A 140,775-nucleotide genomic window follows, 5' to 3' on the forward strand; every position below is an offset into this window, starting at 1 on the left:
TGTCCCCTGCAGCATGGCTGGACAGAGGATGGTTCGATGGACAGAGGATGAGTCGATGGACAGAGGATGAGTCGCTGTACCCACCTCTGCAGTCCCCCCACGCTCGGACTGCTCTCACCTCCATCCTACAGAGACCCCACAGAGAGGAGAGGGGCTGGGGGGACCAACCCCCCAGGACACCTTTACCCCAGGCACAGGCGCACAGAACGGGCTCCCTTGAGGGAACAGATGAGGATACCCCAGCAGGAGTGATTTCTGTGAGTGTGCCTGTGTGCTTGTCTGACTCTGCCTCTCCACCTGCCCATTCTTGCCTGCTTCCTTCTGTATTTCTGCTTCTCCTTGCCTGTGCATCTGCATGCGCGTCTGTGTGTGTCTGTCTGCACGTCTGCTTGTCTCTCTGTCCGTCTGGCTCTGGGCATGTCTATGTATGTGTTTCACTGTGAATGTGTGTGTCCCTTCCCGCGTGCCTGCGCGTCCGTCTGTGCCTTTGTGTGTGTGTGACCTTGTCCATCTTGCCGTGCCTGTTTGTGTGCTCTTTATGTGTCCGTCTGTCCGTCCATCCCCACACACGCATCTCCATCCGCCCCTCCCTCCGCCACAGCCCTTCAGCACCTCGGAGCACGGACAGCTCCCGCCACCTCCTACCGCGGCGGCCCCGGGGACGCTCCGCGCACCGCACCGCGCACCGCGCATCGCACCGCAGCATCCCCCCACCGGAGCGCCCCGCCCCGCGCCCCTCTCCGCACCGCATCCCGCCCCGCCCCGCCGTACTTAAGCACCGCCGCAGCCGCCGGTCCTGCTCCGCCGCCATGAGCTACAGCGCGGAGCCGGCGGCTCTGGCCGCCTCCTACCGCCACCTCTTCGCTGAGGCCCCGCGGCGGTCCGAGGGAGCTGCGGGCCTGCGGGCGCGCCCGGGCGCTGAGCCGGGGCCGGGCCGGGAGCGCAGCGCTGAGCCGCGTCTGGTGCGGGATAGCGAAAAAGCGCAGCTCCAGGGCCTGAACGAGCGCTTCGCCGGCTACATCGAGCGGGTGCGGGCGCTGGAGGAGCGGAACCGGGCGCTGGCGGCGGAGCTGGCGGCGCTGCGGCAGCGGGCTGCAGAGCCGCGCCGGCTGGGCCAGCTGCTGGGCGGGGAGCTGCGCGCCCTGCGCGCCCGGCTGGAGGAGGCGCACGGTGAGCGGGCGCAGGCGGCGCTGGAGCGGGCGCGCCTGGCCGAGGAGACGCAGCGGCTGCGGGCGCGCTGCGAGGAGGAGGCGCGGGGCCGCGCCGAGGCGGAGCAGGCGCTGCGCTCCCGGCAGCAGGCGGCCGAGGGGGCTACCCGCGCTCGCAACGACCTGGAGCGGCGTGCGGCGGCGCTGCGGGAGGAGCTGGCGGCGCTGCGCAGCTCACACGCCGAGCAGCTGGCGCAGCTGGGGGCCGCGCTCCGCGCCGCCTCGCAACCGGCCCCGGCCCCCGCGGTGCGGCCCGACCTGGCTGCGGCGCTGCGGGAGCTGCGCTCCCAGTACGAGGCGCTGGCTGCCCGCAACCTGCAGGCGGCCGAGGACTGGTACCGCACCCGCTGCGCCCGCCTCCACGAGCGCGCGGCCCGCAGCCAGGAGGCCGTGCGTGCCAGCCGCAGGGAGGCCGGCGAGTGCCGCCGTCAGCTCCAGGCCCGCCTGGCGGAGATGGAGAGCCTGCGCGGGGCCCACCAGTCCCTGGAGAGGCAGCTGCAGGAGCTGGAGGAGCGGCACAGCGCCGAGGCCGCCGGCCTGCAGGTGAGCCTGGCTGCGCCGGGGTCCGACACCCTCCCTTCCCCGCGCAGGGTCCCCGAGCAAGCTCAGCCCCGGTGCTCGGTACTGTGCTGCACTCGGCATCCTCTTCCCCTGCAACCTGCCCCCGCGGTCAGCACCTCCATCCCGGGAAACTCCCCCAGCGCTGTGCAGCACCGAGCACCCAGCGTTCCCCCTAACTCTGGTTCTGTGCAGCGCTGAGCATCTCCATTGCATGCACACTCCTGCAGCGCAGCCCAGTTCTCTGCAGCAGCCCCTCCCGCAGCGCTGGGCACTCCGGCCCGATGCAGTGTCCCCCCGCACCGTGCAGCGACCAGCGCCTCTGTATCCCGTGCTGTGCTGTATGCACGCAACTCCGCTCTCGCCCTCCACACACCAGTGCTGTACAGCTTGCCCCCCACCCTAGCATACGGCCTCTCTGCCCTGAAAGACTAATCCAGCCTCACCAGGGCATTGCCTCCACCCTTTACCCATAGGCAGAACCCCAGAGAGCAGGTTTTGGGGGCATACACAGGGCCAGGACACTCCCTCCACCACCTCCTTCGCACAGGGGACCATCCCTGCGTATGGCAATGCTGTCTGGGGCATCTCCCCATCCCTGCCCTGTCCTTTGAGGGTCAGCTCCAAAATTGCCTGCACATTTCCTGTTGCTGTGAGTAGTTCCTCGACAGTGTCTGCCCAGGCTTGGCCCCTCGCCCTGTGTCTGTCTCTTGGCACCTGTACTGCAGAAACTGAAGCTCTGCAAACGGTCAGGCTGGATTTGCAGCCAGATCCCAGCATCTCTCATGTCTGTCTGCCAGTCACAGGGGGCAGACATGGAGCACTCCACATCCTCTTACTCCATTGCTGCGGTATTACATTTTCTTGGTACAGGGAAATGTTCATGATTTATAATAGAATAAATTACATGGCTATTATTCTGTTACATGGCTATTAAAAGATCTGTGCTTTCTAAATCAAGACATTTCCTTCTAAATACCAAAAAACCCCACCTTACATCATACATGAAAAACATTATATCATACCCAAGTAATGCCTTGTCATTTTCAAGGCCAGATTTTGCTGGGCTCTCTAGAACTCATGACTCGAGCTCCAAGCTGCTTGCAAAAGTGCTGAATAGTTGAGGTCTTCTTCAGCAAATATTGTGAAAATAGGGAATATCTATTTCCTGTCGTGGATGACAGGATTATGCACAGTAATCTTCTTAAATAGTGTAGATGCCATGTGAAGAGGGATTTCAGGAGCAACCTATGAATTGAGAAGGAATAAAAAATGCAGCTGAATCAAACGACATCATAATTGAAATTGCTTTAGTGATAGCATAGCAGTGTTTTCCTACATGACCCTCAGGAGCTGTTTTAAGTGTGGCAATACATAGGAGCCTTTTAAGCAATGTGCATGTCTAGCAGCACATAAAGGCTGCAACCAGTGGAAATGGATGGAACACTCTTAAAAGAGAACATTCCTATTGTTTGAGCTTTTAAAATGTTCTTGTAGACTGCTAAATCAGGGACATGTCTTGATATTTGTAGGGTATCCAGTCAAATCTGAAACAATATATGAGAGTTTTCCATTAGGGGACAGGTTTGCAGTGGTGTGGGGAGGGGGTTATTCTACCAGCTGGTAGAGCTGGGGTGTGGAAGGTAGGTACATGCACGGTACCAAGGATAACCCATTTTTAAAGAGCATTTTGTTCATGCAGACTGCAGCATTGGGAAGGGAGCTGTGGGCACAGAGGGTCAGAGAGCAAGAGTGGGGCTGTCCAATGACAGGGTCACCCCAAGTCCCTCCCTCTTGTCATGGCTGAGTGCAGCCGCAGTCTGGCTGCATTGGAGCAGAGTTTTTAATCTGCACTGCAGCAGCAGCCATGCATGTCCTGGCTGCAGCCATGCATGTCCTTTTCAGGTGATGCCAAGTGGTCTTCTTGAACTGCTCAGTCCTTCCTCAGAGGCACAGCTCCATGCAGCTCCATGGTCAGGCAGCACTGGTCAAGGCAGAGACCCCAAGGATGGCTGGTAAATGTCTGACAGGGCAGGATGTATCAAGCTAACTTGATTGAGGTGCCTCATGCCATATTCAGGATGAGCTGCCACTGCTTCTCTGGGGCCCAGATGAGGCTTGCTGCACCAGGCTCAGCACAGCTCACTGCTCCTTGGGCAGTCTCACTGTCATGGCTGTCTCTGCACTGAGCACAAAGAAGGTTATGCAGGACACAAAGGAAGGGACAGGCTGGGAATGAGGACAGGGACAAGATGGGGATAAGGACAACGACAGGATGGGGACATGGAAAAGATGGGGATGAGGACAGCGACAGTATGGGGATGAGGACAGGGCCAGGATGGATATGATGTGGCAGGACAAAGCTTGTTCACCAGGACAGAGAAGCTGAAAGCTCCAAGGCCTGGCTGTGGGAGGGGGTGTGGGAGAGCAGATGTTGGCAGTGGCCATTGCAGGGCTTTGCAGGCAGAGCTGCAAACTGCTTACTCATTCCTGCTCCAAATCACACTCCTCCAGTGGCACAGTGGGGTGGCTGGCAGTGGGAAACCATCTGATTGAGAAGATCCCCAATAGGAACAGGTTTTGCTGCTTTCAGGCTTCTGCTTAGATACCTGGGGGAGAGAACCAGGTTGCTTGTTTTCTGACCAAAAATAGAACAAAAAGATTAGTCCCCTTTGTTAGCAGATCTGGCTTTGGACTTATGCACATCACAGGTAGAACAGGATGTAGCAGCTATGGCACAGCAAAGCTGATGGAAAGGACACTGGAAGGACATTGTCCAGCTGAGCTCTTGCAGAGCAGGCCTCTGACTCTGGAACCCCCTATATCCCTGCATCCTGAGCCCCCCACCCTGAGGCTCTGAGGCATCTTCCTGGGAAGGTTCCCTCCTGGAACCAGCTCTTCCCTCCTGCCTTGGCAGCACTATCTCTCCTTCCACCACCTGAACACATCCCAGCTTTTCTTAAACACCCCCAAAACAGGGTGCAGCTCTTCTCCAGGCACCCTCTCCACTCATGGGCTGACACAGTGCCGGTGCTCCCATGTGTCCTGCTTTGATGATGCTTAAGTCCAAAACTTCTCATCTCTCCCAGCAGTTTTTCCCTTCCCTCTATAGCAGCCTGCCTTGTCCCCTGCAGGACTGGGAGCTCCACCACCATGTGCTATTTGCTGCCTCTGTCTCAAAGCCCTTGCTGCAGATGGGAAACTACTTAAATCCATCAATGTTTAAAGCCTTCCCTCACAGCACATACTCACAAGCCATGCCCAGTGCGTTGCCTGCTGCTCCATCTCTGTTAGCACGAAATTTCATGGTCTGAAGGTCTTAGTGGGATGTGCCATCATGGACCAACTGCCCATTGCAGCTTCCCTGTCTCTGCAATGAGCAGAGCATAAAACCTGTGGGAGAGGTCCCTGCTCCAAAACACAGCCCTGAATATCTTTGCCTTTGCAGGACACCATTGGGCAGCTGGAGGATGACCTGCGAAACACCAAAAATGAGATGGCTCGGCACTTGAGGGAGTACCAAGACCTGCTTAATGTCAAGATGGCCCTAGATATTGAGATAGCTGCATACAGGTAAGGCTGCTCTGCCCCTGCTCTGCCTGGCGACCTCCCAAGCCCAATCCCCTGACCCCACCAGGCTGGGGTATTTCCAAGGACCCAGTAAAGTACCTGGGAACACACTCAGGAAGATACACCATTGTGTTGCTCATCTTCCCTGCTTGGGGAGTTGCCATGGCTCTATGGCATGCCTCGATCTAGCAGACATGAACCATGTCCCTCAGTCACCCCATAAGCAGCTGCTTTTGATGGGGTTGGAAATTTCTCTCTCTTGCAGAGTCAAAGTAGATGCAAAAGGCAGAGTCGCTCTGGTTTGTGGTTTTATTTTCCCAGCATTTCTGAATGGAGAGGAGGGAACTGGTCTCATGTACCCCATATTGCAGGTGCTCCAAAAACTGTTCACCAAAGCATATTATTTTGAATCAGTTCCATGGCACAGCATGACCCAAGCCAGTGTCCATTGCAGGCTGGTGTGGTGGCCTGCAGTACTTGGACTTGCTCGCAGGTCACAGCATGCCCCAGGCTTTGCACGTTTCATATAAGATATCCTAAGACTAACCTTTTCCCTTATGATGTGCTTGCAGGAAGCTGCTGGAGGGAGAGGAGAATCTCTTCAGCATGGGAAGCGTCGGCCTTTCAGAGCTCAATCCTCTCCCTAATCCCACTTACACCTTCCAGCCAAGAGGCTTTAGCTCCTCTACTCTGTCCTTCATGGAGGACAAGCAAGGAGAGGTTATTAAAGTGACCTCTAAAATATCATCCAGCAGGGCTGAGATGATTGAGGGGACCATAACCTCTGCCAAGAAAAGAGGGAGATTAAACCTGCATGAAGGAATCGTTGCAAATGCAAAGATGTAACTGTAAGGACCCCATCCGTTTTGCATTTGAGGGGGAACAGTCTCCACTTGGCCTTTAAATTGCCTCTCTGGGCACAAAGCTGTGCTGGGCTTGCAGGAAGCCTCCTGGTATTCCCTGGACATTGACCTGGGGCTGGCTTCCTTATGAGTCCTGCTGTGCAGAGGCCGAGCTTGGCACATTGCTCCCTTTCAAACAGGGCGGAGGCATGGGCAGGTAGCTAGATGCATGTTGGTCGTTGTTGTGGTGGCACAGCGGACACGTAGTGGCACAGTGGACTTGTAGCACTCACCATCTCCCCCTCTCTCCCTCCCCCCTCCCATGGCATGTGAGAGGGAGCCAGCTCTCTGGGAAGGGGGAGGCAAGGGAAACAACTCAACATGTTTCCTATAACTAGTTTCAAGGCTACAGCCCTTCATCTACTATCCAAACCCACGTATACCTGAACTCTTCCCCATTCCTCAAGCCACAGCTGTCCACTTTTAATCCCAGAAGCACAGAGATAGCTGTACTGGACTGTAACCACACCAGACACCTGGTCTATGAGCCACTTACATTTTCAACTATAAGGAATGTTAATTTTATTTAATCCTGACGACTCCATCTGGTTTGGGGCAGTGTTAGTCCAGGCAGGCATGTGGAGTTCGCTAGCAGCAGGCACACAGCATGGATGAGATGAAGGTACCATGATGTGTGGAGTGCAGCACCTCATGTGGTGTCGCTGGCTCTGAAATGTCGGGGTCTGCAGAGCCCCTTGTTTGGCTGCACAGTTGGCAGACGAAAACCCTGCACTCCCATGAGCACTGTGCCCCAGCCAGTGCTCGGAAGTGCAGCACTCCTAAGCACCAGCCCACAAAGCATCCTTGTCTCTGCTCTAACTGTTCCAATGTGCCAAATTTGATGTAGGATTTACAACCATAGGTTTCCTTCAATGCCTTAACGTTTGCCAATGATCGCTTTTGCAAGAGCCAGAGACTCTGTGTGTATTGCCTCTCAGTGCCCTGGCAAGGCCATCGTCACGAGATGGTGGTGCCAGAGTTGTTCCTGGAACCAGCAAATCATTTGCTCGCACTCTTTCTTCTGTTGTAAGGCACAAGATAATAATTAAAAAGAAAGAAATAGTTATGTGGATCAAACCGAGCTGTTTTGTCTTCTTTGCTGATGCTTTGCTTCGGGAACATACTTTGGTGTCTGGCCCACAGCTGGTTCCGTCTCCAGCAGCCCCTTTAGGCCCCCACAAAGAGCTGGGTGTTGAGGTGCAGTGGCTAAACTCTACTGCTGGGGCCGCAGGGCAAGGCTGGTCCCACCTATGGCAGTGGGGCCTGTTGCAGTAGCCCTTCATTGTAGACAGTTCATGGCTGGCTGGCTGAGGGAACAAGGTGTCCCATGGCGGTGTCCACACTCACTTCCCCAGAAAATCGACTCTGAGGGTTTCATCTGCATCACCCCCGACAGTTCTGTCCTAAGGTGCCTGCCATTTCTCTGCTGTGCCTGCAGGGGTTAAAAACAGCGCCTTTGCCTTCACAAGTAAAGACAAAGTGATTTACACAACTGCAGATGGAAGTGAGAGTGAGGGTGCACCCACCCCCCCAGTAAACACAGCAGCTAAAGGTGTCCACAGAGCTGGTGTGACCAGTGCTGGCTTGTATTTCGATGATACCCATACTCTGCCTGAGATTTACCTGCAAAGGAGCACACGAAGGGCAATAGAAAAAGCACGGGTGCTGTCCTATTGCCTTCCCATTCCTACCTTGTCACACCATGTCACAGCAATCTGCCTCAGGGTCATGGCCTGATGGCCACTGGTTTCTCCACAACTGCTGCAGGCCAGGAGCCACTTCCCTTGACCCTGCCACACTGATAACCTTGGGGACGATGCCCCAGTGAGGCCACTGACAGCAGGGTGACACAGCCCTGGCGAGGGCAGCCCTGTAAAGCAAGGGGCACCTTCCAGAGGCAGCAAAGGGGGCTCAGGGCATGGCTGGGGCAGCACATTCCACCAGCAGCCTCCAGCAGAACAGCACAGAGCAACACAGAGCACCCAGACAAAGCTTGGAGGGGCAGGACCTGCAGAGTTAAGTCCAGGGCACTAGTACGTAAAGCAAGGACCAACCAACCTCTAAATCTCCTGGCTCAGCTGTGAGGTAGGAAATGCAAACACATAGCATTTCTCTCAGAACACAGGGGAAATAAAAGGCAGATGTGACTGCGCAGCTAATGTAATATATTCTGAACCTCAAATACCCTCCAGTGCTGCTTTGTTTCTGTCCTTTGAGTATAAGCAGCCTGACCTGTCCTTTATACATCCAGCAGACGCCTCTGTAAGTGTTCCTGCTTGCTCAGCTGGCTGGATGCTAGCAATGAAGCTGGGAATTTTACTTTGGTGATACCAGTGTGGAGGGGCTGCAGCCATGGAGGACAGCAAAGGAGCTGCAGGAAGGACAAAGCACTGTTTCGGAGAACAGCTGCTTTGCAAGGGCCAGCTTGAGATTTTCTGTGTTTCTGGAACTCTGCAGCATTTTGGTGCTGTCTCATGGTGCTAAGCTTCAGAGGTGTTAGAGGGGCAGCAGGCAGGGAGAGGATATGGGCATTTAGGACACACCAGAAAGGACCAGGCTGGATTTTGGATTATCTCCTGGCTTTGATAGCCCTCTGCTGAGCTCTGTTCCTGTGAACTTACAGGATCTGAGGTGCCACGATTTAACTAACCTGGCAGCTGCAAGTAACTAACCCACCCCACAACAGGGTGAGCAAGAGCCCTGGCAGGATAGGGACGCAATGCTTTCCTGAAGGACACAGCCCAGTCAGAGATGCGGTACAGCAAGAGAAAAGCTCCCAAGGAGGCAACACTGCCCCCAGCTCCACAGTAGCCTCTCAGCTACCTGTGTCCAGCCTCTGGCTGCAATGCCAGTACTGTGGGAACCCGGCATCCCAGTGCAGATGCAGCCCCTTCTTGAGACAGGCATTTTCTGGGCCTCAGCCCATTTAGGTTGCAGGATGGGAAAAGGGACTGCATAATGCTCACCTGAGGCAGGCTGAGCCCCAGCTGCCCAGTTCCTGTCTTCTGCTGTTGGGTGGGAAGACTGAGCTCCTCATTGGAGACATGGTGATGTGTGGCCCCTTCTTACCCTAAGGGAGGACCATGCCCACACTCTCCTCATCTTTAGAAGAACACTGAATACAGGGGGACAAACCCAGCTCAGTGTGCTGCCAACACTGAGCTTCAGCTATCTTCATGCAGACTTCCTTTTCTATTGCTGTCTTCTCCATGTGACTCCTTTCACCTGCCTGCTTATACACACAAGGCTCCTAAAGTGAAGCACTAAGTGGAAACAGCAATAACCCCTCGTTTGTGGTCTCATTTTTCTTACTGGGTTAAACACCAAGGTTGCCAGGGGAATGCAGTGAGTCAGACTGCAGCTGGTTAAAGATTTATATCTCTGCAGAACCTTGACCTCAGGGATAAAAGGCAACTGTGAACACAGACTACACTATGAGCTCAGGAAGAAGCAGAGAGTGGCACTACAATGGATTGCCAAGGGAAGTTGTGAATGCTCCATCACTGGTGGTGTTCAAGGCCAGATTGGACAGAGCCTTGGGTGATATGGTTTAGTGTGAGGTGTCCCTGCCCATGGCAGGGGGGTTGGAACTGGATGATCTTAAGGTCCTTTCCAACCCTAACTATTCTATGACTCTGATTTCTCCAGGATGTGTTGTCTTCACCTTATGCTAGGGAGGATTCCAGCCTCCACACAGGGTGCAAACTCTCACCACAGGGCTGGCTGCTTGTTTTTTTTCCCTGCATGGAGATGCTGGCCCATGCACATGCTGCTGTGCTGTAGGGCTGCCTGGCTCTCCTTGTTTTGTTGTCACACTGGTGAAGTAGGACAGTCTGTGCAGCCTGGCATGTTTCCTGGGGCAGGCTTATGTCAAGGTCCTGCTGTTCCACTGATGGAAAAGCCTTATTCCCATTATGATCCTGGAGCCAAGGGTCCTTCAGCTCTGCTTGAGGTTCCTGCAACAACTGTGCTGAGATATACAGCTGCTTAAAAAACAGAGAATCGCTGAACACAGAGAAATTTTGCTAATGACCCTTGTCCAGATGTTGGAAGCCATTACAGAGCAAGCCAAAGGTAAAACAGCCAAAGGAAAAAAAAGCCCCAAACATTTTTCCATTGGCAGGAATGCAAGCATTCCCTTTTCCAGACTGAGTAAGAGCCCTGTCATCAGCAAGGAATCAATAGGCAATTCAGAGCAAAGACTCTTCCAGTACCTTTGGCTGGATTCATCTAACTTGCTCCTTGCCAGCTCTTAGCACAGAGACCTCCGCAGGGAGAAGAGCTTCTTCCCCAGTGAATGACCATGCAGAGCCCTTAACACCAGCAGCCAGACAAATACGCCTGAATGAATGTTCACATCAGTGGGGTCTGACACTTTAAAGCAAACTTACTAACATCAAAACAGCATAAGCAATCCCAGCTCATTCATGCAAGTCTTCACAGGCATATGGCAGTCACTTGGCAAATGCTGTGTAACATGCAAAGAGGGCACTGCTTGGTATAGAGTGAGAGAACACTCATCAACCCTGTTCTGCCCCAGCAGATTCCAGCTGAACCAGAAGGGTTGCAGAGCTGGGGTCTGCATTATGGATGGGAAAACAGGAATGCACTCCTAAGGTTTGTGCAGGGGCCTTCACTGAGACCCAGTGAAATCAGAGAGGAACCCACAATTCTGGGACAAACAATTATATCCCTGGTGAAACAGGATGTACTGCAAAGACATTCTGCTGCACAGAACTGACCTCTCTGGTGGTGCTCAAATGTGTCCACTGTAACATGAAGATGGGCAGTGTTCATGCTAAACATGGCCACACCTACTTGGAAGGGAAACATTCAGAAAACTCCAGGCTGCAATTCCAGAGCCACAGGCACACATCCACTTGCTGCTTGAAAATGGGAACAAAGTTCTTGGGGTACTGTGAACATCAGTTCTGAAACAACAGAGGCACCAGAGTCATTTCCCATTGCAGCAAGGCCAGCTCAGCTCCTTTGCCTTTGAATAGAGACAGCTGCTGGTTGACAGCATACCAGATTGTATAGGATACTCAAGCTCCTGGGTCCCTATGCCCAGAGCAGCCTTGCAAATGCTCGAACACACACGTAGTCATTCTTGGAGGTGGTATACATGCACTGACCAAGTGTGGTCTGCAAGAACAAGCTGTTTGGAGATGTCATTTGGAAAAGCTGAGGTCAGACTGAAAAACACAGTTTGCCCTGAGGCTTAGAACATCATTAAGTTAATTTTCAACAGAAATGCAAAAAACCCCTCCAAGCCCTAGACGCAAGGCAGCTCATTAGCAAATTCCTAGTCTAGCAAAGTGACCCAAGAGCTGTACGAGTAAGAATGCCTGGCGATGCTTGAAGCAATCAAAAATGTTTCAGCAAACCAAAATATTCAGGCTAGATTATTAAGGAAGCAAGGATTATAGGATCATACTGTGACTGAATGTCCTCTTCCTAAATCCTTCCCCAGTCATACTCATCAGCTTAACTTCAGCCATATTTGAGGACCTGAAGGTCTCAAAGATACCAGACTTCTCCAAGTTTTGTGGGAGCAGGTGCTTAGGTGAAATACACTCATGGATTGAAAAGCTGACACATTCAGAGGGCAGAGGTTATGAATAGCTCCACATGCAGACAAGCTTCATTGGGAGCTCATTTGCAACCAAAAGACAAAGGTGTAAAAGCAAAAATATCCCAAATGACACCAAACAAACCAAAAGGGCCCCAGGCTAAAATAAGCTTTTATTTATTTATTTATTTAACTGTTCACCAACTATTTGTTTCTTAAAAACAGCTGAATCCTTTCAGTTGAACTTCTCCATAGATAACTAACCCAATCCACTTGCAGATGGAACAACCTGCAACACAACCAAAACTGCCCAGATATCTATCACCTGGCAAAAGTAAAGAAGTCTTCAAAAGAAACACACTTGGTTACTTTGGTAACAAGTACTGGTACCGACCTTGTTGTACCTGAGTTTGCGATGGGGATCTCAGTAGCGGTTTGTTAACTGCCACATGCCCAGCACTAGTGTGTAGTTCACAGACACTGTGCTTGTGTTTGTAAACAGAAATAACACAGAACTTATTGCTAAATGGAAGAATTTGGCTCACAGTCATACAGGAAGCCAAGGACAGAGGGAAATGGAAACAGGAATGCAGGTGCCCCTGTGTTCAGCTTACCTGCTCACAGGGAGGGAGACCACCACCATTCCTGTCCTGTGTGTTGCGGCACACAATCTGCTATTTTTATTGTCACCAGTAGGTGAAATGTTTTCCCATGTCTGTAAGGAAGAAAAAGAAGATTGCAGGTTCTTGTGAAGGGCATTGGGCTTCTCACGATGAGTTCTTACCTTTCAGTCCCAGGTATATGCAAGGACACATTGGTCCACCATTTAACGGTACTGCTTGTCACCACAAGCTACACAAAAGCATGCTGCCAGCAGTGTGTGCTGAGCACACCCTGAGCACAGCCTTAGAAAAACTGGTTGCTTTCCAGCACCACATTAAAAGCAGCTCTCCTAGGAACATGCTATTTTTCTCTGCCTTTGCCAAGTCCTCATCACTCACTTCTCTAATATTAAAATGTCTATTTTTCTTCCAAGGGAAACATTAAGATCTCATTTCCAAATAGACTATTTTACTATTAGAAGATACAAGCTCTCTTTTCCAATTTGGGAAATATTTCTTTTGCAGATCACTGCTGCTTTGACACAAATATATTGTTGTTACACTAAATCAAAACCAAGCGAAGATGGTGATGCAGCTCCAGCAGAATTTTGCAGCTGCAGGGCAGCCAATCAATATTGCATTTCGCCTCAAATGGGATTACCATTCATCTCAAAGAACAATAAAATTTGACCCGTTTATTGATTGAACCTGTATCTATGGCAACTGGCTGAAACCTCAGCAAATGTAAATACCCACCGGCTCATTCAACAAGGGTCTCTTAAAGATGACATGAGTAAAATTCAATTTCTAATTATGTTGCCTCCTCTCTTTATGCTGAACTAGGAAGGGCTACAGAAAAATAAAAAAGTAGAAAAAATACCACAAATAAAAAGCAAAAGTGATGAGAAGGTGCCATTTGCAACATCCCCTGCATCTCTCAGCAAGTATCTGTCACAGCAGAACGAGTATATTTTAAAGTACCTAAACATTCAGGCTGGCACCCTATTGAGCATGCAGTGTATTAGAAGATTCATGTGGACAATTCAACCATCTCCCTTTAAAAGAAAGAGATATAATACATAAAATCTCCTATGTCTCTGTTTCCCTCAACTGCTGGAATAAACACCTCTCCCCCCCATTTGTATGGAGCACAGATTTTGTAATGATGATACTCCACACTGAAGAAAAGTGAACACAGACATGCCAAGGGTGTAATTTTGCTAGGGACTGTTAAAGTGCCTTAACATAAATCATTGCACATAAATGCTGATGATTCCCTGAAAGAAATTCAACACAGACTAGTATAATACCAGCTTGAATGATTTATCAGTAAAACTCATTGGCTGCTTCACATCGTGGAAATAAGCATTAAGGTTTCTCCTGGCTCATATGTGCCACAGTCTGGTGGCAATGTAGATTAAGGCTGGGTGCAGTATTGGTGTTCAGAACATAATTGATAGTTACACACTGACATTGCAGTGCTCATCCATTTAGAGGGCTCAGCTGCACATTTCACTAGCCTCTTGAACCTTATCTTCCTATTACATTAAATCTATATTGGACACAAAGAAAACAGGCAGAACATAACTAACATGACTCCATGTTTGTGACTTGACTGTAGCTTGATTCTGCATTTGTAAGAACTCCTGACACTAGGGCTCACCATCTCCTCTTTCTGGGAATTAGGAGATCTGTAAAGCAATTCAGAATTATGCTGCAGTACAAGTAGTATTTAATTAGGATCTGTGTTAGCCATGAAATTGCTAAGTAAGTAACCAGAAAATAAACCCAGAATTATTTTGTCAAGTGAAAAAACAATAGTGTCTATAAAGTAATGAATGAGTCCAAGCACACCTTCCCTAACTTCCAGAGCATGAAGCTGGCTCATCTCCCATGAGGGCAGAAATACCATCCCATAGACGGCCTGTGGTTACAGAAGCTCTTCTATCATCAGGACCAAAAGTGACTGGAGGAAAGCCAAGGTTAAAAGGAGACCAACAGAAATAAAACAGCAGCAGGAGAGCTGAAAGAAGATTGGCACATTTTAAAGCAGACTGATTATGCAGGAAACCACACAGCCCCCAGATCAGCCTTGGCAATAACTAAAGGTCACCCCCACAGCATGCTGATGTGCCCCAGGGGTACTGCAAGGTTGGAGAGCAGATAAAAGATCAGTGCCTTCAAGATATGTGTGAAGGTGAAAGAAAGCAGGATGTTCAGCCAGGAAGAGTAAGCTAAGAATATGCTTTCTGAAGGCAGGTGAGGAAGAAATAAAGATGGAAGCAGACAAATGGGAAATAAGAGATCACTAAGCATCCAAATTAAAATATCACAGGCAACAGATTTTCAGTCCTCCTCATTAAGCCACTGAAAGAAAGAAGTAGGAAGCTTGGACCTTCTGCGGTTTAGCTGGCATGTCATTTACCCTACAGAAAACCTCTCTTTAAACATATGCAGAAGCCTTTTCTTCCCCTTTTAAACAGAAACTGACATTGACATCAGAGCCAGTGGCTGCACAATCATCTTGAGGCTATGCAAGTCAGCAGTATCCTAGAATGATATTCACCAACTTAACTATCAGATTCTATATAGCTGTTAAGCTTGGCGAATGAGCCCTTATGTAGACATGAAGTTCAAACCTGGATTACAGAAGAGTTTGCAATGAAAAGTGTGGCTATACTGTTAACTTTTTAAGTACAGAGCTATACATAGAAAACAAGCCTATGAGTGACAGTGGAACAGAAAGTGACGATACCAAGCATGTGAATCCAGTGCCTCGCATAAAGTGCAGACCAGTGCAGCAGAGAAAGATGCTGTTCACAGGTGACTCAACAGCAACAGCCATAAACATGAATGAAAATAACCTAGAGGTGGCTCTGACATAAAGATGTATGTATTGATGAAAACAGGGGTCATTTAACTGCACAGGATTATTTCTCCTGTTTCTGTGTTGAAAAATCATCTTGACATCTTTACTGAGTTATTTCTCACTGAAATCCTCATTAAAAGGAAAGTCGCAGAAATTCCATGTTACTTCAGCTGAGGATACCACACAGTTAGCTCCAGTGAAGATTCTGGTATGAAACTACCCTTCACCACTGAACCTCCCAACTTAAATTTATCACTCTATATAACCCCAGAGCACACCCAGCAGTTTCAATATCAACTGCTCCAATTCTAAGCCTGGCATAGGGAGCACGCCATGGAAATACAGGAGCTCAATTTTAAGTTGGCTAAAATAAAGTTTATTTTACTGTTACAATATATAATCTCTTATCAACACAACTCACAAAGTGTTTACAAAATAATCTCATTTTTTGCTGCAATTTTAAACACTACTTTTATACAAACTTCAAAGGTAAAATAGGAATTTGTAGCTACAAATGTTTGTTATTTTAGAAGCATTACAATAATTACTTTAAATAAGACTTTTTTTCTTATGGAGTCACCTTCACAGATGATACAGAACATTTATTGTGAAGACCTGAGGAAGGATTCATGAAAGCTTTCTTTAGACAAAGGATGCCAGTCCTCTTAGGCTGGCAGCAAGCAAGTGCATTTCAGCTAACCTGGGTGCTCCAAAATGCCTTACAAAGGAAATCTCCCCCTCTCCCAAATCCAACTACAGGAAGGCAGCCCGGTGCATAATGGGAGCTTTCATGAATCCCCACACTGATGACCTAGTATGCAGCAAGACTGTTAAGACACAAAACTCTGGTCCTTAATGCTGTGCAAGAAACCATGGAAACAGAAAAAAATATTAATCATTACAGTTGCCACAAAATCTAGTATGTTAAATATGTTAAAATTAAAGTTCCTTAATGTCCTCTGTGACCCTGGCACTAACAAGCTAGCATTATATTACTCAACCCTGGTCTCCACTACAACGCACTAAAACCCATTAAAAAGAGTGTAAAAAACTACCATCTCCATGGCAGCTAGAAAGCTATGTGCTAAAGGATTTATGCTCCTGCTAGTCAAGTCAGCTGACGGATCTTACATGACAGCAGAAGGAGGCTGACAGTGATTATTTTACATACAGCAAGCAGGTAGAAAGAGGTGCTACCTTTTTAATTTTCATGCATAGTTTAACCAGCTCACAGCCGGCTCATCTCCATTAAGACTAGAGATGCATGATCCATCATTTGGTATAAGCCAAACTACCAGCAAATATATTTCCAGTGCAAATGAAATTGTTTTTCTTCAAGAAAAACAATTCAATTTAATGCTACTTCTCAAAACCCACCACTTACAATACATCATTTTCTACCTATTTTGGTCTGCATTTCTGAAGTTCCCTTCCTCTTCCCAAATCGTATCTGAAGACAGATGATCACAGTACACTATTTTTCAGGCAAATGACTGTCTCCTCCCCAAAATAACTTATACTGCCCACTGAGGATCATCCCTGAGAGCACTGTTCTAGCTAGACACTTAGGAAACAAGCAATATCTAATAGTTTAGAGGAAAAAAAGGCTGTTCACCCCATGAGATCTTGTGGTTTTTCGGAAGTAAAAAATGCAGCTACTCTGAGCATTTGAATTCCCTGAGCAGAGTGAAATTTGAAGACAGTAACTTGTAACACAAAGCATAGCAACATCTATAGCTGTACTTACACAAGCTGGTTTTTGACAACGGTAAAATCAGACGTTACATTACGAGCATACAGCAGTTCGTGGTAGTTTCTTGCTTCCTGTCACAGGAAATACGATGGCCTTCTTTGGTGAGAAACAGCAGTGAAGAAGCTTGATGACTTCAGATTTTTTGCCTTCTGATAGTCTACCAATCTTTAAGTTACAGTCATGGGAGATACCACCAGGCCATAGTGCAGAACAAGTAAACCGTCCTAGAGAGAAGAGAAAGAAACTATCATCACATCAATTCACCCTTTTCATGAAGCATTTCTGTCACCGCCTGGTACGACAGTCACTACTGCATGGTAGAACCTCAGCTTCCATCTCCCTCACCATTTTGTACCGTGCTCCTCCATATAGTGAATGAAAGTTTTGAAATATCAAAACAAATAATTATATTTCCCTCTACTCCTTGAGCTGGAGAGTGGTGTCAAAAAAGCAGTAAAATGTGGTACTTTGCTTTTATTTTAAAGTTATATTGAGATTATCTCATCTTCATACAATACGCTTGCATTTACAGCTCCTGTTGCTTTCCAACATGATACTGTGGGGCAGAAAGATGCTGCCAAAAGCTGTACTGGAAGAGCCCAGACTGCTACTACACGTTAAATCATGATGTTTCTCCTCTTTTGAGACTGCTCCACAATAAAAAAAACCTTTCACCTGTGAAACTGGACACTTCCTGACTCATTAGTCTTACTATGTCACTTAATTCCCACACAGCTGGTGAAAAGTCTAGCACTCACAGTCTGCTTCCACCACTTATGCACTGGGAATCTGTCTTGTTTAAATGACCTCTTTATATGGACAGGCTTTAAAAAAAGTTTTCTTTTGAAGAGAGAAATATGTTAATCACAATGTTACAACTTTCTGCCACAGACGTCTTTATAGTATGTAAGATAATGCATGTTCCGGAGAAGTTATACACTTGGGGGGAGCCAGGTGTATACCAGCCCATTAAAAGAAATTAAATCTTAAAAAGTTAATTACAAAAACAATAGTAAGACTCTTACCATTTTACAGGTTCTGTATTATAATACAGTAACAGCAGAAAGTAGCATATTGGTCTAAACACAGTGTTTTGGAAGAATACATATATATTTTTAAACACTAATTTGTTATGAGTGTAAAAATGCTCCTGACTGGATGGTGTGGCCTCAACTACTCATAAAAGAAATATCTCTGAGCCATTTTGCACTGAAGGAAATTTAAGATCAAGAAATTGATCTCAAAAAGAATGCGCTTTCCCATGTCTCCATGACACGCTCTTTTTTCTTCCCTTAGGAATTCTTTTCAGACAGTGCCTATCAACACCTCTAGGTTCTGCCTGGAAAATGACCTTTCCTTCGAAAAACAGCCTTGTTATGCCTCCAGTGCCACAATGTTCTTTCAGCAGAAAACTACCCTAATTGTTATTGTGTATAATTATTTTACTCTCTCTTCTACTCCTAGGTGCTTTAGCTTTGTCTGACAGCTAAATGGTGGAAACACTGGAAAGAAAGCTACTGCTCGGGGGGGGGGGGGTGTGTTTGTGTGGGAAAAAAAGTGCAGTATGTTATTTTCAAGGAAAAAAGAAAGTGGAAGAGCTATTGGAGTTTTCAAATGTGATGGTGAAAGAAAAGAGATTCATAGCAAAGGAGAACAGATCTGCAGCAGCAACGCTTTCATCAATTTAGCCAACATGCTCATTTAGTAAAACCTGAAACTCTGCTTCTGGTTACGGATATTTTCGTTTACTTAAAGAGGAGATTAATATTCTAAGTCAGGAAAAGAGGACACAAAAAAAAAGCCAATTAAAAAACCCCAAAGTTTAAAAATATAAGATCCTAAGAATGGCCGTGTCAGCAAAGACCCAAGGGCTACCCAGCCCATGGTGAATATCTTGATAAAAATACATGAAAAGGGCAAGAATGCTACCTCCCTATAAAATTTTCCATTATCAAAACCCTTTCTCAGGAAGTTCCTGAGCCCTAAGTCAATGTTGCTTTGTATCAAAGTGTCTTCTGATGACTTGATTTCTATGAACTTCGGTCTGCTGCTTTTGAATCTACAAACTCCTGGCACCCAGAGTCAAACCTAAAGGCAATCAAATCCAAATCACTGGACACGGTGATGTCAGTCATAAGATCAAGACTGAAGATCTGGAAAAAGGATTAAAATGGAGGCACTGAGAAAACGGGATCAAAGTACTATTTAAAAAAAACCATTAATACTAACCAGAAGGCTGATGCTGGACAGGGCAGCACACTAGAACACATATCAAAGATATTATAGTCAAGCTATAACAAATATACTCGTTTCCTAACTCTACAACTACAGGTGATAAAAATGGCTTCAGAGCAACAACAAATGTGCTCTGTGAGTCTCATGCAGTTTCACTTTCATTTAAAAGATGCTTACAATGACAAATGAGGACCTAGTGTAGGACGGATGCCAACCAACTTTAAGGTCAATGAACAGGCATCACAAACACCTATTTTATTCCTGTGTTGTTATATTAGTGCCAGCTCACTAACACTCGCATCTTCTTATCCTGTTAATAACCAGAAATCTGTCACTAATTCCTAAACAGATGTAAGAGGAGACAGGAGCTTTAACTCGCTTCATATGTAGCATAAGGTGGGAAGACTGTTGCAACATGAAGAAGTGTTCTCAGTTGTCAGGTAGAATAGGCACTGTGAAGTTACTTATGGGCCTTTTGACACACAGGACACTGTTATACCTTCACAAAGGTATACTTATTCTTTGTGCTTGTGAGCTACTTCAACTGAAAAAATAACACACATTCAAGATTCCTTTTTTGGACAATTGTAGTCAAAACCCAATTTTTCTCTACAGCAGTTTCTTAAAGGAAAAAAAATATTAATACAAGAAAATGCTACAATGTATTCTTTGATGAATGAGGCTTCAAATGTTCTATTTGGCAGCAGGACATTTAGAGAAATTATCTAGCTACGCAGGAAATACCCCTGTTAAATGGTTTAAGACCAAACTGACTGTAATGCCTCTGTACAAACAGAATTTGAGAGTTAAGCCAGTACTGGCACTGCTTACTCTGTAATTATTCACTTTTTTAAGCACTATACGTTTCTATATATGTTCAGCTGCTTTCTCTTGATACTGTTCTTAAAAGGAAATCCAAACAGGGAACTGCTTATTATTATTTCACTGCTTATTACAAATCTCAAATCAGGCCAAATCAGACATCCCTCCTCCTCCCCCAAAAGCAAAACTCTCTAGTGTTTTTTGCCACACATTGTGGACCTGACCTAAGAAAATTGTACTGTTACACACAACCATAAACTTTAGAGTGGAACTGACAGACCAGAACATTACAGCATCTACACCTTCTGATGTTATAAAGCAGTAGCAACCGGAAGTGCCCTGCTTTCCAAATTCAACATCCCCACAGCAAATAGTAAACCACTTCCACAGCAGATGTGTGCTAGAGGGTCACAGTAATTAAGTTAGATCACAGCTCTTACTGCCTAGCTCAGGAAAACAAAAAACTATGGTAGCATTCAGCTATAAAAGGTGAGAACTACAGAGACCATTATAATCTGCAAGACCTCTGTGCCAAGGGCTGAGGACATAAAGGAAGCTACTACTCTTTCTAGCTTTTCCCATGTGTGAACTTACTACATCCACCAGTGACACACTGCTCTGAGAAGGTCAGTTTCAGACAAGTGAAAATAACTAGCAGCTTGGATCACACTGCATTTGTGCAGCAGAGGGGAAGGGTAGAAATGATATTCCCATGTAGTTAACAACACACTTCCTTCCTCAGCTACTTGATCAAACTCTTAATTACAGGCAGATCATAATGTCTGGTTACAAAATTAAGCCCTCTAAAAAATTTCTATCAATGTCTTTCATCTCTTTTTGCAGTAAACTCCAGGAGTTTTACACTGTTTTAAAGATGATATATATAAAAAAGCCACTTTGCTTAAATTCTGTGCAGCAATTTATGTTTTAGCTCCAAACAGAGCTAGAAATCCTACTTTCAGCTAATTAGAAAGACTCAACCTACCACCCAATTTCAGAAGTGTTAAAACACCTTCAGACCTACAGGATTAAACATGATTTATTGATGATTTTTTTTGGCTTATATTTACTTCTTGGAAACTACCATGTTAATTGTTTCCATTCAAGCACTAAAATTTCTTGCCTATTTACTCCAATTAAAACAAGCTGAATAGGTTATGATGGGGCAAATGTCAGGAATATTTATTTTTAACATCAGGTCACACTTGATATTCCCGCACTTGTTGGAAAGGCACACAGTAATTCAGAACAGCTACAATCCTGCTAGCTTGTTCCTACAGAAGACTTACATTTAATTGAGGCTCTAAGGCATCACTACACATTGTTACTCAGTAGGAAGGAAAAAAAACCCAAGCCCACTCAAAATCTTCATAAGACAATCTTGAGCATGTAAGAACCATTCAGGAGGAATAAAAGCCCCTAAAAAAATTACAATAATTACAGTCCTGAAAAAAAAAAATCTCACACCCAATACATTTTGCTGCATTGCATTGGAAGAAACTTATAATGTAAATGCTGCCAAAGAATGCATGTTAAAATTAATGCCTTTGGCAAAGAGAAACTTATCTGCATTTTTTATACCACTTTTCTCAGCAAAATAATAACTGCTGTCATCAATGAACTTGCAAGTAAAAAATGTGACTCAAGAGCAGTTCTAGCAGTGTCTGTACTTATCTAAATAAAACCCCCAGTGTTTACTCCTTTAAATGACTTTGTATTACGTAAGTAGCTACTGAAGCTATTTTCTTAGCATGAAGCATCTACAATGACCCTCAGAAACTGGTAAATGACAATGGCAGTCCTGAAGAGTGTTTCAGTATCCTAGTGAGAGCTGCTAGGGGCAGCCAAGCTCAGCACTGGTTTGGAAAGGCTGGAAGGTTATGATGGCAGAAGATGCCCTTGGAGCTCAATGCAAAATCCATCAAGCGCTCTTCTGTAATTGTAGTTGCACTGGGCAAGGAAAATCATGCCCCCCACTGAATTTCAGGTCTTGGTGAGAAAGAAATAATCCTTATCTTTTTTTTTCTCCTGGATAATTGTCTAAAAACATATTTCCAAGGTTTTTAAATCCTGGAAGTGCATCCTCTTAATTTCTGATAAATGATACAATGTAAGACTATAAACTATGAAACTTTTACAATTATCTCAGTATCAAGAAGCAATTGTACTTTATTTCTAGCATTCCCACTGCAACTATTTGGCATCCTAAGAGGTTCTGTAACAAAAGGAAGAAGAATTAAGGGTGAAACTGATCTTTCAAATGTCCTTGCTAAAGTGACTATGAAAGCACAAGACTCCACATAAATCAAAAATCTTCTCTTTGCCCAGTAGAGCAGGCTTGCAAGAATTCATCACTTGCATACTGATTTTGTAATAATGAGATTTGAAACATCACTAGAGAATGTAGCTCAAGACAACTGTTCTCTTTGTAGAGCTGCTGACTGGTACTTAGCCATTACACATCATTCCAGCAGACCCAATTCTGACAAGAAATGAAAGACACTAAACTTCAACTAGACAGATCATGTCAGAAATCAAACTGATGAAGTTTTCTTTAAAGTGCTTCCCTAAGAGCATTTCTCATACAGGAAAGACTTCTGTGCTAAGATGAAATCTAAAAGCATGTACATTTGACTATAACCCTGGACTGAGAAATGGATCACCCTCTGCTATTTACTGAAGCTTTCAGTAGAGGACACCTTCCATCACTATGTGTTGATTGCTATATTTACTTACTATGAGCTCATTATGCTAGGAGCAAGTTTGTTACCAGTGCTGGCTTCCTCCTGGTTTCTATCCCCTGCTCCCTAAAGTAGGTTAGGTTACACTTTATTTCTGCATGTTATTATATGAACAGCTAAACCACCACGTATGGCATTTATTCCCTTTGACTGCAGAAACAGAGGTACACACAAGCCCCAAAGGTTTTTAACAGGTGCCAGCACTAGCATTAGCCATGCTTGTCCACCCTGACTGAAGGACTCCTTGTTACTCAGATCAGGTACAGGTGAAGCAGTGTCCAAGATACCTCAAAATCAACTTCCCACTTGACCCAGAAATCTTCTTGTGGGTGCTTGAAAGGGCTCAGCAGAAAATTTACATGCAAAAGATTGTGCATATGTGTGCACAAATAAGTCAAGATAACTGAATTAGTTATTTTAGCCCTTTTGCCATCTCCTTAGATTACTTTCCAAATAAAATACCTATCTAAATCCTATTTGTTCCTACTGTATTGGATTAAACAGTAACTTTTCAGATATCCAAGTTTAAATACAGTTTACCATTCCTCACAATTTTACATCAGTGCCTTACTATGAACTGGACAGACCATTTCATTGCTTTTGCTGCACTTCTAAAATAGTATGACCCTTCCTGTTATAAAGATGCTTGAAAAGATTCCTAAGGAAGTAAGAAAATGCTTTCTTATTTTCAGAGTCAGCAGCACTTAAGACAGTAAACTATCAACAAGAAATTGCTGTCTATACACTCAGGTTTGGTATATTTGGTTTGTGTTATTATAAGTAAGTTTATGTCCCTGACCTAATCACAAGGCTGGCCTTATTTCAGATGCTTCAGGTCCTTCCATTTCTTGCAGAGATACAACAGCCAGGGAGGAAAACAAGGAATGTTAATGGAAAGAAAGGCTAGTATGATTTACCACTGGTAACAACCTGTTTCAGAATAGGAAAAAAAAATCACCACAAAGCCCTCATGTCCAGGTCATCATCAAAGCATCAAGAACACTCTTAGCACATGGTGTACTTTCTCAACTCCACTTGCAATATAAAAAACATTTTGTATAAGCTGGAAAAACTTTTCTTAGTGACTTCTTCAGACAAGCTGCTGCTACCTGAGAGCTTAAGGAAGGAAGTATTTTACTTTATAACAGAAAACCTGGAGCAAAGCCCAAGCTGCCACATGTACCTGGACTGCATTCTCTCCTATGGCTTGACGAATTTCCCTCAGAGTCTGGTAGTGTTCTAGGAGGTGATCACCACATATTATGTCCACCTGTGAAAGAACATAAACACCATCAAGTTCAACCTACCTTTGGACACGTGAAATGGGACCTAAGTCCTTTAAAATAGATCACAAGAGTTCAATTCTAGCATGTTAGACAATAAAGCCATCTTCACCTTTGTTGGCCAAATGTATTCAGCACACACAGCGCTGTTGCACTGCCCTAATGTTTCCCACCCCATGCCCCTAACCTGGGGCTCACTTCTGGAACAGTTTTATTGTTTCACTCCCAGTTTTGTGCCTCTGCTGAAAAATGTTCTCTAGTGCTGTGACAAATTTAATGTGAATTTAGAGCATGTATTAAAACAATCCCACAAACATCCAGAGTAATTCATTAGCTGCAAAAGAGGGCAAGTTGTTAGTGCCACTGACATGAGCCATTGCTACCCTCATTCCTACCTTGAGTGAGAAAACACGTGAATAAGACTGCTGAATATGACTGCTTGAAGAAGTGTTTTAATAGAAAAGCTCACTGTATGCCACTATCAGCAACCACATCTCACAGTCCTCTTTCGAAGTGCAATCAATACCTCCGTGATGCAAGTGAAGGACATACTCAGCAATTCTAAATGATGTCTTCTAATGCAGCTAAACTATTGCCACTGAGGTCTGAAATTCCACAGGAGGCACTTTTATTAAGTAACTGACCACAAAACCAGTAAATTTTTCTTTTTGGGGAAAAAAAAATAAATAAAATGAATAAGTGGGTTATTCTGAATTCCTTGCCTTGACTATTAGAAAAAATAAGCCTCTTTATATATTTACTTCGTATAACATAAATCCAGTCTCTAACATTCTAAATTAGAGCAGCCAACACAGCACTGTTTCCCTCTCAACTGCAGCTTGGTTACATTTTGCTTATGAGCAATTTTTAGATACGGAAATGAGAGCTGTCGTCTGTGACTTACAATGACAAAACCTCAAAGTTAAGAGCATTGACAATGAGCTGTCCTGCAGCTTTCTGCAAGGAAAACATCTAAGCTCTGCCACTGCAGCAGTGGGGGAGCATACTGCAATGTCATTATGTATTCTCTTCTACAGACACTTTCACTATAGGATACACTCTGTGCTTAAGCTGTTCAATTCCCCTGGATTTATGCTTTCGCGTGCTGACCCACTCTCTCTCTTTCTCAGTCTTCATGAAAAGATTTGGGAAGATTTATGTCTCATGCTGGCAGACTGCATTGTTCTGGGAATCAAAACACAGGAATTTTACTCCTTGGAGACTCAGAAAGGGCTAATTTACCTCACCATCTGTATAGTATGAGAATGATGTAGGATATTCTGTTCATGTTAGGCTGAATCTTAATGTGCAGAAGATATGAACTGCTCAGCATTACTTCTGATTTTAGCTTCCAGGACAAAACCAAGCAAGTAAAAACTAATCTGGATGTAACATTAAATACTGATTCACTGTTGATACATATATACATACGTGTATACATTTAACAGCAACATTTGATGCATTTAACACAGAAGCTGTAAGAAATGTGTTTCTTTTTGAAAGCTGGCTACAGTAATTTCTGTTGTTTCCCATGTATTCTACCATCTAGTTATTACTGCAGGAAGGACGACATAATCTGCTTTGCTTTTCAATGATATACACATTTAACCACTTCTGCTTTATAGGCATACTTTAATAATTTTTATACCATTAAGGAACTGAAAACTCAATCTTGCTCCCACTGAAGACATGTACATAGATATTTTATATATTCTACAGAAACAGAAAATCTAATCTATTTGCCCAATATAGGATGCCAATGACACAGTGACAACTGCTGACAATGTTTCAAAACAGAATCAGAATGCTTGTTTGAAAATATCCCACTCTGATCCTGCTGCTCCAGTTTCAAATGCTCACCATTAAAGATTCAGTGTCTTCTAATACACTGAGAAGTTTTTCACATTTAATATGTTAGAGTGCTCTGAATACCAAACGTCCAATCAGCTCATTCCAGTACCAAAGCCTGAACTTCTGCCTGCTAATTTGATGCTAGGAGTCATTCTATAAAGACAAGAGAATAGAACATAAAATGAAAAAAAAAAAAACCCAAAACCCAGCTCAGCATGAAAATCAGTTGTGAAACATGTTTTGGAGGAATCTTTGTACCATACATGAATTAATATATTCCACCGCAAAAGAAGCACCAGCAGCTCAAGTACTATGGATTTACTGTAATTTCAAATGACAGGTGAGACTGAAGCCAGCTAGTACTGATAGGCAGTGAGGCAGCAGTAAATATCATTTGACCTTTCACTGCAAGGAAACATGAAGGTGTAGCTGATGTACAGTCAGTCTCTTAACAGGTCTGTTAAAATTCTTATTAAAGCAGCCTTTCTATTATGCCACTTACGTCCTTTAGGTGGCATGTCTGTTATTAGAGCTATTTCTATAAAAGCCATTATAACAGTCAGTTATATATTAATACTAAGTAGGATGGAGATAAAATTGGAAAACATTCATGCAAGGGACATCCCACATAAAATTAATACCAAAGAACAATTTGGCTCAGAAAGCAGTAGACTTCAATCAGTAGTTTCTATGCCAACCCATACTATCTAGGGAAGGATAAGGAAAAAACAAAGTTTTAGAGATTGACATGAGTATTTGGGCTAGTTATACAAAAAGCTGACAAAGCTTTCCATTTCTCTAGCTGCTATTTACTTTTCAAAGGTACCAGATACTTCTATTCCAGTGTCTAAGACAAGCATAAAGAAACTGCACCCACAACTGCACTGTGTGAGCACAGGCTTTCTTCTGGTCTTTCCCCAGGCTGTGGTTTACACACATCTGATTATGGACCATTTCCATTCTATAGGCTACATTAATGAATTCAAACCAGCCAAGCTGTAAGTCTTTCAGCAGTCTTTCACAGAGTGAATGGCAAGAAATACTGCTGCAGGATGACCTCAAAGGAAATAACACTTTGAAGAAAATTTCTTATTTTCTCCCCACTCTTCTGCAGAATGCAAACTATACAGACATGCAGTAGATGCTGATGCCAAGTACCTAAAGGATTCCAAGCAACATAGCCTGTGTTTAACCCTAATTAAATGTTACCTACTTAATTACTAAAAATTCCAGTTGCTAAAAAATATCTTCATGCATCCCCCATCAAATTTCAGCAATAATATTCAAGAGAGACCTTGTCATTAGAAATATAAACACATACAGAAAATTTATGGCCAAAGCACAGAGATCAAAACAAAGCACCAGAAAGAGTAAACTATAGTCTGTCAGCTCAAGCCGTAGATAAAAACAAAGCCTTAACCTTTCAAATAAACTATGAAATTTGAATGCTAATCCATTTGCAAACTCAAATATAGAAGTCTAGAAATAATTTGAGGCCTCAGACTAGGAGAAAACATAGGCAGTGACTTCAACTGCTTTTTAGACTTTTATTTATACTATCACATGAGTCAGATTGCTTATTTCACATTTTCATTAACCTCAAACCAACCCACTTCTGCAGGTTAATGAAAAAATGCAAATATTATCTAATATTCTACACAAATTAAGTCAAAGAGGTCCAAGCACAGTCAGTAGCTCAAACGAATGAGTAACATACTTCCTACCACTTGATTGCTGAATATACTTTAACAGGGAACAAACAAAATGTTCTCAAATAATACTTTCACAGACTGTCAAACTAAGCTGATGCTCAGTAGGAACTGATCCCAGTCACAAAATAACCACACCTAGCCTCCTTACCAGAAGTTTCAACAATGAAGCCAAAAATGCAACTGAAATACTAAGGAGAAAATAGAGGAAAGACTCTGCTCTCCTTATAGTCAAATCTTTTCAAGCATCAGGTAAGGCACAATTAAACACTGCAGCAGGAAGTTTTCTGGAGATCAGTGCAGTGCATTTTAGCACAATAATTCCAGAAACGTGCATTTCTGAAAGAAATTTCCTAGCTTCCCAAGGCAATCTAGTTCTTGGACTCTAGTCCCAAGCTGAGCACACCAAACTCCTAACATTTTATACAAAAATTCATTATTTTAGGTAACAAAGAAGTGGAGACAGATCGAAATCAGAATTCAAGAAGTAATATTAAAAAACAAAAACTTGCTGTGCTTAGTATCTATTTCTTCTTTAACATATTTTGGGGAACCCTACAGGAAACGAACCGCTACAGTCCTCACTCTTCCAAATTTCTAACACCAACCAAGTACCCTTTACATTTATAATTTTTGCACATATGGTTCCCAATCTATTTCCCTAAATTCTCCTGCCTGTGCTAATTTATGTTCAGGTTCTTCCTAGATTTGTTTTACAGTTTCCATTTTATTAGTCATCCAAGGAAGCTGAAGAAAAGCATGTCTCATTAGGCTTATTAAATCTTCAGTGAACATATCTGACATATCTTCCACTTTTTGTATGTTTACTAACATACCAACAACTTCAGTTCTGCATACTACAATGAGTAGGTGACAGCTTAGTACACACACTTCTTTAATCTTAAATCCCTGTATGACAGAGAAATGATCAATCAGGACAAGAAAAATGCTTCCTGCTTTGTTTCCCTAATTCCCTAATCTTTTAAAAATAAGCCTGAATATCTTCAAGAAATCAGTCACCATTTGTGGCATGAAAATCAACTTCAGGTTTCCAGTGACCAAAAAAATACTTGCTGATAAATAATGGGAGCAGATCACTTAAGAGGGGGGGAAAACCAGGACCCAACAAATCTGACTGCAGGAGAAAGAAGATTTAACATTTTCTCCAGACAGGCAGGGCTTGCACAGAAGAGACCAAGAGATTAGAATCAGCCCATGATACTACCAGTGACAAAACTGGGTGAAAGGAAGTCTTGGTATCATCTGCTTTTGAGACACAGTAACATTTACTCACTAGGAGTAGATCACATCCTACTGGTGGCATCCAAGCAGAAAGTAACAAGTGGGGGAAAAACCCCTCAAGCTACCTGTCTTAGATGATCTCAAGATTGCAAAATCTGAAAGAGATCCAACATGGAGGTCTAGCTTAACTTTGAAAGTTTGGGTAACTGCACTTGCTATTACAGATGCTCAGTGTTCCTTAAAACTGAGATTCTGTTGTACTACTAAAGAAAACCCAACCAAAACAATTTCTTCCCCTCACATAAATGACTCAATGCAAGAATTTTTTCTAGCCTCATTTTTACACTATTTTAATTTGTTCACAATATCAAGTTACCACCACCTGAAAGCTATAGAGACTCTCACTGAGAGGAAACCAGCAATTGAAAATACATTACTTCCTCAGAATGATGAATAATTTATATCTAATTTGCTTTGTTGCCACTGAAAAGGTAAGTGGCATGAATAAATCCTCATTACTAGGGCACACAGTCATGCTGCATTGTCTCAGACAGCTACTGCTGTATGAAAACACAGCCTTAATTTTGGCCAGCGCTTAACTTTCACCATTTGCCTATCCACATCACTATCAGCTTGATTTACCAGTAACTGACAGCTTTAAGAATCATCATGGAACTCCTGCATCTGCTCAATTGAATGGTTGCTGAAATACACTGAAGAATTGAAAACTGGTTCTGACACACAATTCCTACCAAAATGGTTGATAAATATGAAGTTAAATTCCTTTATACCATATTCTGTTCCTTTGAATTCTTATTTGAAGGCATGTACCTGCATCTGCATTCATACCTTACATTTACATCCACCTTTCATTGCATCCATCCAGAGCATCATTCTTTCTTAGCCATTGTTTGCTTCTTCAACATGCAGTTAAATTTTACTGTTATTCAGCTCCTACCTGTCTTTGCCCATCATACCCTCCCACGTTCAACACTCTTCTGTCTATACACTCAGTTTTATCTTTGTGAAACAGCAGTATCTTCTGAAATCTTACATGGCCCTTTTGAAACTCTAGGCAAATAATACAATATTATAATGAAAATGTAACCATATTGTGAGTTGAGTTGTTCCTTGGGTATCACAACATTTCAAACATTTCATTTTTTAAATCCTTATTGTACTAAAAGAGCCTAACATTACTTTTTAGACTCTCATGAACAATGGAAATGTTCTGTCTGAATGCAGGCATTTACACTTATCACAATGAACTTGTAAATGCCACTGTAAGTTACATACCTGACAAGTAGGGTCCAGATCCATTTTTCTTCTGAGGAATTTCTCCACATGTCCAATTGTTGCCTCCCCGGAAACACGCACAAACTTCTTTTCCAAAGGCTGCAAAGAATAAATGTAAGATTTTAGGGTAACATACATTTTCAGCCATCACCCCTTGGAAACCCCAAACCCAAGTGAAAGCCCATTAACAGAGGGAGACAGCTTAAATTTTTGGACCTTTCTCTGACCTACTTCCAGATTACCTCATATGGAAAGAACTAGATATGTATTAAGACTTCAGGGTCAAACTTCCTGCTGTTTAAAACAACATTTAAAAATAATCACCTACTGACTTTAGTCCTGCTTCACTATTGAAGTACCAGAGAATGATACTTGCTATTAATTCTGCATAGAAATTAGTATTACACAGCATTTTAAAAATTTCTCCCCCCCCAAGCATTTACTCATCAGAAGCACATGAACTATTTCCTAAAGTTTCCTTATTTTCCCCAAATCAAAAAATTGTGTGCCAAACACAATTCAGATAATTAAACCAAGTTATCTTATAAAGCAAAGAGCTTATGTCATTTAGCATTCTAGAAGTAGCATGGCCTGGGCTGGAATTAACATAATCAATGAAATTCTAGAATCAATTAAAATATACTATTATGCAGAACACATGGGCAAGACTAGTCTGAAATCTCTTTGTATCATTTCTAAATACTTTCACAGCAAGAACTGCACTGACAAGACATTGTTATGCCAGCCTCAAAAATGTTAATGTATCTCTCTTCTATGGATAAAAATTTAAGCACTGGTGACACAGGCAGCTAAGCAAAGAGGCACAGAGGCAGCATATGACTGTATTAGGTGTGATAAATGGATTACTTCTTGTGTCAACCAATTGGATTTTTATGTTGACTTCTGAATAGCTGTGATTTACTATCATGGTTCATCATATTCCTTCAGTTTGAAAGAAGGGTCAGAGGGTCATGGACTACCCTTGAATTCAATCATGAATTTAAATATGTATCTATGATAACTGTGGTTTTGGAACAATAGTTTGATTTATTCATGTACAAGAGCTAGAAATGATTCAGACCTGATCTAGGGAACCAACCTGCTGCAAGCTTGATGATGTTGAATTTATACTTGCTGCATGTATATATCACAGTTTATGGCCACAGACCTCATAATCTGTTTTCTCCTCACCATCCCCACTTAAAAAAACCCAACCAAGCAAAAATATTTGTGCTAATTCTACCATTTATGTATCTCTTAGATTCTATTTTTCTGTGCCTTTCCATCTTTTGAATCCTACAGTTCCAACACAGTAAAAGATTAAATTTAATATATACTGAATAATTTTAAGTTACATCTCCTTCTTGCCCTTGAATAGTCGTTTTCTAAATGTTAAGTCAAAATAGTGGCATGACACACCCTGAGCATCTCTAACTACAGCATATGAAATTGTGAAGGCAGTAAACAATGCATACCGAAACAGCTTAGCAAGAAGAGCTGTATTGGAAGAAGAGCCATATTCTTTAGCAAGGATTAGGAATGCTATTTCTTGTTTAGCAGAACAGCCACTGCTCAGACAACAAATTTTGTTAGTGAAATGATTAAGAATAAATTTTCTGCTGGCTAAGGCAGAGTGCAGTCCAAAATCTGGATATTTTGTGTTATATGCTTAAGTGCATAGCAGTGTATTATATCTCTGGCTATGCTTCCTCTGAATAACCTGTGCAAGCTTTCCACTACAATTAGAGAGTCTTCCTCAGAAACCGGTATTTTAGACAGTGTCCACACCTTTTTTATTCAGGATTCCAATAAAAGCCACAGTAGCATACCTTTTGGAGGGATATGCAATACTAACAAGATAGAATCACCTAGGTGAAATTTCATTGTCAACTTTAATTCTCCCACCAAAACTTCATTATGTAGCCTCAGAAGCATTCTTTTCCTATTCTGTGATGCTATATAATAATATGTTTGAAAGTACACTGTTATCCAAAGTTGATTATTACTATGATGACGAAAGGTCAGGCTGTACTTGGTGTAAAAAACCCCAAACTAAATTAAATACATTCAGGTTATACATATTTTTGAAGAAAATCATATGAGAAAAATTCAAACAGCATCTGTACCTTGAAGTTCCCTGTGCCTCCATTAGCTCTAAAAAAACAAGAGAAGAGTAAACACAGTCAATATTGCAAAGGTCCACAGTTAACACCCTCAAGCTCTTAATTGTAATAGTGACTTACTGATTTAGCAGTCTGGTATATCAATCTTACTTCCTGAACCAGCTTCCTCTCATTAAACTCTAATACATGAAATGATGTTATATGGAATTTATGTATGCATCTTTTTCTTCTACCCTTTATTCAGTAGTCTATCTTTCTTCTGAATTTACCTATTTATGACTTTTAGGTTTGTCTACTGAAAATGGAAAAAACCCCAAACACACAGCCTAAAGACATTTTAAACACAATATAACATGTATTTTCATCTCAGTAGGTTGTAATATTAATGCTGCTTAAACATCCATACTTCATCTCCCTTGATATTTGGAACTTTAAGCGACAGTACCTATGATGTTGCTGCCAGAACATGCCCAACCACTGAAGAAGCTTCCTGGGCCAGCTGCTGGCTTTCTAGACTATTTATATCACAGGATTAACACTAATGCTATCTAGGAACTCAGAAAAACAGGAGCTGTTTCTCTGGAAGGTGAAATACACACAAAGATAGCAAATGATCAAATTCTCGGCTGGCTTTAACAGAGGCTGATTTGCACAGTCTGAGCATGTGATCTACTACTGATCATCTATACTCCACACCTCCCATCTTGTAGTGCAGCATGTACACATCTCCACTAATTAAACCCAATTCATGATACTTCACTATTCTTGGATTGCATTAGCAAGAATATACATATGAGAGAGGAAAAAAAATGCAGGACTTTATTGTGTTGGAAAGGGCAAAAATCAAACATCACTATAAATCTCCCATACGTCTACCAACCATTTGTTATAGCAAACAAATGCATTTGCAATGTTTGTGCAGATCACACACATGGCACTTCAAGTTACTGTTATCAAGTATCTCCCCCTCTGAATATGTATCAGAGTTAAGTAAAACTATCATCAAATTCTGCCACTGAAATGAAAATTAAAATTATTAAGAAACAAACACAAAAAAGCTTTTCCACTATAGCAGTGGAAATTCTTTTGATACAGTTCCACAGCCACAAGTGACAAGATCATATACTCTAATCACCCTATAGTCTCATAATTTTAAAGTAACAATATCTGCTGGCTGACCAAACCCATTCCAAGTTTGCCTTATTTAAAATGCTTTCTTAATGTCTCATCACCAAAATAAACCCTCTGATTTTGACCACTGAAAAGGAGAACATTAACCTTTAAACACATAAAGTATAAAAGATAATAAAAAGTTTTAAAAGTCACTAAAAAAAATGCAAAGTAGATGCTGTTAAAGCACCATCCTTTCGTTTTTTTTTTTTTGGTCAGATACATTCTGTGCTTCCCTCCATCCAAGTAACAAAACCACAGTGAACAGTTAGTATAGATGGTTTTTGCACAATATTACCTGCTTTATTGTCAACACTGGAATATAAGCTTGAAATGAAACTACCAGAAAAACAAATACAAGAATACAGATTCAAAAATCATCTTGTTGATTTGACAGACAGGCAGATACATGTTTACTATTTTTGAGGTCTAAATTGCTTTTGAAAATAAAAAAAAAAACAACAAAACAAATACTTGCTGAGAATCACAGGAGGGGGAAGTAACAAGGAACATTTACAGTTGGAGATCTAAACCGAAGTACTTTCACTACAGTGAGTTTAAACTGTATGTAATCCTGCAGCCAAGACAACCTAAGTGTTCCAGGCTGAAAGGGACAACCCTGAAAGTAATATCTTATTTTCGTTTTTTTAAAGTAATTTTACAGTGACATGATCATTGAGAAATAGTAAGGGCTGCTGGTACAAACCATGCTCTCTCTGCCACCTGCTGGGCCAGCACAGCAGTGGCTGGCACCCACATTGGGTCTCAGCATGAGCATCTCTCAAACTCTATCTAGATGTCAACTCCATGAGATACAGTCACAGCCAAGGCAATAGAATACAGCACGTAAGTTCATAACCCAACATAAATGTAGGGTAGATGGCTTCACTAAGGGGAAGTCCTGCCTGACCAATTTGGTGGCCTTCTATGACGGGGCTACGGAAACGATGGACAGGGGCAGAGCAGCTGATGTCATCTACTTGGACTTGTGCAAAGCGTTCAACACTGTCCCACATGACATCCTTGTCTCTAAATTGGAGAAACACCAATTTAATAGGTGGACCACTCGGTGGATAAAGAACTGGCTGGATGGCCGCGTGCAAAGAGCTGTGGTCAACGGTTCAATGTCCAGCTGGAAACCAGTAACAAGTGGTGTCCCTCAGGGATCGGTGTTGGGACCAGTCTTATTTAACATCCTTGTTGGTGACATGGACAGTGGGATTGAGTGCGCCCTCAGCAAGTTTGCCGATGACATCAAGCTGTGTGGTTCTGTTGATACGCTGGAGGGAAGGAATGCCATTCAGAGGGACCTTGACACACTTGTGAGGTGGGCTGATGCTAACCTCATGAAGTTTAACCATGCCAAGTGCAAGGTCCTACACCTGGGTCAGAGCAATCCCAGGCACAGCTACAGGTTGGGCAAAAAGGATATTCAGAGCAGCCCTGCAGAGAAGGACTTTGGGGTGTTGGTCAATGAGAAAATGAACATGAGCCAGCTTCAGTGTGCGCTCACAACCCAGAAAGCCAACCGTATCCCAAGCTGCATCAAAAGGAGCATGACCAGCAGGTCGAAGGAGGTGATCCTGCCCCTCTACTCTGCTCTCGTGAGACCTCACTTGGAGTATTGTGTGCAGTTCTGGTGTCCTCAACATAAAAAGGACATGGAACTGTTGGAACAAGTCCAGAGGAGGGCCACGAGGATGATCAGGGGACTGGAGCACCTCCCATAAGAAGACAGGCAACTGTTCAGCCTGGAGAAGATGCGTGGAGACCTCATAGCAGCCTTCCAGTATCTCAAGGGGACCTACAGGGATGCTGGGAAGGGATCTTCATTAGGGACTGCAGTGATAAGACAAGGGGTAAGGGGTTGAAACTTAAACAGCAGGGGTTTAGACTGGATATAAGGAAGAAATTCTTTACTGTGAGGGTGGTGAGGTGCTGGAATGGGTTGCCCAGGGAGGTTGTGAATGCTCCATCCCTGGCAGTGCTCAAGACCAGGTTGGATGAAGCCTTGGGTGATATGGTTTAGTGTGAGCTGTCCCTGCCCTTGGCAGGGGAGTTGGAACTAGATGATCTTAAGGTCCTTTCAAACCCTAACTATTCAATGATTCTATGATTTGATTTACTCTTTTCTACTGAGATTTTAGACATAGCATTGTACATTGATTTCATCACATTTTACACAATGGGCAAAATGGCTGAGCCCCAGTTCACTGGGAGCCTGTACTAATTATGTGTTCATTACCACATTCATTAAATGGAAAAAAAGCCTTTATAACTACAATTAAAAGCTACATTTAAGTTCCAAGTGTACAATACACAATGGTCACACACTGAACAGCTTTGTAATGTCTTTCCTCTCCAACAGCTTCTCAACACATGCTTTTGGCTTTACTTATGACAATACCACTCTTAATGCAAAAGCATTAATTTCCTCAGTCTCATTTCTTCAACACATGAATGTATTTCCATACCATCCTACGCAGCAGAATGGCAGTATAATACCTTATTTAAAAGAGGAACCTGAGACAGTGTTGAATGGTAACCAAGAACTGCAATTGCCAAATCTGGGACATCCAAGATTAGATTTGTCTGCAGAACACTTGATACTATGGTTTTAGTCATAACTCCTACTGCTTTCAGCTGTGCTTGTGAGGATTCAGCACTTCTACAACTCAGACATGAAGAAAATGAACACTGAAATTAAGTCAGATACGTGGATTCACAAGGATATTCTGTAGAATAGTCAAGCATTGTTCCCTAGAGGTTAACATCTAAGACCTTCTCTTTTCTTCCTGCAGTCCCACTCCTCATGTATTTAAAGACATAGAGAAGCCGTATGATAGACAACACAAAAATGAACAGAACAAAAAAAACACACACTCCACCTACCAGACCAAAATTTACCACAGAGGAAATTTGTTTTGCACTCTGAATGAGACACATTTTGCACAGGGGAGACACAATATAACATATAAGACTACATAAGGCATGATGTTTACAAAGAATAAGGCTGAATTGAGATGGTATGCTTCACACCTATAATTTAATGATTTCTGAGGGCTTAATTTTACATCCCTTATGAAATAGCTTCCTGTGATCACATACTGCAGTCTCTGAACAGTGCTGACAAAGTCAGGCCAAAAAGTAAGCCTGAATAAAGGGGTAAGAGTTACACAAGAGGTGAGCTACCCCTCCTTGCTATTGAGGTTCCACACTGTGTGATGCTAGTACAGTAGTTACAGCTTTCAATCATTTCTCAATTACCCTCTCTCATGTAACATAACCTCTAAAATATAAATCTGCATATGGACAAAGCAATACAATCTCTCCTTCTTGTATTCCTGACAACAACTCAAGTGTTTGGGCTAAATTTCCCCCTGACATCCTATGGGTAAAGGTGACTCATCATACAAAAGCTTCAAAATTCGTTAACGTCTGTGAAACTATCAGGCAAACTTAACAGTAGATCACATTATTACCCCCACCTATAACATACAGGGGAATGCTACTTTGGCTGCCCAGATTGTAGTTGCAGTGCCAGAGTTTATGAGCAAATCCCAGCATTATCAGCACTAACGGTACTGACCCCTACAGGAATTAAGGCAATAAAGAGTTTCATCAGTTTACTGACTAGTTTAAAATGAAACAAACACGTGTAAATTTTAAAATCACACTTTTTAGGAAACTATATTCATAGGAAGACACATGTTACAAATTTAAGTATGTTCAACATGTAGCTATGCATACTTGGTAGTCACCACAGTTAAGCTAAAAACAGCTTCCCATTGCTACTTGACATAAAAAGAAACACACTATCAGTGAAAACTAAGAGCTAGTTAATGGTCCAACACACACCAGCAGCACTCTCACTTAAGCTGCTTCCTCTTACATTTGCCCACAACTCACCCAATGAACTCCAGCAGTATGGAGATGTCAAGCTCTGGTGGGATCCGGAACATGGAGCCCAGAACTTTTCGAGGTCTTCCTCTGCTCACTGGAACTGGCTGTGGGACAGCTAAAATATTCAAAAAGCCAAAATGCAAACACAGCTTGAAATAAAAGCAGCTTAAGATGCTCACATGCACCAAGCAAAACAGATGAGCTCATAAAGAAAAAGAGACCATGTAATTAATCTTTTTTTTAATTACTAAATCAGCATTTTATACATTTCATGCTGTGTATCTGAACCACCATTTTATTAGCTTTCAGGATGGCACTTTCCCAAAGAGCTGGTTATTTGACAGTAAGGCAAAAAATAATTGGAATAATCCCTCATCTGTCCACAGACTTTGAAGTTTTTATTTTTATTACTTTATAACATCTCTAGTTTATGAAGGGCCATAAAATAAAATTAACACACATTTGATCTGTATTTCCTGGCTATAGGCAAAATGGCTAAAAAATCCCACGATCCAACCACAATCTGGGTTCAAGTACTGCCAATTCCATCTATTTTGTAATCTGAGAACTGTGACTAGGCCATCAGACTATCAAGAATCCCCTATTTCCAATATTACATAACTTTAGTTGTGAGCTAATATTTCAAGGAAAGCCTAAGAATAAATAGCATATTAAATATTTCCTTAACAGTGTCCTCTAAAGTGATTATAGCTCACCTGGTTTGGGCACTTCTAATCCTCTTTCTTTATAGAAGTCATGCATTTGTTTTTTCTCCCCTGAAAAAAAAAATAAACCCAACATAATATAAAACAGATTAAAATGTTATTTCAGACGCTGAGAATATCCAAATAGTTTCCAATGGTCACAGCAGTAAAAACTTTCCAAGTACCTACAGACCTTTATGATCACTAGTATTCCACATGAGGCTGGAACATTTAAAGATACTCAGACTAAGAGTTAGTAAAAACTGGGAAGAAATCAGAGAAACTGGTGATAAATCATGCTGAAATAGCTGCAAAAACTAGTATTCTTCTGGCTGTCATGACTATTTTTATACCATCTTTAGTCCATACATATCCACTAGATGGGTGGACTGAGTGAAATATACACAAGTGGACTGTGCAGATTCATTTGCTCCCAAAGTTCAAAGTAAATGACATGAGACCATAAGCACATCTAACAATCAGAAAAATAATGTGACAGTGAGAAACAAGTAAAAGCATTTGAGGGAATCAGTCTTAGCAACCTTTTTTCAACTGAGCGAAGTGTACTTACTACATGAAATGGTATTTTCTCTACTTACACAAATATATAACACATGACAATTGAATATTATTTGGATGCCACAGATATTCACAGATATTCACAGAAAATATATCACTATCCATAATAGCATGTAGTAACCAGAAAGATGCCAGTTGTCACAGCTAATTGATGAAGATCAATTCAAATCAAATCAATTCAAATCAAGCATTACAAAGCTATTTTGAACAGTCTATAGTAGAAACAGGACTTTGAATTAATCTGTTTTCTGTTCAGTCCTTTAAATCTCTAGATGGTAATAAAAAAAGAAAGGGACTTACTTTCCTCCAAATTGACGACTAATTTATAAACTATGTCCTGCAGTTGCCGGTCCAGCCTATTAAAGAGAAAAAATAAGGAAGAAGCTCTTTACTGTTAGGGTGTTAAGGCACTGCAATGCGTTGCCCAGGGAAGCTGTGAATGCTCCATCACTGGCGGTGTTCAAGGCTGGACAGAGCCTTGGGTGACATGGTTTGGTGTGAGGTGTCCCTGCCCATGGCAGGGGGGTTGGAACTAGATGATCTTAGGGTCCTTTCCAACCCTAACTATTCTGAGATTCCATGAAATCAGTGGGGCAATATAGAAAGGCTTTCACTAAAGGTGTGCCAAACACAGTGTTGAAATGTGGCACCCAAAGAGAAGGGTGACAGAGCAATAACCCCGTATCTGTCTATATTCATGTTCTGACAGCAGAGCTCCAACAGAAGCCACGTAAAGTTAAAAGCATCACCCTTCCAAGAACTCATGTACAGTTTGAGAAACTAAAACCTCTATTTTCAGTTAAGTATACTATGCTAACAAAACTGTTTAAAAGTAAATCAAAGCACATAGTTAAGATCCCATATCACCCGTAACACAGAACAAATGCATAAAAATACCTGGGGAGGGGGAACAAATCTTAAAAAGGGATACAAACTAGATAAAACAAATTGAGCATTTTATCCTCACTGCTGTGATTAAACTTATATAAAGGAAAAACAATCTGTTTCCTATAACTCTTCATTCATTTGAAATAAAAAAGCACTACAAGTCTGTAAAATAGAACATTTAAAAGCAAGCACCCCAACTTGAAAAACACAAAGCAGCCCAAAACTACAAAAATGGCATGAACTTATTACCTGATATTATAAAGGGGTTGTGTCTGATGTACAACAATATTGCATTTTGGACACCTGTTGCTATAGTAGAAGTGTCTCACTATGCAGCTTTTACAAACTGTAAAGAAAAGAAACCCCATAGAAGTTACACATCATTACACAATACAATCTGTTTAAGCAAAAGGAGCAAGTACACCAAGACTTCTCCAAGTCTGTCAGAGACAGAATTAAGCAATTTGTTCAACTCAGGTAAAGAGAAGTTCTCTGCTGTTTTCATTGTACATGTTACTTCAAAAATTTGGAAGGAAAGCTACTAAGTTTAAATACTTAAATAACCCACTATCAGATCAACTCTGTATCAGCCTGAACACATCAGGCCTTTCTGTAACATTTACCAGGAAACTTTTGAGACACCACCAAGTTGCACTTGCAACATTATGCTGTCCTTAATGTCCTTACTGACATTTGTATTTTCCAAAATTACAAACTGTGCTGAATGTTACATTGTATATATCAAACTAGTAAGCAGTGCCCCACAAAAGGGGAGGTCAGGGGTGGGAAGTCAAGTTCTTGCTCTGTTAGTGGCTGGAAGGACTAGGAAGCTGTAATTCTTGGATTCAGGCAGGAACATGGGAATGACTGAAAGTGCCAACTTCACAGAATGCTTTATTAACTATGAGAAACTATGTTGGCAATGGAAAAACCGTTAACATAAGGATTGAGGGAAAAAATGACAAGAGTACTAGAATCTGTTTTTTATTATCCAAATATTTCTACTCATCAGATTATAGACTAACAGCTCCATGGGTGCATATAACCTTCCTGTGTCTGAACTGGTACTTCCATACACCTGCCTACTGAGTTTTGTGAATTTATACACTTGTATCAATAACAGTTTCGGAAACTCTCAGAGCCACTCAACCTTTTCTCAGTTATATACTCAAATTCCTAGAGCCTACTTAAAACCAAATAGTTAAAAAAAATAAAGTAGCTCTATTTTTGTTTTATTTGGGCTTTATCTTTCCCTACATCTTCTTCCGTCTTAACCTGGGAAACTAAACTAACTCCATGATTGACTGATTTCATGATTTTCTCATGCTTACAACATCCACGAATATATTTTCCTTAAGGAACTAAACAAACAACACACATCACTGCAAACAGAGAATTATCTTTGTGAAGCCGAAACATCTCAACAGCTGACTGCTGTCTGACTTTGTAGCTAAACTCTCAGAATGAAAATACTGATACTTACAGGTGTGCAGACATTCTGTAATGGTTGTAGCATCAATAAAGTAACCTTTGCAGATGGAACACAGGATGTAAGGGGTCAACTCTGCGAGGTTTATCATACGCTACAAACAAAGACATTTTGTAACAGTTTCAATACACGTGGCTAAACCATGAAATTTCCACAGCCTTAGATCAGGCAAAAAATCCTGATTTTCCTAAGGCATCAATCAATCCTCATACACAGCCCTTTTCTAAAGACTTTCACCTAGTTTTCTGAACTGACATTTCTGTGAATGGCAATCCCATGGGTTTCATTAATCATACCTAAAAAGCAAATGATAAATTATTCCTTTGGGAAAAGTTATTTTGGATAAATTATTTAACAGAATATCAAATAATCAGCAAGCTTTAAGTGGATACTGGTAGCCCATAATATTATATTTTCATGTTGGGAGTACACTTATTCAAAAAAGAACAGATTTATTCTATGGCAATGATCCGAGATCTGCCTGGAAAAGGTAATGTGTTAGATTTTTATACTGTTTCCTCTAGTCTCAAAGCCAGACTAAAGGGCTTTCTTTCCCTCAATGACACCAGTCACTTTGCCCATATTTTGTTTCATAGAATCATAAACCAACTAGATTGAAAAAGATCTTTAAGATAAGTCCAACTTTTACCCAAGGACTGCCAAGGCCACCACTAAACCATGTTATTAAGAGCCCCATCTACTTTTTCAGAAGTTTTTAAAGTGCTTTTTAACACTTCCAGGGACAGCGATTCCACCACTGCCCTGGGCAGTTTGTTCCAATGCCTGATCACCCTTTTGCTGAAGAAATTTTTCCTAATATCCAACCTAAACCTCCCCCGGCACAGCTTGAGGCCATTATCTCTTGTCCTATCATATGCTTCTTGGGAGACTGACCCCCAGTTCACTATAACCTCCTTTCAGGTAACTGTAGAGCAGTAAGGTCTGCCCTGAGCCTTCTCCAGACTAAACACCCCCAGTTCCTTCAGCCACTCCTCGTAAGACTTGTGCTCAGCCTCGCTGCCCTTCTCTGAACATTCCCTCTACCACCCTGTCAATCTATACCAAGAGTTTGTAAAGGCTTCATTTACATGAGACAGATAAAATTAACTCAGGTATAAAAAACCTATCATCACATGGATTACATTGCCTAGAAAGGGGTCCAGATTCGCACCTACAACTTTCTAAAACATTTGACATCCACTGCTTAGAGGACCTGGTTGGCAACCGCGGGCTGCTGCACACGCGGGGCCTCCCTGAAGACACAGCGCTTCACACCCAGCAGCATTCCCACCGCAGGGAGAGCTGCTCGCCCGACCGCCTCGTGCTCTCCTCACGCTCACACGGCCGCCCTCACCTCAAGGCCGTGACCTGCCCCTCTCTGCTCTGGTAGTAGCGGCCGCTGCCCCCCACAGGCCCCGGCCCCGCCGCTATTGTTGCACATTGTAGCACACGACCCCCCCCTCCCCGAACCGCACGCTCCCACCGGCGGAGGGGGGCGGGGCACACCGGGAGCGGGGCCTGGCGCGCGGTACAGCCGTTGCGCGAGTGGTGGCCGGTGCGTCGCCGCCCTCCCGTCCCGTTTTTTACCTCACGGTCGTCGTCCGAGTCGAGGTCTCTGTCGTCAGTCACGAACCGAGTCCTGTGGTTCCCCTCGAGCTCTTCTTCCTCAATCTCCTCTTCCTCGTCATCTTCGTCGTCGTCCTCATCGCCGCTGGACTCCGAGCGGCTCCGCTCGAACTCGAAGGGGACGGGGCGCGCCCCCGAACAGCTGGGAGCCCCTTCCATCTCCTGATCCTCATCGGCCGGGCCCGCGCCTGCTCCATCCCCGCCCGACAGCCCCGAGACCACGGAACCGACGTCCACCTCCATGTCCACGGCTCGGGGTGGGGGGCGGGGACCGGGGCAGACGCGGGACCGTCTGCTGACTGCCGGCGGGGGACAGCAGAGTGCAGCTCTCTCACCACAGACCCCCTGCGGCGCGTGCGCGGCTGCGGCGCGGGGCACGCTGGGAACTATAGTTGGAGCAGAAACAGAACTCCTCCATTGCGCATGCACCGAGGCTCGTAGCGTTTGTAGGCTGGAGCTTCCCTTTCTGTCTTTTGTTTTTACACTTGACGCTCCTTCGGCTGATAATGAAGCACAGACAGATGCTTAATTTATCACAAAAGTGCGTCAATCGTGAGATACCAGTTCCATTCAAAACGAAGTTTTTATTCTGTAACATCACAAATCTGTATTTACCAAGAAAAGAAGAAGCAATATTAGAAATACCTGGAAAACCAACTGACCCAGCCGTAACTAGTTTAATTCGGAGTAAGTCCAGTAAGGGCACCCAGTCCAGAGGCCATCCTTTGTTCACTCCAAGGAGGGCACAGGCAGTAACTTACTAACGCCAAACCAATCCATTTCTGAATGAGGCTTCCCGCATATGCACGCCACGAGCAGCACTGAGCTTCACGATACACTATCCAAAGGAAAACATAATTTCGCGCTAAAACACCTACAGCGTAACAGCCGCCTCTCAAACTCTACTCCGCATTCGCACCACCTCTGCTGCCCTAAAGCGCTCCTGGCAGGTCGCAAAATGAAGTCGCCAGCGCCTAGGCAGGTAGCGGCAGCAATGCCCATCCTTTGCCCTGACTGTCGCAAAAGCATCCGCGCCTGGCGGTGGCAGCCTGTTGCCGGCGAATGGAGGGCGATGCAAGATGGCGGCACTGCATGAGGAGGCGGCGGAGGTGACGGCGGTAAAGCCGGATTCTGAGGCGGGGACGCCGCCGCAGCCCCCCACTGCTCCTCCAGCTGCCGCCGCCGCCGTTCCCGTCGCTCCCCCGGCCGCGGCGGCGGAAGGAGAGGCTGCGGGGAGCGGTGGGGAGGCGGCGCCCCCGAAGCCCGCGGCACCGGGCCCGACCGCCTCCCCGGCGGCACTGGACCGGCAGACGCTCGTGGCTGTGCTGCAGTTCCTGCGGCGTAGCAACCTCCGCGAGTCCGAGGAGATCCTGCGCCGAGAAGCGCGCCTGCTCGGCGATGACCTCGGTTCCGCAGCCCTCAGCCCCACTGGCGCCGGGCTTCAGGGAGTCCCGGGTGGTGATGCGGATTCCATCGGAGGCGAAGCGTTGCTCAGCCGGGTTAGCGCTGCTGCCGCGATAGGAGGCAATGTCGCCACTGTCGCGTCCTCCAGCCCTGCAGTGGCAGCGGTCGCCGCCGTGCCGCCGGGGAAAGGTGGGGCCCGTGACGGGACTGTAGGGTAGCTGCTCCGAATGGAAGGCCGCCCCCTTTGCCGGGACCTCCGGGGACTCGGGGGCTTTTGTGTCTCTCGCAGCCTTGGAGGCTGTCCATGACGTTGGGGTACGAGGGTCAGTGTCAGCTAGTGCTTCCCTTCGGGTGGCCTTCACTTGGGTGGGAAGCAAGAGCCTGTCCCAGCTTTCTGGGGGGACCCCGGATGCGTCATTTTCCCATACAACTCGGGAAGAGATCAGGCGCTCCTGTGGATGGCCCATTGAAACAAGGGACCAAGGACTGGGTTATCTGTCCTATTTGCAAGGAGCAAAGTGAGAGGTGCTTCTCCTTGTCTTTGTGCCCTGCCTCGAGGGGGGATCCCATCTGCTGCAGGCAGCTGAAGTTTTCCTATGTAGTTAGAGGTGATGTTAGAACATCTTAGAAGATGTGGCTGCAGGGGTGTAAACAGGGACCTGGTGTACAGAATATGATTTGAAGAAAGTGCCATAGCGTACTTGGAGAGGAGGCTTTAGACATTTTTGGGGTCCAGTCGGTGGGTACTTGAGACATCCTTTGGATAATTGGAGTCTTAACTATTTTTAATCAAGGTATGCTGTGTGGCACATTTACAGAATACTATAATGAAATTTCAGAAACTTGATATCAAGTTCCAGTGAATGTATAGTATAAAGTCAGCTTGTTCCTACTATAACGTGATAAGGTTGTTTTTGTGTAGAAGACTGAACAGTGAAAATGTTTAATGACTTCTATGGAGAACAGAGCTCTTGGAGCATTAGCAAGTGATAAAAAGTCACTGTACTGTAATGGTTGTGTACTTGGTGAATTATTCACTCAATTAACTTAATTTACTTGTTTACTGGAAGCAAAATTGTAACAGTGGGTATATCTTACAGCCTTAGAAAGTTCCCACTCATTTGAGATTTTATAGGCTTTTTTTGTGGTGTTAATGGCTTCTGCCTTTACACTTTTGATCTTAACTGAGTAAGATACTATAATACCTTATAGGCAACTGTTGGCAGGGAAAGCATGAAGGCTAAAGGTGCCGGGAGATTTGGCTGCTGGACTGTGCTACCATCCTTTCACTTGTATTGTTTAAACTTAATGCTGAACAAGACTTAGTGTCATGTTTTGCTCTGAGTGCCTCTGCTTACAAGTGGAGTTGTTAGCCACTGTATACGTGCTAGCTCTTTCAGGCTGTTTTACAAGCTCTTGTATATGTTAATGCTTTTGCAGTTGGAGGAAGCGTTGTTGTGGAAGATCAGCCAGATGTGAGTGCAGTATTGTCTGCCTACAATCAACAGGGAGACCCGACTCTGTATGAGGAATACTACAGTGGACTAAAACACTTCATTGAGAGTTCTCTGGACTGTCATCGAGCAGAATTGTCTCAGCTGTTTTATCCTCTCTTTGTGCACATGTACTTGGAACTGGTCTACAATCAACATGAGAGTGAAGCAAAGTCTTTTTTTGAAAGGTAATCTGAAGTAATAGTACCATGAATTATAGTAACTGTTCTTAAATCCTTTTCCAATCGTATATCTCAGAAAGATCATGCTTTTGAACTGTTCATGGGCATACTTTGAACCATCTTTATGGTGAACTCATGAACTCTGTGCTGCAAAAGTATCAGTGAAGAGATACTTCTTTAGGGAAAGAGTGTGGGATCATTTTTTAGCACTGGAAAATTTTACTGAGATGCCAAAGTAATGTACGCTATACGTATTGCTAATGTTGTAACGTGTATTGAAATTCTTCAAGTGAGATTAAAGGAATTGATTTGTGGCCAATCTACAATTTTCTGTGCTTTTACTGTGGTTCGCTTCTTTATCACTTAAGAAGAAAATGAAATTTGTTTTCTGGATTCAGGCCAATTCTGAAATATTTCAATCCAAATTGATAACTTTGTCTCCCTCCAATATGGTCAGCAAAAGTGGTGCTGTAAATAGTTAAAATATTCCTTGCCACAACTATTTTATAATATGGTTTGAGTAAAAATGGAAAACTCTAGACATATGTAAGCTATTAGGTAATACAAGTGGAGAGTGAGAAAAATATACACTGTAAAATGTGCATATTCATATAATGAATCAGATATAAATACATTCAAGTAGTCTTGCGTAATAAAAAATTACCTGTACTTTATGATGCCACAAATGAAGGTTTAATTTCTCTAAATAAATGTGTCAGTGTAACTGTTTACTTCAGGCGAGAACCCTTTGGACATATGAAATTGTGAGGTTCCATTTGTGTGTTTTCTTCATCTTGTTTTTTAACTGTTGAAATGCTCTTACTGTATACAGTAAGTCACTTGTGTATCTTCCCCAGGATGCAATTTATTTTGGTGGAAAATAATCTCTTGTAGTCAGTAGCTTCCAAAAGGTCCTTGCATGCATATTTCATGTTAAAGTAATCTAAGGAAGTGTGCACTTAGAAGATAATGTTTTTGTAATAAATCTTAAATTGTTTCAATAGATTTAATGGGGATCAGGAGTGCTATTACCAGGATGACCTGCGTGTGTTATCCAGTTTAACCAAAAAAGAACATATGAAAGGTAATGAGACCATGTTGGATTTCCGAACAAGCAAGTTTGTGCTGCGCATTTCCCGTGACTCTTACCAACTCTTGAAGAGGCATCTTCAGGAAAAGCAGAACAATCAGATCTGGAACATTGTTCAGGAGCATCTTTACATTGATATCTTTGATGGAATGCCTCGCAGTAAACAACAGATAGATGCTATGGTTGGAAGCTTGGCTGGGGAGGCAAAACGAGAGGCTAATAAATCAAAGGTAGGAGGCAAAGATTGTTACACTTTTATAATTGAACTATTTTTTACCTTAGTATAGACTGATAACTGTCTATGTTAAAATCATGAACTGAAGGACGAGAACTGTACAGATACTTGTTGGCAGTATAAAATGTGTCACCTTAGAAGAAACTGTTAAACCCTTTTGAGAGACAATGTTGTATTCAGCCCACTGAACTAAACTCGAACTAACTGATAAATTACTCTGTGGTTTTAAAATGGATACCTGACTATTTGGCTTCCTCTTGTACAACAGATGTAATTCTTACTGTCGGTTGTTACTACAGGGTACGTTTGTGTAGATCTTGAGAGCATAGTACTACAGTACTATATACATAAATTATGTAAACTGTAGGGATTATGCTGTAAGGAAGTGTGAAGAGATGGTGGGAGAACTTACAGTTGTCCAGATCAGTCGCTGAGTAAAACAACAGAATGTGTACTACATTTGTTATGGACTAACCTGTAATGTATGCAATAATATTAAACATAGCACTTTTAAAGTACTTGGACTATTACACTGAAAACTTTTCCCTAAAAAAAATATTTCTCAGTAAGAAAAGCAATTACTGTTTTGTGTTGTGTGTTTTATTGGCTTCCAGGTTTTCTTTGGCTTATTGAAGGAACCAGAGTTTGATGTGCCTTTGGATGATGAAGATGAAGAAGGAGAAAATGAGGAGGGAAAGCCAAAGAAGAAAAAACCTAAAAAAGACAGTGTAGGGTCAAAAAGTAAAAAACAGGACCCTAATGCTCCTCCCCAAAACAGGTACCAAAGGAATGATGTGTAGAGAAGTCCTGTTAAATCCAGTCATGTCATGCCAAACCTACATCACTGTTCACATGACAGTTTTAGCATTTTGGCCATTTCAGCCCTACACAGCTTTAGCCATAAAACTTCTAAGGGAGGTAATGGAAAACTTAGCATATAACCCTCTGTCTTTACCCTTCAAGGCAATCTGAATTTCCCTTGATAATATTTTACTCTGTTATCCACTTATGTTTTCAGGTCATACTCAATTGTTTATCTCGTTCCACTGTCTCTTTGAAAGTCTTAAAGCTAACAGCTCTTTCTTGATCAGTGAATCTACATGGTCTTTCATTTATTCTAATTCTTGTTTTGTATTTGAATATTGAGGTGTAGGGTTGCATGCAAGGGTGTTGCTTTCTGTGTTTTGATTAATGATATGGAAGGTGCTTTTAGTTTGTAAAAATGTGTGCTTGTAGAATTCCTCTGCCTGAACTGAAAGACTCTGACAAGCTAGATAAAGTCATGAATATGAAGGAAGCTGCACGGCGTGTGCGTCTTGGCCCAGATTGTCTCCCCTCCATCTGTTTCTACACATTCCTTAATGCTTACCAGGTTGGTAAAAGAAGTTTGGGCAACTGGGAAAAGGGAATAAAAATTGTAGATGTCTCTTAACAAAGAAAGAAGACTTGGCATCGTTGGCAAGGGTTGTTGGAGTATTTGGAATAAGTGTTGTAAAGTTGATGTTCCAAAACTTTAACAAGTCTCTTTAGAGACTCCTTCAACTATATAATTTCCGTGTTCTTTGGTTTTGCTCTGATTTTACCTGCTTTTGTTTTTCCTGTGTGCCGTGAGTGTATTCTGCAGCATGCAGAAGATGTTTTGCACCAGAATGCTGGATAATAGCACTGTTTTGTTACTATTAGCTCTGCTTCATTCGTGCAGTTCGTACATGCTTCATTCAGTTCTATTTTTAATGGCAAAAGAATTTACACATGTTTATGTCTGTCCTAAAATAGCCCCCTTTTATTTTTGTAAATAAGTAAAGTTAATTTTCTTACTAGTACTTAGGATTTTGTAATATTTGAAATTAATCATGAAAGATACAAACAATATAAAAGGATATTTTGTGTTTAGGGTCTGACTGCAGTGGATATTACAGATGACTCTAGCATGATTGTAGGAGGTTTTGCTGATTCTACTGTCAGAGTGTGGTCTGTGACTCCAAAAAAGCTACGTAGTGTGAAAACAGCAGCAGGTAAGACAGACCATAACAATGAATATGAGAACACATTACTTGCGACAGCTGTGCTTTGCATGAACAGAGAAAGATATCTGTCAGCAGAGCTGTCTTCAGCAGTTAGATGCTTTGACTTTGAAAAAACTGTATGTGCACAGGTATATTGGATCACATATACTACCATTAGAAACATTTGTAAAGGTATGTGAAGTCTGGTTGTGTACACCTGGTGTGAGGTGGTTGGTGCATACAGTTTGGAACCAGCCATCTTGCTTCTGAACTGGATGATAACTACAGGGTGTAGTAGGGTTTAGGTGAACTAAGGGAAAGACTAGAGGTACTCTGGGGGAAATTATAAGACAACTCTGAGAAGGATGGAGGAGAATGTCCTGTAGCTCAAAACCTACACAGATTCAGGCTGCTTTAATCTGCTGTTTATGTAACAATGTGTTGCGGTTGAAGCTAGATACCACACAGACATTTCTCAACCTTGATGTTTAACTGAGATGTGGTCATGATGTTCAGGAAATAGTAGCCTCACAGACTAAAAGTTATTTTGTGTGTAGTGTGCAGCTGTCAAAACATGTCTGTAAAGAACGCTTGTGGCATATTAACTTCCTGGGAAAAAGCATGAAAAATTGGCATCTCTATAAAGAAGATGTTATTGTGTTTGGAGGCTGAGCAATGTATGTATGAAAAATAACACATCAGGATTAATTTATTTTAGCTCAGTTAAGACTAAAGGAGGAGTGATTATTATGTAGAGTGTTATTTTCACCTTTTACAATGGTAAAAAACATTTCAAATGCCATTGCATGTTTCAAACTCACCAATTCCCATGTACTTTTAGAGAGAATACTATTTGTTTTCTGTTTGTGGTGTTTGTCTTTGAACTTCTGACAGTTACTATGATACATGAACTTTGCTATATTGCAGACCTTAGTCTCATCGACAAAGAATCGGACGATGTCTTGGAGAGGATCATGGATGAGAAAACAGCAAGTGAGTTGAAGATTTTATATGGTCACAGTGGACCTGTCTATGGCACCAGCTTCAGTCCTGATAGGTAAAAGAAGTTTACAAGCTAATTAATTTGCTTATCTTGAGTTTAAATTGTATGGTACTGAATGCAAATATGTTCTTAATATGGCTTTCTCCAGATAGTTAAGGCAATTCTTGTTTGTGCAGCTTATAAGAAACTCTGAGTGTAAGTGCTCATTATGCTCAGGTACTGGGCACTGTCAGCTATTGCTGAAATCAACTGGGGCTGAGGATGCCAACACCTTTTTTGAGGTTTAGGACTTCGATGGCAAAATAGACCCATCTTCTTTGCAAACTGTTTAAGTTGGGCTTTAACTAACTGAATTGTAGAGAAGAACAACTATTGCAGTGATTTCACTTACAGTATTGCAAAACATAAAACCAGTTTGAGCAGCATCATTGCACTTCTTCAAGTTTCTCATTTTCTACTGAGACTTTTCAAAATTTAAAAGAGCAGATTTAAAATCATGATGTCATTATGAATGTCTGGACAGTAGAAAGGAAGTTTTAAATGTCTAAAGTTTTGTTTTTGCATGTGTCTAGTCAGGAAACACCCATCACAGAAACACAGCTGAGAAGTGAACTTTGTGTGGAACATGAATATAGAGTTTGGAATTGGGAATGTGAGCATTATATGAATTTTCTTTCAGGGATTCCTGAAATCTTGTTTGGAGTGACATTAAAAGATTTTAGTTTTTTTTTTTCAGTAGCATAGCATAGCAGTTTGCTAGTTATTTTTTTCATATACTGGCATTCCTGAGTCAAAAACAGCTCTGTGTGTTGGGGTTTTATTCATTTGCTTATTTGTGTGGGTTTTTTTGGTTTGTTTTTTTTTTTTTTCCCACAAGCATTGCTGTGTAATCAAAATTAGTCATCAACATCCAATTGTGTCTCTTTTTTGCATAAGGACCTAGGACAGGATTCTGCTTGAATCAGTTGCTTACCCCATCAAAATGCTGATTTATATGTGACATGCTAAACAGGTGCTGCTCAGGTGACATAGACATCTCACAGTGTTTTTGCAAAGGTTATACAGTCTGTGTGCAAGTCTGATATGTAATATGCTATACTTTCTCCTGTGACAGGAACTATCTCTTGTCCTGTTCTGAGGATGGCACTGTCAGATTGTGGAGTCTCCAAACATTCACATGTTTGGTGGGATATAAAGGACACAACTACCCAGTATGGGATACGCAATTCTCTCCTTATGGTTATTACTTTGTGTCAGGAGGACATGACAGAGTGGCTCGGTAAGAAGCTGGATGGGTTTTTACCTGTCTGGGCTGGTTTGTGGTGGATTAACCGTGAAAATGATTACTTGATAAAATGTAGCCTAACCTAATACTGGAAATACTTTTTTATTTCATGTCAGTTAAAATACTGAACAAATGTTTTAATGTAGGTTGTTTTTTCCACACACATCAGATTATCTGACAACTAAAGAGATGGTGTTTCCTTATGTGACTATCTGATTAGAAGTATTCTCTTATGGTTTGCTTAACAACTTGACAGAATATTCTTTATTTTTCCCTTTGGAAAAGTACACTTTTTCAAAACAGATCATGCTAATTCAATAAACTGAACAGTAAGAAACCTTTTTCTTTTTATTCCTCAGTGGTTTGGGTTGGAAGGGACCTTTAAAGGTCTTTTAGTCCAACCTCCCTGCAATGAGCAGGGCCATCTTGAACTAGACCAGGCTGCTCAGAGCCCTGTCCAACTTGATGTTGAATGTTTTGAGAGACGGTGCATCTACCACTTCTCTGGGCAATCTGTTCCAGTGTTTCACCATTCTCATTGTAAAAATTTCCTCCTTTTATCTAGTCTAAGTCTCTTTTAGTTTAAAACCATTACTTATTTTCTTACTGCAACAGGCCTTGATAAAAATTTGTCCCCATCAGTTTTATAAGCCTCCTTTAAGAACTGCTATGAGGTCTCCCCAGAGCCTTCTCCAGTCTGAACAACCCCAACTCTCTCAGCCTGTCTTCCCAGGAGAGATGTTCCATCCCTCTGATGATTTTTGTGGCTCTCCTCTGGACCTGCTCTAAGAGGTGCAGATACTGAACTTCATCAGGATTCTTACTAATAAAAGCTTTTCTTTTCAGTCTGTGGGCAACAGATCACTACCAGCCTTTACGGATATTTGCTGGTCATCTTGCTGACGTGACGTGTACCCGATTCCATCCAAACTCCAATTATGTTGCCACAGGCTCAGCAGACAGGACTGTACGGCTCTGGGATGTTTTGAATGGGAATTGTGTCAGAATATTCACTGGACATAAGGTAAAGGCGTTATCGCTTGCAGTGTGAAAGTGGTTTTATTCTGTGATGAGGTTCTGAAGAGTAGTGTTCAGAATGCCTATGGCTTGACTGACTGAATGTGAGTAGATTTAATTAGCTTGCTTGTTCCCTCTCAAATGCCTGTTTTAGGGACCGATTCATTCACTGGCCTTTTCTCCTAATGGACGATTCCTGGCTACTGGTGCAACAGATGGAAGAGTTCTGCTGTGGGATATTGGGCACGGCTTGATGGTTGGAGAATTGAAAGGGCACACCGACACTGTCTACGCGCTCAGATTCAGTAGAGATGGAGAGATTTTAGCATCAGGTAAAGTTCACTGGAAACAGTGAAGTTTCTGTGTGTTCCATACATCTGAAGAGGAATGGCTGCTTAAATTGTGAAAGACAAAACAGGATCACTTGCTTAGCAAAACCAGTAACTTAAAGCTGCTGGTACAAGGCAAGTTCTTCACTGCAGTGTGAAATATAGTCCCTGCAAAATTCTGCTGTCTTCCCTATATCGAACTGTTATTATGTGACTTAGAATCAAAGACCTGCTGAAATTGGTATCTAGCACACAGGAGGGTCCTGCTTTTTCAGTGCTAGGTTATCTAATCCAAAACCCAGTGTTTTGAGAAAGTAGTTCTTTGTGCTTTAACCCCAGGACACTCAGGTGAGATTACAGAAAAGCTGAAATCCTGGTAACTTTTATATGTGTATGCAGAACATTAGAGGCTTGTGAAAGTCTGTTTCCTTGCAGGGTGAGGGCATAAGTCCACAGTTATGAGAAAACCTGCTTTTTGAGCTTTAACTTTTGTTAACTTTCTCCCCACTAACTTTTTTGTATACCTTGTTTATTAATAAACTTCAAACTATTGCTCATTTTAATTTGTAGGTTCAATGGATAACACAGTTCGCCTGTGGGATTCTGTGAAGGCATTTGAAGATTTAGAAACTGATGACTTCACTACAGCCACTGGACATATAAACTTGCCTGAAAACTCACAGGACTTGTTACTAGGTACATACATGACCAAATCAACCCCGGTTATACACCTCCATTTTACACGCAGAAACTTGCTACTGGCTGCAGGAGCCTACAGTTCACAGTGAATCCGGAAGCTGCAAGACTGTGCCAAGTCACTGCATTCATGACCTCAGGATGTGAGATAAGGAGGAATGTCTTATACAGGTGGATTCCACTAGGAACAAAACTATGTAAACTAATGCAAGCAGCGTTTCTCAGTTCTGCTATTTCATATTTATCCACACTTTGAAAATGCTGGAGATTGACAAGACATTGTGGCTGTAAAAGAAGGAATTGTTCGTGGTGCTTTTGATAAATATATATATACACATATATATGAAAATGGCTGTCTCATCTCAGAGATGGTATTAAGCTCTGCTGGAACTTGGGGAAAGTTAACAGCCTTGTTACGTGTTCTCAAATGATTTTTTTAAAGCACTTAATTTATGGTTAGCAGATGTTTAATCTATCTCAAACACAAGTGAAAATCGTTCAGTTTCAGGAAAGAGGAATGTAGTTTAATTCGCTATAGCCTGGGCTGGGCAACGGGTATGGTGAGAGTATCCTAGCAACAAACAGGGCATTGGAAGAGTAGGTCCTGCAGGCAGAGTCCTGTGGGGGGCCGCTGTAAAAAGGCACGTATGGGGTTTGTGCATCCAAGTACTAAGTCCTGAGAAGATTTCAAACCTCCTGTACTCTTTTGAGTTGCACAGATTTTGTTATTCTTTGAGGTAGCCAATGCTGTGAGACAAGTAACCAGAAGTGCAATGTGAACTTAATTTACCTTCATGCTTTATTGTCTGAAAAACAGGGGAACGGGTGGGGGACCTGAGGCATAACTGAAATACCCGTTATTAAAAAAGTGGACTTAAACCCTTTTACATTGTATTAGATCTAAAAGAACTTTAACAACCTTTATCATTTTTGCGTAAGGTATAATATACCAAAAGGCAAAACTAGCCAAGAAGTCAAAACATTGCAGAGTAAAAGGATTAATCAGTCCAAAGTGGATTATCAGTTTGGTTTTTGAAAGGCCAGCTCATCTGCTGCAGTGACAATTTCCACTCACAAAAACTAATCCAGGAACAGTTTCCTGGACAACCAGTAGAGCTCAGTGCTTTTTTGCTAAGAAAGACTAAAACATGCAAGGCATTGGGAAGAGTACTTCTTGTCTTTGAGCAAAACCCACCACCACCAAAAGACAGGCACACAGTTTGGTGGTGTTATAGGCTTATTTTGTTGGGTTATTTATATCTCTTACAAGCTGTATAGAGGGAAACCCATTTTGTATTCCTCATTACTTTCCAGTAAGGGCTGGGCCACTTGAACAATCTGCTGTCTCTCTAATGAAAATAAAAACAAGACTTGACATTTCCTAGGTAAAGTAAGTGGAGAACTACCTCCCTTTTCATCCTTTCTCTGACTCCAAGTCTTGGAGTATTGTAATGTGTATTATACATTACACATCAAAGCAAAGGGTGGAAAACTCAATAGGAAGCTCACCTGGAAATGTTTTTTAAAGAAAAAGATGTTAAACGTAAATATTATGCTCTCTTTTTTTGTATGTGTAATGGTACCTCCACAAAATTTCCTAGCTCTCAATAGGACCAGTTGGACTTAAGTACAATTGTGGTGAATCAAGTTACCTGAAACAAAGCATGTAGATTGACAGCTTAAAAACACTGCCATATTCTGCCTTTGTATTTTGTACAGTTTTATACTTTTGATACTATAATAAATACTAAAACCACCTAGTTTGTGTCTCTATGTTACAAGAAAGTATTTTCTTCTTTGCTGCAATGGAAGCCAGAACAGTGCTTTTATCTGTGAGCACTCTGCTAAGAGAAACAAAGTAATTCAGAAACAGTTGATGACAAGGTTTATCAGGTAAATCACCTGAGGGTAGATGATAGGTTGTAGCTAATTGGATCTATTACATTGTTACAGCAACCAGTATTCATCTGGAAGGTTGCATACACCAGAGGCCATCTATTAAAACAAAACTCACAGCAGAGAAGGACGACTACATTTAATCAGAAAGCCCAGAATCTACAAATGGCTTAAAAAAATAATACATAAACTAGAGTGAGAGAGCACAGAGACCCATAATTTCTCTCTGCTTTTTTTTTCAAGCAACCATGTCTACCTCTTCCTGCCCTCAGTTTGGGAGTATAGTTGCATTCCTTAGCACCAGCTGTCCCAGTGTCAGCCCTGCTGCTGGCTGCAATCTGAAAAACGTGGTGCCTTATAATCACATTTATACATCAGCACTGAGGGGACATATAAGGAAGGTTCTGTGTTCTGAGCTACAGAAAGACACTGGAGAATGCAATAGACAGTTTCTAGTGTTGGGCAGGGAGGGGACTGCGTATATTTAACTGTGGTAAGCGCACTCCATTTATTAAGAGTCTGTGTCCAAGAAAAACTGAACTACAATCACTGTTTACAAACATGCAGGGTTATGAGAGCTTAACATAAGCAAAGTAAGTAATTTTCTTTCTGGCAGTTATCTCTGAAAGGCAAGTAAATCAAGTATCATTATTTATCATTCTAATGTGGGAGGTTTTGCATGGCAACCAAACAGGACCTATGCAAAATATGGACAACTGAGGCAGAAGTTGTCATCTGCATTGCACTAAAAATTGTGAAGAAGTCATGATCTCCATGTAAGCTACTAGCCCGGAATACAAAAAAATACGAGCAACCACATAAATACAAACCATGTGAGCCCACCATTACCCAGTGAGACATGAAAGTGTGGAGATGCTTTCACCAGCTGTAAGCTCTATGCTAGCATTGTGGTCTTTCCCAGGTTACTTCCAGGTGCTCAGAACACTTTAGGATGTATAGTAACAACAGAAAAGTTTAGTTAAGATTGTAATGACAAGGATCAGTTACTCCATCTGTGTTACAAATAGCCATTTTTTTGACAGAGGAAAAACAAGAAGTGCACATTTGTGCTTTTTTTTGCGCCATTCATATTACAAATAAAACAAGTAATCATTTCAATTTTATTAGCCATGACAGGTCATCAGCTTGCATTACACTGATGCAGACTGGAGGTTCAGACATGCCAGCAACCTGCCAAGAGAAGAGATCAAACATAGTAAGTCTTGCACAGTGGTACCAGTAACTGAGCACCCCCTCTCCCCAAGCCCAAACAATTTTAGTTACAAGCAGGCAAATTCCAGCATACACAGGAACAACTGAGGTCCCTTTATAACACACAATGATGCTCAAGCTTATTGTTTCCTACCCCTTTTTGCAGACTGTGAGGACAGCCCACAGGTTTTTTCAAAATGCCATTTCAGTGGAAATTTTGTATTTGAAAGCAACTCTACAATTATGTAACACTTGGTTGTTGCTATATAAGCGCAATCACTTCTATACACGCCTTGCACAGTCAGGTGTGCAATATATATACCTCCATTGTATGGTGTTCCTCTATTCTGTTCAAAAGGTTTTAACAGACTGCATTAACCTCTGCTTGGAATTCTCTAATATGACCAAGTCCTCAACTCCTATTTTATTATTTCAATAACATACGAAGCAACAGTTATTCCTATTTTACAGCAAAAGGTCTGACCAGAGGCACCCAACAGTTGCAGGCAAAGCCTGATATGCCTAGCTGCAACACCCTTCCATTCCTCCTTCCTTGCTTGCTTACCCTTCATCCCTGTGTGCTGTCTGTAGTCCCATTCACCATGTCAAAACAAAAAGAATACTGGTATCCTATATTGACTACATCCCCCTTTAACAACCTATTTAATTCAGAATGCCCCAAATAAGCTGATGCTATGGTTTAGCTGAGGTTTAAAATTATAAATACAAAGTTCATATGCCTGTGTTTCTCTCTAATTACACTGTATTCTTAGCAATATGTCCCTTGTCATTGTTTCTTCTTGGCCTTGTGCTGAAACATTTTGGTCCTGAAACATACTTACCATTTACTTATCTGTCACAGCAGGAGTTTTGTTTTTGGGTCTAAGCTTGAAATACAAGATGATCAGTGCAATGCCAGTGTATGTTGCTATTACATACTGGAAAAGACAAATGTTCAGTTCAGTTTCAGTCTAATACCCAGAAAACACCATCATCCTAGACTATAGGAGTTAATACATGTAATACATACATTCCTCCTGCCCGTGATAGTGTAGGAATTGAAGTACTTTGCAAATCCAGTGAACTGGTGTTGAGATCCCGAGTCATGGCCAGCCATGGCTGCTTGTCCTAACAAGCAATACAGGACAGTTAATGAACTGAAAATCAGTTGGACAGGATCAACAGAAAAATCAAACTAACCTTGACACTGAATTTAGGAATGCCACTGTCAGCTATTAAATTTTTCAGGACATTCACCTTCAAAGCACTTTATCTTAAGGGACAAAACAGGTCACACAAGAGTTGATAAGCAAATGAAGGGTTCTGAAGGGAAGAACTTTTATGATTTTCAGAGTTCATTCAAATGTGTTTAAACATAAAAAACAATAAACATCAGAATGATGACTCTAAAAGGGAAAAATCCTCAGAACACTTATGAAGAAAAGTGCTGCCAGTCCTGCCAACACAACCATTCAACACAGGCAAATTTCTACCAACTGTTCATGAATCTGCAGTACCCAATTAAGATGAATCTTCACTGGTTCAGCTAAGAAACAGCTCAATGACATACTCAAAAACTCACTGACAGCATTCAGAGTAGACCACTACTCTGTTTTATGATTCAAAATGATGCTTTACAACACCCATACTATATCAAAGTGCAAACGTTAGTAACAAGAATTGCCCTGCTCTCAGCTGCACATCTCTATTACATCTTACTTTCTAACTTTAGTGTTCACAGATCTAGATAAACACACTTTTTTCCCCCTCCAGTTATTTTTCAACTAGATCAGCAAGTTATTAGAGCCAACCTCAGAAGTGCTTTCACAGGACAGCAAAAACACTAAGTACGAGGGCACACTTGTATTTTGTCTGTGTCTGGACTAAAGTTTCACATCTAAGGTGTTCAGTAAAATAAAAGCATAGTGTGGCTACAGTAGCATACTTCCAGATTCACTGACTGGTTCAGGTTGGCACCCCAGAGATTGCACAGTCCAACCCCAACCTGCCCAAAGCAGGGGAACACATCCAGTCAGGTCTTTAATACTTTCAGAGATGGAGACTTCACAACTCCCCAAGGAAACTGCTTTGGTGCTTGATCAAACTTAGAACAAAAGTGATTTTCTTTTTAATGTTTAAAGATACATTTTTCTTACGTTTAAGAGGGATTTATGTTTAGGACAAACATATTGTTTTGTAACTCACCCCAAAACAAGCACACATATCATATAGTTACCAACCAAACCAGGCAGACGCTATAGCCACCGGTATCGCAGAAGAGGGACACAGGACATTGCTAAGGCAGGTACTATGCTAACTAACACAGCTCTTAAGCAGACCCAATCCAGTAATGTATCTCTGGTGCACAATCAGGTAAGCACGCCTGCAAGTGGACGAATAGCTAAAAATCTCAATGAAATAAACTCCGTCATTATTAGCCATACATGACTTGGAAAGTCAAGGTCATCTTTTCTTATGCCTGACTGAAAGAAAACCCTGGAGTCACTACGTCCTTCCGAGGCCGGCTCAGAGCCCAAACACCACAATACAGTTTTTCTTCATCAGAAGAGCTCGGTGCCCTTGCCATTGCCAGGCCGCTCCCCTTTGGTGCCCTGACCCCGGCCGCCGGCAGCTGCCGCGCTCGCTCCAGCCCCGCAGAGCAGCCAGGCCCATCTCCCTGCCTCAGACAGCCGCGATCGCGCCGCTCCCTCTCCTCAGCTCCATCAGCCCAACGGAAGGGACTCAGCGGCTGAAGGTCGCGGCCGCCCCGGGGCACAGCCGGAGCTCGGAGCCCCATAGAGCCACCCTCCCTCCAGACGGCACAGCCGATAGGAGCGGTGCAGGGTGTGTGCAGGCAGGAAAGCAGACTCACTGCCCGCTGTACCTCAGCTGCTGCCCAGCCGCTACCTCACCGCTGCCGCCGCGCTCTGCCCTTCGTCAACGCCCTCCCACAAAATGGCGGCCGCAGAGCGCCGCGCGCAGCCACCGAGGGCCGCGCTGATTGGCTACCCTCTCTCCAGTGAGAGACTTGTCTCCGCCCCCTCCTCCTGGTTGGTTGAGGAGTGGTATGCTGCTTCCGTCTGACCTTTGCCTCTTGCCCTAGGTACCGCTTCCGGCGGCTCCCGTGCTCACGTGTGTAGCTCGCGGTGTCCCGGCGGTGTCGGCCGGGGCGCTGCGGGGACAGAGCGGCGGCGGCGGCCGGGGAGGTGAGGCTCCTACGGGCAGAGCCCCAGCCCTGCCCCCCCCCTCGTGCGGCGTGGCTCGGGGACCGGCGCTGGAGGGGTCTCTGCGGCTTAGCGAGCCCTCTGCTGAAGCGTGCCGCCGTGAGCTTCAGGGCTGTGTGTGCTTGCTCGTGTAAATGAGTTCTCTATGCCTGCGGACTGCTTTAAACTTGACAACGTCCTGTGTCAGTGCAGGCTGCTGTAGAGGTGCTGTTGAGTAATGTATAGCATGTGGATCGTGACCTGGTGAATGAGGTGTTGTTTATTGATGGTAGTGTAGTAAGGTTAAGCATACCTATATTAGTGATATGGTGGACTAGGCATTCCAGGGGTAAAGGGTGGAATTGATGATCTTAAGTCTTTTCTGGCCTAGTCAATTCTATGGTGCTGTCATATGTACGTAATAAAGCTACTCTATACTTCTCTCTATATAGAATATATGCTATAGACTTTATTATATATATATATATAACTATATATGTATATGTCTTATAGCTTACTCTTACAGTTGGTATCCAAGAAGTAAAACTGCATACTGTGCTTGCTTAGTTTCATTCATAACTTTCTCCTTGGTGACTGCAGCTGGTAATTTTGGCTTGTCCACTGTTCAGGAAAATTATGGTTCAAACAGTTTAATGAATATGTGGTGCATCTGTATGCTTTAAAAATAATACTTTAGTCTTTATCACCCTGTAGAATTGGGTAATAGTAAAAAGTGTTAGGGATGCATATATTTAGATGGACCACTGCAATAATTAGTGTCATCAAATATTAAATGCATTCAGGGATTATGTTCTGTCAATGACCAACTGTAATCTGAATTCTCTCTTAGTTTGGGGGTAGTTCACTCTTATATCTCTTCAGTGTTTATGAGGAACAAGCCTAACAACTACACGTCAAATTTCTGTTTTTATCATTTGTCTTACAGAAGTGCAAGCATGGCATCCATGGAAGAAAACTTTCCTCGAGGGGGCATCCAGAAAAAGCCCACAGAGGGAAAAACATCCAACACAAAGTTAGAGCGGGACAATTTGTTTGATGTATGTTATTTGTGTGTTCTTGATTAACTCTTCTCAGGGCTCTTCCACTCTCAAAATGTGACCTGCAATCCTTCCTATCCCTCACTTCTATAACAAACTATAGAAAGGACTTGCAAGAAGAGATAATGTCTGACAAGTACCTTCCTCCTGATTGCTTAAAGATCCCCAATGTTGAATGTGGTAACAGAAAAAGTTAGATCAAAATTACTGAGCAGGCTTTAGTGTTTAAACTATCCACAAGCACTTTTTCCCCCAAGGTGCTTATGTCATGAGGCTGGTGTTAGTGAGTGTAGACTAAGTTTGGTCTTTCTGTTAGTCATGTGATGCAGATCTTGTGCCACTCTCTTCCATTCCCAAGATTCACAGTTTCATAACTGATAAGCTTCTGCCCAAAGGAGATGTTTTGAAAGACTTACATGTACGTCTGTAGCAGTTACCAGGGTGGTTCTCTTTTTCTCTCCAATCCTAGTATTTGCTTCTACTTTTATTCCTGGCAATGGAGTTCTGCCTTAGTGCAGATTTCATCTCTTTATCCACTTTTATATTTTACACTCTCTACTTACAATCTGCTTTAGGTTCGCCATGAAGAAAAGTCCCAGAAAAGGAAAAGGAGCCAAAAGGATCAAGGAAAGCAGAAAAAGTTCAAGGCAGACAACATAGCTGCTGCTAAAGAAAGTTTTGTGACTATTGAGCCATTGATGATCGAGGTTTGTGGTAAAATGTTTGATTCTGTATGCATCTCTCTTCTGGGCTATGTAAAAATGACATGTTCTTCCTCACTGAGGTAAGGACAAAAACATCCTTACCATCATGTTATCAATGACTTGTCAAGATAACCACAGTATGCTATTGTTCCTGCTTTCCCAGGCACTCTGTGAGGGGATGCTGCTCCTTGGCTGTATAAAAGAGGTCAGTGACTACGAGCTAGTTGTAAGTTTGCCTAATGGACTTTCAGGATTTGTGCCGGTCACACAGATCAGTGATGCTTACAGCAAACTACTGAGCAAGCAGGTGGCTCAAGGAGAACTTTTGGAGGTAAGACCTTGGATTGTGTCTGTGACTGTGCCTGGGAGGTAGGGATTGTTTGTAGTACCTCAGAACCAATCCTGAAGTCTTGCTTAGGATCCTTGCTTAGTTTATGGTGTCTTGCTGCTGACTTGAATTTGACTGCCTGCAGTGCCTTAGCTGTGGCTAAATAATCCTTGAACTTTATAGACAGCCTGTTGAACATGAGAAGGTTTGTGTTGCCTATCTGCTGCTGAAGCTAAATACTGATCCCTGGCTGTAAGCAGTGATGGAAAGAAGTTAGGGAAGTGGTTGGGAAATGATGTGAGGGTGCAAGTGTTTCTGAGGGGCATGTCAAGTAGTACAGTGCTTGCAGTTTAACTGTGTGTTTATGAATGCAACATGCTGCTGTGTAGTGCTGATGTAGACAGACCTTGACTTGGGACTGGCTTTTCCAAGCAAATATGCAATTATCTGATGGCACTGTTTGCTAGAAAGAAAGTAGTAGTTAAGTGGAGTGACAAGGAATTGTAATGTTCATCAGTTGTTTCTTGGAGTTTATGTCTCTCTTTTTCCTTTTCATAATAAAAACTTATCACGATAATATATATATTATTTTGTAATATCACGATAACAAGATATTTTTAACTATTAAAGTGTTGTTATCTCAACCCATGGGTTTTATCTGTTTCTGATTTTCCTCCCTGTCCCACCAGGTGGGTGGTGGGGTGGGGAAGTGAGTGATGGGCTGTGTGGTACTTAGTTGCTGGTTGGGGGTTAAATCACAACACCTTTTTATATTATGTGAAATAATAACATTTTAATGTTTTTCTCTTGATCATCTTTCTGGGCAGGACTTGCATTCGCTCGTGGACTTGTATTCTCCAGGGACACTGGTCAGGTGTATTGTGACCACTATTGAGAAGAGTGCTGATGGACGTCGGAGTATCAAATTGTCGATAGACCCCAAGAAGGTCAATAAGAGTCTGAATGCTTCAGCACTAGCATCAGGCATGGTACGTGCTCTGGGTCTGTCACAGCCTCTTTAGGTTTAGGGGGTGCCTCTTGCATAATGCATGAGGGAGCATTTCAGTTTGTCCTTGCATGAGATTAGAGCAGAATGTGGAGCTCTTCCTACCATAGGAGACCTGGGAGGAGAGAACAGTACTGGGTCTTGGCTCCAGGTTGTCTCTCATGAAACCCATTTGACTGATTCTGTCTTAATATAGACAGGTTATGTAATGATTTCTTTCTGGGTAAATTTCTTCATTACTTTTGGTTTTGAGCATCCAAATTTTTTCCCCTTCTGGTTTATGAAATCCATCCATACATAGCCAGATAAGGGTAGAGCTGAGACCTCACTGCCATATGAGCTGTATAGTAAGAAATAATATTGTGTTCTTTCAGCTGCTCTGGAAATATCAGTTTTCTGTCTTATGAAACAAGTGAGTGCTTGGGTGGGAAATACCTTAGCAGATGTGCACTCTCTGAAGACCCAGGTGTTTTATCACGTTACTGAATTGCAGTGCTTCTCTCCCATCAGCTGCTCTCTGGCTTCGTGTCTAGTGTGGAAGACCATGGCTACCTCATTGATATTGGAGTCAATGGGACTAATGCTTTCCTGCCTCGTCAGAAAGCCCAAAATTACATCAAAACAGTCAAGAAAGGTAAGAAGTAGTGCAGGAGTTAAAAGTGAGGTGGAGAATGACTGATTAAAGCTTGTTTTATCTGTGGTGTTAGTGCACCTCAGTGAGATTGGGTCAATGTGGAATCATTGCAAGTTGCTGAAAACAGTTTTGTGGTGGTGGTCTGCAACAAACTGCTGGGTTTCAGCCTGTTTTCTGACAGATTATGCTACTGTTCCAAGTCTGTCCATCCTTGATGGCAGTAGACTTCACTTAAACTGAGAGGACTTCTAACTTCTTAAAACAGAGGGAACTCTGAAAAAGATTTGGAAAGAGTAGAAGGGAATCCTTGAATGTTCCTGGTGGAGGTTTTATGCTGTGACTTGTCCTTGTAGGGTCTGACTTGAAAATTGGCCAGAATCTGAACTGTGTCATTGTGGAAGTAAAGAACGGGGGAAGAGTGGTCCTTTTGTCCATTGATCGATCAGAGGTTGCCTCATCCCTTGCAACAGAACGACAGAACTGGTCACTCTCTAATTTATTGCCAGGGCTGGTGGTGAAAGCTCGAGTGCAGAAGGTAAGCTCTGGTTGGGATTTGATTTGGGAGTGTTGTGTGTTTGAGCCTTCTTGAGACAGAGAGACAGCTGAAATAGAGATGGAAGTCAGTGTTCTGGAAAATTTTGTACTTGGGCTTAATTACTTTACAGTAGCAAACAGTATTTACTACTAGACACTTGCTCCACATCATTTATCTGAGGTGTGATCTCAGTCCTGGTTGTGATGCCATAAGTATAAAGGCTTCAGCCTGAAGTTGGTGATGAAGCTTGAAGCAGAACAGGATCCATTTTGTGCTTCTCTGGCATTTACCTAGGTAAAGTATTCAACAGCTTAGCAGTGGTCTTCAGAGTATACACAACATTATCAAAAATCTCAAGGGTAGTTTTTGCAAAACAATGTAGCAAGCAGAATTGTTAGAGGTTTTCTGGTCTCTTGTGTTGTGCTTGTTGATTGGCACTGGCAGTGCCTTTCTGTGAAACCTGTGAATTGCTCTCTGAACTCCATGAAAATGGAGTGGAAATCTTATTTTGTCATTTTTTCCTTCCCCTTCCTAGGTGGCCCCACTTGGGATCAAACTGAGCTTTCTGTCTTTCTTCACTGGCATTGTGGATTTCATGCACATGGACCCAGAGAAATCCATGAGCTATTCTCCAGATCAAGTGGTAAGGAGAGTGAAGGATGGCTGGAGTTGGTATATTGCTGACAACATTTCTCATCTTCTCCAAAATTTCTGTGGAATAACCTCTGAAATCTTGCTGATGATAGCTGCCTTTCTCATCCTTTATTTGAATTATTGACATGGCTGCTTTAGAGTTGTAGTGAGCAAAGTAATTCCTGGGCTAATGCAATACTGACTTGGGAAGCATGAGAGACTTGCAAGTGTTTGCGGTCATGTTCCCCTTGCTTCACTGGTACCAGACTAGTCTGTGAACAGCAGACAAAAGCAAAACTCTCATCTGTGAAGCTATTGTCATAGTAGTAAATACAGGGAAGTATTTGTACATGGACAGAGAGTTCAGGTACCAAACACGAGCTGTGTGCCTTTCTGCTCTTCTGTTTACAAGCTTGTGTTTAACGAACACAGTATTTTCTTCTCCCAGGTGAAAGCTTGCATCATCTCTATCAACCCCACCACCAAGGTGGTGCGGCTCACTCTGCGGCAGGCTTTCCTCCACCCTGGGGGATCCCCAAACCAGATCTCCAATGATCGCATAGGGGCAGTGGTGGAGGAGTCAACAGTGAAAGCTTTCTACAAGCAGTTTGGTGCTGTCTTTGAGCTCGATGATGGCACTCTTGCATTTGCACGGGTAAGTGTCAGGGTAGTGAGGCAAGTCCTCCATAGCTGTCTTGGCCTACTGGGGAGGGAGGCTAGGAGGAGACAAATATAACAAAATTACACCAATGTGGAAGGTGTTTGCCAAATTATACCTCCCCTTGTTCGGGTTGAAATGTAGGAGGGTTGTTGTGGAAGAAATGGTGAAACCTGCTTCTTAGAGTATGTAGAGGAACAGTTTTGTTTTCAACCTAAGGGCTCTATCAGTGCTTCTGTTTTCTTAACACTAAGTTGTAATTTGTTTTTTTCTAGTTGAAACATCTTTCAAAAACCAGAAAATCATTTAAACCTGGGGCATTTAAAGCAGGATGCAAACATAAATGTCGAATCATTGACTACAGCCTGATGGATGAAATGTGTATTGTATCTCTGAAGTAGTAAGTTTCATAGATTCTTGCAGAACATTGGTTGAAGTATTAGAAGTGGGGGGTTGAGAGTGCAACACTGTTTTGCTGCAGCAGTCTTTGTAACTCAGTTGGTGAGCTGAGGCACAGGGAGGCTAAACTACTTCTGCCAAGATTGTGTCAGAAGACTGTAGCTGACAGGAAACTGAACCTTGATCTTCCAAGTTCCAGCCCAATTTTCTCTTCCCTCTTAGTATTCCATCTCTGTGGCTTTAAGCAGTGTGGGTGATGGGCTTCCCTTTCATAGAGCCGTGGCTGGTGGCCTTAACTGTATGACTGTCACATGGAATGGAGCTTGGTGAACCTTCCTGAACTTTATATCCAGAGAGATGTTTTGGGAGGTGGGTCAGTTAGAGTAAAACATAGAACTCTGGAGTTGTGGAGCATGGGGGTGTGTGTGTGTTGGGATAATGGATATATGGGACAAGGCAAGTAAGGGACTGTCTCCTGTCCTGGACTTCCTTCAAGTTGACTGGTTATCTCTTGCTGTGTCTCTTTCCTAGTCAGATTATTGAAGCCCGATTTCTGCAATACCAAGATATCCACACAGGGGATGTGTTGCAGGTGAGTTTCTGAAGGACTTAAACAGTACTGTGTGGTCATTATTTTTAGAACAATGATATAGCTAATGTGCATTCCCTCTGCCTAATATGTGTGTTCAACTTTTGATCCAGACTAGAGAGATGAAACTGAGGAGGGCTCAATTCTTGCAGGACTCTAATGGAATGCAGTACTCTTCATTCCCCATTTTGTCCAGCTTTTTATTCATGATGCTGCCAAGGGAATCAAATTCTAGCCATGGTCAGTCATTTACATCCATGAGTACATTTTTAGAAAGACTTGAGAGAAAGAAACTAAAACTCACCTTGCAGTCACAGTAAAATGGTGTGGACCATTGCAGTTAGCTATTGGGCAGAAAGTAACTCAGTTATTCTTATGTCTGAGACATGACTGTATTGCATATGTCTCTGGAAAGAATTCTAGTTTGTCAAAGTCAATAGGGATTTTGCAGAAGGAGCCTATGCTTAATGAAAAGAGGCTGTAAAACAACCTTATGGAATGGTTAGAAGTTAATGGGTCAGATTGGTTGCGTGGAGTGTGGGTTGGACTAAGATTTTATTTTTCAGAGGGTGATAAGATTTGATGATAATAGGTAATGCAATGTCTTGATTGTTTGCTACCCGTGCATGGTCAGCTTTTCATGTTATGTTTACTGATTCTTTTTCCTATTTTGTGTTCTAGGGTAAAGTGTTTGCTCTGAAACCCATTGGGATGCAGGTGAAAGTGACTGATGCGATTAAAGGGCTTGTGCCATCTATGCATCTTGCTGATGTGATCCTGAAACAGCCTGAAAAGAAGTATAACATAGGAGATCAAGTCAGGTGTCGGGTGAGAGCTGCCAGACAGGGTCTTCAGCTTTTGTTCTGTACTTAGTGGCTGAATTGGTCAGGCAATGGCAGACAAGCTTTATGAACCTTCTTGTACTCCATTTTTGCAGGTGCTGGAGTGCAATCCTGCAGGAAAGAAGCTGATCCTTACTTTAAAGAAAAACCTTGTTCAATCAAAGCTTCCAGTCCTCTCCAATTATGAAGATGCAAAACCAGGTCTGATCACACATGGCTTTGTGGTGTGTGCAAGGGAATTTGGCTGCATTGTCAAGTTCTACAATGATGTCAAAGGTCTGGTACCCAAGAATGAGCTGAGCTCAGAACCCATATCTTGTCCTGATGAAGTCTTCCATGAAGGACAGGTAATTACTGTACTGATGCCATGTGTTGTGTTTGAATGCAAAAGAGAAATCTGCAGTTGAGTTGGTTCCAACATGGGTTTTTCCCTTGAGGATCCAGCTACACCAAGAGATGTTTCTTTCACTCTAGGTAATTATCATACCCCATTTAAGCACATTAGGCTGTGAAAGAGGTAGCTCTGAGTATTTCACAGACCTGTCTTTGTTTCTAGGCTCTCTGTTACGGTGTGCGGGAAGCACCATGGTATGTGATACAGGGTCTAGGCTGCAGTTTCTTGTGAGGAATTTAAAACTCTACCCACAGAATCAGAAAGATGAGGTTTTCTGCCTCTGCATTATTCTAATTTTCCTGTTTGTTTCAAATCCTACACATCTTAAACCAGACGCTCTGGGAGCCGTGTTGCTCACCAGGTTCTGGTCTTTGTTGTGCACAAGCTTATACAGATTTCAACCCTCTTTTTTTTCTGGTGCTTTTATTTGTCTTCAGTGTTGCTGTTTGGCTGGCTAAAGAGAGGGGTCATTTTCTAGTCAAGATTTCTGACTGTAAATCTGGAGATCAGAATTTTATTCTCAATTCTGCTACAGACTTCCAGCATACTTTTAACAAGTCATTTAATTATTATGTACTTTCATTTTCCATCCGTGTGATCAGAAAGACATTTGTCTCTGATCAAACCTGTTAAATTATCACCACTGGCCTGCTACTCTTAGGAGTAAGGAAAAAGTATGCTGTGTATGCGTTTTCCAGTCTCATTTTGTAAGTGGTAGCACACTGAAGAGGAGTATCAGGTGAATTAAACTTTTGTTTTATCTCTTTTTTTTTGCCACAGGTTGTTAAAGTAATGGTCTTAAAATGTGAGCCCGAGCAGGAAAGACTCTTGTTGTCCTTCAGGTTATCAAACAAACCTGCCCTGGATGACAGAAAAGAATGTACTCCAAAGAAGAAACAGGAAGTGAAATATCAAATAGGAGAGGTATTGAATTCAATGACAGCTACCTTCTTTTTACCTTTTGCTGTTTGTTTTCCAAGCGATTTGGTATAATTTTGAAGAAAATCTGTTGGTTGCCAGGAGCTAGCATTAACTGTGCATTTCTTATTGTGTGGCTGGTCTCCTGGATCAAAACCTCTGTTGTCAGAGGTCAGAATAAAGGAGTCCCAGGGCAGTCCTTCTGGAGGTACCAATTAGTGCTCCTTTTCCTAGGTGGAGTCCTCTTTCTTCTGCATGCTGCTGATATTCTCACTCCAGAAGTTGTTGCTTTTGCTCTGTGGAAAAACCCAGCTTCAGAAAAATGTTTTTAAATGCTTCCTTGCTTGTTGTCTTTGGAATTAACACAGTTTCCAACACCTGCAGATATTGCAAATGCAGGCATAGGACAGTACTGATCTTGTTTAAATTATTCCCTTCACTTCAAATAGAAACCAAGAGAATATTTGTAGCTCTAGATTTCTCTGGTAGCTGAGAGTTGCTTTTTTATTTCACTATCAGTGTTGATGTGGTTTTTAGGCACAGCCCGGTTGATGTGAGATTTTTTTCATACATAGCAGGGAGGCAGTGTCAGAGTCCCTTAAGTACAGCATTTGGTACCCAGTGCATTGAAAGGGATAACTTCAAGGACACTTGGAGTTTTATATCACTGTATTTGTTCTCTTTTCAGATGGTTGACGTAAAAATCCTGAAGAAGAGAGATAATGGGCTAGAGGTTTCTGTCTTGGAAGATGAAGGCAATGTGATAGCCTCAATTCCCACAGTGCACCTTTCTGACTTTGTTGCTACCTGCAAGCTCCTGTGGCATTGTCTTCAAGAGGGAGATGTCCTGCCCAGAGTTATGTGCCTAAGTGACAATGGAGAGCGTATTGTATCCTTTGCCACCCCATCCAGTCAAACAAAGAAGTGGGGAGGAGGTATATGTCTGCAATCCAGAGTATTTGCAACAAACAGAAGATACATTAGTTAGCGTGTTGAAGTGGATGTGCCTGTCAAACTACCAGTGCTTCGAGCAGTCATAGTAACTTGCTTGTGCTAGAAGTGAGGCTCAGCTGCTGCTAGAATCCCATCAGAACCAGGACTTGGTTGTTAATTGACTTATCTTCCCAACCATCTTCTGGGCTGTTAATCCTATAACAGCCTGAACAAATATTTTGCTCTTTTTACACCAAAAATCGGAACTGAAATATTAGGAAGTTGACATTTCTGCTAGTGTGAAACACTCACCTTTAATGCTGAGCAGCTTAAGAGACAGCAGTTGCTAAATTCTAGTGTAGAGAGATCAAGACAGAAATTAGAATTGTGAGATTTTTTTTGTTCCTGAATTGTCTAACCTCCAAAAAGTGCTCTAGCTCAGTGGTTAGCAACACCAAGAGATTTGCTTGGTATCAGGTTCCTTTCATTCATCTTTTCCCATTTTTCCTAACTGGTTGGTCAGATCTTGAGCAGAAAGTCTGCAGTGATTTCTGCAGTACAGGAGGAGCAAGTTGTGAGAAATTTCTCTGAAATCCAGCCCGGGATGCTGTTGACTGGTTACGTGAGGAATGTGATGCCTTTTGGAGTGTTTGTGGAGTTCCCTTTCGGTGTGACAGGACTGGCACCCAAAGTGGTAAACAGTATACTCACTTCAGTAAACAGCATGTATTTAATCAGTCATGCCTGGAGCATGGCTTTTGGCAAAGGTACCATAATGAGCGAACAACAGGGCTGTGGGTCCTGTGTTTGCACAGCTTCCCCCAGTAGGGTAAAAGCTGCTTTTAAGTTTGTGTTCGAATTCACTTCCAAAATAAAACTAAGGACTTTTATTCAGGCGTGCTTAAGTTTCAACAAGGATTTCATGTAACTTCAGTAATAATTTTTAATTGATGTCTTTTTGGTAGTGTCTGTTGAATTTCCTTATGCATTTTCATGAAGTCTTAACATAAACCTGTGTTGTGAGCAGCACTGTAGGTGGTTGACAGCTAGCAGCTGTGCTCAGTAACCCATGCCCCTTTGTTTTCTTTGCATAGAGCATGAGTGACAAGTTTGTGACGGACACCAAGGACCACTTTGTGGTGGGACAGACTGTGATTGCAAAGGTGATGAGCATTGATGAGGAGAAGCAGCGTGTGCTCCTCAATCTGAAGGTGTCAGAGTGCAGCTCAGGCGATTCTGCTGCAGAGAGCTTTGCCCTACTGAATCAATACTTCAAAGAGATGAAAGAAATCAGGAATTTGTTGAGAAGAAGAGGTAAAAGATTTCACATAATCTGCTAAAGGAGATCATATCACGAAAAAGGGGCTTCAGGGGAGCAAAGAAGGAAAACCATTTTATTTTAAGTGAGTCAGTTCAAGCAAAGACATGTCTTCCAAGAGGAGTTTATTGGAGGAGGGTTGGGTCTGCCATTGAAGCCAAGAAGGCTTTTTGGAATTACAGCTGGAACAAGCTGAAGAAGCTGCTCTTTTCATTTAAGGTTGCTAGGCCTCTAAGAGAATTAAAAATAAGGGGAGAATAGACAAACTGTGAGGTCCATATACCAAAAGAGGAAGGGGAGATAACAGTGGTACAAAAGTATGGATTCCTTGAAGTGCCTGTGAAGGTTAAAATAAGAAAGGCCAGGGTGAGATTGGATGTTCTGTGGACCAAAGCCTTACTCCAGCCTTGGAGATGCTTTTTTGGTGTGAATGTTTGTAGTTGCTTTATGAACCAATGTGAAATTTAATCAACTGAGACATATGCCAGTAAATTCACCATTTAATTATGTGTCACAGGAAGCATTGTCTCCATTTGTTTATCTGATTATCTGTTTGAATCTGACAGTACTTAATTTTTAGTTCTCTATAAGCTTCACCTATAGTGACATCTTGTTACAAATGTTACAAAACATTTTTGTCTTTAATGTTTTGTTTCTTAGAATAGTGAAGTGACAGGTCTGGTTTGTGGTTTTGATGTTAACCTCCTTTATTTTTACCTTTTACTGCATGCAATGCCAGGTGCCAGTGTTTCTGTAAGATTGAAAAATACTCTTTTGAAAATTACCGGATCCTTCATGTCACCAAAGTGTTTCTGCTTTGATTAACTCTTAGTGTTGACTTTGTATTTCTACAGATTCAGGAGTCTGAACTTTGTTTTCTGTTATGAAGGTGTATATAAATATATGTTTGTGTGCTGTTGAGCAGAGGTAAAAGTTGTCTTTGTTTTGCAAAGAAACAACACAGATAAAACTGACTTCCCACTTTTTTTCCCTTTTATTTAGGGGAGTCCAGCATGACTCAAGGCCTTTGTGAGTTGGTGCCTGGGAAGGAGCTACAGCTGGTTGTGCAGGATGTGAAGGAGGATGGCTCAGCACTGTTCAGTGGGGGCTGTGTTACAGGCTTGACTGTAACAGCCACTCGCTACCATTTGGGAGGTCAGGGTTTTGTCTTTGGTTGCTTTGGGTTTCACTCTTGTACTTTGAAACCTCTGTCATGAAATGAATTCCGATGACAAAGAACTAACATAGGAGGAGTCTGATAAGAGTAGGAGTCGACTTGAAGAGTGGTTTCCTCATGTGTTATTGATCCATTTGCATGATTTGGAACATATCCTTTAAACCTGCCTGTGTCTCTGCTGCCTCATCTCTAAACTGGACCTCAGCCTGCCTGAGATCTTGGGTATCTTGTAAGGTCCAGTTTATGCTCTGAGATCCTTAGTTAAACTGTACTGTATATAGACAAAGTACTAATACAAGCTCCAGCTTTCTCAGTGTGCTCATTTATTTATGTTAGAAATATGTTCCTTAGAGTATGCTGTATCTGAAATTGCTGTTAATTTTTCTTTTAAATCAATGGGACTTTAAAACAGGTCTGCAATTTTGGCACTTTGCAATTCAAAAATTAAAGCAGAAAAGTGTCATATTCTGCAGAACTCAGCAAGTATATGCTGAGATGATGAATAAACCAATATAAATGGCTAATTTCAGCAGGAGTAATGTCCCAGCACTTCTGTGTTTCCAGCAGCAGTTAAAGTGATTATGTTTTTGTGCATATGTTAGCATAATTTTTCAAAACCCGTATTACCTTGAATTTGTATTTAGTCAGCCTTGTCTGCATTATTGAAGAGTTCTATCTTCTTAAATCACTTTAGTTCTTCCATGAAAGGGTCAGATGCCTTCCAAATGAAAAAGATCCCCTTTTATTAGCTCCTTGCCATTAATGTTGGAGGAATCTGTTCTTTTTTGAAAGAGACTTATTATACATTTGTTACTGACTTTGTTACAGTTACTTAGTCCAAATTAGTAATTAAGTAGTCTTTTTATCACTATTTAGGAGTTAAACTGGAGCACAGGCAACCCTTCCTGTCATGTGCTACTAGCTCAGTTGCTCAGAATTCTTCACTATCATCAGAAGATAATCTCCTTTTTCTCATTTGTAGACAAAAAAATTATTCCTGGTGAGAAAACCAAGGCACTGGTTCTTCATGTGGATGCCCTCGCATCCAAGGTCTATGTTTCTCTTCGGGAAGAGCTGTTAAAACGAAGAGCCAAGCAAGTATGTGTTTGTTTTTTGGATTTGTGTGTTTCTGTTCCCCTAGCAAACTTTAGGTGATTAATGCATTGGGGGGGGATGACACTGTTTCCTCTTTGAGAACTGTGGGAGGTAGAGTGGAGGGAGACAGAGTCTCAGCAGGAGAAGTCACTGTATCCATTTCTGTCTAGCGGCTCACAGAGAACTCCCAGCACTATGCCATTGTTCAGCACATAGCAGAAGAGTTTGCCATCATGTCTTTGGAAACAGGTCAGCTGGCAGCTATCCCCATAGCATCTCACTTCAATGATACCTTCCGCTTCGACTCAGAAAAACTGAAGGTGGGACAAACAATCTCTGCAACCTTAAAAGCAGTGAAGGAGAATGACCACGGACTCTTATTAGCAGTACAAGGCGCAGCAAAGAAGAATGTTTTTGTGAGGGTCCGCAATGAATCTGAGACAGCATTAGAAGAGGTGCTTGCTGCTGTGAAACACTCTCTTTCCCTGGGGGATGTTGTTACTGGTACTGTTAAATCTGTCAAACCAACCCATGTTACAGTTGCTATTGATGACAAGCTGACAGGTTCAATCCATGCATCCCGGATTCTGGATGAAGTTCCCATAGGCTCTTTTCCAACATTTACTCTGAAAGCTGGACAGAAGGTGACTGCTCGAGTCGTTGGAGGCAGAGATGTGAATACTCACAGGTGGGAAAACATGCACATAATACTACTTCTTGGAGAATGAGAAGGGTAAAACAGATACTCAGATGTTCTAGGCTGTTGCCTCTGTCAGCAGATGCTGTTAACAGCTACCTTTGCTGGAGTAGTTGAGCCCTGAGGAAATCTATTATATTCTACCCCAAGTCCAGGTTTTGGTGAACTAGCTCTCTACCTGTGTCAATGTATTTATCTTGAGTATAGACTGTAAGGAAAAAAAGATGTCTAAACTCTGAAGGTCCGCTGGAAGCCTTAAATATAAGCAGGATTTTTTCCAACCCTAGTTATTCTATGATTCTATGATTTGGCTACAGGGGCTAAATTTGCTGGAGTATTTTGGGTACCTAAATTGCCAGTGAAACAATACTGGGAAAAACTGGAACTGGAAGGAAGGCTTTGGTAACTTCAGGGGGCTTACACCTGCTTTCTTTTGCCAGTGCGCAGGGATTACAGGTGGGTGACTGGGGCCTGGGGAGATCATGAGAAAATTTCTTTTTCCTGTTCTTTAGATACCTGCCTATCACCCATCCACACTTCACACGGTCCATTCCAGAGCTCAGCATTCGACCAAGGTAAGTATTGGTCTCTGTGCTGTCTGCAGGTGCTTCACAGACCTTATATCCTTATGGGTGTCCTCCCTTGCTCCTCCCATCTGTGAAGGAGCTGGCCGTGAGCAAGTACCTTCACATGAATGCAGTGTGGCAAGGCCTCCTGCTCTCTCTTTCACACTAACTTGAGCCTGTGAGCTGTGTTTAAACCTCACAGAGCTCTCCTAGCACCTGATTTCCTGTAAGTGTCCTTTTGGCTTCAGGTTCTGTCAGTCTAGAGTTTGGCATATCTGTTCATGTCAGAATGATTCCCTGAAGTTCAGGGAAGAATGAATTCCCTGTAGAAGGGTGCAGATGGGGAGGAGATGGGAATGAAAGTCACAATGGCATTGTCACCATAATCCCCTGGGTTTCTAACTCCTATCTTCATCATCATTAGGACCAAAGCTGTCTTGTTGGTAGCCTCTTTCTTTGTTTGCAAACAGTGAAATAGAAGGGGAAGTCACAGCAGTGCTGAGCCCTAAAGAAGACAGTGCCACCAGGAAACTTGAACTTTACAGTGTTGGACAGACAATCACCTGTTTTGTGAAAAAGGTGAGGTCAGACTCTTCCTAAGAAGTGTGCTGGGGAGGCAGCAAGTGGGGGTGACCTCAAGGGGCCTTAGTTCAAACCGAAGCACTGACATTGTTGTGGTCTTCATTAGCTTGGAGTGTAGCCCATGCAAAGTGTAGCATCTTAAAGGGAGAAGGAAGTCACATTTTCCATGCTTAACATAGTCAAGCTGCCACATCCTCTTTGACATGCCTATGTGTTGCCAGCAGATGCTTTCCACCATGCACTCTAGCAAAGGGGGCTTTGAGAAATACAAAATACTCTGCTGATCCCCTGTGAGGACTTGTCTCTGAATCACAGCAGTGTTATACTTTTAAGAGTAGAAGCAAATCACTATTTTTGCTTGGTGCAAGAGCTAAGACTGGAGTAGTTCTTTCTAGCCTTAAATTAACAAACCCACCAGGGAAGGGTTTTTTTTTCCCAAGGTCTCATGTTGTCTCCTCTGGTTATGTGCTGTCTTCTCAGTATAACATCCTTAAGAATTGGCTGGAGGTAGAGGTTGCCCCTGACATTCGAGGAAGAGTTCCTCATCTGCTGCTGTCTCTGAGCACCAAGGTAAGAGGCCATTACAGATAAAGTTAAATGTAATTTTTTTCATACACATGGCTGTAAGTAATGACTTTAGATGCTTCTGACATCCATGTGAACTTATAACCCAGTACTCCATTATAGACATCACTACACCTCTCTGACAAGTAAGTATTATGCCTGTAGCTGGTTTGGCTCAGGTCAGCAAAGCCATTGAAGCAATGCTGTCAAGTATATACGTCAAAGGTGTGCCTAGAAATTGTAAAGCTTCATAGAAGAAACACCAGAGTTGTGCAGAGCTCTTTTTCTAACAATAAGTGGAAATCTGTCTTTTCTGTCAGGTCTTGAAACATCCAGAAAAGAGCTTCAAAAATGGCCAGGCAATATCAGCTACAGTGACTGGAACAGATGTCACCGAAACAAACCTCTACTTGTCACTCACAGGTATAGTGGAGGCTTCACAGCAGGACCTCACCGCCTGTGTTTTACTCAGAGGTTGATGTGCACTGACCCCTCAAGTGAAAACGTTATACTCCAGAGCCAAGCTGTACCTCCCTGTAGGACAGAAATAACCCCCGTGACTCTGACCCAGATGTAGCAGCATGCAAGGCAAGAGTGATCAGACCTTTAAGTTAAAGAATCACTTTACTACTGTCTCAGGATGAAGCCCCTCTTTGAGCCCTTATGAACATATTCCCTTCTGATCCCAGACATGAGATGGTACATTTGTTATCATTTGTCAGTTATTCTGGATCTGGAACTGCAACTAAGGAACCTTATATGGGCTGCCAAGGGAAATGTTGCTGTGAACTGAGAATACATAGACTGCACCTTACCAAAAGTTAGTGGGTTTGATACCTGACTAAGCAAGTAAAACCAGCTTAACTGATTCATTCCCCCTGTTGCTTTGGTTGCATATGTTTGAAGTCTGTGAAGCTCTATTCCTCCTTCACTTTTTCCAGGAATTCAGTCACTGGAGCAGGGCACCATCACTGTAGGTATGGTAACAAAGGTGACTCCACACATTGGGTTGACCATTGCGCTGCCAGGTGGGAAGACTGGCAAAGTCAGCATCTTTCACCTGAGTGATACTTACATGGAGGACCCTCTGGGTGACTTCAAAGCTGGCAAGATTGTCAGGTCAGTTCACCTATTCCCTCAAGCTGCAGGGTTTAGAAATGTCCCCCTTTGATTACAGGCCTGGGTCTGGATGCCAGACCTGTAAGGTTCAGTCTGTAGCTAAAAGTAACGCTGACTTCAGACCTGTAGTGATAGGACAAGGGGTAATGGGTTCAAACTTTGACAGCAGAGGTTTAGTTGGATATAAGGAAGAAATTCTTTACTGTGATGGTGGTGAGGCACTGGAATGGGCTGCCCAGGGAGGTTGTGAATGCTCCATCCCTGGCAGTGTTCAAGGCCAGGTTGGATGAAGCCTTGGATGAGATGGTTTAGTGTGAGGTGTGTCTGCCCATGGCAGGGGGGTTGGAACTAGAGGATCTTAAGGTCATTTCCAACCCTAACTATTCTATGATTCTGTGTGTTTGGGTGAAAACCTTACCTTTTCTATATATGAACAAGCCTCTTTTCAGCTCCCTTCTTGAACTGTGTTTTGAGCAGCAACTAAGTTGCTGATGGAACTGAGCGAAGCCAGTTATCCCAGCTCTGCTGTGGTTCTGTGAGTTGTTTGGCAAGTCAGTTGTCTTTACATTTGTAATGCACAAATAGTTTCATTTCTGTACTTCACAGACTGGTTGGGAATGCTGGAGAGTGCCACAGACTAAGTGATTCAGCTGTAACAATCTTCAACTCTTTCATACTAGCAATAGAGACTGGGTAAAACAAGTAGATATATTTCAAAAAGCCCTTTAGCTGATTTCATGAACTGTTGTGTCCTGCTAGCTTGTGTCAAACAGCACATGCTCCAAGGGACAGAGTAGTTTCTTACCTCTGGAACATCATTTTGCTGGTGAGAATACCTATTATTTTACCTGTGGCTTTTTTTAACAGGTTTTCTGTTTTCTCCCCTTACTCTGCCATGCAGGTGTTACATCCTCTCCAATGAGAATGGCAAAATCCAGTTATCTCTCCGCCAATCCAGGTATGTGTCATCCCTCCAGTCTGTTGATCTCCTAGTGAAGAAAAGGATTGTAAAATACAGTAACTGTCGATTTAGGTGGACTAGTGTGAAGTGTTAAAAGGACAAGGACAAGAGGGTTTCATTTTTTCGTTTTGGAGGATGAGACTTGTTCCTACTTCAGAAAGATTTCCCTGTGTATTGGCATGGAGATGTTTGACCCTTAATGTAGAGCTGATCTTCCTGTTTATTGTAGTTTCCAGACCTGACCTAACTTCTTTTGTGTATTTATTTGGGAAGAAAAGGAAAGTTCCACTATTGAATTTGCAATACAAACATGTTACATTTCAGTGTTCATCTGCATTTTAACCATTTTGGTTAAATAGCCCATGTGGTCTTAAATACGTCTTAAAACTGAGCCTCTTGCTTTGTCTTTTCTAAGGAACAAAAATGCATAAAGCATGTGGAATGACTTACCTTAGAAATAAGTGGGGGGAAAAAAAAACAACTAGTGCTCTGCAGAATTTCAGATAGGAATTTACTCTCCTGGTTTTCTTAGTGGCAGAGGAAGCCAGGCTGATCTGTTTTGTTTGGTTTTGTTTACAGCAGCATGTCTGTTTCCTAATGTTATGTATAGGTTGGCAGAGATGCAGATAGTCCATTAGTACATTTGAATAAACTGAAGGGTGTCTCTGATCTGGTACATTTTCCAGAAAGCACAAGCTGTTGTTAATACTGATTTCTTTTTTTGATATTCAGAGCAGGACGTGGATTATTCAGATAGGTGCTTTAATTTATAAACTCTCCTTTCTTTTAGGCTAAACCCAAAGAGCAAAAGCAAAGTGGAGGATGTTGAAATAACATGTATTAAGGATGTTAAAAAAGGCCAGCTAGTGAGAGGCTATGTCAAATCAATTACTTCATCAGGTGTATTCTTTGGGTGAGTAGCATAAGGAAATTAATCTGATAAATAAGGGGTCTCAGAGAACTTACTTTGAATGGATGATTCTGGAATCTTGTTTGGGGGTGGTCTTTGGCCTAGTGTGATGTTGCAAAATGAATTTGCTCCTGGGAATGAAGATGTCATTGTTGCTTTATTGAGCTTATGAAATTAAAGTAGGTAACATTTGTGTGTTGCTGTATAGAACTGGTGGTGCCACAGATACCATCATTGCGCTTTTGCTTTTCTCCCACTAGTGAAATACTTATTTTTGGTTTTATTTCTCTTCTCAGCTTGTCCCCTTCTCTTCTGGGCCGCATACTGTTCCAGAATGTCTCTCCTTACTTTGTACAGAAACACTCCTTATATGAAAAATACCTGCCTGAAGGAAAGCTGCTCACTGCCAAGGTGCTTGGGTAGGTCCAATGTTCTTTAAGGGGGGCTATGAATTAGTAGAAAGGAGATGGTGGAGAAAGGAGAGAATGGAAAGAGGAAGGATAAAAGCTGGGAAGATTTGAAAGAAGTTCATAGTAGTCATTGTAAATGCTCTGATATTTACTTATTTTTTTCCCCTTGTCTTCTGCTACTCCTGGCACCACAGTGTAAATGGTAAAGAAAAACATATCGAGCTTTCTCTCCTGCCTGAGGACACTGGGATGCCAAGCATCTTGCCTGAATCCCTGGGCCTACCACGATATGATGCAGAAGAAGAGAAAAGAGAGGCAGATGCCAGAGAGAAGAGAGAACAGCTTAAGGTGAAGACAAAACGGAGAATAAGGAACTCTGAAAGTGAGCAGGTATGGATGTGATTGCACAGGACATGCCAAAGGACTTGATTGGCTCACATGCTGGAGGAACTAAGAATATCCACTGGGAACAGGCTGAGGTATTATACAGGGTAGGAAAAAAAAGATTAAATTGTATTGAAGGTCAGAGAAAACCATTCAGTTTGGGTAGGAGTTAACTAAATTAGCAGCCAAATCATGTTGCCTGTGGACCTGTTCTGTTGGTCTTGACATTGTATGTAGGTGACCATGGGTTTATTCTCTGTTGTTTCTGTTATGTGAGAGGATAGTGGGAGGTGCTGTGCCCAGGGCATCACTTTCTCTGCTTTCACTCTTAACTCTGTGATCAGAATTGCCTTTGTGATTTATCCCAGTTGTTGCCCTCCACCATCCATTAATTTCCTCTTGCTGCAGGAGGCAAAGCCAAAAAAAAGGAAGATCTGCCCCACAGATGAAAATGACAGTGGAATTGAGGTATATTACCGGGAAGAGGAGGAGGATGACCAGGAGCAAGAGGCAGATAAAAAGAAATCTAAGGTGAGAAGTTTGGAGGAGAACCTGAGCTTGAAATGACTTTCCAGGCCTGTTGAGGTGCATCAGTTTTGATTGGATGACGATAAGTATAATTTCTGTGGACAGCAGTCACACAGACTGGTATTTGTGTTGTCTCAAAATGGCTTGAGATAGATTGAGTTTAAATTACACCAAAGGTGACCAGAGTTTAATGTTTTGCTGGTGGGCTGTTGCAAGTGTGAGAGGTCAATAGTACTGGCCAGAGAGAAGCCACAAGCAAACAGCAGTTGTCCTATTGCAGTGGAAAAACTTCAGATTAAAAACCGTGGCATTCCCTGTATTCCTCCAAACAGATAAGAAAACCTGGTGAAGCTCCCAGGCTACAGGTTTCTGTGGGCTTCACCTGGGATGAGGATATGAATGCCATGGATATACCTGTGCTGAATCAGAAGGAAGAGAGCTCAGAGAGCGAGGAGGAGGAGGATCCACACTCAAAGGTACTGTATACTAGTGTTGTCTGTACAGGAGACACCACATGGTGGCTGTAATGTGATGTCTTGGTATTTGCATGTCTCTGTTCCATAACAAAGCTTTTTAATCCAAGGGAACATCTCTGACAGTTAATACCGAATTCCCTTAACTACCCCAAGCACTGAGCTTAGCAGCAGAAATCTCTGAAGCAGAGGACAAAAGCCCCTGTTTTAGCGGAGCTGCATGAAAATAGGGTTTCTCATGTTGCCATGAAAAGAAAATTATTCAGGGTCAAAAAAAACATTTTAATGAAATTGAAATTTGTGTATTTGATGTCAGCTTTGGGGTTTTTTACCTTTCTGAGTGTTGTAAATTTACAGGAAAACCTGAAGGCGAAAAATCTTTTCAAATTACAGTCCTCTTATTTAGAAAGCCACCAGAAAACTCATTTATGCTGTACTGTTTTAGAAGAGTTTTCCCATCTGAGCAATTCAACAAAAACAGAAACAAGCTCATGAATTGCTTTCATGCTTGCTTTTCAGGATTTCCCCTGTCCCTCAAAACTCACCTCTGCAAAGGCCGTGCATTGCTGATGCTTTGTTGTCGAAGGTGTAGCTGCCTTGTGCAGAGCGCTATGGTAGTGTCAGTTCCCAGTTTAGACCTGGGTCACTCTAGCGATCCAGCAACATCCCCCAGCCTAGCACAAATTCTCCCCAGGTATTATGGATTTTTACAGAGTGAATGGTGGTGGTGAGCACTGGCCAGGAGGGTAAAGATGGAAGAATGAGGGGTGGAGTGTGAATCCTGCTTTTGGGGTACAAGACTAGCAATGTAGTTGGTCCCTCAATGTATTTCATTAAAATAAATGAGGTTTCACGTAGTGTTGCTTTGCTTGGAGATGTGAAGGGCTGGAGTTGCATGTACCATTTTCCTCCTCTTAAACAATTGGCTTCATCTCTTCGTGTGAAAGCTGCAAGCCTGCCTGTTCCCACATGTAGTGCCTGCTTTATTCCAGTCCTTCTTTTTTGCTCTTTCAGCGGAAAAAACAAACAAAGAAGGAGAAGGAGCTAGAGAAGCAGAAGAAGGAGAAGGAGCTGTGCAAATTAGAGGCAGCTCTGATGGACCCCAGTCGACAGCCCCAGTCAGCAGATGACTTTGACCGCCTGGTGCTGAGCAGTCCCAACAGCTCCATTCTCTGGCTACAGTACATGGCTTTTCACCTTCAGGCTACTGAGATTGAGAAGGCCAGAGCTGTGGCAGAGAGAGCACTTAAAACAATCAGCTTCAGGTAATAATGGGCCTCTGCCTTTCTTTGCCCCAACAAATGATGGTGAGGTAGTTGTTGTGGGAGACCATTGGTTGTGTCATCAGTGTGTATGCATGTAAGTGTGGAGTGGCAGAGTCTGTTTCAGTGAGCTCAAAAGGATTAAATGGTAGCAGTTGTCAGCTGTTCCTTTGAAGATCTGTCCTGAATCACCACAGTTGGCCTGCAGCTTGGTTGCTGCAGCTCATGGTTGCGATAACTCCCCCAGGGTATCACTGAGTGCACACATACTTCTGAGCAGTCAGAAGGGTTTGGAGGAGCATAATGCTGTCAGTGATGTTGTCTTTAAATCAAAACATGAAACAAACTGAAACTCCTATTGCTTTTTCATAGGGCTGCACCCTTGTATATTAAATCATCTCTAAACCATGATTAAGTATATTGTGCTTTTTTGACTCATCCTTGTGTTTTCTAATTACAAACAACAGTGATCCAAAGTTGTAGTGTGAAACAACTGTGCTCTGCTCCAAAAGTGGTGTTTCAGTGAACAGTATGCCCCCTTCCTTTGTGCTGGAGGCAGGCTACAAGTCAATGAGTCTTTGTAAGGTGGTTTGCAAAAAGCTGATGAAGACTGGTGAAAGACTAAATATTCTTGTTTACATCTGCTTTAAGGGAAGAACAGGAGAAGCTGAATGTCTGGGTAGCTTTGCTGAACTTGGAGAACATGTATGGTACTGAGGAGACACTGATGAAGGTCTTTGAGAGAGCTGTTCAATACAATGAACCTCTGAAAGTCTTCCAGCATCTGTGTGACATATATGCCAGTTCCGAGAAGTACAAGGTAAGGTAATGTCAGCAGGTGCCAGTTATGTGTCCCATCCAGCCACGTCATTGGTAGTAAACTACCAATACTGGCTGTGTAAACTTACAGATGTCAGATGCTAGGCCTCTCCTGTTCCTAACTGAAATTAGTAGTTATGATTGACAGCAGACAAGGAATTACTGATACTTGCTTTTCTGGCCTAAGTGTTCAGAGGTACCTGGGCCAAGAGTAAAAGTCTTAAAGCTACATGGCTTCATTATGAATCTGTGTGATCTAACCCAACTCTGCCCTTACAGCAAGCAGAAGAATTGTACCACACAATGCTGAAGCGTTTCCGTCAGGAGAAGTCTGTGTGGCTGAAATATGCCTCTTTCCTCCTGAAGCAAGGCCAGACTGAGGCTACACACAGGCTTTTGGAGCGTGCTGTCAAGGCTTTGCCCACCAAAGAACGTAAGTACTCTTCCCCATCCTTAATGTGGACTGTGTTTTGACAGATCTACAGTAGATGGTCTGCTCTCTGATACCTTTGCCTGTGACAATGTTTGTAATAGGTGAAAAGTGCAACTAATTGGTGCTGAACATGCTGCCCTTGTCTCTCAGGGAAGGGGAAACTTCAATGTGGATATCAGTGCTAAATCCTCCTGTAGTAGAATTTGCTGATATGGGCAAAACTAAAACACCTAAAGCAAAAGCTGTTTTGATTCTTACAGCCCTTTAGAAAAGCTTAGTTGGCCTAGTTTGAGGGGCTGCACATGGATGCTGCAAGACGCATTTTGAATTTAAGAATAAATTTCTGTCTCGTGCAAAGAGCTGAAATGGGAAGTGAAGTATGACCCTTCTCTCTCCCATTTTGATTCCACCTTGGTCCAGAACCACTTTACAATAGAGCCTTTTTTCTCCGGGTAGAGGTGGTGCTGTCTCTGTGCCTTCCTCAGTTCTGTGTAATTGCCACTCATGGGTTTGTTTGTAGGGAAGAGAACTATTGTGATACCCTAACATGTCATTACTTGTTCCAGATGTGGATGTCATTTCAAGGTTTGCACAGCTGGAGTTCCGTTTCGGGGACGCAGAACATGCCAAGGCTCTCTTTGAGAGCACCCTCAGCAGCTATCCCAAGCGAACAGACATCTGGTCCATCTACATAGACATCATGATCAAACATGGCAGCCAGAAGGAAGTACGGTGAGTTGTGCTACAGCATGCTGGGAAGGGACAGAGTACAGTGCTTGGAGCAACACCTGAAGAGAGCAGAGGTACCCTGCACCATGTATAGGGCTTCCTAGAGCAAAGCAAAAGAGGATTTTTGTTACCTAGAGAAAGAAAACTGGGGTGTATGGAAGTGCTTATCCTTGCCAGGGCTGAGGAGACTGCCAAGGAGATCCATAGGGCAGAGAGAGACTTGGTTTGTAAGTAGTGGCCTACATGAGAGAAACTAGAGGACTTGCACTGAAGTTCATCTGTCCCTCCAGAGGGATTGCCTTGTACCTGAAGGGTGAGATCGATCCCTAGTGTATCCTGTAACATAAAGATGGAGATTTTTTTTCTTGCCTTCTCTTTTTTGAGACTTCACAAAAGGAAGTCCTGCTTCCTACACTATGGAGCCAGCTACATTTACTTAAACAAACAGAGGGTCAAATACAGTGGCTGGATCTTAGCTTAAGTTGACCAGCAGCCTTAATGTTCTGCAAGCAGATAGAAGGCTTCTACTTCAAGGGTTTGGCCAGATGTCAGGAATCTTCTTCAAGCAGGTTGAGTATTTTCCCTCACTTCCTGCTCTTTGCTCAATGGCAAGACTGAGGGCTTGTATTGAGAGCTGTCACCACCACAGTGTTCTGAGTTACTTTGGTTTCTTGCAGGGACATCTTTGAGAGGGTTGTACACCTGAGCTTGGCACCAAAGAAGATGAAATTCCTCTTTAAACGTTACCTGGATTATGAGAAGAAATTTGGTACAACAGAAAGTGTCCTGGCTGTTAAAAGAGCAGCACTTGAATATGTGGAGACCAAGAGTTCCCTTGCTGACATCTAAGTACAATGCAAGTAAAAGCAGAGAGACTCAGCTCTAAATGCAGTGGGGAGACTGAGATGTGGAATTCTGCCATGAGTGTCCATGGACAGTGAGTTGCTGGCGAGTATTGGTCTATGACCAAACCAAACTGCAAAGAACAAACTAAGGAAAAGTTGTGATAAATGTTTGCATCTTTGTCCAGATGTTACAAATAATCCTGGTCTGTTGATGACTTTGAAGACATGTTTTTTAAATATAGACTCTTTTATAACCAATACAAACATCAGCCATATCTGTTCTACATCCTTGTGTCAGGTATACATGTGAATAAGAGCCACCTTGGGCTTTTTCCTGAGGCTGATCAGCCACAGCTCTCAGCCTCTCCTCATATGATGGATAGTCCAATTCCATAATCATCTTCCTGTCCCTCTGCTAGACTCACTTCAGTAAGCCTGTATCTGTCCTGTACTAGGGAGCCCAGTACTTGATACATCATCTCAGATGTCTCACCACTGCAGAATAGAGGGGAAGGATGACCTCCCTTGGTCTGCTGGTAATGCTTTTCCTAGTGCACCCCAGAATGCTCGTCTTCTTTATCTGAAAGGGCATATGCCTTTAAAGCTCACAGCATCCAGCTGTGATGAATCCCATGGCTGCAACCATCTGTCGTAACAAGGTACCAGGGATTGACAACAGCAAAAATTATAGTTGTCTCTCAAGAGAAATCAGTGAAGTCAAAGAAAAAGATTTTTTTCTGTGCTGAAAAGAAGTCATCCCAATCTAACCTTCTGCTTGGAAAAAGCCAGGAACCTCGAGTGCTTGTGTAGTCTCCATCACTGGTGTTGGTGCCTTCTTGCAACTCCAGGACGGTGTGGATGTCATTATCTACATGTTTTACATGAACTAGATGATCCTAAAGTCATTTCCAAGCCTAACCATTCTATGATTATCCAGTGTAGACACTAGCGAGTGGGTGCCTAGCTTTGAAATACCAAACTTGGAAGAGTCTTACTCATTGTAGGTACTCTGAACTCAAAACCAGAGCTCTGCAGGACCCAGCTCTTCTGCCTCTGTGAATGCCTACTGTTGGCAAGGTTGAATGATTCAGCTTTAATTCATGCCCAAGTCTGTTGGGATCCCAAAACCAGTTGTTTCACTTCTTGCCCCAAGGGAGAGCAGGGTACTCTACTCAGATTTTACTTAATGCTCTTCTAGAGGAGGAGGCTGCTTTCAACATCCAGCAATAGCCGCTGCTTTCTTAGGAACACAGCTGCAATGATGGTGGTGGCTTTTTTCTTTTGGATTAATTGTTATATAATAGAATACATAAATAAGTGTCACAATAGAAACCAAGATCCCTTTGAGGTATTGTTTCTTCTTGACTGCTGGGGCTATTACAGTCTATACAGTAGTCAGTAGGGAAAATGAAAGACCTGTGTCCTTCATACTGGAGGAGCTTGGTTTGAATCCGTTTTGCTGTTGGGAAGTTTGCCCCAAGTGGCAACCTGTAGGCTTCTCTACAATGGGGTTGGTTTTGGCCTCTGGAGGAAAAATTGTCTTGCAGCCTGTGTGATGCAGCATACCAGGAAATCAGGCGTTTCGGTGAGAAGCGTAGCCTGGTTCTTATGCTGGTGTGTAAAGCCATGTGGGTTAATGTCCCTCACCTTGGCATCCTCACTGGGGGGGAATGAGTAACACAGATGGCAGGGATATTCATGAGGGTACTAATGGGCTATGAGAGCTGTCTCAGTGGGAGCTGCCATGCTTGGGTGGCAGAGAGGAGTCAAAAATCCCAACCCTGTAATTGCAAGCAAGTATTTCTGAATGTGGTGGTTTGCTCCACTTCCCGCTGTCAGCTGTCCACCCAAACATGCCTCTCTAAGAAGAGGGTGGGAAAACTGACAAGCTGGAGAAGCCCCATGCCCATCCCAGCACGTTGAAAGTTACTGGAGTTAATGGAGAAGAAGGGAGATAAATAGAGCAAAAGCTGGTTTGTGCTCATGGTTTATTCTTGAGATAAACAAATCCATTCCCAAGCATTACGGGTCTTGCCCCTTTCCTTCAAAGCAAGGGTGGGGGGGGGAGGAACTGGAGTGGAGGTGGTTCAAAGGAACAATGACAACTACCAAGGAGGAAGGCAGGGGAAGTAAAGGAAGTAAGAGGAACGCTGCTTTGTTTCAGCAAGTTACCTTGCATATGCTGACCTGCATGTGGGGGTGGTATGTGTGTCTGCATGTTCCCACTCGAGGCCAATGAGAAGAAATGCAAATGAACTCTCATCTCAAGTTAATGCAGTTTCATTTAATTTGCATCTGATTGCTACTGCAGATTAGTTAATGGAGAGGCTGGGGGCAAAGCTTTCCCAAAAATGCAAGGCAAATCTGGAAGGAAGCTGAACAGGGATCTTGGGGATCCTTTGCCCATTAAGCAGTGTTCCGCCTCTTCATGTGGAATACCCTCCAGCTCTTTCTTGTAAGGGGACATGTTTGTAAAAAGGTTTCTAAATAGTTCTCTATCCTTTGCTGCAACTGAGTATCCTGATGTACAAGTTTTGTGCTGATGGCTGTGAGAACAGCTAGAAAGCAGTGCTACTAAGTTGTAATATGTGGTAACACTTTAAAATTTCACATTCTGGGGTCATCTGAATAGGAGAGGATCTGAATGTTTAATAGAAAAAGTAGGTTCCCAGCTCTTGAGTTCAAAGAGAATATTAAATTATGCCTTTTTTTTTGCCTCCCTGGAAAAAAACCTCAGAAGGCAATGAAAAGTAACTCATTTCATCATTTATTTAAAATCTTCTGGTGTGTGAGCCCCTCTGAGTTCTGTGGGTTTGAATCTTTTTTTGAACTATTTAAGGCTTTTTAGTAAACAGTGCAGTGTAAAAGGAAGTTGTACCTATACAGAAATAGTACAAGTAGGAAAAAATCCCACTTCATTGTCCTGCCGGCTGTTAAAACAGTGTTGGGTATGTAGCGCTGACCCCTGGGGGAAAGGAGCACAGCAGTGCCAGAAGAGCAGCCTTGAAGCCATCGGCAGCACAGTGTCCCAATGAGGCCAGTGATACTGCACTTTTCTGGCTTTGCTTTCTCACAGTATGGCCAAGTCCATAGAAGATACCTTCTGCTGCAGCGATTGCGTAAGGCAGTGGAGTGTAAGAAAATTCAGTGGTAAAAGGGTAGGGAGAAGCCTGTTTCCCCCATCCCATTCCTATGTCCCTTGTCACTCCAGGGCTGTAGTCCAGTGCAACAGTTGGGTGTATGTAATGAGCTCTTTTGGCCGACAACCTTTTTGTCCCCTTTCCCTCAAAGAAAGATGTTCCATTAATACAGCTAACTAACTAGTTACATAGCATATATATTATATATGTACATGTGTGTATATATACATAATATAAAAGTAATTCTGGTTGAGGTCTTGGTGCAGCTTGCAACCCAAACAAGCAGGACTCATCCAATGGTTGGATGAGAAATGCAATGAGCTGCAGAGAGTGGTGTGGCTCACAGCAGGTACTGCTGCCTCTCAGCCTCCACCTCCCCTGAAAACTATTCTGTTGATGGAGCCATCCTCTGGGTTTATAAATGTATGGTTGTGACCACTCAGACTCATTGGAGATTGCCAGGCACTTCAATAAGAACAAAGGAAGTTTGGTGTCATACCCAAATTCCAACCGGTTAATTACAGGTTGTCTTTCTGAATACCAGGAATATTGGTGATTCTTCCTATCTTAGTCTCTCAGTTATTTGGTGTGCTGCTGTATTACTGACCCATTCCTTCCCAGGTGCTAATGCATCCCTCTTGCCACAGGAATTTACACCCTTTTTCCCTGCACTGTAATGCCCAGAAACTGCTTTGGGATTTGCCTGCGTAACAGGCACAGCACAACTGCCTGAGAACATACCAATGTCAACAACAAAAGTAGGTGTGTGAGATGACTGGAGCTAACCTTGCCATGGAGGAGATAAGTGGGACTGCAGGATTCAGAGTTAGGAATGTTGTGCCCACCTCTTGCTCCCTAAGGCTTCTGATGGTGCAATGGAAGCTGGATGCAAGGTCTGCATCTGCTGTTTGCTCCCCTTCTGTCTCTGGGAGCAGCAGCAAGGATGTCTCTAAGGGAGGTGTTCCCTGCTCAGTGTATGGCTTATTAGTCTCTACCTTGTGGCTCTTGATCCCTATTTACCTGCTGAGAGAAGTCTTGCTGGGAGGAATATTCCCAGTGAAACCCTCAGCCTGTGCACCAGCACTGGTAGGCCTACCAGGCAGTCTGGGGAGTAACTGCCAGAACCCATCTTAGGAAGCCAAAAAGAGCATTTCATGGCCTTCTGGGCTTGGTCCATTCCCTTCCACCCCCTTGGCCCATTTGTGGAGCCGGCTGTAGAGGGGGAAGCCTTTGTTCTCCCTGTAGATGTAGACACCTGTGATGGCATTCCACTGAGGGCTTGGCTGCACACCTTCCACTGGGAACTCCTGCACCAGCTCCTTCTCCTCCTTGTCCAGCGCCACAAAGCCAAAGAATTGCTTCACATTCTTGGCTGCCAGGATCCTGGAGTGGACCTCGGCTGTGCGTCGGAAGAGCTTGTCCTCGTTGGAGCGGTACTGGGCCCAGTAAGCCTCCTGCCGGTAGCTCAGCGGTGAGCAGCAGTGCTTCAGGCACTTGGTGAGGAAAATCAGGACTGCAACGATGCCGATGAGCAGCCAGCCAAAGAGCTGAGAGAGAAGAGAGAGGCTGTGTTAAGACACAGCGAGCTGGTCTTACCCACTTTGTGTCGATTTCTCCCCAGCGTGCCTACCTGGGACTCGTATCTCAGCCTCCGCGTCACCTCGTCCCTGAACTTGGTGAGGTTTGCTGGCACATCTTTACAGGGAAACCTGGCCAGCACATCAGGCCCATACTCAGCTGGAAACTTGTCCAGGGAGGATGGCTTGACAAACTCGCTGAGGGCGCAGATGTAAGCCTCCCCGCGCAGCAGTGAGATGACTGACCAGGTGACCGGTGCCACGGCTGCTCGGCCCATGATGGAGCCAAAGAGGAGGAAGGTGGCAGCTGCAGAGAAGTTCTTGATGCCACGCTTGTGGCACTCGGCCACCAGATTCCAGGTGTGGTTGTTCCAGATAACACCAATGAGGAAGAGGGCCAGAGCCGGGACACCAATGGCAGCCAGCCCATAGATGTAGTTGCGGGCAGGGGAGCAGGGGCAGTTGAAGGCAACAACAGAGAAGAGCTCCTCACTCCCCACTGTGCCCAGGGCCACCAAACCATTGAAGATCATCACGTCTTTGCTCTTGAAGAACAAGGAGAGGAATCGGAAATTCTCAGCAATGAGAGCAGCCATCTCGTCTTGGGGGTGAGAGGAAGCGGGTGCTGCAGGGGAAGGCTGTGCTGAACCACCTCCCAGCACCAAGGACAAGACAATGGAGGGGGAAGTGGCCTTGGGCCAGCTGATGTACAAAGGACTGCACCAGGAGTACGACACCTTCACTGCTGTCCCTTCCTTCCTCCTGGCGTCCCTGTCTTGAGCTGGTTGCTGATGGCAGGGATACTTCAAAGGGGCTGAAGAGGGATTCAGCCTAAGCAATGTGTGAAACCTCAGTCATTTCATTTTCCCACTAAGCTCTCCAAAAGCGTCCCTACAGCAATGATTACCAACGGAACAGATATTTCTGGCTCTGTCATTTGCACGTTCATCATCTTCTGTTTGGTTTTAGTCACCTTCAGCAGATGCCATTACGGTCAGCGTCGCTGCCAGACACTCGATGATCTCCCAAGCCTACAACGAAGGAGGACGCTGTGTTACTGGGAAAACTGGGCCAGAGCACCAGCACTGATGTGTCCCCAGCCCTGACTCATGCTAGCCCAGGCATACAAGGCACGTGCATGCTGGTGCTGCACAGCCTTGGAAGTGCTGTGTGTGGCTTTTACATCCCCCTTAAGGCCTGATGAGTTAATATTGAGTAATAGGTAAAGGTTTGTCTTGGAGGATGGCCCTGCTGATCTGGGGGCAGAGAGATGCAGCATGGAAGGACCAGGCAGGAGCAGCCTCCACTGGCAAGTGTGAGGGGATGCCAAGAGGCTGCTGATACCAGCAAAATTAGTTACTTCATGGGAAAGTGGAGTTTATCTTGATGACCCAAGATAAAAATGCCAATAGAGCTGCATCAGCAATTACGTAGGAGTTTTTTTGCTAGGATTAGGTGTGGCAGGATGATCTCCTCCTCTCCCACAGTGGGTTGATAGAACCATACTCCTCATAGCCCACAGTCTTGGCTCAGCCTTGAACTGATGGCCTGAAACTGAGCCCCTTGCCTGCACAACTTAGTGCCAGGGGTGCACTTTGCTGCTGGTTGCCTGTGCAGCTTTCTCAACCCCTTCTCCCAGTACAACACTGATTATACTGGGCTGGGCTGTGTGAACTGCAGGCACTCAGGACCAAGAAGGAGAAAGCGTGTACCCTGATCTTTTTGAAGGACAGGGAAAAACTGGGGGGTGTATCCATGTCCTATCACTGCAGTGATGCCCAGTCCCCTGTACCACTTGCAAGCTGCATTTAATAAGTTTCTTTGTTGAATTTCCATCTTTGAGCATCCGTACAGGATTTCACATCAGGAAGCCTTAAGCACCTTACTCAGGGGAACCCTGACTGGCTGCTTGAAATCTGCCCTGACGCCAGCATCTCCCAGGAAGGCTTCCCTGGGCCAGCCCCAGCTGCAGGGAAATGGCTGCAGAGACGCTGGTGTGAAGGAGACATAGGCCCTTTAATCCTTATGGTCTCTTGTACAAGGCTTGCTCACGCACTGTGCTTTAAGTCGCTGCTGTGCTAAGTTCATGTGCCCCACCAAATCTTGTTTTACCCCGTTGTTCCATAGGGCAGCAGAGGGGGCAGAAACTCAGTTCCCTGTTGTATCTAACCCATGGCATTCCCTTTAAAGTCATGCTGTGATATTGCCAGCCTCAAACACAAGCAGCCCTTAACGTCTTCCTGTATCTTCCTAGTTTTCCATATGCAAAATATCCTCAGCAGAGGAGACAGACCAGCTGAAAACTGCAGCCACATGATGGGGAGCCAGGCCTCCATCTCTGGCTGCCGCGCTTTGTGGTACACCACGTTTGCAGCCAGACGCTAAACCTGCAAACTTGTTCTAGTGTGTGGGGTTCGAAACCCTGTTATTAGAGTTACCAGCAAATAGCTCCGATAAACAAGGCCCTGTGATCTTCCTGACAGAGCCTAGCAACTGGCAAACAAAAGTAAGAGCATCTGGCCAAGAGGAGTGTGCTCTTTTGGGGGGGTTACGCTTCCTCTGCTTGGCGGTTGTGGTGCCTGTCTGGGAGAGAGAAGGGTGGGTAGGAGGGGAGAAGCTGTTTGCAGCAGATCATTTTCTAGCAATGTCTGTTAAAGTCTTTCCCCAAAACATGCATGAAAGCAAGAAAAAACATGAAATCACTTACTTGAAAAGTTGCTGAAATCAGTTCTGGAGCCTTCTCAGCTCCTCATGTGGCTTATGTTCTGGCTGGGGGGGTTTCCTGGCAGCATGCGGGGTTGTGCAGAAGCAGGGATGCAGTTGAGGCTGACCTGATGGGCGATGTGAAAACAGTCTTCAGAGTTTGGCAGCTTCCTTCTTCAGTCTGAAACGTGTCCTCGGCTGTCAGCTTTTGGGAGGAGGGAGGAGGTTCTCGGGCCCTGTGCTTGGGTGGGGCGAGCAGCAGGCGCTTGGCTCGGGGGTGCAAGGCTGAGGCTGTGCCTTTAAATGTGAAAAAAAGAAAAAGAAGAGGAAAGGAAAGGCTGAGAATGAGTCACTGGAAAAAGCACATCGGCCTTTTTCGGGATGGATGCAGCTGTGCTGAAGCTGTCTGGGACAGCCTGGGGCTTGCTTGGAGAACGAGACCGATGGGGTGCCTTGCTGGGGTTCAAAAGGGGAATGCTGGAGCCCCCAGCCTAGGGGTGAATGCGGTCCACAGGGGATGCAGTGGGGACCCAGCGCAACAGAGTGTGGTACCCAAGCTGCACATGGAGCCTGGAGTCACCCTGAGCGGAGGGGGAAGCATGGGAGAAGCCCTTGACCCTATATGAAGGGGCAGAAACTGCTGCTTTTGTGCATGGGAACTGGCTGAGCAGACAGGGAAGAGGCCAGCCTGGCTGGGTTTTCAGGAGAAGCAGGAACGTGCTCTATGGGGCAACGAGGTTTCACTTCCCACTGCCCAGGGTGGAGCAGAGGGGCTGAGCTGCCGAGGGAGCCATGCATGCGATTTGGCGAGCGGGCTGCATTCCTACCCCGTTTGGCTTTTCCGCTCGCTGCTTCCTTTGCGGAGCGATGCCTGCGAGGCAGCTGAGGACACCTCACCTTCTCCTTGCATTGCTCTCTCCCTTCCACTGTCTGTCTCTCAGCTCCAGCTCCTGCCCATCTGTTTGCAGAGGCCAGAGGTCTCTGTTTTCCGTCCCCAGCCTCCTCCCCATCGCCATGTCCCTGGGGTTAAACTCAGCCTTCCCCAGATGATGTCTTCAGCACAGGAAAATCTTGAGCAACTCTCATGATCCCCTCTGCCCAGAGCAAAGCTAGGCTCAGCCTAGTGTTGGTAGCGCTGCCAGGATTTTTTGGACTGAGTCCTCTTTCTCGGCCCCAGAACTGGGATACCTGGATGGGTTTATGCAGCTCTCAGGTATTTGGGTGCAGTGCACCCCTTGGCACTCCCACACCTCGGGGGCTGGCTCCCTTCCTGCATCTACCAGCTTGGCTAGGGGCCCTGGGGCTCACTGTGTGCTTGGGGTGCTGCTGCTAACCGGGCTCAGCACCAGGACCACCCAGTGAAATCCCAGGGGCTGTACTGGGTTCCCTAGCGAAGGGTCTCCTGAAGGTGATGAGCCAAGTCCCCCAGGTCCAGCACAGAGAGGACAACCTGCCTGCTCTACCAGGAATCTCTGCAACTGCTGAAATTGCTGCGAGGGGGCAGAGCTCTGATCCTAAAAACCTAAATTAAAAGTCTAAATTAAAAGCCTAAAAAGCTTCTCTTTGCAATTGCTTGCTATTTGTTTTGGTATCTTAATGGCTGCGCTGCGGAGCCTGCCAGCCTGCTTGCCGTTGTGAGCACTCCGAGTGTGTCTTTCCTCAGTGAGCCATTAACAGCGCTGAACTGCAAATAATAGGAGTGGAAACCGCCTTTATCTTTCAATCTCCTTTGCTTTGTAAATCAGGTTTTGTGCCTATTAATTTCTAGGCAGGTGCCTTAATTAAAGTTTAGGGTGTGAAGATTAATGATAAACCTGTGTCGCTCCTTTCTCCTGAGAGTCAGCCAGATTCAGCCTGCCTTTAACTAAGGGCTTGCTAAGGTGCTGGGAGAATTTCCTTGTCATTTTGGCCCTTTGTTCTCCTCTCCCCACAGCCTCTGTGGAGTCACACACTGATAATTAAGGTTTATGCAAATGCCAGTCACCAGCAAGTTGGGTTGAACAAGAACACAGCAGCAGGAATTTCAAGGGGATGAGCATTTCAAAAGGGATGTGGCAGGGGTGAAACTCATCTCTCAAAAGGGATTTTCCTTCTGTGTGTTGCTAATAAAATCAGGGCCACCGGGAACACTCTTCCTGTCTGCAATTTCCATGGGCACCTCGAGGGCCTGCATCCAGTCATCCTCAGTTTCTATGGAAATGGGCAGGCACCTGGCGTTACATAGGCTCCATGGTGCATCCCTGGCTTCTCCTCCGAGGACCAGGGCTGGCTGCTGTACACCAGCAAAGCACCCCAACTCACATCACCTCAGCATTCCAGGCTGCCCCCCCCCCCCCCCCCCCCCCCCCGTCCTTTTCATTGCATTCAAAGAAAGAAACACCAACAGCTTTTGTAAACAGCTTTTATAAATCCTTGTGCCTGAGCACAGAGCTTGAACAGTAAGCCTGAATTATTCATTTGGCCCCTTCAACAAACACCCAGGTGTGTTTATAACATCAGTCTTTGTGTCAGGGAGGAACCCAGGTATAATTGCAAGGACAAGTTATCCTGCAGCACATTTGTGCCATGGGATTGGCCTGGCTGTCACCCTCCACTGGATGATAGCTGCTCTCCCAGTCTAGATACTGGGCTCTTCATTGAGTACTACCTGTGACAACAACCACACTGTTCCCGTCACATGTAATGCAATATGGGGTGTCCCATCACTAGCTTGTTGCTGGGGTCAAATTTATATTAAAGCTTTCCTTGGCCTGGAAGCTGTGTGTCTGTGGGGATGTCATGTGTGGAGGGCAAAGGGAAGAGTTTTGGGGTTTCACAGCTTGCTGTCAGACAGGGGCACTGCCAGCTTGTTTCCCTACCAGGGGAGTTTTAATACTGCCTAAACCCACAGCACTGCCCAGCACTGAGCACATAGTAAAAGGAAGGAAGTTTTGCAGATCTGGTAGTGTCTGCCTTGGCAACCACCACAACACAAACCTGGTGCTTGGTGGTGCGAGACCCACAGCAGGTCTGTCCACCTGCCACATCATGCCCTTTAATGTCCAAGGGGCTCATCCAGCATGACTTCGAATGGCCATCCTGCTAGACACAAAACTTGTTGCCTGCATTACCAATGTCGTAAGACTGGATGTGAGAGCAGATGGGATTGTACTGGCACTGCTAAGGCTTTTGGGTGCCCCCTGAGCCCACCATGGTGCTGTCCCTCACCTATACCTGACTCAGGCAGCCGCCTGCCCACCCTCTCTGCAGCCCTCTCTCAGAAGTGTGGCTCTGTCTGTGCGCAGTGCTGTGCCCTCTCACACCCAGCTGTAGTAGGCAGCCATCTCCCTTCGGGGAACAGGGGGGTGCACTGGGTGCTGCCCCTCTCCTGCGCAGCCATTGCCGCTGGGGAGGGCAGGCGGGTGGAGGTGCAGCGGGGGCTTGCATCGATGCCAGCTCTTTAGGACCATGTTCATGGTGTCCCAGTTGGTGATGCCCAAGAGCTTCTCAGTGGCTTCCCCTGCATCTTCAGGGGCTTTCCTGGGCAGATGGCAGTGAGCAGCCACCAGGTCCGTGCTCATGCTCTCAAAGAACTGCTGGATGCAGACCTTGGCAAAGCTCTTGGCGTGCTCCGTGCATGTCTCATCGAACAGCTTCCGCTCGATGTCGATATAGTGGGACCAGTACCTGCTCTTCAGGAAGGCGGCTTGGGTGAAGCAGGGCCGAAGGGATCTGACCAAGAAAGCCAGCATGGTCATCAGCAGCACAAAGCACCAGCCCAGAGCCTGCAGAGATGAGGGGGGAACCAGACCCATCACAGGCAGGCAGAGCATGGTGCTTCCCACCAGCCAGCAGGAGCCTCCCAGGCTGCGAATGAGCCTGGCTCCACTTTGGGCTGTTTGAGCTTTGCATTTACATTGCAAAACTGGACGAGGAGACCCTACGTACTGTGTCAGTGCATCTGTGCTGAAACCTTGTTCAATGCACCTGCATCATCAGCCAGTGACCATGAATAACACCAGACTGAATCCTGCACCCAGCCCTCAGCCCTGCCTCTGATACAACTGCACCTCATGTGGGTCTAGGCTAGTCTGTGTCCTCTGACTTGTCACTAACATTGTTCCAGATACTCCCTGAGTTTATGCAGCGGACTAACCCTTTTCCTGATCTGTTTGACTTAGTAACATCTATCGAGGATGAGCAGCAGTGAAAGGCTCCCCTCTTAATGGGTTCTGACAGGAAGGGTGAGATGAGGGCAGAGCCTGGACTGGTCTGTCTTGTTCACCATCTGTTCTAGCTCAGGCTGCCACCAGGCTGTGGAGGTGAACTGCATTGTAAAGGCATCTCCCTAAAAGAGCACCTGGGAGGGGGTGTCTAGGTGGCACCTCTTGTTTTGCAGCTCCCGGTGCTTCCTCACAGCTGGCAATTGGGATCTACCCAGGAAAATCTGTTTTGTGTCTTTGGAAAAGGCCCTGTGCTTCTGTTTCTCTTAAACTGTGGATAATAATTACTGTCTGCCCTAAGGAGATCAGGGAGAGGAGCTGCCTTTAAACAGGAGTATAGGAATGACCAGAGCAGATCAGACCATCCTATCTCCAATGTCGCCAGAAGCAGAGATCTTGAGGGGAATTAAGCTCAGGACAAGCGGTTAGTGGCACTTCTTGATTTGTGGTTTCCTGGGATGGTTAATAAACATACATCGTCTGCTTTCATGCAAGCGGCAGAAGTTAGTGGCATACATGGTTGTCATCCCATCACTTGCAACACATTATAATAAGCAGCAAAAGCAGTAATGAGAAACTGGTGAGTTAGAGGAGAGGGTGACAGCTCATCAGCCACCAACCAACATCTGTGTCAGCCCCTTCTGAACTTGCTGTAAGTAAATCTCTGCATACAGCTTGTCTGTGTAGTGCTGCCCTGCAGCCCCAGACTTCCCAGGCTGGAGCAGGGACCAGATTATTCGGGTGACCTACAGCTTGGGTTTCTGCACAACACTGGGGGCATAATTCCCGGAGCTGAGGGAGCACCTTGTACCCCTGTAAAATCACCAGTCTCTCCTCCTGCAGCTTGATTTCAACAAGGAGATTCCCTTGAGGGATGAGCTAAGGCTGGCAGTGCCTTACCCTGAGCCACCAGTGAGGGCACAGCCATGGTGCCTCTTACCTGCGAGATGCAGCGCAGGTACCTGACAGCCACTTCATTGGCAATGAGCTCCTGTCCATCATAGATATCCTTGCAGGGAATGCGGGCAAGGACCCGCTTCATGTCCCCTTGGGAGAGGCTGGGGTGGCTGGCATTGCCCAGGGTCTCCACGGGCACCGAGGTGCAGAAGGCACAAGTGATGCACTTGCCATCTAGCAACGTCACTGAGACCCAGACCACCGGGGCGATCATGGCCCGCTGCGCCATGGAGCAGAACATGTAGCGCAGGACAGCCGGGTCCTTCCCTCGCTGGCCCTGGGGCCGCTGCCATTCCTCTGCCAGCATGGAGATGTTGTTGTTCAGCACAAAGCCCAGCAGGAACAAGATGAAGGGGGGCACCAGGAGGATGCCCAGCCCATAGGCCAGGTTGTAGCGTGGCAGGCAGGGGCAGTTGAAATCAAAGGCTGAGTATATCTGGGTGCTGGCTAGGGCCATGATCCCACAGATGCCATTCATGAAGGACTCCTGGTTGGACTGGAGAAACTGGAAGATCATCCGAAACTTATCCATCTTCTCTTGATGCAATTTCTATCCCACTGGGGTCCAAGCTGTGGCCTCAGTTTACTTCATTCTTTCAGCCCCTCTCTTCAAAGGTGAGCAGCAAGAAGTCTCTGTGCAGTTCACTGATTCATGCATGCACTTTAACAGCCCCAATATTTAAAGCAGAAATTAAAACTTTTTTTTTCTGCTGATTTTTCTGCTTGCAAAAGTTCAAAGTTTGCTTCCTCCTGCTCTTCTTTGGGTCTGTGGGATGTGGGCTGTTTCTGGCTTGTTAATCTTAGCTTCATTCTTCTCCATATACCCATGTCTGCAGTCTCCCAGCCACTGGTTCCCTTGGCTGGAGGGTGCAGGTGTTACCATGGCTGTACTCTCCCCAGAGCAATCTGTGCCTTGGGCAGAAAGGGGAGTTGGCTGGTTGGCCTCTGTGAACCTGTTTGTGAATGCGGGAGGTGGGTGCTCCTCCCAGAACCAAACAGGATGCGCCACCTCTGCAGTGCTGCCACACACAGAAAAGCAGGATGCCAGAGCTTCCCCCATCCTGCCACATCAGTGTCACCACAGCAGCATCTAATACAAGCACCTCACAGGTCTGCCAGCCCCTCCTCTGTACCTGCTTCACTAAGAAACAGCATCTCTGTTTTATCCTGCAGTGGGAAGAGAAAAGGAAAGACAGAGTTTTAAAGCTCTCAGTGCTCTGGGTTATTGTATCTGTATTACTGAAGTCTGTTGGTGGCTCCCCTCTGTCCTGCAAATGTCCACATTTCAGTCAGAAGATTACACTTGTAAATCCTTGCTTTTCACAGGTCTCTGCCCTCAACACTTGCTGAAATACCTTGCAAACCCTGGCTCACATAGTCTGGCAACATCTAGAGGCACTTAGTGCTTTTCCTGGCTTTGGGGTTGGAATAAAATAGGCACAGAAAGGAGAGAGGGCTTCAGCGATAGGAGCACAGAAGACCTGCTCCACAGGTGGGTCCTGCTGGGAGTGCCTGATCACTGGGTACATCTGCTTTCTCAGGAGATGCTCTCTGCTCTGCAGAGTTCTGAGATTGAGGTTTTCCCCTAAGTTTTCTTATTTCCACACACTTTCAATGAGCATTTCTGAAAGGCTTGAGTGCACTTTGCTCTGAACGTCAAATTCTGGTTTCAGTCACCCACTCCATTGGGTGATGGAGGCTGAACGATTTTCTTGCAGCCACTTCTTGTGGGTGTAATCCCAGCCCCTGATAAATTTGGGGTGTGCAGGAACTGGGAATACAAAGAGGATGTGTAAATCCTGCCAGTGACCTCCTTGGCCCAAGGGCAGCTGCTGTTCCCTGAGGGACTGCAGGCATGGGCTATGCAGAACCCTTCCTGCCCATCAGGCCAGTGGGTACCATCAGCCTGGGCCCTGAGGGTGCAGCGGAGCTGGGGCTCCTCTGAAGATCACTCAGATCCTGACAGGGAGGGCATAGCAAGGACTACCTGAGCCAGCAATGCTCATCCATTTGGCAGGAAGGGCTGGGATTTGGCGATGTGCCTTGACCTGAGGCTAAGGTGTCTAAGGACACGCTTCCCATGCAACCAGTGCATGGTGCAGGGAGGACTGAACTAGCTGGGTGCTGGGCTGGCTGGTCCATTCATCACAGGATTGCTGACAGTTTGGCCCTGCCACTTTACCTGGGCTTATTAATTCAGTAACAACACCAGGAGGTCTGGACCCAAGCAGACCTGAATGGCTGAATTCCCCTCCCTGCTCTTTATTCACCTGGGTAGAGCCAGCTCAGGTCTGTGTTGGATATGTCCCACGTGTTGGTACTGGGGTGCAAACCCTCCTCATCACTTCTAATCCTCTCCTCTCCCACAAGGTCTCAGTTCAGCTCTTTGCTGTCAGCTCTGCAGACCTGGGAGCTTTCTGATGCAGAGATCCTGTGCACATTTGTCAGCACAGAGCCAACCAGACTCCTTGCCAGCTTGCCAGAACTGAGGCAAACACTAATGAATCATGGCAGGTACGGATGGGACAGGCTTAGCTCCTACAGCTCAAACCTAAAAGAAGTGGACTGTGGTGTTAGTGCTCTCTTGCACCTCCATTCCCCATTCACAAAGCAGCTTTGATGCACCAGTTTGCTTCCTCAGGGTGATGAAAATATGGAGTAATACTGGGACTACAAGTGGCCATAAAACAGATGGTTGCAGTATTGACTGCCTGCAAAGCATTCAGTCCCTCTGGTGCAGTCACCAACTGTGGTGTTGACACAAGTATCAAGATACATCTGACTGTCTGGGCACCAGCATGGCTGCATTGGTGGCTGTGGGACATGTCACCAAGGCAAGCTGTGTACAGGGTGGCATCCAGGAGGTGCTTTTCCCCAAGGTTTTGCAGTGCATAGCCATAGAGCTAAGAAGCCAAGCTAGGCGTTTTGACCATTAGTCAGCGCTTCAGGTTCTGATGTCTCACACCAGCCCTGGGGCTCAGTTGACAATGCCATGTTCACCCTGAGATGCCACCACAGAGGTGAGCATGAAGCACGTCTTTGCTTTGCCTGCTGTGGAAAGGTTAATTCCATGATCTTATCAAACAGGAAGAGATTTGGCTACATGAATATAGATGAGGCTTACTGTATTGCTAGCAAGGAGCTCAGGTTGGCTTCCCTGTTCACCTGGTGAGTGGCTTTTTGAAGGGCAGTTCACATCAAAGGCTGCGTGAATCAACCTCATAAAAAGCAGAAACCTTTTTGATCTCCAGGGAAACTGCCTTAATTAAACATGAATGAGGGGGCTGAGCCTGCTTGGTGTACAGCATTGTCTGCTCTCATGGAAGCCAACAGCAGGCCAGTGGGATCCAAAACAGACCCCATAAAAGCCAATGCCTGGGTCTTTTTTTCCCATGTTGTCTTATTAAGGAGGAACTTATTCTCATGAGCTTGACAACAGAAAGTTCACTCCAACTGATTTGCAGGAGAGTGTAGGACTGGTGCTTCCTTCCATGATCCCAACCTGCTCGTGCTTTGGAAACCAGGTCCTGGGAGAGATGGTACATCGTACATGCCCAAGTCCTTCCTGACATGAGGTCCTGTGTCTGGACACTAAGACAGACACCAAGCCAGGGATTCGAGGAAGGCTTTGTGTGTCCGAGTCAATGTAGGATATAGAGAGGAGGGACATCAAAATGGTCACAGTTTCCACTGGGACAATTTGGGAAGAGACTGAGGAAGTTGTCCTTGCAGTCAGCCCTGCTGTTTCACAGGCTTCTGGCAGGTGAGGATCCCTCAGCATGGCAGACATGTCTGTAGGTCAAGCATCAGATCAGCCCCAAAAGACAGAGAGCTGCTAATGACCCTCTCTGCTCCCACCACAGAAGGGTACACACTCCTAGCAGAGCTGGTGGGAAGGGACCTCTGGAATGCATCTGGATCATGCCCCATGCTCAAAGCACACCTAGGGTCATGTCCAGTAGGGTTGTGAATATCTCCATGGTGTCACCACCCTCAAAGTAAGTGTTTTCTTCTGTTTAAATGGAATTTCCTGCATTTTGGGTTTGTGCCTGTTGCTTCTTTTCCTGTCATGAGGTGCCAGACACCATTTTTCATAATGTAAGAGTTCTCTGGCTTTAAAGGGGAGCACAGCATGGGACTCAGGGAGGCTGGGAGGGATGCATACCCACAGCTCTGTCCGAATGGAGATACTCTGTGACCAGACTGATCCTCCCAGCAACATGTGAACCTTTGTGGACCTTCAAAAGTCTATGCAGCGCCCTCAAATCCTCTGATTTTGTTCCTCCGGACATAGATAACAAAGCTGTTTGTCTTCCCCTTTTTTGCATTCTGTATTTTGTGTCCATTCTGGGATGATGTAAAACCTGAGAACATGGAAAACAGCATGCAAAGGGGGAGCTGTGGACCTCTGTCCTGAGCTGGTTAGGAAAAACAGATGATTTGACTAGTGTGGAGGAGTGAGACTGAACTGAGTCTCATCCTGAGATTTGTCGTGTTTGATAGAAGCAAATCAAAGATGAAATTCAAAATGCAATGCTGATTTTGACAGAGCGCTCACTGGATCTAAAGAGCTCCTGGTGGGTAGACAGCTGTGATATTCCCAACCAGCATGGGCCACAGCTGGCTTTGTGCCCTCTCTGAGCACATCCCAGGGAGCTCAGGGATTCATCCAGAGATGATTTTGCTATGCAAATAAGGAAAGCTCTGCAGCCTGTCCCTCTGCACCCCATAGACTGTGGCTGGGCCTTGGCTGGCAGAGGGGTGCAGCAGCCCATGTGTGCACCATGGAGTTATTTGACTCCCCTGTTTTGCCAAGCATTCCCTCCCTCCCTGACCCCAAACATCCTGGGAAGGAGGTCACCCACCTCCCAGCAGCTCAACACGTTAACCTGGGGGATTGTCATCCCCATCTATGCATGCATGGCCTATGGGACATTGTTTCTTCACTCCTCCTTCTCACAACCCCTCCACCTTACACTCCTCTCTCTCAGGGACAAAGTGGGAATCAGCGTGAGCCTCAGCCTGGAGGAATAGATGTGTTTGTGTAGGGTTAGTTTGCAGTAAAGAGTTAATGCATCAAAGCAGTGATGCTGGACAGAAATACCAAACTGGCACCATGGTTGGCACCATCTACAACAGTGGCTGGAAAAAGGCAGGTGAGAGAGTAAGTATCATTAGAGGCTCAGAGATAAGGTTACATTTAATCATTTTTGCAACTAAGGATAGAAATCTGAGTTTGTGATAGAAATGTGAGTATGTAAGTATGTGATGCAAGAATGATCCTCTGGGTGGATTGGTTTGTACTAAAATCTAGCACGGGAGTGTTTAAAATCTGTATTCAGACTTCTCAAGCAGGGTCAATGTGTCCTTCCCATGGCCCAGTGCCAATGCTTCAAGCAACTGCCTGAACCCCAGCACAGCCATGTGGTTCTGGATATGATAATCAAAGCCTTCCTCTCCTTTTTCTTCTGCAAATCCAACCTAATCCAGAGGCATCTTCAGTTAAATTTATGCTGCTCCATGATTTGCAGTGTGTTGTCATATTTTGTTTAGAAAATGCATGGAAATATTGATGGGTTGTTAGATGGAGGCTGAAATGCTTGGCAGCTGGGCTGGGGGCAGCCATGCTCTCAGCAGATGGGAAGATATAGGAGGTGGTTTTGTTTTTCTGAGTAAATATTGCTGGTGTATTAAAAGAGTTGACAATTAAACCATTTCAGTGTCAGCACTGTGAACTCTCTGAATAGAAACGAAGTTAATAGAAATGAAATGGGCAGGAGCTCTTCACATCTCTGTGAAGGTGATGCTCCACTTGGTTTGTATTCACAGAAGGGTGTTGCTGCCTTGGTTAAATCCCTTTAAATCCCCTTTTATCACAGCTGTAAGGGGCTGAAAACTCTTTAATATTATAAAAGTGATACACAAAAGCCTTTGGTTGAGAAATTTTATGAATAGTGACTGAGTCTGGGACCTTTGGATCTTCAGAGCTACTTTATTTTGGAACCTGAAGCAAAACCTTTGGGACTGGGGATTTGGAGGAAGATGTGAGCACCACTCCTCACCTGCCCACTGCTCCTTGCTTTGTGCAGAGGCATAGCAGAGCCCCTTCAGTGTCTGCAGGACAAAGGCCTCTTTACACATCAGTGTGCTGGGGGAGCTTGGACCCAGTTCTAGGGCTGTCTGCCCAGGGCAGAGGGGATCTCTCTTGCCCCAGGGGATGCCTCTGGGTCGCTTTGCTGACATCCAGGGGAGGTTTCTCATAGTACCACCTTTTCAGGAGTTTGTTCACCTGGTCCTGATCTGTGATGCCCCGGAGAAGATCTTGGTCTCCTTCAGCCCCTTCTCCTTCCCTCGACAAGCTGCAGCTGTGCAGTTTGATCTCTTGCCGCATGCTTTCAAAGAAGTGGAGGATGCATTTGTGAGCAAAGAGCCGGCTGTGCTCGCAGCACGTTTCCTCAAAAATCTTCTGCTCGATGTCAATGTAGTTGCTCCAGTGACGTGCCTGCAGGAGGGCAGCCTGGTTGAAGCAAGGTCTGAGCCACCGGGCGAGGAAAGCTGCTATGATAAGGATCAACAAAATACTCCATCCGAGTGCCTGGGAGATAAGAAATGAGCAGTGGAACAGGAGTAGGACAGGCACAAGGACAGGCACAAAGACATGCACAAGCTGTTTGCCTGTATGACCAAGACAGGGAGTTTGTGTGGCTGGAGGGGAGAGATGGTATATCTGCACTCCTGTCCCTGAAGTCCAGCACCCCTGAACTGCACTCAGAGAGTGGGTGTAGTCTCCTCCCAATGAACATTGGACATTTATCTGTGCTTCAGTGGTTCAATAGGATAACTGTTTGCAATTAGCCTGGAGCCACCAGATATTTGCTTTGAGCATGAAGGCATTCCAGGGGAAGGGACTTCAGTGCTCTCCTTTGGTCATCACCTATCTCCAGTGAGATCTCCATCTGCCACCTGCACTTGCTCTAGGGCCCAGGAGTCCCACAGCAGGGTGAAGACAGCCCCTACTACAGGCAGCTCCCTTTGGTAAGAAGGAAGGGCTTGTTTTCAATGCCCTCCCACCAGTCTTTGTCCTTGACCTGGCATTCCTGTACCAGCAGCGTGGGTCAGACAGGGCTCCACTCTCCATCATGTCCTGTTCTACCATTCCTGAGCAAGCTGCTTTTGTCTCTCCCACCTTATGCTGTCCTTAAAACAGCAGGTCCTACGTGCAAAGTTAGCATTTAGAAAGGTCTTCTGTCACTGGAGAGAGCCTAAGGAGACATCTATATTCCTCACAACCTGCTTTTGTTATCTGGGTTTAGAGGTTGCTCGTTCTTCTAGAAACAAAGTTCAGTTGCTTAAACCATCCTTTATTTCATTCCTTTTCCCTAACTGAGTGACACTGGAGATTGTCCCTGGGGGTGGCAACATTTGGGGACATAAAGAAGCAAAGAGCAGTTTTGCTCTCAGCCTGACCGTGGTGAAGCTATCACAAGCCAAGGAAAAACAGGAGCAGAAGATGCATGCCCCAGGCACCTCACTGACATAGGGGGCTCTGCCAGCAGTGACCTACCTGGGACCAGCAGCGCAGGTACCTGGACACTGCCTTGCGGGATGTGTTGTTCCTCATGAGCTCCTCATCCTTGCAGGGCACCTTGGCCAGCAGCTGCTGCACCTGCACTGGGCTGGCACTGGCAAAGTCCACAAACTTCTCAGGGTCCATGGAGCTGCTGAAAGCACAGATCAGGCATTTGCCATCCAGGAGGGTGACTATGATCCAGGCAGCAGGGGCCACCATGGCTCGCTGCATGATGGAGGAGCACAGGTACCTGTGGCAGGAGAGAGAGAAGTGAGTGTGTAAATGTTGGTAGCTTTCTCCTCATCCAGAGCCTTAATGGATTTGGCCCTACAGAACCAGGGAGCCTACTCTTAGGACTGTTCCCAGCATTTCTCCAGCTTCTTCTGCTCTGGGATATCTTTGTTGGTGCTTCCTCCCAGTGAAATCTGTGCAGTGCATGGCAGTGCTCTGCATGCTGCCTGCATTCAATGCAGTGCATGGTCCTCTCATTTTGTGCTTTCTTCAGCTGTGTGCTTATATCTCCCATGCACAAATCCTTGTCAGCTCTCTCTTGTCTTCCTCATTTCTTCTTTGTTTTCTCATCAGTTCAGTTTCTACCTTGAAAATCACTTTTCTTTGCAGCCTTTCTTGTCCCACCCTGCTGAATTGTGCACTGTGTGAAACTGCATGTAACAGATTGAATGTGATTCACCTCTCTCTTCCACCAGTGCAAGTCAGTTAAAAACACCTAAAGGGAGGGAAGCCACAAGGCTATCAACAAAAAATGACTGTGATGGAAATGTGTTTACCATGCCCCTCCAGGCTCATGTGGGAAGGTCTCGGGAGCTAAGCTTAGAAGAAAATTAATCACCAGGAGGATCAAAGCAATGGAGGTGAAAGCTAAGTGGGAGGTGAAAGGAGGGGTGCCATTCCCAGTGTAAACCTCACCTGATGACAGCCAGGTCCTTCTTTCTGCGCCCCTGTGGTCGGCTCCATTCCTCCAGCATCACCAGGGACTGTCTGTTGAGGATGAGGCCGCAGAGGAAGAGGGCGATAGGAGGTACAAACATGATCCCCAAGCCGTATGCCATGTTGTACTGGGGCAGACAGGGGCAGCTGAAGTCAATGGAGGTATACATCTTTATGCCAGCCAGCGTTAACAGCCCACAGATCCCATTCATTACAGACTCCGAGTTTGACTGGAAGTACTGGAAGATCATCCGGAAACGATCCATTGTGTTCTTTTGGCCAGGGATGTTTCTCGTGGGGAATCCCTGCTGCAGCTTGCCTTCCTTCTCCCCTTCTTCTGCTGCCACAAGGCAGAGGACACAGCTCAGCCCACAGTCAGATGAGGCAGGAGGCTTGGAAGCTTGGAAGAGAGCTGCTGTTGCAGGGGGAAAACCCTGTGCTGGGGCTTCCTTAATGGCACACAGCTCTTACAGGTCTGTCTCTCACCCAGTGCTTATCTTTTGGGGCAGTTGGTAGCTTCTCTAGGTGAGCAGATGGGTACAGCCTCTGGCAGCTGTTTTCTCTGGGCTGTTTTTCATTTTCAGGGCTGTCCCATGTTCCAACCAGTGACAGCCTTCAGTAGAGCTGGGTCCCTCCCTCCTGGAGATGCTAACTCTCAATGGAGAGACATCGGTGGATGACTGTGAGTTGACTTCTGCACTGATTGAGGGCTGTTGAGTGATTAATCAGATGGGAGAAACCAGGCTTATTTGTGTTACTGCTGCTGCTCCATTTCTTTTTGGTGAAGCAGGTCTGCAGCCCACAGTGGGGCAATGGGGAGGCAGGGAGCATATACCTGGCTTCCAGCAAGCCACATCACCATGAGCTCAGATTTCCCTATGGAAATGGGTTGAAAGGACCAGCCCTTCAGTCAGGAGGCTATGAGAATCAATAGCTTTCAAAGCCTGGAATGGCACTTTGGGGCAAACACTGCTCTTGGCTATACAGCACACTTGAGCTGTGACATCATTTCCATACTTACACCCATGTCCAAGGCCCTTGCACTGGGGCTCGCTCTTGCTTCCTGTTGGAGGGTAGGGTGCAATCAGAGCAGCAACCTCATTTGTCCCAAGGGACTGGATTATCATCTTCTGTCCCTTTTAAATATCCCAGAGGCAATTCCTCTTTTCCTCTCTAAAGCTTATTTCAGAGATAAATACAGCTCATTGCCACACAAGGGAACTCCATTTTTCAACGATGTATGCAACATCATTTTTCTCTCCCCAGCTTTCATCTGAAAACGTTTTCATATTGCTTCTCACCTGTGGTTTCCATGTGTATTTAGGAAAGGGGGAAAAAGTGTTAGATTTACCTATTTCGTTGAAAAAAAGAGCATTTCATCTCCACTGAAATACACTTGCTGCCAGCACTGAGGTTTCTGCCCATGCTGGCTCCCACTGCAGGGCTGGTTACTGAAAGGGGGCAGTGGGAAGGGGTACCTATAGCTACTGCGAGGCACATACTCACAGAGCCACATTGTCGTCATCTTCAGTCTAAACAGCACTTGCACAATTACTTTAATGCAATACAGTTCCATCAACCATAACATTTGTGTTCCCCTTTATCTGCAAGTGGAAAGGACTGTTAACATTCATCCATCAGCAATAAAAAACTGCGGCTAATCGGCTAATGTTTCCATTTACTATTACAGGACATCAGGACCACCCCATTTTGCTGATTAGGGCATCAGAACCCTTGGCTGACCTGCACACGTGATTTTTATCCAGGGTGCAGCTTGTCTTGGTTCCAATTGCTTTAGTGCTCATTGGGTTTCTCATTTAATGGCTTGCATTTATGTGCTGACTTGGGTTCAGGAAGTGTTATGCATTCTCTGTAGAACAATTACTTTACAGAAATCATTTTGCCTTTCCAGCTTTCCTGGGCAAAACCTCAGTAAAGACTAAATAGTTCCTCACAGCTCCGGAAAATAGAATGCAAAAAGAGAAAGAAGCATCCTCTGGGCAGCACAAGCTATGAGGGAACTTAAACTTCTCCCAAATGCAGTTCCCTGGCCTGGACATCAGAAGTCTGTAATGGGTGCCTCAGGGTAACTACTGTGCTCTGTTGTGATCTGAGATATTACCAGTAACTCAGACCTGAGACATGGAGTTGTTGAATCATAGAAGAAAGGGAACATTGATTATTTGTGGCAAAAGACATTGGGAGCTTCCTGGGAAGAGAGAGAGAAAGGGCCCCTGAGGTAAGTAAATTGTTAGACATGGGCAAGTGTTCAAAGTTATTCTCAGAACTAAGCACGTTTGATTACTCTCAGTTCTTAGGGTGAAACAAAGAAGGAACAATGAGTAAAATCGTCTGTCTGCCCTCCTCCATCAAGGGGACCTGCCCCATCTCCCCAGCAGTGTGGTCACCCTTCTGAGCTTGCTGCAAGGCTGCCTGAGACTCTCTGGGGCTGTTGGACAGGGGCACTATCCTCAGAGGAAGGCAGCTGCTCCTTGGCAGCGAACTTCCAAACCCATGCTGGAAGCTGTTGTTCCTCTGTGCATCTTTTGGACATCCATGTTGGACAACACTTTGCTTTTGCCTCAGCACTGCAGAACATGGGGAGAGGGAAGAAGATGCCTTTACTCCTGTATGGGAGTCAAATACCAGCTGTAGGATTTTTGCCTTAGATGATGAAGAAGGTGGTGAGTACAGGTGCCATTTTGGTGAAGTACAGTACAAGTGAAGTCCCTCTTGCTTTGGGGAAAAGAATGACTTCATCACCTACATTTGAGCTGGTCATTTAAAATAGGAGAAGTTCAGCAGAACAGTATGGTCAGATTTGTGCATGAGCCTGTGATGGTGGAGCAGCACTGATGCTGTGCACACAGCATGCATGCCTTTGGGGTGTGTGCATATCCAGAGCAAGCCCTTATGCATATATTTAGGAGGGGAGCAGAGAGCCAGCAGCACAGTTCACAGTGTATCTGTGCTACAGCTCCATGCTCACTGTTGGGTTGTTCCCCAAAGGACAGAGGCAGGAGCACTGTGGCTGTAGCAGTAACCTTGCTTGCTCCCTGGACTGCCCAGCAATGAGTGAGGTATGAGTTGCTTTGTCAACCTTTGTCTCCCTTTTCTGTGTTGGGACTGGACACTCTTTCCCCAGGGAAGCCAATGTCCAGGAGCAAACATTTTACCCATCCCAAAACTTGCTCTGCTGGAAACAGGCCATTGCCATGAGCACTTGCTCTAGCAAGCAGGGAAGGCCTCATGGAGCTCTGCTGGGAGCATTCCTGGCCCATGGCGGTGTGTGTGGGAGATGATGGGTTACCCCATTAGGAGCTGTTTGCAGTTGTTTTTAGCTTTGACAAGTTATTTAATTACCTGGACTGAATTTTTCTTTCAGTCTGAACGTCTGCCTCAGGGAAAATATTTTAGGAAACTGTTGCACAGGTTGGTCAGCTGCTGCTGGATGATGGAAATGCACAGCACCAGGAGTTATTTTCCCCTGTTAAAAGCAGAGGGTTGCACTTGATCTGCAAAGGCACAGCAGCTCTGACACCACCTCAAGGGCTCAGTGGTGACTGTCCTCCTTCAAGTGGGTGCTGTCATTGGGATCCCCCCCCATCAGCTCCACAGGGGCTGAGTCACCATCCTGCTCCTTTTGTGCCTCTGTTGCTGGCTGTGGAGTTACCCTGGGACAAACTCAGGTGCAGAATTGTCCTGGCACATTCTTGGGCTGCATGAGCCGACTGTGAAATTAGTTTAGCTGTGAATGTCTCTTCCTTCCTAATTTCTTGGCTCATCCATTCCTGCACAGGGATGCTGCCTCCATGTGATGTTTGGTTAAAACGAGCACTGTATGGCCACAACGAGCAGGTGCCAAGCAACATTTCCCTTATGGGGTTAAATGTGTTACACATGGGCACCCAGATCTGATGCTGGGAAAATGAGTGACTAGCAAAACGCTGTGTTCCTGGGGTGTGAGAGCAATTACCTTCTCCCAGGTAACCAAAGGAGGACTGTGGTCCAGTCTTTGCTTTTGGCACCTCACAGCTGGTGAATTGGAAAACTTATACCTGGCCTTGTTTATTCAGAGGACAAGGGTTAATGTTTTCCAAGGCTTAGATTAAATACATCATCTTGTGTTTAAGAGAAGGCCATTAACACCATGAATCACCTTTACCAGCAGCACTGCCCACAGACCAGTATCTTGTTCCTCTGTAGTCCAGCTGGGCCTGTTGCTAACTCTCATGCAGACAGGTAGGCACCCTGAGGGCCTGTCTGTACTTGACCAGCAGGTTGCAGTTGAGCTTTATTTTCTATTACCTTTTTAGTACAGTTTGTGGACCAGTCTCCCACTGGTATCTGAGGACAGTGGAGCAGCATCTTTGCCTTCTTTCTCCACAAAACAGGCAGAGGACTTTACCCCTCACTGCCTGTGAATCTTTCAGCATCTTCAATTTATCACAGCAGAAGTCACCTTCCATTTCAACTGCCCATGAAGAAGGACATAGTTGATATTTCCCCACGCCAAACATTATGCAAACTCCTTATGGTCACTGATAGCATAGACAAATTAAAGCACTGTTGGCTCTGTGGGGCAGGGACCACCCAAATCTGAGTATTTTTTGCACAGCTGAGTACTCAGCCCAGGCCAAACAAATAATGAGTTTATTTAAACCATTAAATAATTAATAAAGTGCTAGCAAAAATAATGGCAGCATTGTGAAATGCAATTTGTCTTCACTAATGATGTTCTCTGGAGATTAGATACTCCTGTATTCTGTCTTGTAACTTCATTAAAGCACCAACATGCAGCTGACTGCTGGTGAGGAAATATATGGCTTAGTTATGTGTTGTTCTTAAGAGCTGATTATGTGTTGCTTTTCTGGCCATTAGCACTTAGCTTTTTGGCTTATGTGGAAGCCCTATTTTCCTGAACTCTGCATTATCCCAACCTTGACCCAGTTCACACCATTTCTGATTGAGAGATTTTTTTGCAAGGCCATTTACCTGCTTGGCTCAGAGCTGATGCTGCAGTGAAATCATTTGAGAAGAGCTGCTTCTTATCTCAAGAGTGAATTAAAGAGTAAGGTGGAGAATTAGAGAATCAGGCTGATCTCTTAATATAATGGCTTAGTGACTTTCAGGCTTCTACTGATTCGCTAACACTCAAGTAACTTCCAAGGTAGGTGTAGGCCCCAGATAGCAGATTTAAGGCTGCTGACATTTAAGTAGCTTTTCTTGTTATTTTTCTCAGATTCTACAAATTTAGCTCCAGCCCTGGGGATTCCACAGTTTGCAGGCTGAAAATTACTGATAGCAAGCTTTTCTTGAGAGATTGGTTTGTCTTCAGTTTGCAGAGGTGTCATAGAAACTATTTAGGTGTTTAATAGGAAATGAAGGTTGGGTGGTGAAACACATCTCTTCTGTGACCCTGGGTCTCTGCAGCCACTGAGGTTTGGGGCTGACACAGTCCTTGTCTAGTTCGACTACTCCAGGAATCAGACCAAGTCCTTCAATCGTTGGATTCCTGGCTTTTAAGTCAACATTCCTGTCTGTGCTGTGTTGTTAATTCACCAAAGACCCACAGGTAAGTCATAGCTAAACGCTGATATTGCCACTGTCCAGGGATGCTCTTGGTTGGCAGGTGCATGAGCACTCAGCTTGCAGACAGTGGCTTCCAGTGCTCAGATCCCATGCACAGGTTGGTTTACTGCCGCTCTTCTCCTGGCTATTGTGTTGAAACGACTGCAAGATAATAAAATCTTGTTTGATATAACTGTAGGGAATATGGCTTTATAAAATAACCTCCCCATTATGAGTCCATAGCTCATTATAAGTTGTTCCATTTTGACAGCAAGAACACGTCTTGTACAAAGTCAACTTTCTGTTGAGTCTTACCAGTGATTCAGGCAGTAACCACCTGGGGTACTAGATAAGGACTCCTGAATTTTCAAGATGTAATCTGTAGCACAGATTTTTTATAACTGTCTGTTGGCTACAGATATGTTGTTATAACATGAGCCTACCTGCGCTGACAGTGATGGTGGTTGAAATTAGTACTTCTGGGATGTACAAAAAATGATGTATGAGCTCCATAGAAACAAATTGCTTAATATGTCACAGATCTGTCGTAGGGAATGATACTATATTTCTCTATTTTACATGTCAGGAATGGGAGAAGTTTTTAGAGATAGAAAGTGATATTTATCAGGAAATTTCACAATTTCTTCCCCAAAAATCTGTTTGTTTGTTTGTTCTTACTTGAGGCCTTAAATAAAACGGTGTTTTCAAGTCAGGCATAAAGTTATGAAGAAGCATCCCAGTGTCACTGCTGCACACTTGGTGCAGTAAAGCAGGGGCTTTAAAAATAGAGAGCTAGGGCTGGGGGGAGAGAAGGGAGCAAGAGCAAAGCCTCTAAACCAGTTTGGAAACACATTTTCTTGGTGCAACACGAAGCTATGCAGTGGTGTTAAACTGTGCATTTAAAAAGAGCAAGATTGCGTCCTTGTGCTTAGCTTGCAGAAGGACCCGTCACCACAGAGCGGTGCTGCGGCTCCTGCGCTCCTGCCTGCTCACAGCCGCTTCTCCCCTGCACTGTTGCACGATGGAGAGGCTCTCTGTCCGTCCTTCCGTCTGTCTGTGCCATTACACTCAGAGGCAAGAGGGAGATTGCTCAGGAGTGCTGAGCATCCCTGGAACTGCTGCTGGGCGGATTGACATTGCCCGCCCTCTGTGGTGTGCTCGGTGATACGGTTGTATTGCTGGAGGTTGAAGCACAAGCGTTCTTTAGATAACATGATACACACATGAGATGAGCACTTGGGCTCATTTTGTGTGTGTAACTCACCTACAAGTTTCCATTGAGTTTTAAGAGACATCAGGCATTTTCTTGTCTAAAAGTGTGGTAGAGCAATGTTAACTCTTATGCACTGCAAATAAACTGCAGAGCTTGTGCTGGCAACTGAGAGTGAAGCAATCCCACTGGCAGGGCTGGGTGGTGGTAAGGTTCTGCTCCTCTGTGCTGTAAACCGTGAAGCAGTTTCCCAAGAAAAGTGAGGCATGCATGAAGACATCATAGCCAAAACACTACAGGCATTTTCTTGTTACAAGAAAACTCGATCTCTCTCCACAGGAGTTAAAATTCATCTTGCTCCATGTTCAGTGGTCCCCTGAGGTGGGAGATTTACTCTTCCAGTGCATTGTGTAGTATACTCACATATACAGTGATGCTTAAAAACCCCTGCCTCTGTGTGAGGAGGCTGTGCAAGTAGTGAGGCATGATATCTGCTCTGCAAAGGTGTAAACCATCACATATAGCAGTGTTTAACCCAGTTGGGGTTTGGGTTTGTCTCAGAATTCCTTCAGGAGCTAGTGCTGACTCCAAATTTGCCTCAGAGTGAGTCACAGACAGAAAAATCAGCTTGCTGAGGCATTTCTCTGCACGGGAAAAAAAGTTCAAACCAGCAGCTCCTTCTCAATGGAAGCCTTTAGCCACATCCTTTGACAGCCCCCTTTCCCAACCACCCTGCCCCCCCCAGCAGCACAGTCACAGGGTGAAGGCTCAGCCACTCTTCATCCGAGCCTTACATAGGCAGCAGCTGTGGCCACTGTCACCCAGGATGGAGCCACTTAGGAAGGGCTGAGCAGCTCTGACACCTCTCTACCTCTAGCTGTTGCTGCTTTCCTAAAAGCCTTTTATTCCAGATAAAAATCTGTCTTGTTGTACGGACTCCTCACGTTCCGAGTGGCTCAGCTGGAGAAGGGCTATTCTTTCAGGCAGCTCATTCAAGAGCAGCAATGACAGGATTATCTAGAAACTGTGAAGAGGACATCTTAATCTTCCAAGCAAATTTCAAAGTTTTATCTGCTGCAAAGGAACTTTTCCAAAGCTTTTTTTCTCAGGTAACAGCTTAAATATTATGGGTGTTGAGAGTTTGTTAACCCTTGTATGCATATGAACACACACTGTTATCTAGTTATCTGCAGAGTAAGATCTAAGCAAAATCCATGTTCTGATATGAAAATACCATTTCATGTTTCTGCTAATGCTAGAGTCACTTGACCTAAAATGCACAACCCTGCAGCATTTAAAACTTGGTGCTTACAGTAGCTTCAAATCATCTTCCTGCAAAATTAGTGTCCTCTTTCACAAGATTGTTGTCACCTAGCTCTTCACTTTATCTGTGTATATAACCCACCTGCTCACAGCATCAATCTTCTTTGTATATATTTATGCTATTTATATAGTGTTGAGTGTCTCCAGGGCACTGTGAACACAAATTCTGTTACCTCATCATGGCAATTCTGCTTCTTCCAGAAAAATACCAGCCTGCCTGAACCTTCTCAAGGGGTCTCTTCCTTTCACCAGCAGCAGATAATCTCTGTAATGACAAATAACTTGTGAATGATCCCTATGGCAGATTTTGCCTATGCTTGGCCATGATAAATGGGAAACCAACAAATCCTAGGATCTCAGGATGTTCATTCTTGAAGGTACAATTTTCCTTTCTCTGCCCAACTCTTGTTTCTTAAAGACATTCTGATTTTGGAGCTTGTCTCTGGGCTTAAAAGTTTCAGACCTTGAGCTCTAACTTGTTATCAGAGGGAAGACGGAAGGAAGAGGTGGCTTCAGGTTGTTGTGTGTTTATTGTTGCATTGCTGGTCTCTGGCATGTTTGTGTTCACTGTCTCCAGGTACATAACCACAAGGAATAACTAATGTATGTTTTTAGAAAAGACAATCCCAAGAAAGAAATACACTTTACCCAAAGCAGCAGATAATCTTAGAGAAACTGCATGGTGAAACCAACCTATTGTCCTAGCCCCACGCAAGCTGCTGTAGACAGTTAAGGACTAAAACCATGCCATCACCAGAGACATAGCTCTTCACAAAAAAAGACTCTGCTCTCTCAGTCCTGGTCCTCAGTGAAGTGCACATAACACCTTTGAAAGACAAGATTATGGACTACAATTTGTAACTTCACTTAATACTAACTATCAGGGACTCGGCAGAAATAGTCTTTAAAGGCACATTGCAATTTTCAATATTCTCTGTTCCAAGCTAAATCTATGTGGTCTCACAGGCAGTAATTACCTGTTGTGCCTTGTGTCCTGCAGCGGGTAATCCTCTCACTCTGTCTCTGGTAGCATCCTGCCTCTGTCTAACCACTCCTGCCTTTCCAAAGCAAACAGGTAGAATCATATTGTGTGGGATGGCAGGATTCTGTGGCCTGGTAACAGCCACCTCTCTGCTCCTTCAGATTTTGTCGCAGTAACGGGGTTTTAGTTACGGGCCTTTTCCAAGAGCTCTGAATACCCCTGAGCTGTTCTCTTTAAACCTCCTGGGGAACTCAGTGTCTTGACTTTGGTATCACACGCAGCATTAAATGTGCTGTTGCAAATGAATTCTTGTCCCTTCATCAAGACCTTTCATGGACAGACCCTCTTGTTCCCTCCTTCCTCTTCCCCTACCTCCACTATAATGTGAACATGTCCCTTTGAGCCATTTTTTGTATTTAAACCTCATTAATTTTCCCCATTTCTTTAGCTGATGGCAGTTCATCACTGCAAAATAACATGCTGCAGTGACTCTAGGGGCACTACAAAAAATACTTGAGGTTCACTTCAGAAACAACAGAGTGACAGCGAAGGTGAATGAGGAGAGTCAAAAGACCTGATCCCTCCCCTGCTTAGTCTCATCCAGGATCCTCAGCAGGTAATGGCTGAGCAGTTTTCTTGCAGCTAACTTCTCAGCCATGAAGCAGCACCCTGCAGCATTCCTGGTATTCACCTCCACTTTCCCACCCCTCTTCATCTGGCCTCCCTGGATTCATGACCAAGAACCACCCTTGTTTCTTAGGAGTAAATCATCCTGTGTGATTGAAGCTGACTTTTTTGGGAGCCAAGCCAGCACACAGTGGCCACAAAATAACCACAAACTGGCTTTGCTGCTGCTGGTTACAAACAGTGCCTGGAGCTGACTTCACTTGGATGCTTGCTGGCTTCCATCCATGGCTTTCTGACCTGACCAGCGGAGCAGAACGCTTAAACCATATAAGTGCAAGGCAGGGGTTGTATTTTGGGTTATTTCAGATTATCAAACTCTCAATCTTTGTATCTGGCATAATCATTGTTTTATTGCCCATGTCCTCTTTTAGCTAGAAGCACACTCTGGAAGTGAACAGAAGCATGGTGAATCCAGCTCTTGCTGTTGAATTCCTTCCCAAATGAGGCTAAATTCTACCCTAAAGGGTTTTGACTACCACAAAGATGGAGAGAGTGAAGATAATTGTAAGAATTATATAAAAGCAAAACCCTTGCCTTGGCAATTGGCTTTAACTACTAGTAAGGCTATAACTAGGGCCTTGACCTATTTGACCTTTTCCAATTTGTGGAAAGAAAGTTGAATGATGGAGCCACAATTCATAAGTATCTACTTTGCCTTTGGATCAAACAGAAAAACATATAATAATCCCCACTGACATGGAACTTGAAACCCAGCAAATTCGGACTAGAAGGAAGCTGCAAGTTCTTAATAGATGGTCAGTTAAACACTCCATAAATTAACCTGATAGTGTCATAGCTTCTCTGTTGCTTGCAGTTTTAAAATTAAAGGGGAATTTATTTTCTAAATGTTGCAGAGACACTGAGAATCTCGTCATTAATTCATAGGCAGAGAAGCAAAAAATTCCCTTTGAATTTAGTAGGGATAACTCATGCAGAAATTTTTAGAAGAGATAATAATGTCAGGAAGATGCTCATCAGTAAATGAGAACTGAAAATCTATACCTGTTTGTGAACTGAGTAATTCTGGGTGATGCTCAGTTACTGGGATCTAATGCTGCCTGCAGGATTTTAGTGACAGCACAAACAACACGAGTGGTGCAGTTTGAACTGGAGTGTTTATTCATATGGGGAGTGATTAGTCCTTCTGTTCACATTTATCGGAGCCCAGTGACAGGATGTGATTTCATATCATGATCTATTGTGCTCACTGGAAACTTTGAGAAATGAACAGATCTGTCTGCAAGATTATTCAAATAAGCACTGCTGGGGACTTGTGGTCTCCTGTTCCTCCCCGGTTTAGTTGTGCATTTCAGAAGTACATGAAATGCATGCTAGCTGATCCTGGCTGTTAAGCCAACACTAAGGCTGATATCTGCCTATAGGGTTAGTCTTCACTGCTGGGACAGGAATGTACCCTTGGAAAAAGAAATAGTTGCACCTGTTTAACTGAACGTTCCATGATACACTCCTGGTGAGAAGTTCTTCCCATCATGAAGGCACTAAAATTGTCTTTGAGAATCAATGGGGCTTTATGATACTAAACTTGACATTTCTGAGTTTGTGGCTGGATCCCACCATTTTATTCAATGAGCAAAGAAGAGAAGCTGTGACTTCAGATGCTACTGGCAGGCTGCACATCCACAGCCAACAGCAAGGCTCTGAAGGCTGGGAAGAGGAGGTTATTGCTGTTGTTTCCAGGTCATCTTTTTGAGATTCAGCCAACTTCAGTGCAATCTGCTTGGGGCTCCTCATGGGGTCAGGAGGGAGTTAATGAGCAGCCTGGTCAGCCTGTCTGGGGACCTCTGAAGGTGGTGTTCACCTTCAGGAACTATGCTGGGTTTGGCCAAGTTGGATAGAAGACTGTCAGGAGCTGAACTGGACATGTCCTGTTTCTACAACTAGTCTAAGGTTGAGTCTGATGTCTTGGTGGGCCAGCTGTTTGGTACTGCTTTTGTCATTCTGCATGGTGGTCTTGGGGGACTGTTTGAAGACTGTGGAAGACTGGGAAATCAAATCCCAGATTTTCCCTATTGCTTTAAGTTTATTTGAGGTTTGTAAAGCTTGGAGGCTGTGAAGTTGCACTGCTGCTCTGGAACCTTTCAGGTGGAGGGGTCTTGGTAGGAATAGGATTAGGTTGGTCCATCACCATGCTAGCGGTAGGGCCAGGGGCTGTGACAACCCTTCCAGTGAGGAATGTGGTAAGGGAGGAAAGGAGTTGGACTAAAAAGGTGTTAAAACATCACCAGTTCTCATATGCAATATAGTTGGGAAATACTACTGTAAAATAGCTCCACCTGTAGGTCAAACAACATGTAGGGTCAAGACATGCTTAATACCTTGACACCTGTCTACTGACTAGTATACCAAAGCTGTTGGGTACCTTGCCTTTGATAATCTACATAACCATTTTAGATATTGAAAATGGCAAACACATTTAGAGGTACAGACTAACAGTCTTTAACTTCCTCTTTATCTAGCTAACCACATTTAGCAGAAGTTTGTTTTTTCCTAACAGTCCTTGAGGATGCTGACTTCTCAGCGTAATGTAAAATTGGCTTGTGATGACCCAGTTAGAAATCCGGGCACCTCCACTGTTATTTGGGCAATAAATTTAATTAAAAGCAAATATTTATATTCAGAAATAGGGTATGAGGTTGGCACTGGCATATGTCATCAAAGTCTTGGTTTGTCCCTGCTTTAACAGAAAGCCATTTAGAACTGCCAAGGATGTAGGATCTTGTTTAAAACACAAATATCCCTTAGGCTCTGTTTTGCCACAATAGTCTACCTGCCACCTCAGTAGAAGTATCTACCATCTTGACAGAGATGTGAAAGTGAGACTGAAGGGAAAGTCAGTTGTCCAAGGAAATGTTTCAAGGGAGAAGTTACCCAAGAGTAAAGCGAGTGGGAGCAAAAGTCCTGTCACACTGGTAGACTTATGGAGCTGGTAAATTCACTGTATTCTGTTAGGGAGGAATCTCTGGCTGGTATTGCTGGAAGTAGGGGTTCAGGCTGGCTGACAGAGTGAAACTCCAAATGGAAGGTCAAAGACTTGACTATTAGCTGTGCTAAATTCCTGTCAGATTTCTCTTGTAGATCAAAGGACCCCTCAAAAAGGGAGGAGCTGATTCCCCTGGAAATATCCTCTGCTCAGTACTGGCCTTTCATGTATGTCCCAGCTTAGGGGTGAGATCTGGACCTCTGGGATATGGCACAAATGTGCCCCTTGAAGCTTTCTGCTCTGGAAGGAAGCAGCCTCGGGGTTGCTTTAGTATACGCCTGGGGCTCAGCAGGTTCCACAGAGTTCCCCAGTGTGGGATGCATAATAAGTAGACTTGCATTAAAAGGGACTTAAACCCTTCTCACCTAAGTGCTGCAAGCATATAACAGATACTTGCATGTCAGAATTCAATAAACAACCACACCATTGGTTACTGGAAAAGTGACCAGTATGGGTGGGAGGAATTAGTATTCTCTAACCATCCTATTTATTCCACCTGTTAATAATTTTCTTCATATGATTGATTTTGAGCATTGTTCATGACAAATACATAAGCAGCACTTTGCAAAATGGCTGCTAAAAAAATGTAAAAGCTCTTCAGCTTCTGCTTGTTGGTAGAGGGGTCAGACCCATAGCAAGTCTGCATAAACAGACAGACGTTGTTCATTAAAATAGAACTTCCCAAAGGAACTGATTATCCAAAGGAAGCCATTCTTTCACTTTTGCTCTTTTTCTTGCTCTTTTGTATAGTGCAGTTATTGGATTTATATGTATTTTACACAAGCAACTACAGAGAGAATGTAGCAACCAAGTAAAAGAAATGGGAAGTCAAAAGACATGTCTACAGCTGGATCTGGTTCTGGAAAACCTGTGAGAGAACAAGAGTCCTTCATCTATCAGATGAAGACACTACATGATGTAAGGATTGGAAGTTTGTGTTAGCAAACTTATAGCAGGGACACCATGCACAGTTTTTTACTGTAAGGTAAATCATTGTTGCATTAAGTTCTCTTGAGAATGAGATCTCTGCTATTGTACAGTGCTTTGAGGTTGGGGTACACATCTTCCTGAAAATGGTGCTGTGAATAAAGTCCAGATTGTTCCTGTGGTGGCAGGAATCATTAGGTGCAATTTTGTGCCCCCTGTTGCACCTGGGCGAGATGCTGCTGGGATGTTGGATATCGTGGTCAGCTGTGGTCTCTGCACAGCCACACTGATTGGTGGAGAAAGCTTGCAGGACACTGTAGCAGAGGAGTCTGTTAATTTTTAAGGCAGATAAAGGAAGTGACTTTGCTTGCTTTTATGGAAAATGCTTCCAAAAGGGAAGGGCAGCACGGAAGAGCTGTCCTCCGTGAAGCTACCTGATGGAGAGTTTAATAAGTGGTTGATACCATGCAAGAGATCTCAACATAGCAGCTGCAGAGTGTGAGAGGGAGGAATGTAGGAGGACTGGAGGAATAAAAAACCCTAAGAATAGTCCATGCAGTCTCTCTGGGCCTTTCTCCCTCTTCTGAAAGTTTCCGTTTTCTGGCAAATGCTTCCATAGTAGCACTTAAATGACACTTTGGTGCTTTTTACATACACAGATATCCATACTGGATGGTGCTACTGTGGTTCTGCCTTGAAGGTCAGGCAACAGCTTCTGCTTTTGTGCAGACCCTGTGCTGATGAATGGGAAAACTGTTAGTGTAGAGGTTAGAAAACAAACAGAATTAATCTATGGCATCAAGCTGGCTGTACAAAACATGTTTTCCCAGTGTGAACACTGTATGGCTGGTGTGTCATGAAAGATGGACTCTTCTCTCTTATCCCACTTGTAGAAAGTGAGTATCTACATTTCTTACAAAGAAGTGAACTAGGGTTTAGCTTTCTCAGGGAAGGAACACCAAACTGGATGATCACCTGTCATGATGACTTCTTGTTGACTGCTGCCTGAGACCAAGCATTTTATAAACGTTGATGAGGCTTTACATCTACACAACTGCTCCCCCTCTCCAATTTAAACTAATATTTCTAGAAGTATCTTTGCAGACTGTGCTGGTTGCTGCTGTTGTCCTGTTAGACACAGAAACCCACAGGCAAAAAGTTATTCGCCTATGACTGAGAGCAGACTCCTGTAATCCTGTCCTGTTTGAGTTCATAATGCTGAATTTGCTTCTGTTCCACCTGAGTCTTACATCCAGTTCTGCACTGTGTTCAGAGGTGATAGCAATGAGGCAAATGTTCTTGATGTAGCAGCTGCAGGGCATTTTATTTTGGAGTGATGCATGCCACATCAAGAATGCAATTGGTCTATTGTCATTAAAGCAATTAAAAATACATTAATTAGGAGATTAGCCCAACAATTAGGTGCAATGAATGTCTCCCAAAGGATCTTTTCTCCTTGCAGCATGCAGATCTGTACATTTCATCGATAGGTGTGTCTTTTTCTTTCACATCTGTTGAAGTTCTGATGCCAGGCATTTAATTACAACAAATCAAACAACAGCTGATATCTTTTGCAGATCCTTTTATAGTATGTGAGGAAAAGAATTAGATTAATGGGGGTGTGAAATAAGGAAGGCTTAGCGGATCAAAGCTTGCTCTGGAAGGGATGACATATCCCCACCCTCAGCCCCTCTGCTGCTGTAAGTGCCTTGTTGCTTCAGTTTCTCCATGTGGAGATGGAGGAAAACATGAAGAATGGGGAAAGCGTTCACTCATTTGAATAACTATTGAGATTAATGTTTCCAGAGGGTGTAAAAGGTGGTCAAGCCATCACATGTCCAATTGCTCGGCACCCCTACTCACATGTGTGCCAGTGAGTGGTCCAGGCAGCTGGACCCCATGAATTTCAAAGCCAAAGGGACCTGGGCAGCATTCACTCACCGCTTTGTGTTTTGTTCTGTGGCACTCACTTCCTGCTTCATGCCTCCTATTCTGAGCATCCTCTCAGGGTGTAAATTCTGACATGTGTTTGCCCAAGTCTCTGAGCAATCCTGAGCAATGGTGGCTCAGGATTCGTGTGTACTTCTGTTCTGTGAATCTTCATAATTATATCTTGTTTGCGGTTGCCTGGTTTCTTGTGTAACCCCTTGAGGGATTATGTGCCTAGAAGGCACAAACACAAGCTTTGCAAAGGGAATTTTTAACTATGCTTGATTCATTACTACATACAACTTCAATTGGAGATCTTCGCACAATACCCTGAGTCCTTAGATCCAAATGCATTCATCTGATCTTGCCCCCTTCACAGCCTGAAAGCCTCCCTGTGTACCAAATATAGCAGTCTTCCAGCTGTCCTTCTCTGGCAAGCTCTTTTATACATGTAGATGCTGCCCTCCAGCTGTTTCATCAATCCTATTGCACATCCCATCTCTTTCACATATGCCTGAGCTGAGCAGCTGCAGCTCATCCTTGCACCCAGCTTTTGGGTAGAGAATTCATGGATGGTGTCATGACTTAAGGTACTAGGCATTCCATGAGCAGCTGTGACAGTGCAATGCCTTTCTCCTTGTGTTTGTTCAGAATGATAATCTTGATGTTAGCACTGTTTCTGGAGCTGATGCTCGTTTCAGATGAAGTTCATGGACTGACTGCATTGTCTTCATTAACATCTAAGCACAAATTGCAAACGTAAGGAAGAAGGTGGAGAGGAATTACAATTCAGTTCAAACTCATCCTGCTGTGTCACACAGCATGCTCTCTCTGCCAGACCCCCACTACCTGTCAGGATTGATATCAAGAAATGGTATGTCCCTAATTAGCCAATTCAGTTGATACCACTAATATTAAGAAACAAGGAGTGTCCTGACTTACTGGCTTGAAAGCCCTGCAGTTTTGGCAAGCTGTTTTAATGCTCCATGTTGCTACAGCATAGGAAAAAGGCAAAACCCCAGAATCAGTGTGATCCTGTTTCGTCTATCGAGGGCCCCTGTGATCACAGAGCATATTTCTCACCCTGCTCAACATTTTCTGCGGGAAGAGCTGACATAAGTTGGCAAGGACAGTAAGCATGCACTCCTCTCTAACCAGCATCAGGAGCAAATTGAAAGACTACTTGATAAAGGGAACCCACATACAATCATAGCACCCCCCGTGCTGTTTCGCTTTCCTCCCCTTGGTGTTAACTACAGGCTGTGGTGTCACGCAAAGAGAAGCCCATCCCTCACAGAAGCTGAACATGTTGCTAAGGCAGATCTATATGGCTTCTTCTTTTCAGTGATGTAACTATATGCTTTCTCCAAGGTGAAAAGGGAGCTTATTGAACACATAATCTATTAGCCATATGTTCGCATTCATGCTACGGTATCAAGATTAAATTCGTGCCTTGTGTCTAAAACAGTGGATTTGGTGGAAGCAGAAAGCACTTGGTCCAACCATGTGGTGAGCTGTAAGACAAGGCAGAGTTAGCAGCATGCATGATGCATGCGTGAGTGCCTGTAATTTAATGGATGACTGCACAGAAATGTTCCCTGTGCAACTATATGGATGTCTCCTACGCCTCCAGTCCAAAACTCTGATTCCTTTCTTTTTTTCAGGACCTTTTGTATATGATGGAAAGATGCTTCTTTCCATTATAATTTGCTTTGTGCTGCCACCTTTTTCTGCCAACTAAAACATAAAGCTTCACAGAAATGTGACTGCAGACCTGCTACAGCTCAGGGACAGGGACAGAGAGAGGTTAGAGAAAAGGAATTGAGAAAGAACAGGTTTTTTTGTTTGTTTGTTTGTTGGTTGCAGATAACTAGGTTCAGCAGGATGGAAGGTATCAGCCTTCCGGTATCTGAAGGGGGGCTATAAGGATGCTGGGGAGGGACTCTTCATTAGGGACTGTAGTGATAGGACAAGGGGTAATGGGTTAAAACTTAAACAGGGGAGGTTTAGATTGGATATAAGGAAGAAATTCTTTACCGTAAGGGTGGTGAGGCACTGGAATAGGTTGCCCAGGGAGATTGTGAATGCTCCATCCCTGATGGTGTTCAAGGCCAGGTTGGACAGAGCCTTGGGTGAGATGGTTTAGTGTGAGGTGTCCTTGACCATGGCAGGGGGGTTGGAACTGAATGATCTTAAGGTCCTTTCCAACCCTAACTATTCTACGATTCTATGATACCATGACAAACTGGAATTACCCATCTAAGGGCCATTCCAACCCCATATTTCTTCATGGGCTCACTGTAATGAGCTGACTGTGGATACAGTGCTCACAAAGGAGACAAAGGTATGATTCAGTCTCACTTCATCTTTGTCGCAACTCTCCTCATGAGCTTCCTGCCTGTGGAGGCAGCTGGTCGAGCTAGAGCAGGATCCGATATATTGGCAGCATGGAAAATTGAGAGGCTTGTGTTTGAGCAGAAGTTCAAGCCCTGCACTACAATGGCAGCACTCTGACTGGCATAGTCACCCCTTTCTGTCTCTGAGAGAATTAGAAAGGATGCAAAACCATGGTGTATATCCTACCCATGTTGCAATCTAAGGCTGGGCAGGACAGTAATGATTCATCCTGCATCACAGGCACCAAAAGAAATCTTCATCCCAATTTCAGCATCAGATTTTGGTTGAGATTTTCCATGTTTCTTATCAAGTCTTATATGTAACCTCAGACTACTTCCCCTTTTCCTCTGAAAGTTATGTACTTGGGTAGCTTCAGAGAGCAGTGGGCTGCTTGCCCACCTGCTTTGCCTTCCCCTGAATGCTGCTCTGACATATTTGCATCCATGAGAATCCTAATTGCTTTAGGATAGTTGCATCCCAGCAGAGCATGTCTGCTTGGATGTGCCTGCATGATGCAGCTTCTTTGAGGGGTCTGGATTCTGGGGTCAGCTGCAAATTTCCTCTCTGGAAGGGTGCTGGGGAAGTGAATTCAGGGCCAGCAGAAGTGAGGGAGTAGCATTGTCCCAGGGAGGTAGAAGTGAGCCAAGGTGGAAGTGAGCCACTCCAAGAGGTGCTTCCTTCCTGGGCTGGGGAGGGCAATGGTGTCCCTGATGCTGCGGCTACCTCTTGGAGCATCCTTATGGTTTGAGGGGAAGCCTGATCCTGCTCGGTGCTCTTGTGGCGGGGGGGGGAAGCTGACTGTCTTCACTGCCGGTACCCCAGGGACCCCGCACCGGGCGGTGCCATCGCCCTACGGGGGGGGCTCCGGTCCGTGTGCCCGGCACCGATCTGGGGGTGGGGATGGGGAGAGGGACCTGCGTGCTCCTTACCTGTCGCAGCAGAGGTGGCACATCTGGGCGACGTCAGGCAGCGCTGCCCCCCCCCCCCCCCCTTCCGACCCTGGGGCGCAACAACTGTCTCCATGGCGACGGGGCGCGGCGGGGGGGCCGCGGTGCCGCCGCCCCGCCCCGCAGTACCGAGCCGCGGCAGAGCCGAGCGGAGGGCGGCTGAGCGGCGGGGCATGGGGCCCGGCGGGCGGCGAGCAGCAGCGGAGCTGTCGGCATCGGCGTGAGCGCTGCCGCCGCCACAGCCCCCGGACACAGACCTTGCGCTGTGCCGCCCGGCCCGGCTCGGCTCGGATGCCACCATGGGGAGCCGCTTCTCCAGCATCCCCGCGCTGCCCCGCGGCGGCCAGGGCCGCCTGCACCGCGCCCGTCACCACCGCCTCAAAGGTACGGCTCGGCCGGCACCCCCGGCAGGACGGGCACCCCCGGCACCCCCAGTATCCGCGGCGGGATGAGCACCCCCCGCACCCTGCGGCATCCGTGCAGCCCAAATCGGGATGGGTGCTACAGGCACCCCGCGGTGGGATGGGTATCCAGGCAGGACACAAATCCTGGGCACTCTAGAGACATCAAATTGGGATAAGAAGCCTAGTCACTCACAGCACCCTGAGCACCCCACGCTGGACAGGTATCCCGGGCACCTTGGGACAGGCTGGGTTCAGTGGGCAACCCGGAGCGGGATGGTTCCATGCCTGGCACCCTATGGCCTTTGGCGGTGTGGGCCCCCCTGCCCTGCTCCCAGCCCTGCCTCTCCTTCCCTGACAGTGCTCCACGGGTGGCTGATCGGTGCACAGGCTCCCCTGGCAGTGGCACCCCAGGATAGCAAGGGACAACAAATCAGAGGACTTGGACCTCCAAAGAGTCCTCAAGTGTTTCTTGGTGGACAAAAGCTTTGCTTTGGTGTCTTTTCTGGGTGCTCCAGGAATACATCTATGTGATTGATATGGTCAGCCTTCTTTGGAGGGGAGCAGGAGGTATTCAGGGCTCCTTGTCCAGTTTGTTCTGTTCTTTACAAGGATGAAATCCCTTTTCCGAAATGCTGGGGCACTGTTGGGATTATATTGGATGGGGATCAAATCGTAAGGTGAGCAGGAGTGACTTCCCAAGGTCTCCTCTGACCCTGCCCTTTTTTTGGCCCCTTTTGCTATAAGCTAGGAGGGTCATAGCAGGAAATAACTTGTCATTCTTGAAAGGGATTCCCTTTCACATACTGTATGTGTTCAATGCTGCCTGGCTACCTCTTCACTAAGCACATTTTCACAGCCAAAGGCACTGGATGGTGGGGTAGAGGATGTCAGATGTCTCTGTAAGCAGGGAATGAGGGAAGGTGCTGCACCCACAGCCATTTCAGATGATCAAAACTTGTTGCAGCTTCCCCAGTATGTTGCAGAATTTGCAGCCACCAGTATGGAAAATAGGGATGTTGCTGTTCATTCTCAATTTGCTGAGCAGTTGGATACTTTTTTGGCAGGGTCATGGGGAGTGGGAATGGTTAATGACGAGCTGGGCAACTGGTTGTTATACTGAAGGATTTTCTGATACTCACATTGTTCTTCCATTACATCTCTCTGCTCCCTTCCTCTGTACTTGGATGATTTGAAACAGTTGTGTGAACTGAGGATGACTGTATCATGGCTTTTTGAATGGTCATGTAAGGAGACACTAGGAATGCTTTCTGCTCTGTGATGGACTAAGTCTGAAACTCAGACCAGACAATGGCTGTGCTTAAAATTAGACTTGCAAGGAGGGGGCTGCTGAACCCTAAACACTGAACCATCATCTTCTATCAATGCAAACATGAAGGCACACGCAATGCCGTAGTACTTGGTATGCAACTGTAAACCGCCAGGGAGGATTTGTCTCTTAAGAATCATGCTGTCAGCTGGAAATCTTCATGGAATAACCTTAAGCAGATAATAATTTATAAACTGGAGCCAGAAGGGACACTGCCACTTAATCCATTATCTGTGGCTTATGTGAGACTTTGAAGATGCTCTGCATGAATCACCTGATTTTTCTTTTTGGGGAATGGGGGTGGGTGTTTGTTAATGTCAGTTTGTTTCTTTCTTTCTTCCTTGAATTTACATTGTAATCACATTTCTACCTGTGCTGGGGAAGCAAGCAGAAATGTTCTCCAGACTGTAATGTAGCAGAACACTGAAATACCTCTGATTTAGAGTAAATAGTTAACAACACGTTGCCTTTGTTGTAAAACCCAAGCAACTGCCAGGGACAATATGTGCCTTTTCTGTCTTTTTTTGAACCCGGGCTGCCTCAGGTCCTACATTTAAATGCAGAATAAACAAGTCTGATTGCATCTGACAGGTTCCTGTAGAATGGTCTGGAGGCATACAGCAAAAGTATGAATGTCACACAGTTTTGTTACATATCTGCCATTTAACAGTTTGTAAAGTGTATTTTAATTGAAGGTCCACAGTTCTTCCTTCAGTATCTGGGTTATTGAACTTTGATAATTTGGCCACCATCTAGTACTTTCCTTCTGTGGAGAGACCTCTTCCTAACCTGGTGCCAGGGGTGATTGAGGCTCATTCTCGCTAAAGGATAAGCTATGACTGCATTAAGTTTCCTGAGTGGGCTGAGGACTCTGAAGTCGGTCCCCAAACCTTACAAGTTCATCTCTGCTGTACAAGAAATAAGACCTCTGCACGCAATAGAACTGTTGCCCACATGTACTGGCAAATTTTATACTTTTCTGTTAGTAGTGCTAAAAATGGTCACCTTTAGATAAATAAATCTTTTGAAGACCATATAATACTTTTGATGGCATTGAAGGCACGACACAGAAATATCACTGAAGACTGACATGGCTGGCAGAACACTTGCTTTGTTTTTGATGGTAATGGGGAAGAAGGAAAGCACCCAACTTGATTCGCAGGCTTCAGCTGCAGTTTTAAAACCAGGTAATGGAAATAGGCAGGTCTTTACTGAAGGTGCCTGCAACAGTGAAGCTGGAATCCCAGGAAGATGATTATAGAGAGAGCCTGAGCTAGTCAGAGATCTTCTTTTCATCAGTGGCTGATTACTCATGGGTTATTCTTTATTATTTGTATTACAGTGGCATCTGGAGGCTCCCATTGAGATCTGAGTCATGTTGTGTTGTGCTCTTCCATGATCCCCTGTACTTACTACTCATTCATACAGATAGATCTTACATGCCTAGATGATTTCTGTAGGATGATTTGGGGTTTATAATTCTGGAGTATCTCATGAAGCAGACTGGCACCTTGGCAGGACAGTTCTTAATCCTGACTTTTGCTAGGAAACCTGGAGTCAAAGTCAGTAGTTATTTGCTGAAGGATGTGACTTTCCGGCTGCAAGCTCCCAGAAACAGCCTGCTGTACAACACTTCACTAAGGAGGCAGGGGCTTTGCTGCTTTTCCTGGCCCACAGGGGATACCAGTCATGCTTATACAGTCTTTGCTTGCATTTTTACAGTTGCTGTTCCAAATATTATATCCCACTGACACATAAATATGTCAGATGTTTTTCTCCTTTCACTGGTATTTTATGAGCTTCTGAAATACATGCAGAAGATAGTAATCTGGCACCTGGTGTAGGCATTTTAATAATTGTATGTTGTTGATAGGAAAGACTACCCTGCTGCCAGCTCCATTTTGTGCACTCTCTAGATAAAACTAAGTGGGGCGTAAAAGGACATCAACAGCTGATTATCATGGGGATTAGAAGTTGGGGTGCAAGCAGCGCACCAGGGGGTGGTGCCAGCAGCAATGCTGTGAGAGAGCCTTAGCTCCCATTGCTGTCATAACTGGTTCTTCTTTGAAGTACTATTTCATTTTCTCCCAGCCCTACAGACTCAGAAGTTTCATTGTTCAAGGCTTTGAAGGATGCCTCCTGCTTCCTGCCCTTCTGCTTTCTTTTTGTCCTGGTTTGTTCTTGTTTCCCTCTGACCTGTGTGGCTGGGTTGTAGGTATAAAGTTTTTCCTGCCTGAGTTTCTCAGGTTATATGACCTTTTCCCAAGCACCAGATTTTTTTCCCAAGCTGTTGAACTTTGGTTTATTGCATTTAAACTGCCTACAATTGCTCAGTGCTCCAAACACAGCAATTTATCAATCTTACTTTTTCTCTCCCATTGTCTTTTTCGTAAGGTGCAGAAGGCTGTTGGTGGAGCAGGTAATGCTGCACATTGTCAGAAATTCCCCAGGAAATCATGTGGTGCTTTGCCCACAGGTGATGCTCTCTATGTCTCAAGGGCAAGAAAGGCTGCTTTTGAAAACCAGTAGGAACCAAAACATCAGTGGGACGATTGAGCTGAAAATGTTAATGCAAGGCTCAGTAGCAGTTAAAAAAAAGCAAATGAAATACTAGAAACTATAAGGGAATCCAAACAGAAGAAAATAGAGGCCATGATTAGATTGTATATATCTGAGTATTCTGTGTAGTTCTGGTTCCTCCCCTTTTACCATCTTAAAAAAGATAAAAAAGAACAGGAAAGCATTCACAAGAGGGCAACAGGGACAGTCAAAATTCTGGATTATGGAAGGATTGAATAAACTAGGACTCTTATGTCTGGACAAAAGGGACAACTAGGATGGGAAATGACTGGCATGTAAAGAAAGGGCAAAGCTCCACTCTTCACTATGTCTTCCAGTACAAGAATTAGAAGGCCATCAAATGAAGTTAGTAGATTCCAGCTTCTTTTGAACAAAAGGAGACTTTAGCCATGGGTGTCTTTCTAAGGCTACCTGTTTTTAGATGCTCAAGAGAATGCTGCAATGAGAACATAAAACTTCTCCCCATCAGTGAAAGCTGAAGCTGGGTTGTTGAGACATTGCAGTGGTAGATGGGGAGGGATAGAGCCTGCCCTGGTGTTGGCTGATCTCTAGCTGTGATCATCCTCTTTTTCCTTGAATGTCCCTGCCTGGGTATTTACAGAGTGGTTCATTGCCATGGCAGCATCAAAGTCCAGGCTTTATCCAGGAGACAGTAGAGATTGTGATAAAGTCCATGTGCAAGCTTTCTTGGATGAGGCTGTGTCTCCTGCACTCTGTGATTTTGACAAATAAAGATACTTTTGCATTTGTGGCTGTTTTGGAGTAAGAGAAAGCAGGTTCTTCTTGCTGATATTGACCTCCTGAATGATGAATATGTAAGTAGCCCCCCCTTCATTTTGTTTCCTAGACTGCTGATGTAGCAGATTTTGTGGTTATCCCCCTATCTGAGAAGATTTCTAATGCAAAAGCTTGGAAAATTTCAGATTTGGCAGCTCCTCTTACCTACTGCTGCTGGGATAATTGCAGGAATCAGCAACTTCTGCATCACTGAAATTATTGCCTGTGGCAAGTGCATAAGTACATGCGTCTCTTATGGTGCATATCTTCCTGGTGGCTATTTATTTCAAGATGGGGATCCACACATACTCTGACTTGGTCTGCCTTGAGATATTAGGACATCTGAGTTAACCCAGTTCTGAACTGTCCCAAGGAGTGCAGTCTGCAGTGCCTGCATTTTGTGATTGTCTCCATCCAGAAATGGTTGATCTAAGATTAACCTTAATAACATCATTGTGCAGGTGCTCAGTGGTGTACCACAAATGGTCAAATCCCAAAGTAGTTCTGTGGATGTGAGCCGAATTTTAGCTGAAACTTTGGGTCCAGCAATGTTTAAAGTTTCTGCTGTAACTGTGACATGTGTACATGAATCTGAACTACCTTTTAACCTCACTACCTAAGGTATTGCTAGCTGTGTAGCTGGGGAGGAGAGCAGCTACTTGAACCCTGATGTGAGTATTGGGTACTCATACTAAGGTGTAGGTTGATGAAATTATGTGGTTAAAATTGAGATGGGGTAGGTTTTCACCTCCATTTGTTCCTGGGGAACTCCAGCTGATAAAAGCATATTGTATATAAGATTCTTGTTAATGTTTACACTCCTGGTTATATTTGGCTTTCCAGGATTAAAATAGGATTGTGTTTTAAAATTACAGGGTGGAGTATGCCATGGCAGGATTATGTTTGTACCATTCTACGTTAGTCCACCTTGGTTCTATTCTTTGCTAAAGCCTAGGGAAGGATTCTCATCTCTCAGAAAACTGTCAGGTTAAACCTCAGGGCTATTTAATACAAAGCTCTGAAAACTAAATGTAAATAGTTCTTAGCCAGTCCCAGAGATAAAATACCATGCAGATTTTTTAGTTAAAAAAGCTCCTCTTAATAATTTTTTTTTTTTTTGAAAAAAAACAGTAAGAAAATGTTAGAGAAAAGAAATTCTGAAGTACTGGCATTGCTTGCAGAGTCTCCTTCCTCTGTTCCTTTGTATTCAGTATTTGAGTTTCAGACTGGTAACTGACACTTTCAGATGTTCATGCATGTGTGGGCTTACTGCAAGTGCATGGGCATATGCAGGGATTTTCTATTGATTGTTGAGCTCATCATTTTTATGATATGGCCAGAACACATGATGTTTAGCATCAGGGCTTGAGAGGATCAATTCAGCAAAACAATGGCTGGGTAGCTCTGGAACTACCCAGAGCCAGTGTCAGGAACTAACCAGTGAGGTAGCAGAGGAATAGCCCAGTTTCTGAAGGGAAAAGGACCATGGGATGCTAAGCACAGTTGGAAATCTGGGATCTTTTGTCCTAGTAAAATTAATCAGGGGCACTTTTGTGGTATTGGTTTCTTACTTTAAGAGCTGAAGAGGAGCATGAAAGTCTTTGCAAGAAGCCCCTCTCTGGACATCCCTCTGGCTTCATCATACTTGAAAGCAGTAGCTCTCACCGTGACCCAGCCAGAAGAAATGTAATCATGTTATGCTTGATTCATTCCAATTTACATTTACTTCCCTTATGTCAACATACAATTTAAAAACTGCACTGATCATCTTTCATCCTCTGTTAGGCATAAAGCTCTGCTTGATTTCCATTTAACTGCTACTTGGATGGAGACATGACTGTGTTTTGTGCTCTGCTGCTCATCAACACCATTTAATGTAAAGCTTAGTGTTAGAGTTTTAGCTTGCTTCTGAACAGACTTTTGCCAGGTAAGACAAGCAGCCACAGATCCAAAGCTTATTTTACCACCCAGATTTCACCTCTTCATCATGGTTAGTTCACATCTCCTTGTTAAGAGATATGTGTTTAATATAGCATCTAATTGTATTGATATCACTTGGAATTTCTTTGATTTGAGCAACTGGTGCCATTATATTTTTCTCTATCTATCTCTCTACTACATTGCAGGACCATTTTTGTAGATGCTGAATACCTTTTTTTTTTCTCGTACTTAATGAGTAATTACTAGGTAGGAAGGGAAGAGATGGCTTCCCATAGAAATATTGAGTCACTGTAGAAGACAGGATACAAATAACTGTAAATGTTGCAAACAGAATCTGCGTATTACGTGAATGAGTCACTTGAATAGATACGATAGAAAATGGAAAAGAGAAAATGTGCCTCACTAACTGATTATGTTGCAGCATTTCAGCAAATGTAGAAAGAAGTAGTTGAAATAATTTACTTTCTTTATTAAAAAATGCAGTAACTGTATTAAAAGGGGCCTGATTAAGCTGGGATGTTAGCAGTGGATTTCTCGTTCTCACTCCCATCTCTGTATATCTTTTAGTGTACCTGTTTTAATGGACAACCCTTATATGCTTACATCTCTCAACAGGCATAAAATAAAGATGCAAAAACTTCTCCCTATTTAAATCATAGAACCATAGAATGGTTTGGGATGGAAGGGACCTTAAAGATGATCTTGTTTCAAGCCCCCTGTAATGGGCAGGGACATCTCCCACTAGACCAGGTAGCTCGAGGCCCCGTCCAACCTGGCCTTGAATAGTGCCGGGGATGGGGCATTCACAGCTTCTTCGGGCAACCTGTTCCAGTGCCTCACCACCCTCACAGTAACGAACTCCTTCCTAATGTTCAGTCTAAATCTACCCTCTTTCAGTTTAAAGCCATCTTCTGGTGTTTAGTGCCTTTCCTTTGGGCAGTTGTTCTCAGAACTTATTGGTATGAGGGGAGGATTTAGCAGAGAGATTAAAAAGCAGCTTGAGATTTCAACTAGAGAAGTCCTGCAGCTGGGACCTGTAGCAGTGAATGAAGTGAGCTCTGGTTGCTCTTGCCCACACAATGTGTGTCTGGTGGCTGAGCAGATATTGTCAGTCTCCCACTGTCAGTCCAACATGAAAATTTACTGAGCTATGGGTGGGAACAGAGACCGAAGGTAAACTCCTAATTTGGAAATGTTAATGCTACATCTATTATTAATAACCCCCCTGTGGAAGAAAAGATGTGGTGGTGCAAATGAAGCTGTGACATGGGGAAACGGCAGGTGAAATTGAAATTTCATACTTGTCCGTGGTCTTACAATGAAGGTTTTGTGATACACACCCAGCAATGCCACTATAAATAGTCTCGTTATCTAATCTTCCAACTTGGAATATGACAGAAGATTACAAGTAGGAACACAGTTCTTGGCTTTTAGCTATTTTCCACTGCTTCCCTTGCTTCTGCTGGAGCATTACTGCTGTGCCCTGTGTAATTTACATGGAGACAACATTATTGAGAAGTACAGAATGTCACTAGGAGGAGGAGAGTTCAGATAAAACCCAGAAGATTTATGACATAGCTTAGATAAGGCCATGTAGGAACTGAAATGAGGGAAGTAATGACAATTCGTAGTCCAGCGGCGTTTCTTAGGGTGTGGTGAGAACTTCTTCATGCCAACTCCATGGGTCAGATATGGAATGGGGCATGTTCTAATACAGTGTTCTACATGCTTGATTGATTGCAGAGGGAACCCTTTTGCTAATATATAATCCAGACACATCATACACTATGGGTTTTGTCCGCATGGGTCTAGGACCTGATCCAAAACCAACAGAAAGTCCTTAGAAAATTTCACAGAGGCATAACAAGCACAGAGAAAACTTTTTTCCTTTTGATCTTACTTCCCATGGGAGAAGGAGGAGTGGGCTGATGGCAAGGGTGATGCCTCCTCTCCTCCTCTCTCTCTGCCTTGATGGTGATGCAAATCCTCACTTCTAGCCCTTTCCTGGCCCATTTCACATAGGGCACCTGAAGTCAGAGAGGAGGGCTGAGTCCTGGGAAAGCTTCCCTTGAAATTCCCAGCTAAAACTGACCTTCTGCAGCCTTTGTGTGTTGACATGAATAACTCTTTCCCCCACAGGACTGCAGACTGCATTCTACAACACAGTTTTGGTGGAGTTTTCTTGTGGTGGCCATTGGAGGAAGCATGAGGGAATACAGCTGTTATAGCCCCATGAGACTTGAACCATTCTCTTTTTGCTTTATGACAGAAGTTAGGAAGAATGTTTGTTTGAATGTCTGAATGTTTTTCAGACCCCACTGTTCACTTGCTGCAGGGTGGCTTCCCCACCATGTGGCTTGGAGGACTCTCTTCACCAGCACCATGTCAGCACATGTCCAGGCAGCTCAGCAGAGTGTGCTGGTGGGCACACACATATTCTGCAGCTATTGCCAGCTACAGAAATCCTCTCTGTGCCTTTATTACACCTTCTCATGGAGGAATTAAGGCAATGACAAAACTTGAGGAACGGAGCCTCACTGCTGCTGTTGAACAGAGGCAGGAAAGAGCTTGTGCCATCCCCTCATCCTAAAATAGGCTGATGTCTAGGGAGGTGAAATGATTTATTTATATTTTGCACAACAGTTCATCAGGAGAAAGACTCAATTCATCTGCTGAACACAGTAGTCCTACATCCATTAATTACCATAGAGTTCATGTGATCCAGCTCTGTCTCCTAGGGAAATGCTGGGATTTGAGGTCTTCCTCCTATATTCCCAGTCCGTCAGTGTAGCTGAGCAGCATTCACCCCCATCTGCCCACATCACCCCCTCCTTGCTTGGCAAAGCATCAGCAGCATCCTTCTGAGAGGATGCGGTGGCATTCAGCTACCACTGACTCATGCAGTTGGCTCTTCTGTCTCCTGCAGCCCTCTGAAAAACATCCTTAAATATTGTTAAAAGCCAAAGGACATACCTGCCTGGCTGAACTGGTGCCCAACAGTGTTAGCAAACTTCTTACCAGCCCAGATTCTGGTATTTCATCTTAAATTCTCAGGCATAATCAATTACAACAGCTGGCTGGTGAAATGCTTTTTGGACATGGGCTTTCTCTTGCTGTAGCCTATTCAGCAGGAAGGAGAGTTACCTTCTTGTGATTAGATTCTGCAGGCATATCCAATTTGTTGTTGGAACAGAGGTTTTATATATAGTAAAATGCTCCCAGGTGTGCTTTTAGCAATGCTTCTGGACTAAAGCAAATATTTATTAATAAGAGTCACCCAAACTATATTATGCAGTAAAGCAGAGCTGGAACAGGGTGCTTTTGCTCTGATTCAGAGAGCTGATTGAATTCAGTGACAGATGCCAAGTATTTATGTCCTTGCCTGAGTTTATCTGTTAAATTTGAAAGTGTTAAAAGCAGGACCTATTTTTGGAATAAACATATTAAATAGTGATGGAGAATTCCAGCTTGGTACTGGTAGGATGGTATTATATTATTATGTGTTTGTCCAAAAGTGTACTGCTCAGACCGTCAGAATAGAAAGCTGTGGGGCAATAGCTTGTTCTATATTTACACCAGAATACTTGAGTTCAGAGACCTTGGTATCATAAAGAGTACAATTTATTCTACATATACAACTGCAGATAATATATTGTTACCAAATTGCAATATTTGCTGTAAAGTTCCTGACAGTTGCCCATATTTATGCATTAACATGGAGAGTATTTTAATTTTACAAATGTTTTTTAGCATATTGACGAACGTCCAAACTCTAGAGAAGCTGTTACTGCCTTTGGAAACCATTGCAAACACACCTCTTTTGCTCACTCTCCTTCCTAGCAGTATTTTGTGCTTTGATTAATTTATTCTGTTATTTCACCTAAAAAAGCCCCTGTTCTTTATTTTTGTTTATAGCTTTTTTCCAGTTCTTAATGGTTTTAAATTCTTTTGATTTTATCCTCACCTCATTAATGAGTATTTTGCCCTATTAGTCATTATTATCCTTTTAATCTTTCCATGGGCCTTCTTGAAGCCCTTGAATGGTGCCTCTTTACAGCTGAACCAAGGCTCAGGGTGAGGATGAGCAGCTGACCCATAAACTTCAGGCAAGTTGTCGCATTTCCAGTGCCTCTGAGCCATCTTGTGCCTCAAAAATTAATGCTATGTACAAATTGCCTTCTGCCATGCTCCACCAAATACTGAGATGCTGTAATTATTTATGACAGTTAGAATCTCCTGATGTATTCAACTAAAAGCCAAGCATATAGGGAAAACACATGCTGTGGAGGAAGGTCATAGTATGAAAGAAAAGATGGCTTGTTTTGTCTGCAGGTCACATTGACAGGCAAGCTAGAAATACATGTAAGAGATGGAGACCTAGATGTGCTAGATTTATGGGGGAACTCCGTAGCTGCTGCCATTGGACTATTTTCAGGTGTTTGGATGAGTGAGTGACCCAAAATAGTTTAAGCCTGTGACTCTTTCATTTTAATAGCAATACAAATACAGTAGGTGAAGACTAAGAGCACTGCATCTAATTTATCAGTGTTGCTTTAGCAACATGGTGCAGGATGCAAATAGTCTCCTTGGTAACACTTCCTAAGTGTCATTAGATAAGCGATGGTTATAAACACAGAAGCAGATCAGAATGAGAGACATGCTCTCGTACTTGTGTCTCATCTATAAAGGGCCTTTTTATAGCCCCAGACATCATCATCAGCAGGATGGCAAAAGGACAGAGGAAAGCTGTTTTGAGGATCATAGTTCTTGTTCATGTTTTATATATTGTGCTTTTAAACCAAGTCAGAAAACCCCACACCAGTGGTGATGGGATTTTCTGGCTTGTTTTAAAAAAGGTTTTAGATCAAGTGAGAGTGTGTCCCTGCCCCTTATGGCACTTGTCAGAGTCATAGACCAAGTGTCTTCCTGACTCTCCAAGCGATGTAGATTGCAGACCCTTCTGCCCTCTACCCTAATGGCATGCTCAAGCCTTGGCAAGTTTTGGATCTGCTCCCCTTCTGCTGAGCTTCCCCTGCCCCAGTATCTCTACCAGAGGATTACATCTTCAGAACCAGATTTGGGTTTCTCTGTTAAATTCTGAAAGCCCTTGCCTAGGGATCAGCAACACAGTGGGGATGAAGGTGAGAAATGGGGTTATTCAGTGCTCACAAACAGGGCAGTTGTTTCTGCTGTTGGCATTGTCTTACAGAAAAGAGCCATGAATTGAAGCAGCTTTCCTAGCTCTCGTGGTAACTGACCTTTTATCCTAAAGCCTCAGCTGCTGGACTGAAGGGATTGCATGAGAATCCTAGCTTTTGTTTAAACTCCCCTCAATTTTATATACTTCTCTGTTACAGAGAAAATATGCAAGGTATAAAGGGAATATGACCTCATGACTTGAAAATCAGAAAACGTACTAAAGAAACACCAATGCTTTTGTTTTCAACTGATCTTTATTTTAATCCCACTGGTCAATGACTCAGGATCTCATCCAAGGAGTCTGAATGCTTGATAATGTCAGACTGGAGCACATGAAGACAGTGGAAGGAGCCAAGTCCAAGACAGCATCAGAATAGGTTTATTCTGGTTTGGGGTGAAAGTCTGAAAGAGCAGATGGTTTTATTTTATCATGAGCTTGACCCTGCTTCAGTAGAAGCACAAAATTGGTGAACTTTGCACTGATTTTTTTTCAAATCCTCTGAACCAAAGCTAAGCCAGACCCTTCAGGAAAACACCTCCTGATCTGTGACCTCCAGCTCCACACACAAGCCCAGTGACTGGAGACTGGCTGGTACAAGGGTGCCTCTTTCATTCCAGCAGTGTACTGCACCTTACAATTTAGATACATGGCAAAAGACTGACTGCAAGTTTTCCTATTCCAACATGAAAGGGAATTTGAACATCGATAATGTCTCTTTACAAGGAAAACTCAGACTAAAAAATACCCAATCATTTCTCACAGCCCTTTTTTGCTCCCAGATCCTCTTGGAATTCATCCATCTTCATCTCACTCATATCTCATGGCCTCCATTGTAAATGTCAGTGCTAATTAATGAGACCTTGGTCCTTGCTGTCGTTAAGATGAGTAACAATCCAACGTTTGTTTGTGAGATGGGTGCCCTTCCCAGCGGAAGGCAGTAGGGCTGTTAGCCTTGTGTGTGACAAGCTGCAGGAGATAAAGTCCGGAACACTGCCCTACCTCTGTAGTGTCAAAAACATGCAGATGAAGAGCTGGGAGAGAGAAATGTTTCCTAAACCTTTTAGGGATTAAAATGGAAAGTCTGGGCTCTTCTTACTGAATTGCCCCATCCCAGGCTGTCCCATCCCATCCCATTCAAGTGGTGGGCTCCTGAGAGCCCACAGGAGAGCACTGTGGAGTTTTTTTGCTTTGTAAAGGAGACATTGGGGTGGTTGGATCACAGGATGCCATTCCAGCCCTAAGGCAAAAGGTTGCTGCTTTCCCTGTGCAGCATAACGACCTTCATGCAGTGGATCCTGGGATTGATTTGAAGGCAAAGTTTGTCTCTGCATCCAAATTGTTCCGCAGTAGAGGGACTGAGCAGCTGTTCCTCACCACCTTGGCCCATGGCTTTGTAGGACATAGGAATTTTGGCAAATGACTCTGCTAAATGGGAGCTCAGCCCTCAACCCGCCCTTCCCTTTGCTGTGTGCAGAATAGAACATTTCTCTCCAGGGCAGCTGAATTGCTGTGTTCCTGACACATGCCATTTTGATACTGAGTTCTTCAACATTTGAAGGCATATTTTTTTAAACTGGCTTGGGATAGGAAAATGATCTTTCTCCCCAGTATTCCTGGCATATTTCTGCTGCAGAGAGACAGGATAAAGCTTATGCTTCCTGGGAAGAATAAAGAGCAGGAGGGGTAAATGAGGTTTTTCTGCATGCCCTCTCACGGCACTTTGAGGTCTCCAAGTAAAAATGTACGGAGGGCAAGAACAGATCTAAATTCCCTCTTTGTCACCGCTTAACACACATGTCCCTGTGGCTCTTCACTGAGTTCTCATTTTGCAAAACCAAATGTGAAGCAATCCAGCACAATTTAGACCTGACACAGACCTCATCTAGTTGAAGAGCAGGCTGGCATTTTGTTCCCACAAACACCATAAAGTGCAAAGTACCATCGTATGTGACATTGTCTGACTTTCCTGTTGGTCACAGACAAAAGTGGAGTTCAGCCTGAGACTCAGTTCCCCTGAAAGGTAGGACCATGCCAGCCCATTTGATCACCTGTGGGGATCTCAGGGGGGTGCATTGGCCCTGCCCATCCCCTGGTGTGGTTAATGCAGCCATGCTGCAGCCTTTACCCGGGCAAGTTCAGGCATTTCTGCACTTGCACTGCCATCCCATCCCAAATAGCACCTCTGTGCGATGTTGGTTCATTGGCTGTTCAGCAGAAAGAGCAATACTTTCATACTCCCAGCCCTGTTTTCTGCAGCACCCAGATTTTCCTTGGAGATCTGTTCACACATGAAGCCTGCTCCTCTCCTTGGAGCTAACAGGAGCACAAGGCCCTGTGATTAGGCTGTGAGCAAGAAAACCCCAAACCTCAGCTCACGCACCTGAGACCAGAGGGCTCTGTGTTGTGCAATTGCAAACTCCCTTTAAATCAGTGTCTCAATACAAGCAAGGCAGCTCTGGGTTTTCTGAGACCTTGTATTATTTTTCTTAGTCTGTACTGGAAATCAGGATTTTCACACCCCATTGTGGCTTCCTAACTCACAAGGAAGTCCTTTCTTTCCTCTCTTGATCAGCTGATGCTGTAGCTTTGCAATGCAGCCTCAGAGATGGGAGCACTGTAGGATCACACTGTGGCTCTGATGAGGGGTGCTCCATCCCATCTGGGGCAGTGACAGACATCACTCCCCAGCTCCTAACCCATGCTGCTCCTGTCCCATGTGCACTGGCTGCTCCATATCTGCAAACCAGTCTCCCCTGCCAGCCCCCAGTGCCAGATGCTGATCCCCACCCACTTCCTGACAGTTGGGGTGGTCTGTAGATGGGGACTCAAGTGTGTCCTTGCAACAGAAGGGCATCCCAGTGTCCAGCTCAGCAAATGAGATTCCTCTCCTGACCTCCAGTTCTCTCTTTGCTGCCCATTTCTGTGAATATGTTCCATTTTGCATTTCTGCACAGAAAAATAGATGCGACTGCAGCCAGAAATCCTTCCCAAGCAGCTGGGTCAGCCATGGGGCAACTCTCCCTTTGACACAGAAGTCCCTCATTCAGTATTCACCTCTGACGACAGATGACTTTTGGCCAGTCTCTTCTTGTTCAGATATGGGTGTTATCTGTCACTCACTGGGTGCTTCCTCTGCAGCTGGGAGCTGCTTTCGCACCATGCAGTCATCTGCTGTGTCTTGGACTGGCACCCTCTCTGTTATTTCTATATTTTTAGTGGCCTTCCTTGCTCAATAACATTAATTATCTATATTTTTTGTGATAAGCATCTCCTTAGCAGAATATTAATGTATATAATTAAGATAGTATTTTGCTCTTGAATTACACTGTTCATCCCCAAGCTGACTTAATTACACAGCTGCTCCCCTGTGTTAATTTAAAAGCTTAAATATGGAGATAGGGGCAAAATTTCTTCCTCCAAGGAGAAAAACTCAATTTCAGATTTCTAGCTGTGCTGAAAACTGCAGCTTCTGTTTTAAGGAGGGGAAGAAGTCAAGGGAATGGTATTGCTGATTTTTGTTCTAATCCTCTACATAGGGAGTGAACCACAACCCCCCTTGATTTTTGTGTCCCTAACAGCCAGATGAAATCTGTCAGACAAGGCACCTGCTTTTCACCAGCTTCCAGTTTTGCAAGTCATAAACCTAGCTTTAACAGCAGCATTAACCTCTTGGTGTTACAACAAGCAGGGATTAAAATGCCTTCACACAAGCCTGCAGGATTACTTCAGCTTTCTGCAAGGCAGTTGAGAAGTTATATTCAATTTTACTGTCAGTTCTTCTGCTTTAAAACATTGCCACTGTAAACTATCAACCCCTCCTGCGAGTACGTTCATGTTTGGAACTATGCAGTAAATCAGATTATAGCTGCCCTTTATTAATTCTGGTGCACAAGATTGCAGCAGTAGAGGTTTGATTCAGAGAAAATGAATGAGGATAGTTAAAGTCAAATATAAATAGAGCTCATTAAAAAACAAACAAGCCAGCCTCTGTTTCATTATGTGGCTCTTAACTGCACCAGGAGAATAGAAGTAGTTCTCATTAAAGTCCCCTAACAGCCTCGGTCTCTTCATCTTCTTCTGCAAACTTGCTCACAAGCTCTTAGGAGCTCCTGGCAACCGGAATCCAGTCTGCACCTTGGAATGGGAGGGGAAAAGAGAAAGCAAACAGATGCCTGTGCACACGTGTACACAGAAAAATGAATGTAACCCTGCCAGCACATCCACAT

At 44.2% G+C, this 140,775-nt stretch overlaps 8 protein-coding genes and 1 long non-coding RNA gene across 9 annotated transcripts; 3 read left to right on the plus strand and 6 right to left on the minus strand.

The window, feature by feature from the left end:
* The first annotated feature begins 794 nt into the window (after positions 1-794).
* On the plus strand, positions 795-7,315 carry INA (internexin neuronal intermediate filament protein alpha). Its single transcript, XM_031053809.2, has 3 exons — positions 795-1,751; positions 5,215-5,339; positions 5,909-7,315. Exons 1-3 carry the CDS (start codon positions 810-812, stop codon positions 6,180-6,182), a joined length of 1,341 nt encoding a protein of 446 aa, XP_030909669.2. The 5' UTR covers positions 795-809; the 3' UTR covers positions 6,183-7,315.
* LOC117436154 (uncharacterized) lies at positions 2,645-7,079 on the minus strand. Its single transcript, XR_004549592.1, has 3 exons — positions 5,019-7,079; positions 4,251-4,375; positions 2,645-3,951 (listed from the first exon to the last, which is right to left on the minus strand). It is a non-coding gene; the product is annotated as an uncharacterized lncRNA (long non-coding RNA).
* Positions 7,316-15,634: 8,319 nt separating the features above from the next.
* Positions 15,635-43,724, minus strand: PCGF6 (polycomb group ring finger 6). Its single transcript, XM_031053808.2, has 11 exons — positions 43,574-43,724; positions 42,657-43,081; positions 41,064-41,163; positions 39,830-39,926; positions 38,993-39,048; positions 38,126-38,185; positions 37,416-37,524; positions 32,340-32,367; positions 30,214-30,312; positions 24,016-24,102; positions 15,635-17,258 (listed from the first exon to the last, which is right to left on the minus strand). The coding sequence occupies exons 1-11, from the start codon at positions 43,722-43,724 to the stop codon at positions 17,202-17,204; spliced, it is 1,269 nt and encodes a 422-aa protein (XP_030909668.2). The 3' UTR covers positions 15,635-17,201.
* Positions 43,725-43,755: 31 nt separating this feature from the next.
* On the plus strand, positions 43,756-55,195 carry TAF5 (TATA-box binding protein associated factor 5). The gene is made up of 11 exons (XM_005154547.4): positions 43,756-44,288; positions 45,540-45,780; positions 46,779-47,094; positions 47,714-47,877; positions 48,336-48,471; positions 48,994-49,114; positions 50,033-50,162; positions 51,223-51,387; positions 52,240-52,417; positions 52,565-52,742; positions 53,310-55,195. The coding sequence occupies exons 1-11, from the start codon at positions 43,775-43,777 to the stop codon at positions 53,525-53,527; spliced, it is 2,361 nt and encodes a 786-aa protein (XP_005154604.2). The 5' UTR covers positions 43,756-43,774; the 3' UTR covers positions 53,528-55,195.
* Positions 55,196-55,825: 630 nt separating this feature from the next.
* Positions 55,826-59,545, minus strand: ATP5MK (ATP synthase membrane subunit k). The gene is made up of 4 exons (XM_034061729.1): positions 59,428-59,545; positions 57,574-57,671; positions 57,386-57,481; positions 55,826-56,522 (listed from the first exon to the last, which is right to left on the minus strand). The coding sequence occupies exons 2-3, from the start codon at positions 57,658-57,660 to the stop codon at positions 57,389-57,391; spliced, it is 180 nt and encodes a 59-aa protein (XP_033917620.1). The 5' UTR covers positions 57,661-57,671; positions 59,428-59,545; the 3' UTR covers positions 55,826-56,522; positions 57,386-57,388.
* Positions 59,546-59,663: 118 nt separating this feature from the next.
* Positions 59,664-84,507, plus strand: PDCD11 (programmed cell death 11). Its single transcript, XM_005154545.3, has 36 exons — positions 59,664-59,749; positions 60,693-60,804; positions 61,380-61,511; positions 61,672-61,839; positions 62,664-62,825; positions 63,353-63,476; positions 63,830-64,011; positions 64,547-64,654; positions 65,093-65,299; positions 65,578-65,702; positions 66,233-66,293; positions 66,972-67,118; positions 67,228-67,479; positions 68,307-68,450; positions 69,133-69,333; positions 69,901-70,071; positions 70,472-70,691; positions 71,698-71,850; positions 72,855-72,970; positions 73,138-73,655; positions 74,177-74,239; positions 74,701-74,809; positions 75,293-75,382; positions 75,697-75,799; positions 76,318-76,495; positions 77,397-77,453; positions 78,247-78,369; positions 78,663-78,785; positions 78,971-79,166; positions 79,569-79,691; positions 80,021-80,164; positions 81,176-81,426; positions 82,075-82,243; positions 82,522-82,675; positions 83,242-83,407; positions 84,082-84,507. The coding sequence occupies exons 2-36, from the start codon at positions 60,703-60,705 to the stop codon at positions 84,251-84,253; spliced, it is 5,514 nt and encodes a 1,837-aa protein (XP_005154602.2). The 5' UTR covers positions 59,664-59,749; positions 60,693-60,702; the 3' UTR covers positions 84,254-84,507.
* Positions 84,508-86,954: 2,447 nt separating this feature from the next.
* On the minus strand, positions 86,955-92,715 carry CALHM2 (calcium homeostasis modulator family member 2). The gene is made up of 4 exons (XM_005154544.3): positions 92,497-92,715; positions 91,674-91,966; positions 89,020-89,997; positions 86,955-88,936 (listed from the first exon to the last, which is right to left on the minus strand). The coding sequence occupies exons 3-4, from the start codon at positions 89,560-89,562 to the stop codon at positions 88,520-88,522; spliced, it is 960 nt and encodes a 319-aa protein (XP_005154601.1). The 5' UTR covers positions 89,563-89,997; positions 91,674-91,966; positions 92,497-92,715; the 3' UTR covers positions 86,955-88,519.
* A 1,404-nt stretch (positions 92,716-94,119) lies between these two features.
* On the minus strand, positions 94,120-97,722 carry CALHM1 (calcium homeostasis modulator 1). The gene is made up of 2 exons (XM_034062152.1): positions 96,812-97,722; positions 94,120-95,433 (listed from the first exon to the last, which is right to left on the minus strand). The coding sequence occupies exons 1-2, from the start codon at positions 97,358-97,360 to the stop codon at positions 94,966-94,968; spliced, it is 1,017 nt and encodes a 338-aa protein (XP_033918043.1). The 5' UTR covers positions 97,361-97,722; the 3' UTR covers positions 94,120-94,965.
* Positions 97,723-102,961: 5,239 nt separating this feature from the next.
* Positions 102,962-105,612, minus strand: CALHM3 (calcium homeostasis modulator 3). The gene is made up of 3 exons (XM_005154626.2): positions 105,326-105,612; positions 104,393-104,648; positions 102,962-103,423 (listed from the first exon to the last, which is right to left on the minus strand). Exons 1-3 carry the CDS (start codon positions 105,610-105,612, stop codon positions 102,962-102,964), a joined length of 1,005 nt encoding a protein of 334 aa, XP_005154683.2.
* Between the last annotated feature and the right edge of the window lie 35,163 nt (positions 105,613-140,775).

This window comes from Melopsittacus undulatus, chromosome 4, assembly GCF_012275295.1.
Source record: "Melopsittacus undulatus isolate bMelUnd1 chromosome 4, bMelUnd1.mat.Z, whole genome shotgun sequence".
Classification (NCBI taxonomy): domain Eukaryota; kingdom Metazoa; phylum Chordata; class Aves; order Psittaciformes; family Psittaculidae; genus Melopsittacus; species Melopsittacus undulatus.

Bases quoted from the DNA above. Each gene is read 5' to 3' on its own strand.
- INA (XM_031053809.2), top strand. From the start codon at position 810: ATGAGCTACAGCGCGGAGCCGGCGGCTCTGGCCGCCTCCTACCGCCAC. The intron at 1,752-5,214 runs GTGAGCCTGGCT...TTGCCTTTGCAG, and splicing joins CCGAGGCCGCCGGCCTGCAG to GACACCATTGGGCAGCTGGA. The intron at 5,340-5,908 runs GTAAGGCTGCTC...ATGTGCTTGCAG, and splicing joins ATTGAGATAGCTGCATACAG to GAAGCTGCTGGAGGGAGAGG.
- PCGF6 (XM_031053808.2), bottom strand. From the start codon at position 43,724: ATGCTTTTGCGACAGTCAGGGCAAAGGATGGGCATTGCTGCCGCTACC. The intron at 39,049-39,829 runs GTAATAAGTTCA...TCTCTTTAATAG, and splicing joins CAACCCCTTTATAATATCAG to GCTGGACCGGCAACTGCAGG. The intron at 32,368-37,415 runs GTGAGTTGTGGG...TTGTTTTTTTAG, and splicing joins ATACTGCTGGAGTTCATTGG to AGCTAATGGAGGCACAGGGA.
- TAF5 (XM_005154547.4), top strand. From the start codon at position 43,775: ATGGCGGCACTGCATGAGGAGGCGGCGGAGGTGACGGCGGTAAAGCCG. The intron at 44,289-45,539 runs GTGGGGCCCGTG...ATGCTTTTGCAG, and splicing joins CGCCGTGCCGCCGGGGAAAG to TTGGAGGAAGCGTTGTTGTG. The intron at 47,095-47,713 runs GTAGGAGGCAAA...ATTGGCTTCCAG, and splicing joins GAGAGGCTAATAAATCAAAG to GTTTTCTTTGGCTTATTGAA.
- ATP5MK (XM_034061729.1), bottom strand. From the start codon at position 57,660: ATGGCTGGCCATGACTCGGGATCTCAACACCAGTTCACTGGATTTGCA. The intron at 57,482-57,573 runs GTATGTATTACA...TGTCTTTTCCAG, and splicing joins CTATCACGGGCAGGAGGAAT to TATGTAATAGCAACATACAC.
- PDCD11 (XM_005154545.3), top strand. From the start codon at position 60,703: ATGGCATCCATGGAAGAAAACTTTCCTCGAGGGGGCATCCAGAAAAAG. The intron at 76,496-77,396 runs GTCAGTTCACCT...TCTGCCATGCAG, and splicing joins AAAGCTGGCAAGATTGTCAG to GTGTTACATCCTCTCCAATG. The intron at 82,676-83,241 runs GTAAGTACTCTT...TACTTGTTCCAG, and splicing joins GGCTTTGCCCACCAAAGAAC to ATGTGGATGTCATTTCAAGG.
- CALHM2 (XM_005154544.3), bottom strand. From the start codon at position 89,562: ATGGCTGCTCTCATTGCTGAGAATTTCCGATTCCTCTCCTTGTTCTTC. The intron at 88,937-89,019 runs GTAGGCACGCTG...CTTCTCTCTCAG, and splicing joins GGCTGAGATACGAGTCCCAG to CTCTTTGGCTGGCTGCTCAT.
- CALHM1 (XM_034062152.1), bottom strand. From the start codon at position 97,360: ATGGATAAGTTTCGGATGATCTTCCAGTTTCTCCAGTCCAACCAGGAG. The intron at 95,434-96,811 runs GTAAGAGGCACC...TCATCTCTGCAG, and splicing joins ACCTGCGCTGCATCTCGCAG to GCTCTGGGCTGGTGCTTTGT.
- CALHM3 (XM_005154626.2), bottom strand. From the start codon at position 105,612: ATGGATCGTTTCCGGATGATCTTCCAGTACTTCCAGTCAAACTCGGAG. The intron at 104,649-105,325 runs GTGAGGTTTACA...CTCCTGCCACAG, and splicing joins AAGGACCTGGCTGTCATCAG to GTACCTGTGCTCCTCCATCA. The intron at 103,424-104,392 runs GTAGGTCACTGC...CTTATCTCCCAG, and splicing joins ACCTGCGCTGCTGGTCCCAG to GCACTCGGATGGAGTATTTT.